This window comes from Ciconia boyciana, chromosome 7 (genome assembly GCF_034638445.1).
Source record: "Ciconia boyciana chromosome 7, ASM3463844v1, whole genome shotgun sequence".
Lineage (NCBI taxonomy): Eukaryota > Metazoa > Chordata > Aves > Ciconiiformes > Ciconiidae > Ciconia > Ciconia boyciana.
In genome coordinates this window covers 38545557-38682520 of record NC_132940.1, presented here as the reverse complement: position 1 = coordinate 38682520, position 136964 = coordinate 38545557, and the positions used below count along the sequence as shown (strand labels likewise).

General features: G+C 48.3%; 8 protein-coding genes and 1 long non-coding RNA gene across 18 annotated transcripts in view; 4 read left to right on the top strand and 5 right to left on the bottom strand.

Annotated features, from left to right (window-relative positions):
• The window catches only part of LOC140654395 (uncharacterized), a 14244-nt gene extending 11259 nt beyond the window's left edge, over positions 1-2985 (bottom strand). The window contains exons 1-2 of the long non-coding RNA XR_012043415.1: positions 2899-2985; positions 382-532 (exon numbers count right to left, since the gene is read on the bottom strand). This is a non-coding gene — a long non-coding RNA (uncharacterized lncRNA). The remainder of the gene's footprint in view (positions 1-381; positions 533-2898) is intronic.
• Positions 2986-24083: 21098 nt separating this feature from the next.
• CRYGS (crystallin gamma S) lies at positions 24084-32270 on the bottom strand. The gene is made up of 3 exons (XM_072867635.1): positions 27667-32270; positions 26768-27010; positions 24084-24743 (listed from the first exon to the last, which is right to left on the bottom strand). The coding sequence occupies exons 2-3, from the start codon at positions 26855-26857 to the stop codon at positions 24471-24473; spliced, it is 363 nt and encodes a 120-aa protein (XP_072723736.1). The 5' UTR covers positions 26858-27010; positions 27667-32270; the 3' UTR covers positions 24084-24470.
• Positions 32271-33641: 1371 nt separating this feature from the next.
• TBCCD1 (TBCC domain containing 1) lies at positions 33642-42882 on the bottom strand. Of its 3 annotated transcripts, none has more exons than XM_072867634.1 (7): positions 42413-42882; positions 42182-42331; positions 40057-40423; positions 38931-39117; positions 38283-38780; positions 35020-35183; positions 34282-34420 (listed from the first exon to the last, which is right to left on the bottom strand). In XM_072867634.1, the coding sequence occupies exons 1-6, from the start codon at positions 42764-42766 to the stop codon at positions 35054-35056; spliced, it is 1686 nt and encodes a 561-aa protein (XP_072723735.1). In that variant the 5' UTR covers positions 42767-42882; the 3' UTR covers positions 34282-34420; positions 35020-35053. The 3 variants fall into 3 exon arrangements, 2 of the variants coding, with proteins under 2 accessions (XP_072723734.1, XP_072723735.1); XR_012043413.1 differs by lacking the exon at positions 34282-34420 and adding an exon at positions 37740-37887 and having other exon boundaries at positions 35065-35183; XM_072867633.1 differs by lacking the exon at positions 35020-35183 and having other exon boundaries at positions 33642-34420.
• Positions 42883-43176: 294 nt separating this feature from the next.
• DNAJB11 (DnaJ heat shock protein family (Hsp40) member B11) lies at positions 43177-57467 on the top strand. 2 transcript variants are annotated; one of them, XM_072869062.1, is made up of 10 exons: positions 43179-43404; positions 43542-43698; positions 47278-47375; positions 49060-49192; positions 50118-50260; positions 50808-50890; positions 51479-51536; positions 52104-52215; positions 52627-52786; positions 57066-57171. In XM_072869062.1, the coding sequence occupies exons 1-10, from the start codon at positions 43337-43339 to the stop codon at positions 57128-57130; spliced, it is 1077 nt and encodes a 358-aa protein (XP_072725163.1). In that variant the 5' UTR covers positions 43179-43336; the 3' UTR covers positions 57131-57171. The 2 variants fall into 2 exon arrangements, with proteins under 2 accessions (XP_072725164.1, XP_072725163.1); XM_072869063.1 differs by lacking the exon at positions 52627-52786 and having other exon boundaries at positions 43177-43404; positions 57066-57467.
• A 7144-nt stretch (positions 57468-64611) lies between these two features.
• Positions 64612-67009, bottom strand: PROCR (protein C receptor). Its single transcript, XM_072869064.1, has 4 exons — positions 66864-67009; positions 66520-66756; positions 65235-65501; positions 64612-65147 (listed from the first exon to the last, which is right to left on the bottom strand). Exons 1-4 carry the CDS (start codon positions 66916-66918, stop codon positions 65035-65037), a joined length of 672 nt encoding a protein of 223 aa, XP_072725165.1. The 5' UTR covers positions 66919-67009; the 3' UTR covers positions 64612-65034.
• Positions 67010-67674: 665 nt separating this feature from the next.
• PFKL (phosphofructokinase, liver type) lies at positions 67675-74854 on the top strand. Of its 3 annotated transcripts, XM_072867882.1 has the most exons (22): positions 67675-67803; positions 68323-68396; positions 68491-68568; positions 68656-68845; positions 69047-69212; positions 69299-69343; positions 69440-69548; positions 69879-69974; positions 70067-70159; positions 70504-70629; positions 70734-70798; positions 70973-71036; positions 71121-71267; positions 71381-71451; positions 71567-71654; positions 71800-71952; positions 72110-72274; positions 72488-72549; positions 72909-73020; positions 73101-73200; positions 73331-73436; positions 73529-74854. In XM_072867882.1, exons 1-22 carry the CDS (start codon positions 67719-67721, stop codon positions 73674-73676), a joined length of 2343 nt encoding a protein of 780 aa, XP_072723983.1. In that variant the 5' UTR covers positions 67675-67718; the 3' UTR covers positions 73677-74854. The 3 variants fall into 3 exon arrangements, with proteins under 3 accessions (XP_072723983.1, XP_072723984.1, XP_072723985.1); XM_072867883.1 differs by lacking the exons at positions 68323-68396; positions 68491-68568; positions 68656-68845 and having other exon boundaries at positions 67691-67803; XM_072867884.1 differs by lacking the exons at positions 67675-67803; positions 68323-68396; positions 68656-68845 and having other exon boundaries at positions 68516-68568; positions 73529-74853.
• Positions 74855-76511: 1657 nt separating this feature from the next.
• On the bottom strand, positions 76512-83871 carry CFAP410 (cilia and flagella associated protein 410). Of its 2 annotated transcripts, none has more exons than XM_072868163.1 (7): positions 83641-83871; positions 83200-83218; positions 82466-82512; positions 81424-81653; positions 80613-80784; positions 79855-79948; positions 76512-78266 (listed from the first exon to the last, which is right to left on the bottom strand). In XM_072868163.1, the coding sequence occupies exons 1-7, from the start codon at positions 83715-83717 to the stop codon at positions 78141-78143; spliced, it is 765 nt and encodes a 254-aa protein (XP_072724264.1). In that variant the 5' UTR covers positions 83718-83871; the 3' UTR covers positions 76512-78140. The 2 variants fall into 2 exon arrangements, with proteins under 2 accessions (XP_072724264.1, XP_072724265.1); XM_072868164.1 differs by having other exon boundaries at positions 76512-78230.
• Positions 83872-92712: 8841 nt separating this feature from the next.
• Positions 92713-114129, top strand: TRA2B (transformer 2 beta homolog). 2 transcript variants are annotated; one of them, XM_072867451.1, is made up of 9 exons: positions 92713-92812; positions 99880-100013; positions 104095-104257; positions 105095-105283; positions 106699-106814; positions 107975-108058; positions 111841-111903; positions 112673-112746; positions 113610-114129. In XM_072867451.1, the coding sequence occupies exons 1-9, from the start codon at positions 92777-92779 to the stop codon at positions 113618-113620; spliced, it is 870 nt and encodes a 289-aa protein (XP_072723552.1). In that variant the 5' UTR covers positions 92713-92776; the 3' UTR covers positions 113621-114129. The 2 variants fall into 2 exon arrangements, with proteins under 2 accessions (XP_072723552.1, XP_072723553.1); XM_072867452.1 differs by lacking the exon at positions 113610-114129 and having other exon boundaries at positions 112673-112754.
• A 7614-nt stretch (positions 114130-121743) lies between these two features.
• Positions 121744-136964, top strand: part of IGF2BP2 (insulin like growth factor 2 mRNA binding protein 2) — a 25392-nt gene continuing 10171 nt past the window's right edge. For 2 of the 3 annotated variants that reach the window (XM_072867010.1, XM_072867009.1), the window contains exons 1-6: positions 121744-122076; positions 122624-122684; positions 132099-132147; positions 132596-132647; positions 133239-133302; positions 136210-136482. In XM_072867010.1, the coding sequence (XP_072723111.1) occupies positions 121887-122076; positions 122624-122684; positions 132099-132147; positions 132596-132647; positions 133239-133302; positions 136210-136482 (689 nt within the window). In that variant the 5' untranslated portion in view covers positions 121744-121886. The remainder of the gene's footprint in view (positions 122077-122623; positions 122685-132098; positions 132148-132595; positions 132648-133238; positions 133303-136209; positions 136483-136964) is intronic. The other variant, XM_072867011.1, reaches the window with a different exon arrangement.

Sequence of the window (136964 nt, the reverse complement as noted above, 5' to 3'; positions counted from 1 at the left end):
AGGGAGATTTCTATGGACTCCATTGAAAAGCCCAAGTTGTGGGCTGAAGGAGCATGGCACCAGCTGGACATAAATCATGGAGCTGCACAATGGTGCGAGCAAACATACTTATTTGAATGTGCCTCAGTGTATGCTCATTGACAGTCTTGAAATAAAACCAGGTGATGAATCATTTAGCTTGTCCAGGCACACACTCTCAGCATGGGATCTCCGAGGAGACACATAGTTTGATTTTGAGTACTACATACTGCAATTTCTAAGAAAAAGTGGCCTGCAAGACTTTCTGCTGACAGCAGCCACCATGCTTCAAATTTGTATGACCCTTTTTCCAAATTCCCTACAAATGAACCTTAAGCCCTTTAAAAATCATAACTAGCTTACCTGTGGGGATACCTCCAGGAAGGTCTCAACCCAGAAGATGCTTTGTCCTTCCACAAACCTCCTGCCTTTATGTTCGAAACATCAAAAATCCTATCAAATCCACGCTCCACTTCTGCCCAAGGGTTGTCAAGATTTGATGGCTCACTTAACTCTGAGAAGAAATGAGAGGTGAAGAAGTGAACTCAATCTGAAGTGCAAACCTCAGTCCTTCAGCTGACGTTCCTTGTTTTCCTCACTTTACAGGTTTGCAAGGTATATGAAAAGTTATTTAAGACTCAGCATTACTCCCAAATTGAGATATTTGTAATAAATACACTTGAAATACATTATCTGGCTTTCTCAAAAATACCTGTGCTCCAATTTCCTTTGACCACCAATGGAAACAGAAATCTAAAGTTTCTAACTTGTCAAAAAGAAAGTTTAGGAACACTTCAAGAAAGGAATTTTTCTCCTGTAATTGTTCAATCAGGACATCACAAACAAGAAAATACAGGTGGATAGAAAAAGGATGTCAAATATTTTTAGGATTAATAAATGGATGTAGAATGAGGATTTGTCTAGCATTTTATACTCTTAAGAATCAATGGAATAACCCACCTGTCAAAGTAGGAGGCATACAGAAGCATATATGGATCAAGGCATTAAAGATAACTAGATATGAACCAAACAGCTATAGTAATTGAGTGAGGAGTCACTCAATTATGCGTAGTCACTCATTGTGTGAAGAGTCACTTGGGGATTACATATTAGGAGCGTGCTGTGCCACCCCTGAACTAAAGCAGAAATGTAACTATTCAAGGAATTTTGAAGAGACTTAACACTCTGGATTATAAAGTACTTCTACTTTTGTCTTCTTTTTTCAAACACATTTTCAAGCATGTTTAATTATATCATGTTTAAAAGTCAGCCAAGTCTTGAAGTTGCATTCTATAACAAAAAAGTAGGAGTTTAGCAAATGAATGTGTGTGCTGTCCTTTGGATCTCACTGCAAAGAATTACTTTGGTTTAAACACTGCTGTTGTCAGCTGAGAATCTGTCATTTGCTAGTGGTGTCCTTTAGCCACCTATAAAACACAATTCATACAATAAACCCAGGTATTGCAGTGGTAATTAAAATCCAAAAGCAATTAGCCTTTTGTTTATTTCACTTGGGAATCTGACTAAAACCTAAATGAGAAAACAAAAAAAAAGAAAAGAAAAATCTCCAGCTTAGGCATAGGCCCAGATGTCTGAATGATGTCGTAATTAAGCTGTACTACAGCATCACAACATAAACTGGCCCACATATATATGTACATATGTATGTGTGTGCACTTTATTATGTGCTGTACAGTCCTGACAGCTTCAACAATTCATTTCCAAGATCTAAGCAGCTGGCGATTAAGGACTGAAGCACTGGGGGGGGGGGAAAGCAACCTGCCTAAAGCTTTCCTGTAAGTGACCTGGGAACAAGTGCCTTCATCTGTGAGGATGCAAAAGGTCTGGAAGCTACCTTAAAGGGAGATCCTTGTAAGATTGCTGCATAGGGGTGTTTAGGCTAGAGGCAGGAAGCCATGTTCAGCAGAATGAGGTGAAGATGTGTCTGAGGTTGAGTGGGGAGTTGCACACAACCTTCACTGCTTGCAGGTCAAACCTGAATCTGCCAAAGAGCTTCTCATTTGCTGAGATTTGTCCCTTCTGACCCACACAGAAAGAGGCTACAAATAATTTCTCCAGACTCTCAGAGGTGACCCATCAATGAAGTTTCCATCTACTCCAAGGTTTTTGAGTCTACTCCCACAGACTGTTGGTTTCACCCTTCTGGAGCCTTTTAAAGGTGGGGCAGACCAGGTTCTTGGCAGGAGTTAGAGACATCCAGGATTAGGTTCTGGGCCTGGGTGCAAAGCCTAAATGGGAGTGAGACAGGAGGAGGGCTGTTTTCCAAGAGCAGAACTGCAGCTGTGGAGAAGTACAGGTCTGGGAGTAGAAAAAAGGGAAACAAATTATTTCTGAAGGACACCAGACCCAGAAAACCCCTCTGGAAATGCTGTACTCAACTGCAGACACCAGCTAAATAATATCTTGATGATATCAGCTGCTTGACTATACTCTAGTATTCAGTAAAATCACATGCAGGAATATTCTTATGCATAAAAATAACAACTGCATGAAGCACCTTCACCCAACCTCTTCCTTGTGCATTATTTATATCAACACCCCAGATTTGCATAACAGCATAGTCTACATGTGTGTATCCACAAATTTACCTGCAAGTGTCTCTAGGAAAATGGAAAGATCACTGTTTGCTGTCAGTTATCATGTTGCAAATCTGAGCTACAAGTGTGGAGCGAGGAGTTGCACCTGATTCTAGCAGTGCAAAAGGGGAATAAAACTGAGGATTCTTAACCCTAATAGAAGTGTTCAGAATTTATTTTTGTTTTTAGGGCACTATTTAAATAGAGTTAAATTGCATTTAATAAATCACATTTCTCAGTAAAGGGAACACATTCAGCTTCACATCAGTATTTCAGGACTTACACAGATGCTGAGCAAGGAAGGCACCAACAATAAACCAGTTCTCCCATGGGAGAGGTGGAAAGCATTCTCTCGTTCCTGTTATAGCTGAAATGCAAAGGGAGAGAGATGAACTGTTAGATGTGGTTAGCTAGAAAGAGTTGAACTTAGCTGGTTAAAACACACCCCTGTCTTAACTGGTCACTAACAGCCCTTTTTAAAGGAGCTGCCTCCCCAGACAGCAGTTTAGTTATGCATTACTTAGATACTGGATCTGCTTGAAAACGTGACAGCCTATACCCAAGCCCAGTGCCACATGTGCCATACTGGTGATACCATCAAATATGTCGCTTGGGTGTTGCTTTGCAGAGCAGACACTGCTGACAAAAACACATTGTGTTACCAGCTCAAAGCCGCTATCAGATCCACCAGCCATGCCTTTGTCCCTCATGCTCCAGTTCTCCTTTATGTGTACCATCTGATATTTTGGACACCTTTCTTATTTCCCTCCTCTTAAAGAAAAGCAGACCCAGACACTCTGTCCAGCCGCATTGTTTTCCCCAAACTCTACAATGGTTTTTATGGGCTGTCTCTGCACTTTTTATTTCCCACCATCTTCTGCTTGTGGCAGGCATCCAAACTGACAACTGCATTTCAGACTGGGAGCATCAGTGCAGCTTTTCTAAGAGTGGTTTAATCTTTTCAGATGCTTTCCAAGAAGTCTTTAGCAGATCAAATAAGCTCATTTTCCTGATCTTTCTAGATGAGCTCCAGCTATATTTCCCACTTCCAGCCATTTTCCCTCTCTGAGGGTATTGAAAGAGCCTTCTAGATTCTCATAACTTGTGTTGAAACCAACCAATTATTTGTCCTATTTGCTATTATCCTTCTTGACATGACTGCTTTCACACCTTTGTTTCACTGTCTTCTTCCAGAGTTGCCCCTCGTGCAGAGAGATTTTGAATGCAAAAGCCTGCCAAGCTCCGAGCAGGACATCCATGTAGAGACCTGCAGAAGTCCCTTCCAACCTGAATTATTTTATGACTGGTATAAAATATGTCTCTCAATCACCATGTTGCATCATCCAATGAGGAAAAAATAAAAGTGCTTTCCCTGCCTCTTCTAGGTGATGATCAATCCCACTTCGCTAATGCTGAGAGTATTTCAAGGCACAGGGGAAGCAACCAGCTATAACAAGAACATGTTTGGTGAAGATTCCCCACTGCCCAGCTAGCTGTGAGCCCATACAGTGGCTAAGCCCTATCCAGAGGTTTATGTGGAGCCTTTGTGCTGCATATAGCTTGTATTGAACCTCCACAAGGACACCTTCAGAGAGTAAATGCACTGCAAGGTTCATGTTTCAAAGTACACACAGCCCAATTTCAGAGATTTCACAGCACTACCTGCAGGCTCTCCATCCAGTGCTTTACTTTCACACCCTGTAATATGTCAACAAATTAGCATTAGCTTTCACTGTCCACTAAAGAGTTAATCAAGATCACCAGAATATATCATGTGAGCAAAGAAAACAGCCAAACTCCAAAAAGATCCCAGACTGTTATTGCAGTGTTTCCCTTTTCTGTGTCCTCCATCTTCCTCCACCTCCAAAACATTCATTTTGCTCTTCTCTTTGATGGAAGAACTAGCTCAAGCAGAGAAAGGGATAAAATAAACCCAAATAAAAAAAAGAAAATAAAAATAAATCCATAACAAACCCCTTTCAAATACTCACCCTTCAAAAGGATAAAATGATTTCAATTTTGGTCTGTCTCATTCACTTCCCTCCCCCCCTCCCTCCCCCTAGGTGTATATACATATCTGTATATTTAGAGAGGGGGTTTTTTTTAGTATTATTATTTAGTTAATATGAATTACAGGCCTCAAGCTGCCTCCCCTCTAAACCCAAAATGAAGAAGCTCTCTTTTTTCTCTTTTTTCCCCCTCTTCTTTCCCCCTCACCAACACGATTTACATTCTCAATGTAATGTATTAAAAAGTTGACAGGGCCGAAAGGATTCACATGATGTCGGCTAAGAAACCCAATTTCCATGATGAATTGCCCGGAGCCCCTGAATCACAAACCATTTTTTCCGCTGCTCAGAAGTTGATTTTTTTTTTTTTAAATCTTCTTAAAGCTTCTCTCCTAATCTTCGGCTAGAAGAGATGGGTGAAAGGATTTTTTTTTCTAAACTAAGGAAAGTATTAGCATCTTGGTTGTTGTGCATCAAATTTGAAAATGCAAGGTTAGTAATATTTCAAATCGGCTACGGTCCAAGCCACTTGATAAGTATGCTTGCTGTCTCTCACTGTCTCTCCCTCCTCTCTAAGTTTATATCAGCAGGAGTACAGTACTGCTGTAGTGATTGTGTGTGCAAGTCGGCGCACATGCACACCATGTGTGCAAGTAGAGTGGTGGGAAGGGAGTTTCAGCCCCCCCACTTTAGCTCTTCCTCCCCTCTTTCTTTCCATAGCTCATGATTTCTAGCAGAGGAGACCCATCCATCCCCATTCAGTGCTTACATGATTTGAGACAAGGCAAATGAAGCAACAGCCAAATCCAAAGCCAAATACCTACTAAGTTTCCCTTTCAGAAACGACCGCTGAGCTCTTCCCTGGGTGCTGGGATAGAAGGCCTGTGCTGAAACAGTGTGCCCTGCAGGCATGCTGGCACGTATATTTGGTTTTAAATGAACTCCTTCCCTCCATGGAGTTCCTGGAAAAAACCTGCAGAGAGGAAACAAGTCATTTTGCCCACTCTAATGAGACATCCAGCCATTCCCAATAGCAAGGTCTTTAATGAGATTTCCCTCCCTGCTCCCCTCCTTCCCCAGCATATAAAAACAGATTGTCATCAGAGAGGCTGCCTCTCTGGATGAAAGGAAGGACAGTTTCTTCCCTCAGTGGTGCTGCTTCCAAACCGTAGCGTTCCTCTCTCCATTTGTGGAGTGCCCCTACTGCTTGCCCATGAAGAAGAAATATGCTGGCAGGCAGTGGCTGCAAAGGTGCTGTAACCAGCTGCCCACATGCTTGAGGCTTTCAGGAAATGGCTCATGCCTTAAGTGCCAGATGCAAAGCCCAGGAAGATGAAGCAGCATAAACATTAAGGACTCCTAGCAGCAAGTTCTGCATACAAAGACTGAGATCAGAGACTAACCCTTAGCACAGCAAGGCATTTCCAGGGAATGCATTGCATTTTCCCCTTTATGTTCCAAGAAAAAAAGGTATTTGCAGCTCTGGGACACTCAAAATACTACTGGGACCAAGTAGGGACCATCCACTCATGCCATGCCTGCTTAGCATTTGGGTCAAACAGGACAGTAGCTTACAAAGGTAGCCCAGGAATTTATCCAGAAGATCCAGCACACCCATTGGATGATCATCCAGCACTAACAAAGCCAGCAGCTTAAATATACACTGTGCAAAGAAACACGTCCTTCTGTCCATTGTGAATCTGTTTCCTTACTAGTCATCTGATGCCCCTCAGAGACCTCAGACTTCTCTACCTCTGGGAATATAAAGTTGTTGTAAATCTGCTTCTGCAGTGATACATCTCACCTTAGCTGACCACAGCTCTCCATGCTTGCTGCTTTCTGTGTTCTCCATCTTTTAGCTGTTACCCTAGATGCCTAAAGGCAGGGATTCAACTGTAGCCATCATTTTGCACATAAATTTGTCCCACTGAGGAAAAAAACCTCTGCTCTGCCAGAAAAGAAGCTGCCTCAAATATCAGTTTTTTCTTACTGGGAGTGGTTTTGTTATGGTGTATTGCCAGAGAGATGCTGGAAGGAGTGAGTCTCTCATGACATTGAGAGAGCTACCACGTGAGCCTCCACTACCTCTCTCTCATTATTAGTCTTTCTCAGCACAGATTCCAGCCTATTTTATTTTTATTCATAAAATCCCTCACTGGTCACCTCCAAGTTAGGATCAGCTCTGGGAGCAAAGCCAGAAGTTCAGTACCATCAGTGCAGAGACCTGAAGACATCATCTATTTGCTACAGGTATTGGAAACAAGTTTGCATCTAGGGAACATAAGAGAGGCCATGGTGGACTAAATACCTCTGGAATCCATCTGCAGTTGAGTGGGAGGGACTGTAACCAATGACCTTGGAGACCTCCATCCATTGAGTGAGACCTACTAGTTGAGTAGCTGAAGAGGAAATATCCAACTATTCCTAGCTGTAACCTGTGCCGAGAGCATGGCCTCAGACCTTCAGGTTTCTTACTAGCTGTTCTCCCACTTGCCCTGTGGATTTACACTCCAAAGCATCCCTCTCTCTTCAAATACTATCCCTCTCAATTAAAAAAAAAAAAATCTCCTTTTCTCCCAAATTCAGCCTCTACATTGCAGCTTCGCAGCACCTATTTCCACCCTTACCTTCAGTACTCAAAAAGCCTGATTTTTTGAGGTTGATTCCTAAAGCATGTTGACAAAAATCTGGACTAAGGCATCCTAGTACCTTAAGCAAAGCCCAGTTTTCTTTGCTAGAGCCATGTTTGTTAGTCACATCTTATGCAGAGCTGTAGGATCTGTGCCCAACGGTTGACTCAACTTCTTTCCCTGGTGCTAACATTACTTTCATTGAGGGAGGTGATCCTGAGGATTAGGACCCAAAGATAAGCCTGATATTAATTTTCTTCCAGGTACAGCAGCTGATTTTAATGCACAGCTGCCCAGGTGTTAGGCAGGTCAAACTCAGGAGTGTCTTGAGCAATTCCAGCCTTTACAGGTTTAGGAAAAACACAGGACTTCAGCAACTGGGCTTAGGAGCTGATCAAGCTGAGCACCATTCCTGCAATCACATCACCAGACTTTGCTTCCCTGGATTTAGCACCAGGAACATGTATGCGAAGCAGCAGCAGGAGCGGGCTGACCCAGTAAGCATTGCTAGGAGCTAATCCAGTCTACTCAGACTGATGAAGGCCCCCTACTGTGCCCTGAGCTCTCAATCCCTCCATGGTTCTGCCCCACAGAGGGGCTGGGAGAGACCCCAAATCCCACTGCCCCCCTCCTGCTCACTGCCACTGAGCATACACCCAGCAACCATATACCCACCACACCAGGTACAGACAAGGTGATGAGGCACACCTGAAGGAGCTGGTTACAAATCAGACCAAGATGGTGCAGAGAGGCTGAGATCAAGAGGACTATCAGGGCACTTAGGAAAAGGCAGGAAACATCACCTGCAATTGCTGAAAGCTTGGCAGCCCCCATACACCGAAGGCATTTTGTTGTGAGACACGAGACCTGTGTAATTTAAGGAGTTTTCCCATGTATTCCAAGGGCTTGATCAAGTTATAACAGGCAAAAAAAGCTCAGAGGACTGATTCAAAGGGAATCACCAAAACCCAGGTTATAGCTGTTGAAGAATTACAGAAATGTTTTCCTTAGACTTAGCCTGCACTGATCTCTTTCAGCGAGATTGTCCCTCCCAGCCCATAGAGAAAAACATTATCCCAACAGTCAAGCAGATAAATGCAAGTTACCAAGTACCCTTACAAGCTATGTAATCTTTTCAGGACTTCATGTACTCTATGTCTGAAACAATTCTTATGTAATTTTTATGATTTGCGTGCTCTGCGTTCACCACATGCATGGAAACTCTTGAAAACCAGTACATCATTCCCTTATTACTTCTCCAGACAACAGCAGGGAACTCAGATGAGCTGTGTTCCTCATGTGCACCACCTTTTTCTTATTACAGTGGAATGACTATTAGCCACAACATTGAACAAGTCTCAGCACACCTTTGGTCACTGTCAAATTTTTAGGAAACCACCTTAGAATGTGCTTTGACCTCTCACAGACAGAGCAGGTTTAAGGCAGGAGGCTAGTGCAATGTCACCAGAAGCATCAGCTTTTGCATGATACATGCATAAAAAGCAGCTGGAACATGGAAGCATGTGTGAAGCCACATCCACAGAAGTCAGGTCTCTCCATGCTGGATGTCCAACTTGGAGTCTGCTTCACACCCAAGCTTTAAATATGGTAGCTTTCAGAGGGTGCCCTATCTAGATTATCTTCTTCACCCATGAGCTTCAAAGTAGTGGGAGCTTCTCAGGTTGAAGGAAAACCAGGTTCCTCAGCAGCAAGCTGTATACAGCAGGGTAGCTGCAATCAGGTTGTATCTAGTACTACGCAGCAGGTAGCAGTACTGCTGTGCAAGGTGGGATGAGCTGGAAGCCAAGGGTGACCCCAGCACAGGCAGTGCCCTCACCCACCAAGGCACAGTCCCTCAGCACCACAGAGCCAAGTGCTGGCAACAGGGTCCATCAACAGCCCTTGACACAATGAGCGGATGGACCAGGTCCAAGGTCCATCTACAGAGTCCCCTCAGAAGATGGGGCAGAAACAAGCTAAATACAACACACATTCAAGACCTACCCAGGAGAGAGGCAAGACTAGAGACAAGAACATCTACAGCATGGCGCAAGCCAGAAGCAAATGCTCAGGTCTGGGCTTAAATGGAGGTCCTGAGCCTATGGGCAGCAGGGTTTGTGGGCCAGCGTCCCAGGTGAGCCTGCTCAGGGCAATTAAGGTATATGAGTACACTCAGGGTCCTGGCATTATATCAGAGATGTCTATAATACTAGGGCTGTGACCCTCTTTAACAGCTTCTAAATCTAAGAAAATATACAGAAAGCATTGAAAAGTCTGTATTTCTTATAAAAACACACCTGGGCGCTGATAAGTTAGAAGACCATCCTGCTTCTTCAAAGCGTGGCACAGAGACCCCTCTCCCATCCTAGGATCCCTTCCCAGCCTGTTGTCTTTCTTCCTATGAAGGACAGAAAGACAAGGGAGGATGCTTCCTGGCCCTGCTCAGCCCTGGGGTGCTGGAGGAGGCCCAGGAGGCCTCCACCGTACCTCGTGTCTATGCTGTGCTTGCTGGGCAGAGCTCCCGGTGGGTGCTCAGGGATTGCAGGCAGCTGCCGGTGACTGCAAAGACAGCAGCAGCCTCCAGCGGCCAGCTGGCAAACAACACCAGCATGGCTGTGCGCCTGGCGTCCCACGGCAAACACCAGTGTGGCCTCATGTCCAATGTCCCACGGCAAACACTAGTGCAGCCTCATGCCGGCAACCCATGGCAAACACCAGTGTGGTTTCATGTTCGATGCCCCATGGTGAACTCCAGTTTGGCCTCACATCCAACATCCCATGGCAAACATCAATGCAGCCTCACATCCAGCATCCCATGGTGGACGCCAGTGTGGCCTCACACCTGACATCCCACAGCAAACACCAACATGGCCTCACACCCAAAGTCCCACAGCAAATACAAGCATGGCTTTGCATCCAGTGTCCTGATGTGGCATGTCACCATCATCCCCTCCATCAGATCTAAGCCCACAGGGATTCACAGTTGGCCCAAAGCGAGAAGGACATAAATGATACCCTTTTTACCAAAAAGGCAGCTTTTCAATAGCACCATCACACTTGCCTTTGCATGGGGAGGAACAAGCCTTTTCCCTTTCTGTCCAGAAACAGTACAGACGCACGGGGCAGGCCCTTGCCCTTGTTGCATGGACATGTGATGTTGTGACAATGTCATCCCAGCGGCAAGGTGGTCTGAAAGGGTACATCTCTTTCACTGCCCTTCACCCTGGTGCAGTTATACAATGGCACCATCCTTGGCCAAGTGTGGCTATACATATGGCTGCAGGATCCTGAGGTCTCCTTGGTGGCTATTCCCTGTTCTCCCCCAGAAGGATGGCCTTCAGTCCTCAGTGTCACCATGCCACTGAGGCCCTAAGTGATCTTCATGACAGAGCTTTGCCTGCTCTGGTTCCCAGATCCTCACCCTTCCCCAGCATCTCACCCCATGCATTGCCTGGTTGTCTTCCCTGAGCTGCTACACAGAGAACATCTTGTGGAGGACAAGCCCACCCAGGTGCCTGGAGAAGCTGCAAAATAGGAGAGGATGAGCTTGTTTTCTTGTTGTCTGCTTTTTCTTAGTCCTTCGAAATAATCACAAACATAGCAATTATTGCAAAGATAAAATAGCAAGGATTATGAAATCCTCACAGGCAAAGCTCTCCATCAATTAACTAAATCAATCCTTGCTTTAAAATATAATCCACAACAAGAAGCCACAGCAAGAGACAATTTTTAAAAAAGCACAACAAATATAACAAAAATATTTATTTTTGCAGAAGAAAAGGGTAGGAAGGAGAGAGGAGAGATTTTTATCAGAGAGCAGAATAATTTCAGGTGGTTGCATGTAACGTACAAGCACCAAAAATATCTCAGCAAGGAGCACACTACGACATACTGCTGAGGTTTAAAAATGTAGCTGAGGGACTTAAGGGGTGTCATGAGTTTGGAGGTACACACAAAAAAAATGCCTGGATCAAGATTTTTTTAAAGTAGTGCATAAAACTGGGTTCCTCAGTCCACATTTAGGGACATATAACTAGAAAAGCTCTCTGGGACCATGAAGTCCATTCCCCCACAGCATGGACAATGCTGGTGTTTAATTCTTTTCATCACTCACGGATCTCAGCATAAAATTAGCTCCTCTCTAGGAAGGGTTCAGTCTAGGGGATGCTGTGCTCAGTGTGCTGGTAGAGGGGCTCCTCTAGCCTCCCCACTGTGCAATCGGAAACTGGTTACTGACAGTCAGCCTAAGTTTCTCCCAATTCAGCCCCATTTCTTCCAGTATCAATATTCCCTTGTAACTGAACTAGCTGCCAACCACTCCAGTGCCCTCTGTTTGGGGAGTAAAGTAAGCAGCCTGCTTCTCAGCAGCCCCGAGTCTCCTGCAGCAACTGCAGATGAGGCTGAGCCCTTGATTGATTGATTAATTACTATTTTAATTAAAGTTTTGCCTAGTGACTCTAGCCAGGTGTCCTGGTTTCGGCTGGGATAGAGTTAATTTTCTTCCTAGTAGCTGGTATAGTGCTGTGCTTTGGATTTTAGTATGAGAATAATATTGATAACACGCTGATGTTTTGGCTGTCGCTAAGCGGTATTTACATTGGTCAAGGACTTTTTTTTTTTTTCCTTCAGCTCCCCATGCTCTGCCAGGTGCCCAAGAAATGGGAGGGGGCACAGCCAGGATAGTTGATCCAAACTGACCAAAGGGCTATTCCATACCATATGATGTCATGCCCAGTATATAAACTGGGGGAGTTGGCCGGGGGGTAGCGATCGCTGCTTGGGGACTGGCTGGGCGTCGGTTGGTGGGTGGTGAGCAGTTGTATAATTTTTTTTTTTTCCTTTCCCTTTTTTCCCTCCCTTGGGTTTTGTTCCTCTCTCTCTTGTTGTTTTCCTTCTCATTATTATTATTATTATTATTATTATTATTATTATTATTATTATTATTTTGTTCCAATTATTAAACTGTTCTTATCTCAACCCACGAGTTTTCTTACTTTTGCTCTTCCGATTCTCTCCCCCATCCCACCAGGGGGGGAAGTGAGCGAGCGGCTGCGTGGTGCTTAGCTGCCGGCTGGGGCTAAACCACGACACCAGGGATCAAACCTCAACATCAGGGGGAGATACCAACGTGAATTCAACGACCGGACATGTGTCCTTCTGGGACACCCTAAAACCAACATACATGTGAAGGACACGGGAGTGATGGCCACTGATGAGCACCATACAAACCCCCAAGGCTTTGGAGAGATGTCCACCAAAAGCCATAGACTCCTGTGACACTTGGGTTTGCCCCTATAAAATGGAAGCAAACTAGTGTAGATGTGCCATACAGGCTTAGCACTGGGCTGGTGCCTCAAATAAGCATAACTAGCCTATGTTTGACCAGGCATATTTGGGTTTATGGCTCAGATGAGCCTCTCATTTCAATTTTTTTACCACTTCGCCGTCTTCTGCCAGGCACTGCACCGCACAAGGCAAGCATGCTTACTCCCTGTGCCCACGTACAGCACCATGCACAAAAACCTGCCATGCTGGAAGAGTCGAGCGGGCCCTAGGCTTGCTAGGCAGATAGAGCTGCATTTCAAACCTCTTTCTCTTGTGTGCTTTGTCTTCCTTTTGAAACTCAGAGCTCTTCTGCTGTGGTGGAGAGAAACCATAAGGGAGAAGCAAAAAGGTTAATAAAAAGTTGAAAACGTTCTTAAATGACAGCTCGGGCTTGAAATGTGAGTCTTCTGTTTGTTTTTCTTTGTAGCTCAACTTGAATATCCCTGCTAATTTTTTGAATATTGCTGTAGTGTACAGAAGAATTGCTGATGACACATTTTTCCTAACACGCGCATTACACAAAAGGAGATTATATTTTAGCCTCTTTTAGAGACTATAAAATCAGATTCATCCTAACGAAACAGCAAATAAAAAGGGGTTTCCCTTTTCTTTCTCAGTCTCTTGGCATTTTTCCTTCTGTGGTTTTATTCTTCTCCTCCCCCCTCCTCTTTCTTACGTTATCTGTGTTTCCTGCTCATTTCAACTTGATGACATGTTGCTGGGACAACTAAGTCTCATAACCTTCTTAACTTTGCCATTGTTACTGCCTGGAGTATATTTAGGGGGAGTGTTTTAATTTCTTTTTGAATGCACGGCGCCTGCCCCATAGAAAGATATTAGAAATGGAAGGGGGGGGGAAGGCTTTTCTTCTATAAATGTATGCTATTCAAATCATCTCTTTTTTTATTTCCTTTAAACCCATCATTTGTATGCTGTAGGTCGCTACTTTAAAACCCAGCTCGCTGTTGCTGAAAGGATCACCCGTATAATGATGTCATCCATATTCAGCTGAAATCTCGGCTCCGCTGGAGCCCAGTGCTTCCCTCCCCTCCCCCTGGAAGCCCAGCCGCAGGCTCCCAACCGGTCCACACTCAGCCAAAATTTCCCCATGGGAATGAGTGGGCTCAGCCACAGATCATGGAGGAAGGGGGTCCTGGCGGGAGGTGCATCAGGCATGTGGAAAGGCACCGTGATGTATAGTTTATATAGGAGCAAGCAGTAAAACCAGCTGTTTTGGAGACACCTCTTTTCCCATTTTGATCCTTCCTTGAGGTCATCCCACAGAGAAGAAACGCTTGCTCTCACTGAGACCAAAGGATTGGGTGTGATCTGGCTGTCCCAGCCCTTACAGCCCAGGGAGAGCCAGGATTCACAGCATGGTGTGATATCCCAAACCCATGGTTGAGTGCCAGCTAGATGCCTCCGTGCCCACTCCAGTTTGACTATATTAAAAACCTAATTGTACATGTGTTGTGCACACAATCTCCCAGTCTCTTCAATGTCAGCTTGATGTCTCCCTGACACACTTATTGTACCTGGATCAATGCTCTTTTTAACAACTAATTGATCTTTTATTAACATATAATAACTTATTAAATCTAAATTAAAGACTTAATTGAGACACTTAATCTAGAGTGGCTCAGTATATCACCCTCATAAGCATAATGTATAATTTAATTAATTGACAGAGCTGATAATAGCATGTCATCTGTCACCATTTCTCCTGACCTGGGAGCTAGTTGCAGCCTGAGGATTTTGCCATGGATGCAAATACAGGGCCCTCCCAGGAGTGGTACTGCGGGACTTGGGTTGCGCTGCTCAATATGCCGGGCATAGACATCTGCAAGCTGATCCCCACCCCTACCAAAATGCATGCAAATAAATTGTCCGCTGCCTAGGACCACAAAACGATATTAAAATTTTGTCTACTTAGAAGGAGAAAGCTGAACCAGGCGCTGATGGTGAAGGACCAGCTCAGCCCAACGCTGCCCCAGGGCTTTTGGAGGAGGACAGCATGGACATCGCTGCACTGCCTCTCCCTCCCTCCAAGCAGAAATTTCGGCACCTCTCCTGCCTGGCAGCTGCCCCAAAAGTGGGGTGCAGGCAGCATCCCCCAAATGGGGAGGTGGCGGGTGGCCCCACGTTCCTGGGGCCAACCAGGCAGGGCTTTATTTCCCTGCTGGTCACTATTCCTTCTGCTCCAGATAAAATTTGGGCCCATGTACCATTTTTAACAGCCAGGCACTTACATTCCCCAGCCCCCCTGCCACTATCTCCCAGCAATAAAGAATTTCATTTTTAAAACTGAAAGATTTAATTTAAAAATACAAAATGGCAAAGGGAGGGTTTTTAAATAAAAAAATAAAGGTAAAGAGATGATGGTTGGAACAAAATGTTCTAGAAGAAAGCTGTTCCCTTGGGGTTTCTTTTCTTTAAGCTTTGCATATTACAATTTGAAATTTTTGTAAAGAGATCCCCATTTTATATTCACACTGGTAGCCTGAATTTAAATATCTCTCTCACCTGAGATTAATACAGGCTTCACCCTGAATTACTTCCCAGCTCTGAAGTACAGCTCTGGAGAGCTCAACTCTCCACAAATTCACTTCTCTTTTAGAGGCATAAAAGCTTATGAAATATATGAAATATTAAAATAGCGTGTGTGCTGGGGCAGAGAGGGGGGAAGGGAGGGCTGGGTCAGTGAGGGGGGGCTCCTTTGATATGAAAACACATTTTTCCTCAAATGAAACCATGGATCTGTTAGCACAGGACAAGAGACCCATTAAACTCTAAAGGTGAAGATTTCAGCCCAAAAGATGATGCTCTTTTTTTTTGTTAAGCCCTGCAAAGGGAGCAGAATGCAATTCTTGTTGTGTGCGACAGAAATCATTATTTCTGTCAGCCATAGAAAATATCAAGTTTCTCCAGAGCAAAACAAAGTATTCCCTGCAAATGAGGTTATAAACAAAAGTTGTAAACACCGACTCCTTATTATGCTAACTCAATATTAACCAAATCCACCTGATGGGGGAAAAGTACTTTGTTTTACATGCTGAGGACCCATTAGCTAATTGCCATAGAAATCCAACAGTTTATATAATTATTTAACCCTTGCAGAGCTGTCAGGCTGGTGGAAGAGGGCAGTGGGTTTTTTGACTGGAGGAGTTCAGTGCTGTGAAAACCAGCCCATGTCACCCTGTGTTTGCTTTCATTCTCTGCGTCTACAAAGAAATCAACTCCATCAAATTTGTTTGATTCAGGAGGTGATGCTTGAAGACCTGCTGGTTCCTGGTAGCCCCTCGCACTGTCCCCTGCTGCTCCCACACCTCCTCCTGCTGTCCCTATCTCTCTTTTCCCCTCTCTGGTGTTCTTCTGCGTCCTTTCCTCCCTGCCTGCCACCACCAGCTTGCACAGGCCAAAGCAGGAGCTCCTGCCCCTGGCTGGTGGGGAGGAGAGGAAGCTCTCAGCCAAGACAGGCAGGGCATTGCAAGGTGGGACCTCCTGGAGACCCAGTGTCACTCAAATAAGTAATCAGGAGCCAGCAGTGCTGCAAAACCCTGTTTGCTTATGAGCAGAAGATGCGGAGATGGAAATTGCTAGAGTCTAGCGGGGATGGCAGAGACAGCCCAGAAGAGGCCAAAGAGCAACTTTATATCATAGCTCTGCTTGCAAGCACTAGCTAGAGTGCTGTGCCTCGGATCGTCAGCAGGAGCAGGCTGAGGTGGCCACTGCCTGCGCGTGTCAAGTGTCACGTGTCACGTGTTTGGGGCTGTGCTTGTGACCACTACAGTGACCTGCCAGACTCATGAACTGCTGGCAGAGAAAACCTTCCTTCCAATGTATGGCTCCATTAGAACCCTTTCTCAAGGGACCATCAGCATTAAAAAAACTACCACTTCCCTCCTTCTTGACCTCTGTAGTCTCCAGGACTTGCAGGACACCCAGCGCCATTGTAGCCCCAAAAGACACCCCAGTTGACAAGCACTTCTGGGCCAAACCCAGAAGGGACACGGTGGTGCACACAGCGAGTAGTGGACAGGCAGCCCAGTGCTGCACATCTGCAATGAGCATCGAGCCCAGGAAATGGGTGGCCCGTCTCCAGTTTGGGACATGCTAGCAGGGTCCTGCTCCTGGATGTCCCCGACGCAAGCATCACAGCTGCTGGAGTCAACCAGAAAGGCATATCTTGGGATATTTTGTGATAACAATGCAAGGCTTGGTCATGGTGCTTTCTCTTTGCAGTAGCGTTTTCCATGCAGACTATGCACGTGTGCATGCGCATGTACACGTGTGTATGCTGTTTTCTTGGAAAGGTACTCACTGCTCCGACAGAGGGACTTTTGTTCAGCTGCTCCATTCTGCCAGCTGCAATAAATTTCTTTGCTAGCACTGCTCATCTGAATCGAATATAGTTTATTTCATTTTAAGAAGTCTTTTTTTTTTTTTTTTTAGGAAAATGAATGTTAGAGCCAGATAAGAAACTATAGTCTGCTTTCAAGAAGGTTACAAGAAAACTGCATCTTGCATTACTAATCCTTTATCTTTCATGTTAACAAAAAGATTACTGACATATTTTTGAATGAAAGAAAATAAAATAGCAAATGCATCTAAAGAACTGTGTAACTTTCATGCAACACACAAATCGGTTGTTAAACGTGGAAAAAAAAAGGAGGGGAATGAAGGGAAAATTCATAATACATTTCCCTTTGTAAAGTGAGCAAACCAACTTTCTATAATAAGAGAAATTAGTGGAGGACTTACTTAGAAAATGCTCCTTTCGTAAATGGAGAGCGATGTAATTTTTACTGGAGGCTGGATTCAGATGGCAGAGGAGGAAATCTCCCTTGCCCAGGTCTTCCAGGGAGGATCAGGAGGTGCCAGCCCCAGGGCAGCTGTCCTGCCCTCCTGGGGGCCGGGGAGCTGCATCCCCCAGCGCCCTCCACCAGCCTTGGCTTCAAAAGAGGTTTTGGTCTGCCAAAAATCAGATACAGGGTGAACATGTCCCACCACCTGGGCCATCTCCAGGACAGACAGTTGTCATGGGGGACCTGGACAGTGCCTCCCTCCACAGTGCATCACTCTGTCCTCCCACGCCAAATCCACCCAGGATGAGTTTTTCTGGTGCTTCTCTCCCCAAACCTCCCTGGAAATCCCAGTCCTGATCTTCAGCCCTGCTTTTCCAGGAGAAAACATCCCCCTGCCTTGGCACACAGTGGTTCATTAGGAAACCCATAATTGAATTCCCTGACCATTCAGTTCTAAAACCCCTTTGATCGAGAATTAGTTAATTACATTGGGCCCAGTATATTCCTTGTTACAAATTTTGCCCATGTCCCCCAGATATGCGATTGCAAGCTCTGCTCACATTGTGTCCTTTGAAATGCATTTATGAGCCTTTGAAGCTCTCCCCCCTTAATGATGCATTGTTCGTTAATAAGTCGCCTGTAACATTTCCCCATTAGGAAATAGCTGTCTGCGACTCGCTTTGGCTTGAATGAGTAATAATAATCCAAATGTAATTGATAATGTTGGAGAATAAATGGGGATAGGCGCTACCTGGAGAATTGGCTCAAGCAGGGCGGAGGGGGAGAGCACGGTCCCTGCCTGCATCCCCGCCACCGACCTTCACTCTGACCGCCATGCTCGCCCTGCCAGAATTCATTTGACTTTGAGACAGGGGCTGAATCAAAACTCCTGGTGGCATATAAGAGCTGGGGAGAACACAGATAGAGAGTCTCGGCGCAGAGAGCCATCTCTGCCTCCAACTGGGGGAGCAGGAGAAGCATGCCAGGTTTCTGGGGAAGGTCAGAGGAGATAAGGAGCATCTGGAAGTGTGGCAGGAGAGGAGGCAGATTGGGAGATAACATCGAGATGAGGAGATTGCGCCTTGCTAATCTCAGCAAGGAGAGGTTTAATGAGGTGGGTCGGGGGGCTCTGCAGAGCAAAGGTGGTGGACCCCCTTCGGTCTTCTCCTTTAGGGCTGGAGTCTGGTTGTGCCCTCTCCAAGCAGCAGCATCTCAACAAAAGGCCTATCGCAGCATCCCCAAAAAATGCCCTTTTCCCCAAGGCTTTGCCCCCCAGCCCCGCACCACAGTGGCTGTACCATGATGTGGGTCTCTGCCCAAATAACCTTCCCAGCTGCTTTATGGGGTGTCCGGCCCTCCTGGGCACCCTGCATCCAGGCAGGGTGCTGCTCCCCAGCACTCACAGCTCCGTGCCCCATGGATTTTTCCTTCCTTTTCAAATAATTGTGTTTTTTCCCCAAAAAGACCAGGTCTCAGCTCTGCACCCTGGTGGGAATACTGCCAGGAAAGACTTCCCTGCAGTGTCTGTGCAGATGTCTTGTCCCGGCTGGGAGGGCACCTGTAGAATCATACTCCTGCCATGGAAACTTTCCGTGCTAAAATATCCCTGTGTAATTCCAAGCAGTTTGGGACAAAAAAAGCTGAAAAACCATATGTAGGAAACCTACAAGCAGGCTGTGAATACCTGCCAAGCCAGGCAGGAGCATGCAGGGAGCAGTAATGCAGCAGGCAGAGGCTCTTGCCTAAGCTGGTCCAGCAGAAGGGAGGTGGAAGGCATCCTCTACCCACCTCTTCCCTGCTTCCCTGCTGCTTTCCCCCGCAGCCCAATGTGGTTTTCCCTTTGCAGGGCAGAAGGGAGCCTGCGGGCAGTGCCAGCCCCAGCCCAGCTCATCCCTCTGGCCAGGGTGGCAGTCAGCACCCAAAGTCTCCAGGCATGTGTGGCTATGGTAGAATTTGCTCTCCAAGAGGCCAAGAGCATCCAGAAAGAGACCCAGAAACTGAGCTCGGCTCAGTCGCACAAATTGACTGGGTGGAATATAATCAGTCTGGGAACTCTCAGTGCCTTTCCTTCAGCACCCTTCACTGGAGGTTTTCAGCCACGACCATCACAGCAGCACTTTTCACTTAAAAACTGACCTAAAATCAAGAAAGTTTAAACAAAAGGGTTAAATACCTCCCCTTCCTTCTCCATCCAAACTCAAAGCAATTAATTTTGGACTTATGAAAGCATTGTTTTGCTTTAACTCCTACCAAAATATCCTTGAATTGCTCTGTTTTGCTTTGACCTCCTTCTCAAGCCCCCCCAAAAACTGCTCATCACTCTGCACATTGTCCCCTCCCACACATCATTCTGCTTGCAGGTCACTCTGGCTTGAAAACTGCTCCTCTTGCACATCACTTGCAAGGTCTTATCTCTTCCATTTGCTTCTATTGCCCTCTGCTGGGAACTGTCAAAGGGAAGGCTGATCCCCTGGGCAGTGCCTTCTCCTCTCCATCTCCCTCTGTAATTTCACAGGAGCCACAGAGCCCCAGGTTGGGGTGTCAGTGCCTCCCCGCAGCAGAGATCCCCCATCACCACTTACATGTCCCAGAGAAGCAGCTCTTGCCCACGGTACTGCACACCTACTCGTGGGCACGGTCAACCTGGCGCATGGCCAGCACATCTGGCCGAGAGGACGTGCATGACAGTGAGCAGACACTGGAGGGGTCTCAATGACATGCGTGTGGGTACACAGACATGTGTGAGATACAAAGCAGCTTGGCTCTGCTATTGCACCTACTTGTGCACAGCTCGAAAGCTCTGTGCACCCAGAGCGGGGCCAGACTTTCCAACAAGCTCAAACCAGGATGGACAGAGCTGGTCTTGACCATCTCCTGCTGAAACACTTTGCTCCATGCAACCTTTGCATTTCAGCCGGTGTCAGCAGGGGATGCACATAAAACAGAGGAAAAGAGGACGTTTAGGAGGGCCGCACTGGCAAAACCAAATCATGTGCCATAATCACCAGTGAGGACCTTCAGAGGCTGCTCAGGTACGGTCTAAGGCAGTGGCTGAACCCACAGGGCCTTTGGTTTCAGCGAGAAGGGCTCCAAGGGAACGAAATGGCAATGAAGTGTTGCACTGAAGTGACATTAATGACCTTTACTGGTGGGGGAAAGGGACTTGCACCACGTTGGCCGATGCCTCAAGACTGAAGAGCATGAGCAATGCCAAAAGAAGACCCACAAAACCCTGAGGACTGCTGTAGGCAGCACCAAAGCTCAGGCCGTGTCAGCAGCAAGGAGGATTTCTGCTGCAACCTGGGAGCATTGCTGGTGGAAAGCCTGGAAGAGGAGGGCAAACACGGAGCATGGGCTCATCTTGTCACACCCGCCATGATGAGAGCTCCAGCCAAGCCCCTGTTGTGGCTGCGGTGCCAGCAAGCTCGCACTATTAGGGCCTAGGAGCAATTGGGGGGGGGCAAAGCTGAACGCAAGTGTCCCACTGGGGCCATGCAGCAATCTCTCGGAGCCCAGGCAGAAACCCAAAGATGCAATGCTCTGTCGCAGAGATAACCATGCCCCAGGCTGGGCTGCCACCAGCCAGATCAGAAAAGGAACAAATTGGCAGCATTCAGAGGAATATTCTTCATTTCCAAGCATATAAATTCCGTCCTCTGGCAAAAAGCCCCCCCGCCCAGCTTTTTAGCAGCTTTTGCATTTCATCGGGTTGAATCCAAGGTGGAAAAGGGGAGGGAAGAAACTGGAGACCAGTTTCCTTTGAGAACTGGGGGGATTTCAGCAGCACAGAGGTGCTGCAGCAGCAGACTGAGGCTCTCCCATACAGCACAGGTCTGCACCCAGAGATAGAGGGAAGGGATGGGCCAGCAAGGATGGGTCAGGGAGCAGGAGAAAGGGAAGCTACCATCCCACCAGCCCTCATAGAGGGTGTCCTGGGGTCCCCTGGGGATGGCCAGCTTCGAGGGGGACAGTCTTTCCTTCTTCAAAACAGTACCACCTCCCACCGTTCCCCAGTCCCACTTGGACCTGCTTCTCCCCAGCAGCTGGAGAAAAAGTTTGGAGAAGAGTGGCACAGGGAGGAAAAGAGGGGAAAAATAGCAGCGGGTCTTTGGGCACCAAGGGGATGGAAATGAATGTGGCTTCAAGATTTCAAAGCCAGCCTGTGCCCCTCGGTCACAGCCAGCGCCAGACAGGCTGAGGAGGGGAGACAGACGCCCGCCCGGCAGTCTCCGCTTCCAGAAGTCTTTGCACATCCGCCGGATTACAGATGATGGAGGAGAGGAATGCCTTATACCAATTAATTCCCAAAGTGTAATTAACATCTGGGCCAGCTCCGTGTGATCCCCAGCTGCTAATGAAGCATGGCACCGCTTTAATTCCTGCTACGCCACACCATCTTCTTATTAAATCCAGGAGTAGGTTCCATCACATTTCCCTTAAAGGGAATAAGGAAAGAGAGAGAAATGGAGCAGGATTTGTCTCAATGAAATATGATAGATCAGAGTTTGCCGGATAAAGAAAGTAGGAGTGGGGGGAGGGCACAAAATGTGAAATTTCCTAGGTGTGTGCATGCGCACGGGCATCTGTATATTCTCTCTCTCGCAATGACCTCCTTACGCCCCATCCATCAGCCTGGGGTTGGCTTATTCTAACTAGCAGAGTCTTTTCTTGTGTCTAACAGGCCCATCAGACACAATCTGCATGCCAATTACTGGAGCAGACCCCCTGATACTGAAAAATGGAAATTAGCTGTCAAGCAAAAAATGGCATCAGCAGGCTGAGTTTGGATTGCCTGAGCTCCCTGCTCACTCTCGCCACCGCTCATATCCATATGCACTCTGCTCGGCGTGCAGCCGTGACAAGGGACCCCCCGATGGAAAAAGTAATCTAGAATAATAATAAAATAAAAAATAATAAAAAAACCGACCCAACTAGCATATTTTATTGTTATTCGTGTTGGTTGCCAGCATTCAGGGCACAATGCAAAATTCACCAGAGGACAAGAGCCAGCCAGAGGAGGAGGGGGGAAAAGAATTGGGATAATTGCATTTTCGTGGTGGGTAGATCAAGCGATGTAAGGGAAGGACATGGGGAGGAAATGTTACTGTAAGGGCAAACCAGAACCTCCATCTAGTTCCTCCGATGCTCTGGGGTGGATGTACGCCAGCAGCCACAGGGCTGTAGCACCCCAAACCTGCCCACTGCAGCTCCAGCACCTGCTGTAGGGTGGGACAGATCCCACTGCAGGGGACATAAGATGGGGAAGCACACTGCCCAGGCAGACACTCCCCAAAATCAAGGTGGGAGATGGTTGGAAATGCACTGGCCAGAGTATGCCTACCTGCAGTTTTTCCTTCCTAAATGGAGACAGCAACAGGCACCCCACAAAAAACAGTGGTCAGGCAATGCTCGAGCTGGTGCCTTGCACAGGCAGGAGCCAGCAGCCCTCAGAGGTGCTTGGAGAGCTTTGCAAGGAGCCAGGGGGAAAAGGGGAGCTGGAGCTGGGTGCTGGTAAGGCTGGTTGGTCCTGGAGAAATTTTGGGGGGAAAAATGCACCGAGACCCCACCATAATGCCAAATCATCTGCATCCTGCATCCTGCTGACCCGTGATGGAGAGGTGAGGGAGGAGAAAGGCAAGGCGGGACACAAGTTAGTCAAGAAGATGCATCACCCTTTGCAGCAAAGGGCTGAAACAGGACAGGGGGCTAAGGTTGCGGGGGGGGGGGTAAACTGCAGGGTCACGGCAGGTAGAGGAGGAAGATGAGGAGGAGGAGGAAGGCGACTCTCTTCAGCCCACCTTTGTGCTGGGAGAAGCCCATGGGGACAGAGCTGCCCCTCTTGGCAGCCCCTTCCCACTCCCAGCCGACGGCTGCGTTCCCGGAGGGTTGCAGCACCGCAGCTTGACGAGCATCACTTAACCTGCTTCCCTGCTCCATAATAACCTCATACATCAACCAGGAAGAGACTGCGGAGCATGGCTAGAAGGGCTCTGCTGCTACATCCAGCGTCATTATTCCAAGGCCCCTTGGCTTGATATGCAAACGGGCTGCAGGTCCCTGGGGTGCCCGGGAGGAGAGTGCCCTGTGCAGCGGACATCAGTTATTCCTGCGGAGCCACGGCATGGGCCCAGCCTGACACCTAGCGGCGCTGGGCAAAATGGGGTGCTCCAGCTGGTGGCAAACTGGTCTGACTGGGAGCCCTGGTGACCCCAACAGCCCTCTCTGTTCCCCACATGTCTCAAGTGCCCAGGGACCTCTTCCTGCCCTTTGAGATCGTTCAGCAGCAACCTCCCATCCCCAGGCAGCTTTCAGAGGCACTCACCATCTCTGTCCACGTCCAGCCTCTTCTCCCCCATCCAGCTGCCCAGCTTGATATGGTACTTAGCCCCATTTTAAGCAGTTGGCCCCCTTGTCTCACACCTACAAGGGGCATCCTGTAGCTGACACACTGGGCTGCCAGGGTCCCCAGCATCCTCCATGGAGACTGTGGCCATCTCCCTCCTGCCCACTCTGGGATCCCTGCCTCTCACCTCCACTTTCCCCCTGGTCCTGTTGTCCCTTGCATCACAAGAGGGACCTGCTCCTCCAGCAACAGGATGTCTGCTGCCTGCTCAGGCTCCCTGGGGGGGATCTTGCTGCACGTGGCATGGAAGCAAACCTCATCCCTTCTCCCGAGCCACCATGGAGCAGCAATACAGCAAGCGGGGACTCCACAGGGTCATAACAGACTGAGCGACCCACAGCCAGCATCAAAAACTGGAGTCCCAGGGACGGGTAGTCCCACTGCTCTACTGGACTGGCTAAATGCTGGAGCACAAGCTCCAGCTTCGGGATGGGTTTTCCCTGGAGAGGAGCAGTGGGATGGAGGGGAGGGGATGGGACCAGCCTGGAGGAAGCAGATGACAGTGGAGATGGAAGCAGTTGGGGCTGGCGGAGGGTGTTTTGCTTAGAGAAGGCTCAGCTCCACACCGGCTCCTCCGGGGCAGGAAAACTCACACGCAGACCCTGGGAATAAGCAGGACAGGCTGAGCTGAGCGACTCAGTTGCTTTATTGATGGCCTCTGGCAGCCCAGTCAATGGGCTGCCTCACTCGGCAATGCTGCGGAAGGACTGGACAGTGGGGCTCGCCGCTCCCCACTCCACGGGTTTGCGGTACTCCCCCTTGGGCAGCAGGTACTGCCTGCCCCGGTAGTTGGGATGCTCGTAGAAAACCCAGACACCCTCCAGCACTCTGCAGGCGTGGACCTCGCGCATGTGCCACTCCTCCATGACAGAAGGGCAGTCTTCGGTGGCTTCGAACATCTGCCCGCCAAAATCTCCCTTCTCAAATACCTGGATGTGGCCCCGGCCTCCACTTGGCTAGGAAAAGGGGAGAGAAAATGGCAGAGCGCTGGAGGGAGGCACCGACATGTCCCCGGCTCTGACGGTCGCCAGCAGATGGGAGCAGAGCTGAGGCACGATCAGACTCAGATCAGGTACAAACCACCCCCCCCAGCACACCAGGACAGGGCTGAACAGCTCACGTCAGCCCCCAAAAGTGCAGCGGGGAGGCAGCTGGGGAAACGCTTGACCAAGCATTACATGCAAAGAGGGCACAAAAGCACCAAGCCGGAGCAGAGTGGTTTCAGCTCAAACCCCCACCGCAGCCCCAGTTTCGCAGGGAGGAAGGGTGCAAGGAGGGATGGAGCCACATCAGCAACTGCTGGGCTGTCCATCCCAGGCAGCCTGCCCGTCCCGCTGCTGGCTTGAACCCTTCAGGCACTCCATGTGATCATCAGAGATGGACCCCCTCCACTCCCCACTCCTCCGGGCAACGAGGAGTTTAATGAGCTGGTGACCCCAGCTGGGTTGTATTACAGGCGAACGCAGCACGGGTATTTTCCACTGTGATTTGAAGCGCTGCATGGCCTGAAGGCACTGCGGCAGTTTTAATCTGCAGCTGCCTGGACACCATCTTCCCCCGCTTTCCCCCGTCCACCCAAGCCCACTCTCATTGCCAGTCCCAGCCGAGCTCTGTGGGGTCTCTTGGATCTGCGCGCTGCCGCTGCAGCTTCTCCAGGACACTCTGACCTAACGCCTGCAAGCGGCGGGTCTCTGTGCAACCTCCCCAAGCGCAGGAGGGGAAGCCAGGCACCAGGTGGACCTGCAGGATAAGGCCTCCACATTTCATCCTGATGGAGGATGCTGCATTGCTGTTACGTCTCCCACGTGTTTTGGCTCCATCCCTTATGCCAGATCAGTGCTCTGAACTGTCTGGAAACTCTCCCTGCCCTATACAAAGGGATTTAGACCTAGCTCAAACCCAGAACAGGTTCAAAGTAGCGTTAGACCTCCAGACATAAAAGCAAAACCCCTTCTCAGCTGTGACACCTGCTCCACACAATGAGAATCCATTGCTGCGATACTCAAGTGAGCAATGCACAGATCACCAATGTCTGCCCCACTGCTGGCAAAAACACAGCAGCAGCAGCACTCAGCATCTCAACCCCAATCCACACTCCATCCATACTCCCATCCCTGCCAGTTTTGAAGGGTGCTTCTCCCCATAGGCTTCCCAAAGGGACTGTTCCCTCTGTTCCTTTGTGTTCCCCAGCACTCCCACAGGGTGTAAATGCTGCTCACTGTCGACCTACATTTATCCTGTCTCCTGCTGGTAGAAGGACAGGTGCTGCTGGAGGCTGCAGAAGCATCTCACCATCATCAGTTAGGAGGGGATGAGCTGCAGCGGGGGAGACACGCATTGCCCTGTGCTCTCCTAATACCAAGAGACACCAGGCTCCTCCAAGCACACCTAAGGAGGGCTTCAGGCATCCCTCCCACTCCTGGTCACTCCAGGTCTGCTCCTGGGGCTGTTCTCCCCATGCCCAGCGGGGCTTGGTGATACTGAGATTCAGTTCCCTGTATCAGAGGGGAGCCCTGGCTTGCTAGAGAGGCAAACAAACGGCCCCTCGTTCTGAGTGCTCCTGCAAAATCTACATCCCACTGTTACAAGCCTTATGCTCACCATCAGATTTGGATCAGTTGGCAGCACACCAGGGGGGAAGGTGAGAGGCAACTCACCTGCCCAGACACTGAAGTCCCTGAGGAACGTGCAGATAGAACTATGCTGCTGTTCCTATGGAAACTCACCTACAAAGCAGTCAAAGGGATCTGCTTTTTCCCATTGCAGTCAAGAGTGGAAGAGATTCCACTGGATCTTCTCCGCTCACCAAACACCTTGCCATTCCCTGAGCAGGACTGCAGGAGCAAACCCCCTATAGCCATCCTCTCCAAGGGAGCTCCCGTGGGTCCCCAGGAAGATGGGGGCCACCCACAAGCATGCTGAAACACTTTAACGATAGGTGTGTAAATTAAAATGTCCCTTGGGAAGAGGTCACACTTACTATCTGGACAGCTTTGCAGGAGCCGAGGCGGTCATTGAGGCCCATCCAGTGGTGGTAGTCAGGATACTCCCCATGCGTCAGAACGTACATGTTCCCAGAAAAGTTTGGCCTCTCATAGGCCACCCAGGTGCCTCCATCCACCCGGATGGAGTTGCAGCGGCTCAGGTAGGTGTGAAAATCAGGGCAGTCGCTGTCACACTCATAGCAACGGCCTAGGAAATTCTTGTCTTCATAGAAGGTGACCTGAAACACAAGCAGAGGAAGGAAAGCAGGGAGGTTCCTCGTCCCCCAGCACATGCCTGCATCCATATTCTAGCCGCATCACAGCGTGAAATATCTGAAAAGAGAGCCCTCAAGATGTCAAAAAGCATCAAGCCCAACTGTTGAACCGTTAGCCCAACTAACCCTGGCAGCCGATTCACCAGTCTGACCCCAACGCCTCCAGCTGCCACCAATGTCTTGCCCTTCCCAGTACCTAGTTTTGTCACAATCCAACCCAAAGCTCCCTTGGTTAAGTCCCTGTCCTCTTTGCAGCAAAACACTATTAATACATTTCCCTCCCACCTTATCTAGATCAGTAGTTACTAAATTATGGCCAAGGGAGCCATAAGTAGTCCATCATAGAATCATAGAATCATTTAGGTTGGAAGAGACCTTTAAGATCATCAACTCCAACCATTAACCTAGCACTGCCAAGTCCGCCACTAAACCATGTCCCTAAGCACCACATCTACACGTCTTTTAAATACCTCCAGGGATGGTGACTACACCACTTCCCTGGGCAGCCTGTTCCAATGCTTGACAACCCTTCCGGTGAACACATTTTTCCTAACATCCAATCTAAACCTCCCCTGGCGCAATGGACTGTACTAAACAGCATCTCTTTTATATTGGCTTACTGAGTGTTTGCAGTTAGACCTTTATTGATAAGGGGGTGGTGAGGTCTCTTTCCTCCTGGGTCACGTCTTCTAGCCCTGCAATCGTTCTCCTTGTTCCCACTCTAATGGTCCACAGTTTTCTTCCTCAAAAGTCAATGTCAAAAGCTGGACATCACGCAAGCTTTACCAGTGCCAAGAAAAACTAAAGGAGTACTCCACGTATGTGGTGGATAGCACAGTTCTTCAGACATCCGAGGACTGCATTTGCAGTTGGCTTCTTCTGCTTTGGTTGTTTCAAGTTTGCGATACAGCTGACAAATTTCTGACCCATCACCACACTTCTTTCCCAAGAGCTGCTCTACAGCCAGGCAGCTGTCTGCAAAGCACTTTGCTTAGGGACACGTTTTCCCTACTTGATCACCTGTTTCAAAATGATCTCAAGAGCTGGTGAGCAAATCCCATTCCTCTTGCCGAGGTATCACCATCCCAGTTAGGCCTGGAAAAGCGACACATGCTTTTTTCAAAAAGCCCTTCATGGAAACACTGCCAAGCCCTAGACCCAGACCAGTCCTTTGTACAGCCCCATTTTTAGATCCTTCCAGATGACAATTATTCACCAAGAGCTGCTCTTTGCAATAAGGGTTCCTGGACCATCATGTCTATTTTGACTATATCCCTTGCTTGCTTATGATACTGTGATGCCAGACCATGTCAAAAATTACATTTGACATGAATCGGTCTCAGCAGATCCCTTTCAGCTGCACCCAATCACCAGCCCATCTTCCACCTTAACAGGAGTTTGATTACTTTACTCCACTATCTTCTAGAGCCTTGCACTGAATCAACTGATATGCAAGTTGATTGATCCAATGCCGTGCATACTCAAGACAACATTTGACCTTTTCCAGCCTTCCAGTATAGCATCAGCCCCATACATGCTGCCAGTTTATTTGGTAACATCTGAGATTACCTCAGCCAATTCCCCCAGATGCTCTGGAAAGAATTTTTCTGGCCACAGTGATTTAAACATCTAACATGCAGTACTCCGTAATCCATTTTTCCCATGGTTTTTCCATAGCTTGAGTATTAAGATACATGATCACCTTTTGCTCCTAGCTAGTTGTACTTCACCTATGGTACTTTGGCTACTGGTATTGATCTAACATCACTGCTGTTAAAAATACTGTTCATTGTCACAGTTTTAACCCAGGAGGTAGACTCAAATCTAGGACAACCCGCTCACTATTTTTTTTTTCATTCATTCACTTTGTGTTAGAAAAATAAATTAGCCACTGTTTTCCTAGTGCTGGTTGGTTATTATGCCCCACCAGCCTGACCACTTATCTGGGGAGTTGGACTAATCATGCCAGAGGATTTACATCCTTGGTCTTGTGGCCTGTTATTAGACCTTTATTAGGATAATGTTATTTCCCTCACATTTTCCTCTTACTTTCAAGAGGCTGATCTCCCATTACGAAGCAGTCAGCACGTACAAAGCAACCTGTCCCCACCTCTCTCCCTCCTGAGCAACCTCTTCCCATCTTCAGTGCAATGGAGAGTTGGGAGATCACTACCATCTTTCCAGCAAGTGAATAAAGGTTGTAAAAGGTGTGCACTAAAATGTCCAATTCCTGTTTTCCCACACTGCTACTACTAGGTAGTTAACCATGCTGGTCAGTCCTTGCCAGCCACAACCCTGCTGTTGTTTTACAGATCCTGCTTCTGGATCTTTGTCCCTAGAGGTATCACCCGAAAAATCTGCCAGCATGAGCCCAGAGGCAACACTGAAAGCTCACTGAGTCTTGGCAGTCACTTACCACCAGTAATCCTCTTCTTGAAGCCAGTGGTCAAGGAAGCCACAGCATGCCTGTAATACCCTCTGCAGGGCAGTATACAGGGATGCATCTCTTTGCAGCTCAGCCATTACCCTCCACTGGGACAGCTGATGAGCTCTCCCCCTCTTCAGCCTCACTCCCCAAGCTCTGCAGCGCCTTCTGATCTGCAGTCCCACTGCTGTCCACACAGTGAGCATCCTGCACAGTCAATGATGAACTCTGCCTAACATCTGTAAGACCACAGGTCTGGTCTCCATGCAGGAAGCACCCCGCCCAGGCAGAGAGATGCCTCCTCCTGCCTCACAGCAGGGCAATTGGCAGTGGGAAAGGAACAGGTCTCCGTCACCTCTGGTCCTGGCTCCACATGAGCTGCCTTGATTTTGTGGCTGGCATCCAGCAGAACCAGCTTCTCTTCCAATACCGTATCACAGCAGCGGTGCGTGAAGTTGGTTAAGTTGGCCTTTAATTTTGTAACAGAAAAGCTCATTTTATGTTCCTTTCCCACCCAGCCTAACACAACCGAACTTCAATTTGGCAAAGCTACCTGGTGTTCCTAGGAGGGTATTTTCCCTGTACTTATAAAGCCACAAAGCCAAAGAAATCTGAGAGCACATTAAGGTTATGGCCATTCCCACAGAACAGCGACCAACCAGAAGTGTTAGACCATTTACAGGAAGACTTAAGGAGAGGGCTCCTGCCCACCCATTCTCCACCACAGCCCTTTGCACACACCTTCAAGTGATTTCAGACCTTCACACTCGGCGCTTCTCAGCTTTCCTCCAATGATTCAGGCACAAACAGAGTAGACTGATGTTTTTCACCCACAGGATAATGACAGGTGAATTACAGATTTCAATTCCAGATTCGTCAGTTCATTTCGGTCACATCTTACTCTGACGCAAATTGCCTTCTTTCAGTAAAGTCATCAAGTTGCTCTGCTTACAGCACTAACCCGCTCACTGCCCAAACTTTGCTTTTTTGGGGCTTACCTGGCAGATAACAGACTTGCCATAGCAGATCTTCCTTACAGGACTGTAAAACTCTTACTCCCTTGGCTACCTCATAGCAGTTATCACATTTCTTCCCAACAGCAGCTCTATTAGAAGGAAACTTGTAAACAAGAACTGTAAGCAATAACCACTAGTGCCCACTGCTTTCTAAGAAAGCAGCATGGGGGCAGTGATTCCTTTCTAGGGCAGACCGCTTGCTTAGGCTGTGGGAAATAGTGTTTAATTCTCTCCTTCGCCCTTTTCTTCTCCCTGGAATGAGCTAGGCAAGAGCATGGCACAGAAAAAAGATGAGATTTACACTCTTTCACTGACTTAACTCCTTTTGGGACATTTTGCTGTACCACAGCAGCACATAATCAACAAATTCCCTGTAGCACGCTCACAGGGGGCATGCCTTTCAGCAGGGATAAATGCAGTATGTGTTTAAGTTTCTTCAAGTGGACAGGAGACTCGAGCATGAATCAGTTACATTTCCCCAGCACCTTCTTTATGCACATAAAGACTGTACTACTGCAATCTAAGAGCCATGAGGATAGAAGGAAGCAGCACACCATGTTCAGTTTCTAAAGACTGCTCAGAAATAGCCAAATCACTTTGAGCCAAGATCACAGATGAAAGGTGCAGAGAAGCAGAGGCTGAATCCAGATCTTCCATAGCATCGGCCAGTGCCTACAAAACCACTCTGTTTCTGAGCCCTCTGCCCCCTTGAGTCTTACAGTCTCCACAGGTTAAAAGGAATGTAACCCAAAAGCAAAACTAGTACAATGGGAAGATGCACATCTGTCCACAGCCTCTTAACAGCTGTTTAACATTTCACAGGAGAAACTGGCCACTAGCCCCAGGTTCTCACCCTCCTTTCCCAGCTGTTTATCCCTGCCCAGTCCCAACCCTGCAACAAGGTCTGCGTTGACCAACCAGCTCAGCTCTGCTAACTTCAAGACTGAAGAACACAGCATTAGAGCTGGATCCCCATCTGATGCACATCACTCTAGCTTTCTGATCTACTTCTTTCTCCAGTTTAAATTCATCTCTGCCAATTCCACCAAATCACAAGGCCAGTTCGCATCTCTCAGGGAATGCTATTGCCTTCGGTGCTATGGTCATCATTCAGGCGTCTTCCTGTTGCAGCACATCCTTTGCTCCACCATGGGACTCAGGTACTCCCCAGGAAGCCTTCGAAGAGACTCTGCTCTGCAAATGCAGCTTGCCATGTTCGCTGCTGGCACAGCAGCTTCCGCCATCAATTTACAAGGCATCAGGTCCTGGTGCATTTTAAAATATCCCCTCACCAGTCACTGTGTTCAACTCCATCCTCTCACAGAGCCACACCTAGAGGAAACAGCCAAGATCTGGGAAAAGACTAGGGAGGGCTCAGCTCCAGCCTCCCTCCACCTGAGGAGGGATTTCTCAAGCACGTCCTCTTGCCGACAGACTGACAGAGGGGGAAGCTGTCAGCAGAACAAAGAAACCAAAGTTTCTCCACAACTTATCCCTGGTAAATTCTGTACTCCTAACCACAATCATGAATAGGCTGCAAATAAACCTACCTTGGTTCCAGCTCTGGACATTTTCCGTTCCAGCCAAGCTCCCCAGTGCTGGAGGAGTGTCAGAAGCTGTTACAAACAGCCAGGATCCGAGGCACCCTTTTTATAATGGGCTTGTTTTAAACCAGACAGCCGCTTTGTCATGAGAATAGGATCCAAAAATTGAGTCAGTGATTCTGAGGCTATAGCTGGTTTCCAGAAAAGCAAACAGGATTACAGAATAAAGGAAGGCTTCACCATCCTTCCTTTGTTACCATTTGCTGAGTCAGAACACCAAAACTCTGCCAAACGCACTCAAAACACGCAGCCCCCTGCCAAGTCCTGGAAGACGGGGGGCAATTTGGCTGCTCTCTCCCTTTCAAGCATGTTAAACAAGAAAGCATCCTCATCAGTTCTCAAATGTCCATGCCCATTTGCAAGGAAGAGACCCAATATTTATCAGAGAACGTTCCCATGCAGCAAAGGATGCAACTAGAAAACAGTGAACACGTGCTCAGAGCAGACACCACAGGCTTGCAAAGAACAGCCTCTGCATAGAGGCTCTGCTTCAAAAGCTCCCAATGGAAACATCTGTGCAGCAAAGAGGCTGCATATTTTTATAGCACACCTTCAGCTTGAGCTATATCGCTCCAAATGGTGCCTGACATAGAGGAAAATAAGTACGTCTGGCCACGCACCCCCAAAGTGAGTGATTTCACACATCAAATAGTAAAGATTGTGCCCAAATTTCTGACAAAATCTGCCAGCGTCACAAATTTAACTCAAAACTCTTACACCACTGTCTGAGGTTTGAGCGAAAGTCTTTCTTTTAGCCACTCTGGCCCACTGAGCAGGGAGGGCAAGGATTGCTGGCTTACGTACACCCACACACCCCGCCAGTACATTATGAAAAAACACCTCTGCAGCTATTCACTGCACCAGCCCAAAGGCTTAGTGAAACAAAGGGAAACGAATTTGGCACAGCGGCGCCTGAAACACACAGACCCTATTTCAAATCTGTCAGGACAAGCAGTCTTGCAACAGCAGCTCTGCGTGCCACCCCACGTACACCGCCGCAGCTCTGCTAAACACAGTCAGATATAACAGTCTGAGACAGGCATGCTCAGCAGCTTCTCGTCCTCTTCCTATTTCGGTGTCTTGAATCGCCTAGTGTTGTTTTTTACAGCTCTGCTAGAAAGCTGTGAGGCCACTTAGACTTTTTTTTTTTTTAATTCAAATGCTGTCTTATGAAGATCAGAGTCCAACCACAATTCAGGCCCTATTGAAAGGCAACTCAGTAGGTTCACTAGGACATCTCAAAGCTCCACTTACGGTCACTTTGTACATACCTCCTTTAAAAGTTGGTTAAATATAATAAACTCATCTTGTACTGCATCACCTGCCTCCCCAGGAGCTAAGAGAGACCTTCAGAAAAATTCTAGCACCACAACAGCTGTGTACACCAGAGCACTAGATGCCCCTGCCTTCCTCTCACTCTCAGGTTGGATAGCTCTTCACAAGTCACATACAGCTGCTGCGTTCAGTCATCCATGCAATGGCTTTGCCTATTTTGCCTAGCTTATTTAGGTGCTCAGCTACAAGCACATCTCCCCAAGACAGGTTCCACTAGCACATGAGAATGGTACTCATTCAAGCTGATACTCTTTACAAGAAATGTTAAAGGTAGGAAACAGTGTTTGTATCAAAATGCTGTGCTAGGGCAGCCTTCCAAACCTTCAACTCCATGGCTGTTAATAAATTTGCACTTTTCTCTCAGCTGACCAGTTCACATTTCATTAAGCAGTAAAGATGATGTGTCCCTCTTAACACCCACTGTACAGGTAAAACCCTTTCCCTAGGGCATGTGCCAGGCTTATCTGAGAACTTTTATTGACATTTGTCAAAACAATGCAAACATATAAGAAAGTTAATTCCATAAAATCACATTGTTTAAGTGCCATCTTCATATAAAAAATCCATTGAATTTCATTCATTAAAAAATCAAACATTTCTTTTTCACATTTATAAAAACAGTGCAGCTCACTCGTACCATAAAGATGCACACGATGGCCAGGGCCCTGTGCCCAGCTCTGCACCAGGAAGGGCTCCTTTGCTGGATACTTGCACACCATGGATGCTAACCATGATGACAGCCTCCCCACTAAAGGATCTGCAACAAGGCATACTTGTTCATCATCCTCTAGCGACATGCACTTTCTCAGTCACCAACCGAATAGTTACAACACATTCCTGGGAAAGTGGCAGTGATTAGAAATCCCAAAGCAGACAGACAGTCCAATCCACACCGAGGCTGGGTGTCAGGTCCACGTAATGTGTGTTCAGGCAGGATGGCTGCAAAGTCTTAATGAGAACTGTTTTCAGTGTATCGCTGCCTGTTCCCAGAACTCTGTAACAAAATAGAGGAGCAAATTTTACTCCCAACACTAGCAAAGAAAAGGCAACTCGAAGACTAAAGAAAAGGAAAAAAACCCAACTTTCTAATGGTTGGAAACATGCAATGGCAGAAAAGCGTGGTAAAGGCTTGTCTCCAGCTCCTAAAGCACTTCTACTTGGGAAGAGAAAGACACTACAAAGCAAAAATTATTTCAAGTCTTACTCGATTCGCTTAAGCAAAAAGTGAGACACTTACACAAAGGTAAGTACACACATTAATACACACAGCCTCTTTGAAAGAGCAGCTGTTCAAATAAGTTTTTACATCAGATTATGTACAGAATGCCCATCTGCCTTTACAGACACAGATGTCCCTGACAAATCAAACAGAACACCTGCAGAGAACAAGGGAGATGCTGAGCACACAGGGAACAGATTCAAATTGAAAAGAGGTTTTGACTGCAAAATAAGAACTAAAACCAAATGCAAGGCTCTTGGGAGAATGTCCACTGAACAGCTTCCCATTTCTTCCACCTCTGCCTAGGCTGTGCATACAAATATGGGACAATTCTTCTAGACAGAAGAATCAAGAGAAACAGGCCTTCTACGCACCCTTCCTTTCCTTCTGCTGTACAGGAACACGATGCTATCCTGCTGCCTGCTTGGAGCCTACTGCAGGAGGGACAAGGCTATCTAGCTGCTGACGGTTCCCTGTCTGAACCAGCCATTCGTAGAATTTGTTTTCTACCAGCATCTGGAACTGTTTCCTCTGATCCCTGAAACCAAAAGAAGATCAACAGGGAAGTGTGTAAAGGTCACATTTATTTACAGTATTATACTTCTAAACCTCACCTTCACTACCAAAACAAGCCTCCATACATATCAGCTAAGAGCTGGGCTTGGTTCATGAACTGCCTGTACCAGGAAGAGGTTTTTACCAAGTGAATATGACTATAATGAACCCCAAAAGCAGAACTCATCATGCAAACTTCGCCATCCCACCAGCACAACAATCCTGCTCCACAGGGCTGCCTCTGCTTTACTCTTAGAGCACAGATTAAAAACTGTCTGAAAAGGGAGAAAAATATTAGTAACCAGCGTTTAAGCACTGAAGACAGGAAATTCTGTTCTGACAGCATCTGAAAGAAACAGGATGGAGATCAGGAAAAAAAGTGCATAAAAACAACACTCCTCAAATAATTCCCATTACTGGTAAATAACTTTTGGGGTGTTTTTCATAAGACCAGCAATAACAGGGTATACCACTTAGCTCAGGCTCTCAGTCTCTGGCACTGGTCAGATGTCCAAGAGCTGTGCAGGCTCACGGCAGTATTTCTTCAGAACAGCATCCCAGCCATCTGGGATCAGCTCACCTCCACAATTTCCTAAGCCAAAGGTGGCATGAGTATTGAGTAACTCCTACTGCACTTTTTTTTTCCTATGAGCTTATGCAATTCCTTTTGGAACCCTGGTAAAACATTAACATTTTCAATATCCTGTGGAGATTTTATGTGGTTTTGCTTTGAACTCATTCCTAATTTGATGTGCTGATCCCATCCTGTACTGGGAAAAGCAGCAAACCAGCCCTATTCATTTTTGTGCCACTCAGTTTCAGAGAGGCTCAGTGTACCTGGACCGTTTTTTCAAGTTAAAGGCTCTTCTTTGTACTATCACTTCCATTTGAGACATTCCACAGAAAGCAAGGTTCTAGGACAGAAACTAACCTAAATTCCTCCCCAGGGAACGTGAACACAAAGGCAGTCACTTCTTTCTTCTCTTAGGGTTTTATCTTCTCCAAGTGCTTTTATATATCTTGATCTGCTACTGACCCTGAAAGACTTTCTGTCTGATATGCTCAGAAAATGAATAAACAGGATTTTATGCTTTTGCAAGTTGTTCTTCAAGCTGTCTTATTGGTCCTGTCTTATGGGGTTTCTACTTTCAGCTGGCAGGATTTACATTCTTTTTTTGCCCCACTTTCCTCATTCAGACAACTTCAACTTCTTGAAAGATGTCTTCTTATTTCTAACATTCTCTTTCACGTTCCCATTCAAGCATGGCAGCTTTTTTCTTTCTACAAGTCTGATACCCTGTTTGCTCTAAGCTTCCTAGTTGTCTCCCTAGTTGTTTCCCTGCCTGCAGGAGACAGAGACGTTTTACACTGTCAGCTGCCCAGTTTCTTTTCAGCAAGCTTCTAAACTTGGCACAGTTTTCCCCCTTTTATGAAATAATCTACTCCAGTACCAAGCTCTTGCCTCCTGTGACTGCTGTACAGGATGTTAAATCTAAGCACATCATCCATATCACCTCACATTTCTTTAACAGTAAGATTTTGACAAGCCAAACACCTTCACAAAACCCTGGGGTGAGAAGCAGCAGCCCTGGGAGGACAATGGCTGGAGGGGGAAGAAGCACCTTAGATGAGATTGATAGACACAACAGGTGACCCTAGCACAAGGGCTGAAGTTGTAACTTTCCTCTCTGCTGCCCTTCAAGACTCAAGGACTGAGAGTTTTGAAGGTTTTTACACCTCTGTCACCACCACTACTGCTCAGGCACCTTCCACCTGTAGCAAAATCCTACCCCAGAATGCTTTCTCCCTCCTAGTCTAGAGCTCTTTCAAACTGCAGGCTCCTCCACACTCGGCACAGAGGCACCTGGATTTCAGAAAGGAACAATGGAAGTGGAGGCAGCTCCTCTAAAACAATGAATGATCAAATGGACTAGAACTCCTCAGCTTGGTATGATGGGAAGTGTGGACAGTTTGACGCAAGACAAGGTTTTCATATTCTGTGTTCCCCACAGGATAAACCCCTCCGAGATCACTGCTTATCAGCACCCAGTTACACGCCTGTTACAAGTCATTGACTGAGCACAGAACAGAAAGAAAATCTATACAGCTCAAGTGCAGCTTAGGGAACAAAAGTTGTTCTCATCTTTTCAAGCCTTTACAATTGAATATCTGGGTTTCTATCCCGATTCCGTATTTGCAAAGGAAGCCAGGTCCTTCAGGCTGCTGCATCAAAATGGTTCACAAAAAGATAAAAGCAGCTAAACTGAAGTCAGCAGAGATTTGTACCCTTGCTGGATCTGGCTGGCTGCAGAAGAAAGCACACTGACAAAGGAAGCAAGGTGAACTTTTTCAGAACTCTGCAACAGGTGCTGAGAAAGCAAACAGACCCGCATCAGTACATGAGATGGGCTAGGACAGGCCTAGCTAGCACAGTAAAAGCTGGGCAGAGGATTCGATGTAATCTGATAGAGAGGACTTTAAAAGCTACTGTCCACAAGGTGATGTACTGTAATGATCCACATGCACATTCTTAGCTCACCTCAACAACAGATGGGACAGTATTTTAAAGCTTCAATCTCAATGTAAAGGTTGGGCTAAGAGTGACCACCAATCAGCTGCAGGCCAATAATTAGTTGAGCTGTTGTTCAGAGTACGTGCCCAGATCTCACCCACGGCAGCACACGACACTGGAAGCAGAACAGGGACAGCAGAGAGACAGTACCCAGTGTGAGAGAAGTTGTAAACTCTTACTGCCAGGGTGGATCCCTCACCTCAGCCCTCAACGGTATCTAGGCATGCTTTTCCTTCAGTCTCATAAACTAGGAAAATGCAATAATGACAAAGCACTTCCTTCAGAATTACGATTGTGAGCATTATTCTTCTCGCTATATTAATAGCGAAGACCAGGATTCCAAGATTGCTAATTACTAATGCTCTAGAAATGGCACGCAAGACATGGCTCATGCAAATCAACCCATTATTAAAGCATTTTTGTTGAACCACATCAAATGAATCTTCTGTTTGTATGTCTGAGCTGAGCTTCAACGCAGCTCACACGTTCCCGTTCGGATGCAGCACTCACTTGGTCAGGCCTGCCTCCTTCACAGTTTTCTGCCAGATCTGTACCTTCTGCTCTCGCTGACTCAGCGCCTTCTGATACGCATGGGGAAGCCCACCTGGCGTCTCTGTGGTGTCTCCTTCCATCTCAAAAGGAATCACAAAGGTGTAGAAGTCCGAGGGTGGTAGGAGGCAGAAGACACTCGTGTCGCCGCTCTCCTTGCACACCAGCATGGGGCTGTCCCAGTAGTTTGGCAGAGTGGCCAAGCCCACCTGAGCCATGTGGTCTTCAAGCATCGGATAATGGGTGTGGAAAGGGGCAAAGCTGACTGCTTGGTTCCCCGAGAGGATGAGAGGCTGAGTAGGCGTGAGAATGTAAAAAGTACAGCCAGCAGTGGAAGATAAGCACAAACGATGGCAAACCACAATGACCTTGATGTTATCACAGCTGTGGACATGAACAGACGCCTGCACAGGGCCAAGGACAAAAGTGCTATTCCGGCACTTCTCAATGGTCACAGATCTGCAAAAGAACAAGAGAGCGAGGACACAGTGAGCAGGAAAGAGCAAAACCAGGACTTTTTCACTGCTTAGTCCATCTAACAAGAACTTAGCATTTGAACAAACTTGCTGAGAAGATATCTATCTGTGTCCCAGGAGAACAAAAACACACCGGAGAGGAGAGAGGAGATAAATGAAGGACTCGTTGCAGCGATGAATTCTTACGTGAGCCCCCACCAGGGTGTCCGAGCTCTTAGCCAGCGTCTGCTTGTACACCTGACTCATTATCACCATGGGGAACACCTCAGGCACCATACAAGTATTGCAGGCAATCTTTGCTCTCCTGGTTGTTCCTTCAACTGCAAAATAAAGTTCATCAAGGCATTTAAAATTTTAAAAAGCACAAAAAGGCTATACATTATTCCTACAGAGACACAGACATGATGGTTCACTGTCCACATCACTCAGCAATCCCTGAAGAAAATAATCAGCCCAAAACTTCAAGCGTGGTACCATCAAACTGCATCACTTCATGCACCAGTCATACTATCCACCGATGCCTACTGGGCAGGTCAGCAGTATGTAGCAGTCAGAAGCTCCAGAAGTCAGGGCACATTGAAAGATCAAAAACACTTCAAAGTTACTCAGGGGCAGCCAAACCCTCCCACAAGCTACAGACAGCCCTGACCTAGGTGTCTCCATTTCCAGAAGTTTGTTCCTGAACACAAAACATAGCTTGGCAGGAAGATCCTTAGGGCAAGTTTTATGTTGAAAGCAGGAACTGTACGTTTTAAGACAGTGAAATGCTCCCTCTACAGTACAATCCTTGAGCAACCTCACTGTCCTACCTAACACACTGCCACTCTTACAATTGTGCAGTCACAGGAAACAAAACATTCATCTGAATTTTTTTCTCCTAAGGTGAAAGGTGCCTTGGCTCCACTGTCATGTCCCTGCAGGCAAGGGGCTGCAATTCAAGGCAAGGAAACCTAGATCAGTAATCTGCTTTGCCACAAACACACCACATTATCTATTCTCTGTGTCTAGCTGTACTTGAATAATGAGGATAGTGATACTGACATCACTCAGAGGGGCCTTTGAAAATAAAGTCATTAGTGATCACTCACAAAAGTGATCCAAGGACTGGAAAAATACACACAGATGTCATTCCCCATCTCCACTGACAGTAGGAGGAATAGGAGGCAAGCCCCCCACACCACTGCCAGATCCCTGGTCAGCAAGAGAAGCTGAGACTGGAAAGTTATTTCTAAAAATAAAGGCAAGGCCTGTATAGCTACCTTGCTGAGCCCATGCGAGTTTCTTCCCAGACTTGAGGCAGGCAGTCATTCCAAAAGGGTTTGTCGTCAGGCAAGACCGCAGCCAGCTCTCTAGCTTGGGGAAAGAGAAGGCTTTGGGGACCTTTGAGTAGCCGTTCTGCCCATGACAGGGCTGCCAGAGAGCAAGCTCGTGCAGAGGATGGACTGTCCTGGATTTGTTCACAGTCCCTTCAATAAGAAAGCTGAGGGCACAGACGGCTTCGTAGGACACCAAGCTACTGCGGGTGGAATGGGAGGAGGCAGCGAGCTGCTCCGGCTCCAGCAGCAGTTCCAGCATATCCGAGAGGTGGCTCTGCACGAAGGTGTGGTGGTCTTGATCGTTCCAGTTCTTAGTGGGCAGAAAAAAACAGAAGAACAAGGTGAGTTCTCACAGAGCTGACAAGCTCCACCGACAGTATACAACGCATCCTTGCTTACACTTGTTCTAAAAGAGGGAAAGCAAGTCAAACAGTGCTCTCTCCTGCTCACTGCCTCTGCTGCTCTGCTCCTCCAAAACACAGAAAGGGAACTGGACTCATCAGCAACTTCACCCCAAAAAGAAAAAAACATTTTATTCTAACTCCAAGTACCAAATATTTAATTCTAGAAAGCAGAAACAGACTCTCCTACAATCCTTCCCACATAAATTCAGCCAGCTGCTGCTGGCAGTTGCAGGTAGGAAACAAATCAATAACTGACAGTCAAGGTCTTGCAACTGCTCTATTGAAAATAGCTGCATCTGTTCCAGACCTTCAGATATGATTAAGTGCCGCCTTCCAAGGCGCTGCGGGGAAGAAGCAGAGGGTCATTCCTTCATAGCGAGAGGACCAATAAACCAAACAACCAAAGAATCATTAGTTCAAATTCTAAAGGGCTGCATACCAAAAAAAAGCAGAAGACCACAATTATGGCAGACATTAATAAAGACATTTGCTGGCCTGCACACTGCAGAACAAGCAACACACGGCTGTGATTACACATTGGCCTCACCACCCACGAGGGCTGTAGCCAAAAGGGCGTAACAAGCAGCTGAGAGCGTCTTGTCTAGCGGCTGGAGATCCCTACCCTGCGACAGAGACCCTCTCACACCAGACAAGCCTCGCTACACCATTTCAAAAGGGGGCACGATTCACATCAGGCATCGCTGAAGCTGGGGGAATCTCTCCCGCCCGCACAGGGAAAAGTAACACCAGTGGAGACAGCCCCAGTCCCATTGGGACCAAAAGCTCTGGGAGGGGTACAATGGTAGCCAAGATGCATCTCCTTCCCATCCAGAGTTTTATGTAATGGCTACAGTTAAAAGAAAACATCAGCTTTTAAGTAACGCTGGATGCTCCACGGCCACCCAACTCACAGCCCTGTACCAGTTCCTCTCATTTCTTTTTTCATTTGTTCAATCTTTCAGTATAAAGTTACCCAGTCCCTATTTTTAATTATTTCGGCTTGTCCCAAGCTACATTTCACTAGCTCATACAGCTCACAACATCATAGTCATGACAGAAATCCACTGAGGTTTGCAGCTGGTCTTTATAATGTTGCCAACCTGTAATTCACTCTCATATACAGAGCTGCCCACAAGCTGCACCTGATACATCCAACTCGCTTGTCTTCTTTCAAAATACTTGATAGTATTTTAAAAGGAAACCTTAGCATTTCCACATGGTTGATCTACAGCTGACCAACCAACTCCCCTCTCTGAAATATAACTTAATGCTAGGGACCATCCTGGGATCCTAATATTCTACAGTGGATCATGGGAAAGCAGCTTCCAATGTAAGAAAAGCTTCCCATTTGACTAATAGAAAAAGCAAAGAGGCAGTTGCTTCTTAAAAGGAGAATTACCAAGACTGAGAGAACTTTCACAGTTGGTCTCAGACTCTAGGAAATTCCCGTGGACAGCTTTTGCTGGTAAAGCTGCAGAGAACACACCAACTTCATTTCATTTACTGTTGAGCAAAGTATCTCCAATTTGACTCTAGCTTAGACTTTACTGCAGGCAGAGTTACACCCTCACACGAACAAACCAGCCACTTTTCAACCCACCTCAAGGCAGGACTTTGCGGTTTCCCACACAGCCACGCAAGGAAAATCCTACAACCACAAATACCTTATTCTTGCTGGTGGATTTTCCAGTCAGCCTGGGAGACCTGGTCCTGGGGCTAGGCCATTCCTCCCCGATCAGAGACGTTCGCAGAGAGACCTTGTTCACCTGCTGCACGTACAAGAACAGCAGGAACTGCAGAGTGTCTACCGACAGCTAGCCAAGAGGGGAGAAAAATAGGCGTTAGGATGTGCTGGGCTCTCCCTGCGCCCGCCCAGCCCGGGATGGGGCTCCTGCCTTGCTCCGCTCCCGCTCCAGCTCGTCGGCGCTGGCGCAGGCCGCCTCGGCCTCGGCCCACTGGAGGCGGCGCGACGGGTCCCGCCGGAGGAGGCTGTGGAAGAGCTCGAAGTAGAGCCAAGCCAGGTCGCGGCCCAGCTGCAGCTTCCCGCAGGCGATGTGCCGCCAGCGGGACCACGACAGCCGCGGGAAGCAGCCCTCGGCCGCCCGCGCCCGGGTGTAAGCTGCCATCTTCCGCAGGTAGTGGGGACCGAGGCGGGCGGGCGGCGGGACGGGCAGAGTCCCCACCAGGAACGGCTCCGTCTTCACCCACAGCCGCACCGGGACCGGGGCCGGGGCCGCCGCCGCCTCCATGGCGACCGCCACCGCCGCCCGCTTCCGGTGCCTGCCGAGGCGCCGTGCAGAGCGGCGGCCGCGCGGACCAACGAGTCGGCCCTTCCCTCACACCGTAGAGGACTCCACTTGGGCAGGGCAGGGCAGGGCAGGGCAAGTCCGCACCCTCCCGAGGAGCCGGTTTCGATTGGCTGCTTGAGCCAGCGCGGAGGCGGGAATAAACGACGCGCCCTCTGACTGGCTGCCGCCGGGGGAGCTCATACTTCCATGCGGTCTGGAGTGGCGATAGGGCAGGGCGCGGCGTGACGTACTGAGCCGTGATTGGATCGACGAGCTCAGAGCCGACGTCATGGCAGGCGATTGGCCGGCGGCCTTGAGCCGGTGGTGAAGTGTGCGCAGCCGATAGGCTGGCGGCACGCAGCGCGCGGCGCTGCGCCACGCTCTCATTGGCCGGCCGCCGTCGCCGGGCTGCGCTTCACGTTTAATGGTGGCCGGGCCGGGCCGGGGCGGGCGGCTGCGGCGCTGCGGACCTGTCCGGAGAGCGCCGCTCCCTCTCTCCGCCGTCCCCCGGGCAGGCCTGGCCGCTGCGCCATGGCCCCCGGCTGGCTCGGCCGCCTCTGCTTGCTGCTGCTCTGCCTCTGCGAGGAGGCCGCCGCCGGGTGAGTGCTCCTGGCCGCGCCGCCGGGCCTTTGTCCCCCCGCCTCAGCGCCAGGCCTGTCCCCCCCCTCCCCGGCTCGGCGGCCGCGGCGCTGACGGGGCCTCCCTCCCTTCCCCGCTCTCTCTTCCCCCCCGTCAGGAGAGACTTCTACAAGATCCTGGGGGTGTCCCGCGGCGCTTCCATCAAGGACATCAAGAAGGCCTACCGGAAACTGGCGCTGCAGCTCCATCCCGACAGGAACCCTGACGACCCCCGGGCGCAGGAGAAGTTCCAGGATCTGGGGGCTGCCTACGAGGTGAGGCCGGGGGCTGTGGGCTCCCCCTACCCTGCACCCGTCTGTGGGTGCCGCTGAGCAGCACTACTGCCTGTGGTGTAGGGCAGGGTGTAGCAAGGCCTGGTGTGGCTGCTGGGAAAGGAGAGGGGTGAAGTCGTGCAACTTGTTGAAAGGAACTCTAAGAACTTTAAGTCCTCCCGGCCCTTCTCAGACTGTGTAGGGTAGATGGGGTTCATAGTAAAACATGCTGACAGTGTGAAGCTGAGCTTGGCCAACAAGTTGTTTCATGAGGCTTCATCCTGTAACACTTGAGGGAATGAGAAAGGAGGGCTTCTAGGCCATTCTATAAGATGCAGGTGCAGTCCCTCCTCCCCCATTACTATCTTGAATTTCAGACATTCTACCAAATAAAAAGCAAGGGTAGAGAGCCTGTCAAGCTGATTAGAGAGCTCCTTTTGTCAGAGGATAATAAAAGACCCTAGTCTACTTAGCCAGGAGAAAGTGAAGGCAGCAAGTTAAAGTTATTTGGTATTTATTAATAATTCTCTGAGGAAGAAATAGAGTTGCATCAGCTGTAAGTACTGGCATAGGAGCAAGTGTGTGTATGTATAGGGCCTGGCTGTGAGTAAGTCTGAGCTGATAGGAGATGAAAGGTGGTTGGCTTGCCTTTTAGAAGGCATTAAGGTGGGAAAAATAAGTGTTAAGTCTCACATGTGTGAGAATTCCTGTTTCCATGATAACACAGTAGCATACAAATGATACCTGACGCTAATAGCACAGTGCATTATATAAATCGCGTATAGATTATTTTATTAGCCAAATGTTTTAAGTCAAACCTCCTTTCTCTGCTGCGTACATGTTAACGCAATTTAGGCAGGGTGATGGGATCTGTTTGTTCCACGTTCTCTGTCCTTTTTGTCTCCCTTCTGTCACTTTTGTTTTCCATCTGCTCCTGCCATCCCCCCTGGAGCAGGGGGTCCCTGAGGAAGATGGTGTTGACCAGCAAGAATTCATCACAGCAGTTCCACCAGGAGCTTGCCTGCACTGGTGGGCTGTTTGGGTGGGAGACTTGTGTCCTCTTTGAGGAGCTGAGCTTCAGAAGGAAAGGGTTTGCGTTCCTGCTGCAGTCCAGTGGTGCTGCTCAGCCTGCAGCTGTAGCGTGGCTCCTACTTCCATTCCTGATGCTCCTCTGCTCTTCAGATATGCAAATACAAAATGAATGAGGAAGTGAGAGAAACAGCTTGAATGCGTTCCTTTTTGGTCAGAAACAAAACCAAAGTTAATGGGGTTTTTTTTATCAGAGCTGGGACCTCTTTTTAGTTCAGACTTATCTATTCTTAAAGAAATTGGCTGAACTCTCACAGGGAAACCAGTGAATGTAAAGAATTCTTTTGTGAAAAAAAGTATTTGTTACCTGTCATTTGCAGCATCTGAAGATTGATGTATGCGGTTTACTTCAAAGCTGTGAGTTTGTTTATGCAAGTTGGGATCTTGTCACATTTGACAGTACTTTATGCACAGGAAGCATTTCTCTACCTCTTCCCCAAGTCCCAGTTTATTTAAGTCTTTACTATAGTAACAGTTGAGTACTTTTTCTGTTAAAAACATTGGGGAGAAAATGGTAGTAAAATCAAATCAGCAGGGGATGTGGTGGCAGGAGTAGCTGAATAATAACTTTTATGAGCAGTGACTGAGTCTGCCTCCCCCTAACCAGGGTATTATTGAAGCACAACAGTGTCCTTGTTCAACATAGCATGGAGTTCTAGTGGTAACGCAGGCAATATGAACGCAATGTGCTCTCGCTGGGTGCTGGTGAAAATTAAACTAGGAAACCTCCCTTCAAAGTCTTAATTCGTTTGCTTCTTGCTGAAGAGATGCATCAGAATATTGAAATCCAGTATTGGATTTCACTGGTTCCATGGTTTTTAAAATAGGTTTGGAAGAAGTAACATTTTTATGTCCTGCAAGGTCTTTGTCTCTTTGTTTAGTCAGTACAGCTTGCAAATTCTTCTGCTAACCTAGCTATGAAATGCAGTGTGTTGATTTGATTGTTTTGGGTAAAAAGGAGCTAGAATTATGTTTCCCTTATAACCTAAACCAGGATGCTTTTTGCCATAAAGCAACAGCCTCTGTTAGTAGTACCGCTGCTCAGGGTTTGGCTAGCTGACTGACTATACCAAAGTCTTCATAAAAATTGTTGGGAAAGTAGGTTAATTAAACTACTTGGTCTCCTTCATTTTAACAGCCTAAGTGATTTCCACCCTGCAGCTGTGTGGTCTGAACACAGTTGTTTCAATTAGAAAGGAGACTGATCCCATGTGAGGGAACTGAGACTCCTCTATAGTCACTAATCTCAGGATAGTTTGGGGGTGGATTTTCCATGGGGTTTTTTTCTAAGCTTGTCCACTGTAGTTGCTTTGCTTTCAAGGCAACCTAACGTAACAAACAAGAACTCTCTTCACAGTACTTGAAATTGTGGTCTTGGAGTTGTGTTCTCCAACAGCCTGCAGAAAAAAGGAAAATGAATGGAAAGGCAAATATTTTGTGTTCTTAATTTGTTTCTTATTGTTTGTGGTATCATCAGTGCTGTGCAGTACTCTGCTGGAAGAATTTTGCTCTGACACCAACAGATCACAACATGGAAACCTTATCCCAGTTTTAGGAAATGTGTGTTTTAATGCAAAATCTGAAGTGACAAAGGGAAAATTGAACTCTTACCTACTAGATGAAGGTAGTAAAGTTGCTGTTGGTTTTTTTTTCCCTGTTGCTAGCATTTATCATTGGTTACTGTTTCAGGCTGGTTTTCATTGTTTAGCCAGCTTCTCCACCTGTTTAGCTGCTTCTCCATCTGTTTCCACTCCTCTCTAGGCTGGCAAAGCTAACCTGGCAATTTTAACCTTCCCAAATATGATCAACAGGGGAAGAACAGGAAGAAAGACTAAATGTGACCGGAAACTTCTGGATCTCTGTGGGAGGAAAGAGCAAAGATCAATACTTAGGAATTAAAATTGAAGCTTTACAGTCTTGAAAGTCATGTGTGTTGGGATGTTATTCTGCCTCAGTACTGACATTAATTCTAAATTTTGCTGCCCTTAGGAATGAGGGCCAGCATTCAAACTGGTGCAGTTACCATATTTGGCAGGTTCAGCTTGGTAGGCAAACTTGCCATCATTGCTAGTTGTTACAAAATAGTAGCTGGAGAAATACACATTCTGCATGCTTGAAGAACAAACTGAGAAACAGGAGTGCTATTATGTGATTATTTCTTTGTGTGTGTGTGTGTCCTGCTTTGTAGGGACTGATGTGAATTATTCCTTCTGATTCTTTTTTAATCCTTAAGATAAACTCTGTATTATTTATATTTCCTGTCTTGCTTCTGCTGTTTTAATAAACTGGCTGTACTTTTTATGGGTTTACCTGATAAATGTTTTAACTTTTCTAGTCCAGCACAGCAAGCAAGTTCTAGCCAGTGCTTCTGTAATGTAAAGCATGGCTGCTTGTCTGCCAGTGAAGAGTACTGGTGAGATTCCTCTCAGCTGTGTTTAAATAACACAGTTCAGCTGTGGGTGAATGTCTTGTTGGCTTGCATCCCTTTGCCAGGTGCTGTCAGATGAGGAGAAGAGGAAGCAGTATGATGTGTATGGTGAAGAGGGATTGAAGGATGGGCACCAGAGCTCCCATGGAGACATCTTCTCACAGTAAGGAGATTTTGCCACTTTAGACTATTCTATAGTTGGTGCTCTAATTTTCTGATGCTCATGCACGTGTTTTGATGAGGGCATAATCTATGTTAAGGTCTTTTACCCCATTAGGAGGCACTGATCTGAAATGACAGTTGAGAATTTGAAGAAATACATTTACAGTGGATATTCCATGTGCAGTTTTCAGTTGTCTGTCTTGCATCGGTCCTTGCTTCAAGAGCAATGAGTAGGAACCAGTTGTGTCTTCCCACATGGGTAGCTCTTGCTCACTTGGCAAGCTGCATTGCCAATGTGGGTGACTTGTAAGGTGCTGCAGCTGCATTAAACATGTAGGAACTTTCTTGTGTTCTCTGGTATGTGATTGATATTTAACCTGTTGTCTCAGATCACGTGTGTGCGTTGGGGGTTCACTTTCTTTTGCAAAGTAATGCTGTAGTGACTTACACTATATTTCAGACCAGCTGTAGAATTTGGATCCTTAAAATCCGAAGGCACTTGCATGTTGCTTACGCACAACCTGATTTTCTGTTTAAGACCCCTTTGGTTCTGCTAGGCACAAATTTACTAAAACAATTCCTGAAGTTGCTCATCTCGTGTAATCCTTCTGGGTGAGAATTCACACTGTCTGTTTTAAGGAAAAATATGCAGACTTGTGTTGTGGTTTAGCCCCAGCTGGCAACTAAGCACCACGCAGCTGCTCGCTCACCCCCCCCCCCCCCCGGTGGGATGGGGGAGAGAATCGGAAGAGCAAAAGTAAGAAAACTCGAGGGTTGAGGTAAAGACAGATTAATAGGGAAAGCAAAAGCCGCGCACGCAAGCAAAGCAGAGCAAGGAATTCATTCACTACTTCCCATGGGCAGGCAGGTGTTTGGCCATCACCAGGAAAGCAGGGCTCCATCATGTGTAATGGTTACTTGGGAAGACAAACGCCATCACTCCTAATGTCCCCCCTTCCTTCTTCTTCCCCAGCTTTATATACTGAGCATGATGTCATGTAGTATGGAATAGCCCTTTGGTCAGTTTGGATCAACTATCCTGGCTGTGTCCCTTCCCAGCTTCTTCTGCACCTGGCAGAGCATGGGAAGCTGAGAAGTCCTTGACTAGTGCAGCAACAACTAAAACATCTCTGTATTATCAACACTGTTTTCAGCACAAATCCAAAACATAGCCCCACACCAGCCACTATAAAGAAAATTAACTCTATCTCAGCTGAAACCAGGACAACTTGCTAGGAAGTTTTTTCTCATTCCCCTTGTCCTCAAACTACTGAAAACCAACCTGCTAGCATTGACTAGCAGTGCCAGAGATGGAGTGCTACTCAGAGTTTGCACCTTGTGGTAATGGTAGCTGAGCAGCAGTGCAGTACAGAGAGGACTTCCATTAGGCAGTGGTCAGATTTTGAGGTGTTAGAATTCAAGTCCTGCTTCAAAACTTGTTTTCTTTAGTACAGAAAACTCTTCAGAAGTGACAGCTTTGTTTGAAGGCATTAGCTTATGTCCTGGAGGAGCAAAAAGAGGTATCTGGATTTACTATGGTGCTTTTGTACTGTGAGGAGGCTGTTCTCTAGGGGGCTAGAAGCATTTGCCAAGCAGTACGTTGCTGCTGCCTTGGGTGGCTCTCTTCATCAAAGCTTCGTTTGATCAGAATTCCTTCCTGAACTAATTGATGTACTTTACTCCAGCTTCTTTGGGGACTTTGGATTCATGTTTGGAGGTAACCCTCGCCAACAAGACAGGAACATTCCCCGAGGAACTGACATCATTGTGGACCTGGAGGTTACACTGGAGGAGGTGTATTCAGGAAACTTTGTAGAAGTAAGCTTGGCTGCTTGTCAGTCTCTCCAATGTGTTCTCAGGTTTGAGATGTCTGGCCTGGCCACTGCTCAGAATGTTATCTTCTCCTAAAGAATGGAACTAAAATAGATGCTCACTTTCTCAGTATCTGGCAGTGACAGTGGAAGACTGATGCTATTTGCTAGTAGTTAACTGAAGAAACAATACATTTATTTATCTTTGCCATCTGGCAATTTCTCTATAAAGGGATGCTTCCTGTGATAATATCTTACTTATTGGCTGTCAGTGACTAGCTGTAGCTTTTTTAATTGCAGTAGCCCAGTTGGAAAAGGTGTAACTGGTCTCTAGAATTTAGTGATATTTGAGGGCCCGTTCATAAGCCTCATTCATTTTGTAATTCTTGCAAACCATGTTGAGGATTTTTCATAGCCTCTTTATATGGCCAAACATATATCACTGCAAATTTCTGGATTACATACCTGGCAAATGTATGGTGGCCTTTTAAATTTTTTTTTAAGCAAGCTACACTTCTGGTGCTGACAATCTCTGCTATTCTGCATGTTAGAATTTGCATTGATTGAGTTTGTGTTGTGAGTGTCTGAGTAAATGGGGAACTCCAAATAATTTTGCCCATTGTGTGGGACAAGGAAACTATCATAACCAAAGTGTGAGGTGTTTCATCCTAGTGTAGAAAGGTGTGCAGGAAAAAAAAGGAAATGGTAATAGTGGTATCAGAGAAAGTTTTTCTGGTATTTAATGTGTGATCAGCAAGAAATGCAAAGTGAAAACTGTTAATGGCTCCATATGGCTGAGGCCATTTGGAGCTACTATGCAGGCAGCACACAAAATCAAATTATGTTCAGGCTGTTTGAGAAATCCAGACCCTTGTGGAGACCCAGGAGTGCTGGCCTGTGTGCTGGTATCAGCCTCTTCCTTTTCCATGCAGGTTGTCAGGAACAAGCCAGTGGCAAGACAGGCCCCTGGCAAACGGAAATGCAATTGCCGGCAGGAGATGAGGACCACCCAGTTGGGTCCTGGACGTTTCCAGATGACTCAAGAAGTTGTTTGTGATGAATGTCCAAATGTCAAGTGAGTTTTATGCTCTTTACTGCTATATGGATGTTTATTCAAAACCTGCCACTAGAGGGAGGAAAGTGCCTGTACTACCAGTAAGACCTGGGGAATTGGGAAAAACTTAATACAGGTTTCTCATTTCCAAGGAGCCAGTCTTTATTCTTACAGTAGAGATAGCCAGCTCTATTAGATGTGGAGCTCCCTAATTTGCTCTTTCAGCCTCTTATTCCTTGAACAATCAGTCATACTACAGTGAAAGTTCCACAACTAAATCTGAATAATCAAAGTCAGGGAAGCCCATGGTTTCCAGCTGTGAACAGTTGGATGTGGAATACTGTGGTGTAGTCATCCAGATGCTGACTATGCATTTAGGAGCTTAACTTTGCCTTCTCTACTAGATGAGTATCAGCATACAAGAAAGGCAGCACTTGCCCTCCAGTTTTAGATGCAAGCAAGGAGAGAGTATGTGTTAACTTGTGGGGGTGTTCTCGTTACCCCAGTAATGTAAGTAGGTGCTACCACCGACTGTTGAAAACCTCTTGCTTGCTCTTCCCCTTTGCAGGCTTGTGAATGAGGAGCGAACGCTAGAAGTGGAGATAGAGCCAGGTGTGAGGGATGGTATGGAGTATCCCTTCATTGGTGAAGGTATGTATATGGGCACTGCCCTGCTGCTCAGCTTTGACTTGCTCTTTTTCTGTGATGCAAGGCTGGTCTTCATGGCAGTGAAAGTGTCCAAGCCCTGCTTTGGATAACTGATCAGCACATTATTTTAAGTGCTGTGTCCTCTGCATGCTGCTGAAATCCAGGAGCATACTCTTTGCTAAGTCTGGATAACGCTCTGAGTTCCACTCCCTTTGCTGGTACTGGGGGTGCACACAAAAAGTTCTAAATCTGATGTTTCAGATAGCTTTTGAGTAGGAGCATCTGTTCCAGGCTTGAGTATGTGAGGGAATCCCCTCTGCCCAAGGAGATGAAGACCTTCAAGTAAAGGACATTGTTAACATGCAGGCAAGTCTTTCAGAACAGCAGAGAGGTATGAGCTCCTTGAGGCAATACTCAAAAGTCCTAGGCTCTTTAACAAATGTGTAAGCAGGGTTTTAGTCATGTAAAGACCGACTAGTTGGTTTTTTCCTTTAACATGTGAGCTGCACATCTCTGCTATATTTAATATGCTGCTTGTTTCTTCAGTTATTACTAACTAATTCCTTTAAACAGAGCTTTTCTTTTTCACAGGTGAACCCCATGTGGATGGGGAGCCAGGTGATTTGCGCTTCCGAATAAAAGTTCTTAAGTAAGTTACTGGCCTAGTTAGACCACTCATTATGGTTCCTCTAAAGGAAGCTTGCAATCAATTTTCTGGCCAGTGTTGCCTGCTTGGCTAGCATGTAGCTTGCCCTTCAGCAGAGTTGGTGCAGCCAGGGGTCTGGTACTCAGGGCTGTGTGGGATGTTCAACCCTGAAGATGCTAGAGTAGCTGGATTCACCACTGTTAAGATGCTGTAATAATTCCACTTTTACTTCATTTGGCTTGAATTCTGGCATGCATTAGTAGCTCCTGTGTGAATCATATGAAATCTCCCTTTTCCATAAACATATGATGTCTTTATTGTAAGGAAATGCACTACTAAGAAAATTGTGTGAATCACAACTTGACACGCCTCACCACTCATTGCCCTAGAAATAGAAAGGTTATTTAGTAGTACATACCTTGCACAGGAAAACAAAGCTAAATTTCATTCATTCTTCACTTCCTCTCTGATTTGTGAATTCTCCAAACCCACAAATAGAGGGGAGGAAGCTAGAGGACCTAATTTCCTTATGGAGAAGGAGAAAAGTTCCAATGCCTTTTATTTCCACAGGCACCCAGTCTTTGAAAGAAGAGGAGATGACTTGTATACAAACGTGACAATCTCGCTGGTCGAGGCACTTACAGGCTTTGAAATGGATATCGCTCACTTGGATGGGCACAAGGTGAGGCAACGGTTTGCTTTCTTGCTGTGTGTAAACAAAATTTAACTGCGGGTCTCCTGTGCTGAGGGTTAGCTTGCTTGGGGTCTGTGCAGCTGCTGGTTGTATATAGTATCCCCTCTGCTAGAGCCTTCCAGACCAATTCCCATGGAGCCAAAACAGGCTCTGTACAAGGGGCGCACAGTGTGCGTCTTGGTTCCAGGCTGTCACAGCAGTTACCGCATGTGCTGTCTTGGGTGGTGTTAGTCCTGGCATGTGTCCTGGCAGTAATACTGCCTGGACCCCTTGAATATCAGTGTCTTTGGCATGGAATCAATATCAGTTGAAGCTTTCCAGTGGGTTGGAAAGGTCATTGGAGTATTGGGGTACACACACAGAACACTAATAATGTTCTGAAACTTTTTTTGTCTCTAGGTTCATATTGCTCGGGATAAAATTACGAAACCTGGGGCCAAACTGTGGAAGAAAGGAGAAGGTCTTCCAAATTTTGATAACAATAATATCAAAGGCTCACTAATAATAACATTTGATGTGGAGTTCCCCAAAGAGCAACTGACAAACGAACAGCGGGAAGGTGTGTGTTTTAAAGCTCTGTCATGGCAGTGGGCTGCACAGACCTCTCACCAAAGCTGATAAGTTGTCACAACTGAACCAGTGGCCTGTAGCAGTCAGGAGGGGCTCTCCTTTCCCTGTGCCCCTTGTACAACATAACATAGTTGACCAATGCCCTGTGATTAACTTCCATTTCCCTTTGAAGCAAGTGAGCTTGGCTGCTGCAGTTGTAGGGAACCAGATTAGGCTGGGATGTGCCCCTGCTGGGATGTAGCACTCTGCAAGTTTGCAGGTGCTTTGTTTTGTAGCTGGCCATCTGTCTGAACTGAAAGACTTACTGGGCTTAGCCTCTGTCTGCTTTGCCTCTGCTGGAATGGGATCACAAGCAATTTTTACAGCCTCTGCTTCTACTTTCTTGGAGGCAAGACTTGTGAAAATTCCCTCTACTGTCAAGGGTAAAGAGTGTCATGCAGCCAGGATTGTTCCTCTCTACATCTCCTTCTACCTTAAGTGCTTTGTGGCCATATAGGGAAGAAGGGTGCAATGCAGATATTTTGTAGAAGAGACCTGCTTCTCAGCTTCAGTGCTCAAATGGAAACTTGAAGAACCATGTAGAAATCCTAAAATTGACAGGCGGGTAGATAGGTGGAAATTCCTCTTTGCTTCAGCAGCCTCTGCAGTAGGTTCTGCTGCTCTGCGCAAGGCATCAGAGTAGGTATCAAGGGCCTCATCCTCTGCTACAGGGCAAAGAAGATCCCAGCATGTGCCAGTGCGGCTCTTCAGAAAATTCCAATCCCCAGAACTTCTTCCTGCTGGTCAGGGCCATCGTACTTTCTTCTTCTGAAGGTGCCCTTTTAATGGATTCTGGCAGCTGTCCTGGTAGAATTGAGGCAAATGTGCAGCTTTCCTGGACTCTTCAAGCTTGTAGAGGGAAGCCAAGCCCTGGGTGGGCTTTTCTCAGCCCTATGGCACTTACTGCTGTATTGACGACACTGTGCTAGCTACCACTTGGAGCTCAGTTGGTAGCTGCAGTTCCAGGGTTGACTGATCTGTGACTTTCTGCAGCTGTCTGGGCTCTGAGGTCTGTGCTTTGAGTGAACCTGTTCTGTGTTTTGACCCCTGTGCTTTCCTGCTTGTTGCAAGTGTGTTGTGTCCAGTGAGGGCTGCAGAGCACAGTGATGACATAAGTGTGAAGTATCATTCCAGGCTCTGCTACCCTTCTTGAAGCTTTGTAAGGCAACAGCACCTCTTGAACAGGCATGATGTTTTTCTAGCTGTTGCTCTTGGCAGTTTGTGAAGAGACTGGGCAAAGAGCAGTGACAGAAGCCTCCATGTTTGTCAAAATTGCTTGTACGCCTTTACAGATATCCCGGGAACAGAGAGGTGATGGTACTGGCATGAGTGTGTTCAGGCATGGGGCCTTTGAATGTTTCACTCCCTCCTAAAGCAATTCCATGCTTCCCAGGGGAAGGTGATTGGGTAGGCAGTCAGATGCATTTCTGTGTCCTAGAGTATCTCCAAACATCCAGTGATTTAAGGAGTTTTATGAGGGAATAGGTCTGTTCACGTTGTGTGGCAGCAGTTCAGTGTACATGTTCAAAGGAAGACTGTAGGCTTCAGAATTCAAAACATCCCTTTTCTTATTGTTGGCGGTGGTCCTAATTTCTTATCTCATAACCATATGTACAGCTCCTGCGGCAGTCAGAAGATACTCTGACTCCAAGAGCACTGCTCTGGTCAGTCTAAGCTTTAGAGTCAGAAGTAATATGCTTTCTTTCCTGCCAGTGTGACATCAGGGAACTTATTTCCTGTTGATCAGAGGTGACTTTATCTTTGACATATCTGTCAGGTCATCTCTACTGACACTTGTTTTGGAGCTTTGGATCCCATGCTTTAACTCAAGTGCTCAGAGAGCAACAACAGGCAGCAGAGTGCCCAGGTTGTGTTGTAACCTGTCACCTGTTGATGGTGGCAGAAAAATCTCAAAGTTGGCTCTAGTAAAAAATGCCTGCGGTGAAGTTGCACCAAATGTCAGGATTCCTGGCTGGAATTCCTGATTGAACATCAGATATGTGTTGAAATATCCTGTGCACTAAGGAGGGTATCCTTCAGGCCAGCGGGCAGCTGCCTAGAGCTAGCTAGCAGGAAACAAGGTATGGGAATTGTGCTAATCCCACCTCTTTTCAGGGTTACCGGGAGCACACCTTTCTCCAGCTATGTCCTTCCTTTCAAAGAATTACACATCCAGGAGGCACATCCTCTTACCCATCAGCCAGGAAGTGGCTTTGAGCCTCCTTTGGCTGGGGAGGGGAAGTGAACTTGCCTGCACTTTCCTGGAGAATTACCTGCCCTTAATGATTAGCAGACCTTGTATTAGGGGCTCACTTTGCCCTGCTGCTAAGGATGTTTTTGAATGTAGAAAAGAGTTCAGAATTCTCTGGCCAGCAAGCAAGAAGCCTGAATAGTTCTTGCCTGGCAGAGACATGTCTTAGTTCCAGTTACTACTTCCACCAGGACAGTTTTCCAGTATTTTAACAGAGCTACTGTGACCCTTATGCATCAAATTGCTGGTCTTAAAGGACAGTAGTATTTGTGGCCAGAATGATTTAAGGGTAGATAAGCAGGACAAGGTTTGCAGGGAGGCATACTCTTTTAGCTAATTTTCTGAAGAAGGACTTGCATGCCTGAAAGGTTGGGGTTTTCTTCTGTAAATTGGTTGATCTAATTACTGATCCTCCCTCTCCATGCCTGTGTACCTCACTTAAAGTCAACAACTACAACACTATTTTCTAGGCAGCCTAGTCTGACCTGTTGTACAAACATGTATGGTATGACACCATGACTCTGGCTTCAGTGGAGCAGCAGAGCAAGCTGATCTGAGGGAGGACTGTGATCCTGTATTCTGTCATGTTGAGGTGCAAGCCAGCTGCTTGTGTGCTTTGTTGCAAGGCTGCTGTTTTGGGGACATCCAACAGCAGAATTATAGCAGTTTAGCTTAATTTTTCTTATTATTTGAAAGTCACCCATGGTGTGGGGAGTTTTCCTCTCTGTTTTGGGTCCTGACGGCCCTCCCTCAGGCTCTATGGTTTCTGGTGCTGGTCAGAGCAGAGATGCTGCTGTTCCCCGAGGGGCCCCATGGCCAGGGCAGGGAGAGTCTTGGCAATGTGTGACCAGATTGGCTTTAAAGAGGGAGTCCCCTCTGATTATCTCTGGAAAAGCAGTGTGACACATGCATTCTTGCCAGTCCGCTTCCTCTGTTTTGTGCGGACTTGCCCTTTAAGTAGCAGTGAAGACCTGCCTGTCTTCCCCTGAATGTGCTGACCCCAGTGGATGAGCTATTATGGTTTTAAGGGCTGACTCACTCTTCTGTTATCCTGCTCTGGTAAGAATTTGATCTGACAGGACCTCAGAGCAGTCAGTTCTTTGAAATGTTTTATGAATGGGCTTTCAGGGGTGGGGAAGATGGTATTCGAAAAGTCATCTAGACTTCTTTGTGAAACAGTGGGTTTCAAAAAAGTTAAGATTTTCAGGCCTTCAGTAGGATACTTAAGCCCACAGATAACAAGTTTGCTTCTGTTACTTGCCTTCAGGGACTACTTCTAGTGGACAGTAGCGTCCCCAGGTACCACATATCAGTGTGAAAACCTCTACTTTCTAATTACTCATGTGGGTTTCTGTAGCTGGCAAATCCAGAAAGATTCAAATGTAGCCCTCCCAAGCTTGCTGCTAGCAGATTTCTCTTGGGCTGTAGAGCCTGGGGAGATGAGGTAGATGAATTAGACTCTGGAAATACTCAACAAGTTGGTGGTTGTTGCATTTGTACTTAAGATTACAAAACTGTTGTCAACTTCAACAGCAAAGCAGCTCTGGGGGTCAGCTTTATCCCTTACAGAGCTGTGAGGATCTTGAGGTGGTGTGCTGGGCTTTGAGTTTGTAGCAGAGGAGGCTTTCTCCCTGGAACCACTGGCCTTGTGTGGTCCTGAGAATGCATGAAAGCTCTGTTACGGCATCACTAACCTCAGTCCAGTTTCTCCTGTAGGAATGCTGAAGGAGTAGGAGTAAAGCTGCTGCACCACTGGGTTTGGGGGATTTTTCCTTTATTTTAATGATGCTCAGTGTTTGCATTATTAGTGTTTGCAGTTTTAATGATGTATGGTGTTTGCATTATTCAGGTATGTGGGCTCAGCCTTGAAAGGCTGGTGCCACGGGGCCTATGAGCCAGATGTGTAAATGCAGCAGGAACAGCAAATGCAGAGTCCTCCTGTTTGTGTTGTGGAATAATGCTTTCCTTTCTCTTGCAGGTCTCAAACAGTTGTTGAAACAAGGATCGGTGCAGAAGGTGTACAATGGATTGCAGGGATATTGATGTGTGGAAAAATTGGACATAACTTAAAATGAAAAGTCAGATTTGTTTGCGGTCTTTTCTCCTGCCCACTGTAGAATGGAGAAGAGGGAGGGTGGGGCAATTGTTGAGGTATATATAATTTTTTCTTTGTAAATGGTGGAAATGCTCAGACAAGTTGGGGGAAATACTACCCTTTTCAGGACATAACTGGTGCTGCCTATCATGTTCCATGTCCTGGAACAACAAAGACTCCTTGAGCAGGAAAAAAAGGTGGGGAAAGGAGTTTTAAATTCCACACAGATTGGAATTTCTGGTTTTTAAATATATTTTGATGTGACTTTTCTTGACCATCTCAACATATTTTCATAGCTTCTCCTGCTTTTTATGTCCTTTGTGTCAGTCTCTTCCAAGTTTCTGTTGTTTCTTAATCCCAGCCTTTCCTCCTCTTCCCCTCTGAGTCCAAAGTGTGGTATTGCTTCAGAGTCTGTGTTTCTGGGGCAGGAGTACAGGTGCTGTTGGGAGTGGACTGGCAGGAGAGCCTTTATGGGCTATGTTAGGCCCCACATGGTTGGGAAAGCAGGGGAAAAGAGTCTCTTAAGGCTCCTGTGGACTCTCTTAACTACCAAGTAGTCTTCTTGTCCCAAAAGTTAATGCTTGGTTTTAAATTTGAAGTTGCAACAGCTTAGCTCCTCAGACTTTCACAGTGGGATTTTGGAAAATAATGGGAATGGCTCCTCATGGTCTTGGTTCTTCCTCATTGCCCCCAGATGTAACCAACAGCTTGTCTGGAAAAGTTCACTTGCCTCCTGCACTCTGTCCTCTGTGATGATGGGTGAAGCTAACAGCACAGACATAAAGATGTTTGAGCTGGAATGGCAAAAACTATCTGGTTATGTATTTCAGCAGCCCTTACCCTGGGACAGCAGCAAGTCGTTGGACTAAAAGGAATATGATCTAAGCTGTGAGCTGCTGTAAAGGGTAAAACTACAGCTGCTAATACCAGCAAAAGCTCTGTAGCTCCTTTATTTGAACTAAGGGCCTGGGAACCTGGCAGGGGAGGTACCTGTGCTGCTCTAGTTTGTCGTGAAGACCCTGCTGCTTTAAGCATCCCCATCAGACTCGTCTCCCTGTGTTCTTCAGGAGTGGTAGCTAAACAATTTCTCAGAGGTGCCTGTGTCACTCAGACTTGTGCTTCACTGTGACAGGGATGTAGGCAGCAAGTGAAATTAGTCAGTTGTTCGTGTAGGACAGTGTTCTGCTCCTTCCCTCTGGGCTCTTAAGGGCTATAAAATGGGATCCTTACAGTTGCTGCCTTATACCTCATCCCCTGCCTGGGAAGTGGATGGGATCTGCTTTTTCTACATGGAAATGTCTGCTGGGGAGTAGCAGCAGGAGACTAAAGGTAGGTTTTTTTGGTTTTTGTTTTTCTGCATTGTGAACTTTAAGTAGCTCAGATCTGAGCTTGGAGAGGTGGAGAGCAGCTCTGGCCCAGCCCTTGTGTGCTGTGCTTGATCTAGCAATGTCCCACCCAACCCTTAAACTCCAGTGGGGGCTGACGCAGCGGAAGCAGCAGCACCAGGAAGGTTTCCTGTTGGATCCTTTGTATGTTTGCCTTGGCAGAGCAAAGCAGGGGCTTCAGGAACAGCTGAGAGAGTGGGGCGAGACAAACCTGGGATGCCAAACCCTTAGTCTCAATGTTTGTCTTCCTCAAAATCCGTAAGTGTAAGCTGTTAATCCCAGCTGAGGCTGCTACCTTGAGTGTCTGCCTGTTTGACCAGCTCTTTCCAGGTGTCTGTAGGCAGCTCTGCCCCTGCTTCCCTCCTTAGCTTAGAAAGAAACCTCAGATTTCAAAGAAACTCTCCTGATATCCCTGTGCATGGGGCTGGTTCCTGTTATCTCAGCCCCTCAAGGGTCTGTTTGATTGCCTTTCTGCTTTACTCGTTCACTGGTGCATGACTATGCTGCCAGTGCTCACCTGTAGCAATAAAGCCAAAAAGCTGGGACTTTGCACCAAAGTCTCAATTTTTCCACAGGAGAAGGTGGTGTAACCTTTCCTACCTGCACCCCTAGCAGCAGGCGGTGCATTTATTTCAGGCATGAGTACTTGTTTCTGCTGCTGCTTTTCCTTTCCCTGCTAATTCTCTTCCTTCCTGTGTTTTTTTGGGTTTTTTCATTGTGGGTCTGTACTCCTCTGAGAGGCCGGTGCTATGTAGAACAGCAACAATAGCTGCAAAGCCCCAGCTTTTACAAAGGTGAAGAAAAACAGAAAAGAAAGCCCCAAATCATACCAAGTAACCCTGCTTCCTTCCATCTTCCTTTTTCCCCCTGCTGTGTGGTGTATGCAGAGTTGAGGTCTTCTGCCTTTCCCACCTTCAGACAAAGCTTCCAGGGTTCCTGTTTTCTCCACAGGCAGCAGTGAACACTAGTGCTTGCCAGGCTCTGGTTCAAACACTTCCACTTGTTTTGGTTTTGGTCCGCTTGCCTGAGGAAAGTTGTGCTCCTTCTAGGATCGTGGGGAGGTATCTGTCCTCCAAGGGCCTCAGGGTGTCTGGCCAGGGGGATGTGGAAGCTATTCAGTGTCTGTGACATCCTGTGCCCCCTATTTCAGTAACATTTAGCTGGTGTGAGTGAGTCATAGCGTGCATGGACTCCTTTATCTCGTATAAATGCTTCTTAGGAGGCTTAGATGTTCACATTGCCTCTTCTTGGTTTGGGACCAAGCAAGTATCTTGAAGGTGCAAACCTCTGAGCTGGGAATCCAGTAATGCACAGTTGTAATTTCCAGTCCCTTCTAAGCAATACTGTTGTTCCCAAATTGGATCACATAAAAAAAATTTGGATCAAAATAAAAAACTTCCTGGTCCCCTTTTACCCTAAATCCTTGCAGAAGTCAAGGGTTGTTGAGGGTTTAGATACAGGCATGTTGTTCAATTCTTCTAGCAAAACACTTGTCCTTGAAACACATTTCCATAAGTCCTTGCTATTTTGAGAAGTGAGTGTTTAAACAAGCACATGGTCCTTGCCTGGCTAAAATGGGATCCTGATTTATTTCTGAAGTGAATGGTTTTGATCATCACCCCCAGAGGCTGTGTGTGTTTCTCCAGGATCCTCACCACAGGCTCACTTTTAAGATATCATCGCCTCTGTCAGCACTATGTTACCACTCTTTGGTGGGATCCATCCCAGGAGGGGTGAAGGAGGAGATGGAGTGCGGATTCCATAGCAGGTAGATGGTGGGGGTGAAAACAGGGTTCAGATCTGCTTTTCCAGAAAGCATTGTGCCCTAGCAGCCTTGTCTACTTCTCCTGTTCCTCCACTGTCTGGGCTTGCTGCATCTAAAGCAGTGTTGCCCATCCCAGACCAGATGTTGAAGTTTTGGGGCTGTGCACAGGAGCTTCAGCATTAGGTACCTGGGTCCCAGGGATTAGTCTGGCCTAAGGGCGTTGGTTTGTTCCTGATGGCTTCAGCCATGCAGAGGGCCACTACTGTCTTATTTCTTGCCACAGCAAGTGGCACTGCTTGCATAGAGCATCCCCTCCTCCCTGAGTCTGGGTAAGGGGTGAAAGTGTTCCTAAACAGACGTTTCTTCTCCATGGAAACTTCTCTGCAAGTACAGTGCAGGCAGGCTTGTTTTTTTTTCTGAAGAGCTTGTTATTTTATAGTACTTATCTGTATCTAAACTTTTCTGCTTCTGAGAGACAGGTAGTGGAGATAGGAGGGGAGACGTGACTGGTGCCAGGGGAAGATTGCTCTGAAGACACATAGATTTGCAATGTTCCTGAATACATCTGCTCAGGTATCTGAAGACTATAGGAGCCTCTGGCTAGGAAGGGAAGGTGAAGTGATGATTCCTTGCTGGAGTCTTTAATGTGATTTCTAGATAGCAGCCCCCATCTCTGCTCCTGTGCCATTGGGCTGATGAGCAGCATTGCAGGAGCAGTGGTGGAGCATCTTGCAAGGCATGGCTTGCTCAGACCAAAGCAGTCCCCAGGGAGGTGACAGCCCAGTTGGGACAGGGTGGGAGGTGTGGTGGGACTGTTGGTATCCTGCTACTCAGAAGCCTCCCTTCATCCTCACTGCCATGTAGCCCTGCAAAGTGTTGACTGTGGCCAGCAGCCAGCTTTCTCCTCCTGTTTCCTCTGGCTCAGTCAGGCACACTGACCTGGGAGGTGAGAGGAAAGGGAAGAGCGCAGTGATGGATCCTGGGCACCCATATACCCTATGAGGAGGGACTCACCAGCACAGCCCTTTCCTCTGCTGTTAAGTATTTCCAGAGATCTGCCCATTCTTGTGCAGCAGCAGGAGGCTACTAGAAAGCAGACACCGAACTGGCTTCTACTCCCAAAATTATGTTGCCCAAAAAGCATCCCTTGGTCAGGGAGGGCTGGCTGGAGGCTGCATGTCTTGCAAATCCCCTTGCCCCAGTGCAGCCCCTGGGTTAAAGAGGATGTTTGAAAACTGGCAGTGCTGGAAATGAAAACATCTGGGGCTGTGACAATGTGACCTGCAGGGGAATTCAGAAGAACAGAGCTTGTTTAGTCCAGAAAAGCAATGACAGCACCACAGGCAGTGAGTGTGTAAGGGGTGTTTATAAGGATAATCCCTTCTTCCTGTCCCCGGAGACTTAAATCTGGTACTACCCATTTTCATGATAAGCACTGATACTATCAGCCCAACTTTTTTTCCCAGCTGCTGCCTTCCCCACCCTACCCAAGCAGGCATTGGAGCCTATCACTGTGTTTTCAAGGCCCTTTGCCCCTGGAGATAGGCAGGGCACTGCAGCTGCCAGGTGTGGCATGGAGCCAAGGGTGCTGTGTGAGTGGCTGGAGGCTCCTAAAGGACACAGCTAGGGATGCTGACCTTGCAGCAGGAGCTGATGCCCAAAAGGCAGTGGGGAACTGCGTTCCCCTGTTAGGCAGGAGGGGAACCTGCCCACCCCATCTTGAAGCACCCATGGGACATGGGTGCAGGGGCAGGCTGGTTCCTAGCACATTGTCGTCATCTTACTCACTGGAACAACAAGGGCGTCTTATCTCAACTGTTATCCAAACCAGCGCTAGCAGAGCTGAGTGATGGAAACCAGGAAGCACGTGGAAAGTAAAGCCTCACGTGGCAATTGGTGCAGATGACCAGGATGGTTTGCTCTGGGGGAGAAGCTGCATAGGGGGGTTGGTTAAAGCCTCTTAGGTCTGCGGGTGGCTTGGTTCACCCTCTTGCAGAAAGTGAAACAAACTGAGGAGCAAATTACAAACAACCCTCAGTTGACAGGATATGTGGTTAAGTGTTGGCACCTGTCCAAAGCTGTAATCAAGGGCAGAAGAATGGCCAAATTGTGGAGAGAATCAGCCATGGATGTGGCTACTAGCTGCTGGAGAAATGGTACATGTTGGAGCAGTGGTTGGGAGGTGCCATGTGTCCCCAGTGTGCTACACTTAGGCAGGTGTTGGTGGCCCCATGATGAGGCAGTTTGGGGGTTTTGGAATGAGGAAGAGAAATTTTGGGGCTGCAGTGTGCTGGGGCGGGGGGTGGATGCTATTGCCATAACCCCTTGGCTACCATTGCCATGTCAGGTACAGGTGCTGGTCACCACCAGGGAGGTGGCAGCTTTGGCTTAATTGCCTGCAGGCATGGTTTGGGATGAGGCTATTTTTTGGGATCCTGCAGTTTTAGGGGGATCTCTGCTGCTGGGTACTGCCCCATCCCCTTGTGATCACTGGTGGAGACTCAAGAGACCAGCAGCAAAGTTGGCTCTTTTTCAGAGCACTCTCCTGCTGTGACCAACACGCACGGGGGGCCCAGGGTCAGGAAAAAGGCTTTTCCAGAGTTGTTTGAAGCAGAGACTTCCTCCTCTGTCCAACAGATGATGCGTTTCAGAAGGAAAAAGCAAAATAAGCCCTGTTGTTCCAGACCTCCCCACTTTCTCCAGCCTGGATCTCTCCTGGGTGCCCTCCCTGCTGCCAGCCCATGTCCAAGTGCACCATCGCAGCCTTGGGGCACTGCTCTCCTTGTGGGATCCACACTCTGCCCTCCCAGTCACAGGCAGTGCAGCCCAGGGCGGGACTTGGCATGAGAATCACTCTGGATCTTGGGACCACAGTGCAACATCTGCCTTCATGTGTAGGCAGCAGAGATGCCCCAAGTCTGAACACCAAAGCAAAGCTGTGAATGCAGCTGTTTCTCCCCCCTGGAAGCTGGCTACAAGTGGGTTTTATCTCTTCGTGGGGAGCAAACCTACTGTGTTTGACCTTCAGTATCAGCCTTATGTCCCCTTGGTGCCTGCAGTGGGGACATGCAGTGCTCAGCCTGCAGCAGAGCTCCTGCCAAGGGTGCTTCTTTAGAGGCTGAGCAATGATGTTCATGTGCCTCGTTGTTTTGGATCATCCGGCCTCTTGGCTGCCCTTTCCCTTTTGCAAAGGAGCCTGCTGAAGGGTGGGGAGCACCCTGGCCTCTGCCCCAGGAGCCTGGTGGAGGCGGGGGCTGCTCAGGGGGTGGCCAGTGGCCAGGGTGATGAGATGTGGTCTTTGGAGACCTCCTCCTCCATGCCTCCTTAAGGATAACCACTATGGCATCTTCCTCTCCCCTTTCTGTCCTGCATCTCTTTTCCTTTCTTCCCCCCTGCCCACCCTTTCTTTCTTGCTTGGAGCTGCAGGAAAGGGTATTTAGAAAGGAATGAGCTGGAAGTTAATCCAGGAAAGCTCCTTCCTCCTGTGCTGTCCCCTCTTTCGGCAGCCCCAGCTAGCTCCTGGCTCATCCCCAGCCCTTCCTGCCCCTGGGCCAGCGGAGACAAGCAGGAGAGGGGTGTCATGCTCGAAATCTTGCTATGCGTGAAAGGGAAACGCAGAGAAGAATTTATTATTAATATAATAAAAGTCTAAACAGTCAAAAGAGCAGGTTTTAGCTCAGATCTAGATTGCAGAAAAGAAAAATAAAGCAATGAATGCTGTTGTACAGTACTAGTAATACAGCTCTGCATTTCTTTAGCTGGTTCCTGGGGAGCAGTTTCTCTCCTTGGGGTCCCCAGTGCATTGCCCCATGCCTGCCCTGCCCCTTACCCAGTGTCCCTATGCTCCCGTATCCCTCTGGGCAGCATCCTTATGGCAGAGTGGTGAACACATTAATCTCCTCAGAAAAACTATCCTATATACAGCTGTCTGTACTCAACTTCAGTGTCTCATACAAAGATGAGGAAATTAAAAATAAATGAAGCATTGTTACTTGGCTGTTGGAAAAATCACTTAATTCAGTCAAACCAAAGCTGCAGGCAGATAGAAGTAAACTCAGGAAGCACAAACCCCACCAGCCTCTCTCCAGAGAGAGGCTCTCTCCTTGCAAACTTGGTGCACAGCCTGGGGTCTGACACAAAGGCTGGCAACACCAACAAGCCCACCCAGCACTGGCAACCATGGCCCCCTCCCCCTGCCTGCCCCCCATGATGGGTCTGCAGCCCCATGTCAGAGCTTCTGGGGGAAAATGAGAGCAACCAAATGTGCTGTGAGAGCTGATGGGCGGTTTTATTACACAACATCTTGACATCTCGAAGCAGTGCTACAAAGGTCCCTCCTGGGCATTTATCCCCACTGGAACAGGGATACATGAGGTTTCAATGCTAGCCTTTTAACCCTTTCTTGGCTGTTTCTCCTGCCACTTCCCCCTTCCCCAATTTTTCCATCTGTGCCAAGTGTGTTTCTGCATTAAGTCTCAATGCACCATGGCAGCCCGGCGTGGGGACTGTTCCTGGGGCATCGTGCTGCTTCTGGGAGGGTCCACCCAGCTGGGACCAGGCAGGGAAGCCACCAGTGTCCTTTGGGAGCAAAGCCTGTGGCGCTGGCGAGATACATCCCGTGCAGGACACAGGCTCAGTCCCTGCCTCTGCCTGGTGATGATGGGTCCATCCCCTGCCTCCTGTGGGATGGCTGCCAGCTCCACTAGCAGCTCCCTCCTGTGCACCAGAAGATCCCCACGGCCACGCCCAGCAAGGCGAAGGTCCCCAGGATCGAGCCTAGCACCAGCGGGGCATGCGATCGGCTGCTCTGTTTTTCTGCAAGAGGCGAGAAGGACAGAAGTGATGACTGGGGTCACCCCCACCACGCCACTGTGTAACTCCCCCCCAGGCCCTGGCACAGACCCATCCAGTTGCTCTGAGCCCGCAGGATGTCAACACAAGTGGTGTTGAGGAAATGCTGGAGGTCCTGGGTGGTCTTGGGGTACTTCATCAGCTCCCTCTCAGCAAAGGTGGCCACCGCATCCCTGCCAGGCCAGCGCTGCTCCCAGGTGGCGTTGGGGACATGGAAGCTAAGGAAAGCTGTCCCGTTAAGGGTCACCTCATAGAAGCTGTCGGCCATGCCATTGGGGAAGAGGCGGCAGCCCAGGTGGCAGCACAGGCTCTGGGTGTCTGCAGGGACAGAGGGATGGGGTCAGGGTCAACACATTCCCACCCTTGGCAGCCCATTGGCATCACCAGCATCAAGCTGTGCATTGAGTTTACAAGGCTTCACCCTTGCGCTGCCTGATGCACCCACAGCTTTGTTTTTGCTCCGTTTAGCTGCAGCGGCAACTTTTCCAATGGCCGGGCAGCCGTGTTTATTTTTCCCTTCCTTATCTGCATACAGCACAGCTTCAGTTTTATAGAGATGGGAGGTTTTTTGGCGCAGAGTGGGCTATTCATCGCTCTCGCAGAAGGATGCGGCACAGGGAGTGTGGGGCGAGGGGAGGTGTGGGGCTTACACCGGAGATCCCGAGATGAGAAAGGGCTCCCCAAGGGCCAGGTAAAGAAATGCAGAGCTGGGGCAAAACTGGTTTGGGGGTAACAAAGAAAACAAAGGTAAAACACACCCTGCGCAGGAACATTGGAGGTAACGTGGGCTTGTGGAACAATGCAGGCAGGAACACAAAACCGGCACCATCATTGTCCCACGCCTCTCACGAAGGCTACGGGGTACAGGCGGGGTGCAAGAGCCTATCTGGGAGCAGATTGGTTCCAGCTTCGTACAACATTACTACCAGCTTTTTGATGCAGACAGGACTCAGTTAGGAGCAATATATATTGATGCAGGCAGGGTGCAAGCAGGGTGAAGGCAGGATGCAGGTGGGGTGCAGGAAGGGTGCCTACACCTCACCGTCCCCCTAGGCTGCAGCTCTCAGCCCTGCTCCCTGAGGGGCAGCAGGAGGTTGAGCATCACCCTGTTCCTGGGGTGGGCTCCGAGTAAGAAATTCCCAGCTCCACAGAAGGGCTCCTTTTGCCCAGAGCGAGGTTTTGCACATGACCATGTCCCCATCCCTTTGCCCAGCTGTCCCTGGAGAGCCGTCCCCATGCCCAGGTGGTGCAGGGGGGGCTCCCCTTCCCCAGTGGGACCTGTCCCTCACCGGGCCATGTGTCCCCGTCCCCGTGCCCCCCCCAGGGTACCACTCACAGTTGATGGGCCTCTCCTTGCTGAAGAGCTTTACCAGCTGGCTGAAGTAGAGCAGGTAGGTGGTCACGTCCTGCTGCCGCCTGGCCCAGGTGTCCGGAGGCTCCAGTGGCAGCACCTGGGTGACATTAAGCCCCTCCAGGAGATGGCTGAGCTGCCCATCCAGGCTGGCATTCCCCCAGAAGACGGAGCTGCCCTTGGAGACGCGGGTCCATTGCAGCATGGTGAAGGTGAGTGGGGCTGCGAGAGATGCTGGACATCACCCACCACCCCATCCCCTCCCCGTAAGCCGTGTCCCCCCATGCCAAGTTTTGCCTGCCCCACTGCCACCGTGTCCTTTGCCTTACCCGCCCGGTCTGCCCCGCAGCCCAGGGCCCCGCAGAGCAGCAGCAACCGGAGCATCGTGGGGACAGGGATGGGGACGGGAATGGTGGCCCCACGGCTGGCCTGGCGGGAAGTTAAGCGGGACCGGGGAGGTGGGGCTGCGGGAGGAGGAGATCGGGAGTCCGGCCAGGTCTCTCCCATTTCCTTAGCCCAAGCCACCCGCACCCCTTCCCTGCCGGACGTGCCGGGGGTGCCCGGCCCTGCAGCGCCCGAGGATGGTGATGTGGGATGAGGCACCGCTCCAGCCGACGGGGGAGAGAGTAGCCAGCGCCAGCCTCAGTTTCCCCATCCCTTGGCTGGGCAGGGACCCCGTCCCTGCTCCCCCCGGGTGATGCGGGAGGCCAGAGGGGACACAGTGGTGGGGGACCGCTCCAGGAGGAGAAGGGAGGGAGGGATGGAGGGGAGCAGACTTGCAGCACCACGCTGCACCCGTCGGGGCCCGGGGAGGCCGTCCAGTGCCGGTGGTCCCTGCAAGCACTGGTGCGACAGGACCCCCATCCTCGGAGGGATGCGACCCTCGGGATGCGGCATCGCCGTAGCCCCCATAATGGACTGGGCAGGGGAGTGGGGACTGAGAAAACCCTGCCTGGCCTCACTCCGTATGTTTGCTTTTTAATGATACGTAAAATAATTATAGATTAAAATTTAAAAAATATAAAATTGATATGAAAACATCCCTCTCGTCCCGCTGGCACAGCGTGGGCCAAGGGCGTGGCCAAGGGGCGATGGGCGTGGCCTCACCGGGAGGGGGCGTGCCCACAGGAGGGGCGTGTCTCCGAGGGGGCGTGGCCAGAGGCGCCGGTGCCGGGAGCGCAGCGATGGCGGCGGCGGAGCTGGAACGGCTGCGGATGGCGGGGGCCGGCATGGCCATCGCCGTCCTCACCAGCGGCGGCGACGCGCAAGGTGGGGCCCGGCGGGTGGAGGAGGAGGAGGAGGGGGGGAGCTCGGCCCCGGTCCCGCCCCGTGGGGGCTGCGTGTCCGTGTCCGCCCGGCCCCGCGGGGACGCGGCCCACGCTCCTCCCCGGGCTCCCGGGGCGGGGGAGCGGGGAGGGGGAACACTCCCCTCCCGTGTTCCCCCCGTGGGGGAAGGGTCGATGCGTCCCACCCGCGGCGCTTCCCTGTCCCCATCACCCCCGGAGCACCCTCCGAGGGAGGTCACGGGCCCCACGGGGGAACCCCCGTGGTGGGCTCCCCCCACCCAGGGATAAGCAGCTATTTCTAATAGGTCTTGCTCTCGGGCAGTTGCTCATCTGCAGCTCCCACCCGTGCACTGAGTTCCCCCAGTCTCTGCCTGCGTGGCTCCCCCTCCCCCCCCACTCGAGAGGACGCTTCAGGGTCACCTATAGGATCCAGTCCCCTATGGGGCACCCACCCTGTGCAGGGTCCCTTGGGGCCGCCCCAGCTCACGTCTTGCCTTTCCAGGGATGAATGCTGCCGTCCGTGCCGTCACCCGCATGGGGATATATGTGGGAGCCAAGGTCTTCCTTATCTATGAGGTTGGGGTACCCTCCCGCTCCCTGCCATGGGTGGGGGGGAACCGCCCCCCCTGTGCCGGGATACCCCTCACCTCCGCCCCCCGCCTCTCCGCAGGGCTACGAGGGGCTGGTGGAGGGGGGAGACAACATCAAGCAAGCCAACTGGCTCAGCGTCTCCAACATCATCCAGCTGGTGAGGCTCACCGGTGGGGCTGTGGGACCCTCAAATCCCACCCCCCAAATCTGCATGATGATCAATGTCCCCCCCTTATCTGTCCAGGGTGGGACGGTGATCGGCAGTGCCCGCTGCAAAGCCTTCACCACCCGTGCGGGCCGGCTGCGGGCCGCCCATAACCTGGTGGAGCATGGCATCACCAACCTCTGCGTCATCGGTGGGGACGGCAGCCTGACGGGTGCCGACATCTTCCGCTCCGAGTGGGGTGGGCTGCTGGAGGAGCTGGTCCGGGATGGTGTGTGAACCCCCCCTCCCCAAAACCTCTGCGTGGGTAGAGTGGAAGCATTCAAGGGGTGTTGAGGTCCAGAGGTCCACCCCATCACTATGACCCCCAGGGAGGGTTGGGCTCCTCTGCTGCACTGCAGGATCCAGCCCGATGCTGGGGGGGGCTGGGAGCACCCTAAAATAACCAGTGGCATGGCTGTCCCCCCCGCAGGGCAGATCAGCGAGGAGGTGGCGCGGGAGAACTGCCACCTGAACATCGTAGGGCTGGTGGGCTCCATCGACAATGACTTCTGCGGCACTGACATGACCATCGGCACCGACTCAGCACTGCACCGCATCATGGAGGTGATTGACGCCATCACCACCACGGCACAGAGGTGAGCAGGCTGGGTGCTGGGTGCTGGGTGCTGGCCCACCCCGGGGCATTGCACCCACCCTCCTTCTCCCACCCATGTCCTTGCAGCCACCAGCGGACGTTTGTGCTGGAGGTGATGGGCCGCCACTGCGGGTAAGCCCCCATGGGTGGGGAATCCCATTGGCAGGATGAGATGCTGCGTTTCAGGGCCGGGCCGGTGCCGGTGCTGCCACCGCTCTGTCCCCCCAGGTACCTGGCACTGGTATCCGGCTTGGCCTCAGGTGCCGACTGGCTCTTCATCCCCGAATCCCCTCCAGAGGACGGCTGGGAGGACCTCATGTGTGAGAGGCTTGGGGAGGTGAGCAGGGGGGTTCCTACGGTCTCATCCCTCTTTTTCTCCAGAGAGTCCCCACAGGGATCCAGGCTGAGCCCTGCAGCCGGTGCCCGGCCCCTGCGAAGCTTCGGGAGCTCCCACCATTGTCCCTGTGAAACGGGGCACTCAGCCGAGCGCAAATTCAGCCCTCGCATGCCAGGGCCAGTGCTGGCTCGGGGGCTCGGCCACCCAGAACCTGAGCCACCCCCCAGGCAGTAACTGATGGTGGGGGCGTGGGGGAGGAAGGATGCTCGGGCTTGGCTGCCGGTGAGTTTTGGCTAAGCTGTGGCAGCTGTTTTCCTCCCCTCGTGCCAGACGCGCAGTAGAGGGTCACGGCTCAACATCATTATCATCGCTGAGGGTGCCATCGACCGCAGTGGCAAACCCATCTCCTCCAACTACGTGAAGGACGTAAGTGCCTGCTCCGGCACCCGCTCCAGCACCTGCTCTGGCATGCGCAGTGACCAGCGGGTCCCCGGCGTGACGTCCTCTTTGCTCCGCAGCTGGTGGTGCAACGCTTGGGCTTCGACACACGGGTCACCGTCCTCGGCCACGTGCAGCGTGGAGGGACCCCGTCAGCCTTTGACCGCGTGCTGGTAGGTCTTGAGGGGGACACGGGGGGGACACTCTACAGAAAGGAGCAGGCAGCTAGGGAACCTCACTCCTGCCTTCCCTCTGCCTGTTGCAAAGGACTTGCCAGCTGGGATGAGGCTCAGACAGTCTCTGCAGGCTCAGCCCCACTGTGCCGGGCAGAGCGATGTGCCCGTTTCCCCTCATTTGCTGCAAATTTCATGGGTTTTTAAATAAAACTAGCAGCTCTCTGGCCATAAATCAGGCGTGCAAGCAGGCAAACGGTTTCCAAGCCTGTGGGAGCATCCCACCTGGCTGGCACGGGTGGCCCTGGTGTCAGGGGGTGGCGGGTGCCCCTTTCCCTTTGCAGAGCAGCAAGATGGGGATGGAGGCAGTGATGGCGCTGCTGGAGGCCACGCCGGACACCCCCGCCTGCGTGGTGAGCCTCTCGGGGAACCAGTCAGTGCGGCTGCCGCTCATGGAATGCGTCCAGGTGGTGAGTACCGGGAGGGATCAGACACGCCAGCCTGCTGGGTGGGGGTCCTGCTCTCCTCCCTGCAAGCGCAGGCATCACGGTGCTGCATCTTTTCCCCCCACAAGACAAAGGATGTGCAGAAGGCCATGGATGAGAAGAGGTTTGAGGAGGCCATCCAGCTCCGTGGAAGGTGAGGACAGGGGACCGGGATGGGGGAGACATCCCTATGGGGTGGCCAAAAGGACATGCTGGGATGGGGGCTTCTCCCTGGGGGGAAACGAGTGGCTTCTGCAGCCGGGGAGGGTGCCTCCCCATGCCCCAGAGTCTAGGTGTGCCTCAGGGCCACGCTGCCTTGTCCTTGCAGGAGCTTTGAGAACAACTGGAACATCTACAAGCTGCTGGCACACCAGAAGCCAGCGCAGGAGAAGGTGAGGAGGGATGGGGCCTGGCAGGGGTATGTCCCCACCTTGGGGACACACATCGACATGCCACCCCTGTCCCTGTCCCCACAGAGCCCCTTCAGCCTGGCCATCCTGAATGTGGGTGCCCCTGCCGCTGGCATGAATGCCGCCATCAGGTCAGCCGTGCGGATCGGTATCTGCCAGGGACACACCATCTACGTGGTGAGCGACGGCTTCGAGGGCTTGTCCAAGGGGCAGGTAAGGGGAATGGCGAGCCTGGGTGCCATGGGTTTCCCAGGGGGACAGGTTTGGGCTTGGAGGGGGATGGTAGGGTGCTCCCCCACCCCAAAACTGAGCACCGCTGCTTGCAGATCCGTGAAGTGGGCTGGCACGACGTGGCAGGTTGGCTGGGACGTGGTGGGTCCATGCTGGGCACCAAGCGGTAAGCACAGAGCTGGGGGGACCGGGGGATATAGCAGAGGGGACACCGCTGTCCCTGGGGATTATGGGGACCCCCTATCCTCACCCTATGGTCTCCCCTCTCCTCCCCGCCACAGGACACTGCCCAAGACTTGCATGGAAAAGATTGTGGAGAACGTGCGGAAATTCAACATCCAAGGGCTGCTGGTCATCGGGGGGTTTGAGGTGCGGGGGAATCCTCAGCCCTGTTTCAGTGGGGGCGGGGGTGGGCTGTCAGCATCCCAGGCGGTGCAGGCACCCTGGACCATCCCTTTTGGGATGCGGATCCGGCCCCAGGGCCAGCACCTCCCCAGCTCTCGGCTGCTTGCAGGCGTACGAGGGGGTGCTGCAGCTGGTGGAGGCCCGCGGGCAGTACGAGGAGCTCTGCATCATCATGTGTGTCATCCCTGCCACCATCAGCAACAACGTGCCCGGGACCGACTTCAGCCTGGGCTCGGACACAGCCGTTAATGCGGCCATGGAGGTGAGGGACAGGGCAGGGGGCAGCTTATGGGGCCGTCCTGCTCCACCAGGTCCCATCATGTGTTGTGATGACATGCGGGAATGAACCAGCATCCTGTCCCAGGCAGCAAAGATGGGTTTTCCTGATGTGACACCCCCACACACTTCTCCCGGCACAGAGTTGTGACCGCATCAAGCAGTCGGCCTCAGGCACCAAGCGCCGTGTCTTCATTGTGGAGACAATGGGGGGCTACTGCGGGTACCTGTCAACCGTCACCGGCATCGCGGTGGGCGCCGATGCTGCCTACGTCTACGAAGATCCCTTCACCATCCACGACCTGAAGGTGAGGAGGTCAGGGGGCCGCTTTCTGGCAGCATCGTTTGGGTAAAATAAGAAGGAAAACCAGGAAAGAGAGGGCTCTGGGGCAGGGCAGGATTTGGAGGAGCATGGCCAAGCCCCATGAAGCCGCTGGGTTGACATTAGTGGCACTTGGGTCCGAATGAGAAGACCAGAGTGACCCAGGATGGCTGACACCATCCTGGCATTCATCTTGCAGGCCAACGTGGAGCACTTGACTGACAAAATGAAGACAGATATCCAGAGAGGGCTGGTGCTGCGGTGAGTTGGGGACCCTTGGGGACATTTGCCGAAAAACCCAGCCCCACGGTGGAGACCAACGCCGGAGCTGAGCCCTTCCTGTAGCTGGAGAGGGTCCCTGGGCGTAGTGAGGTTCAGCGCGGTGGGCGCACAGCATCCTGCCCGAGGATGCCACACGGCCAGGGGGACAATCCTGTACTGGATGCCTCCACTGCCATCCCCACCCCAGCCCCAGGGTCCTGCTGGGGAGATGGGCTGGGGCTCTGGGCCTCAGGGAGAACAAAACAGCAAAAAAAAGGTGTTTAGGGGAGCTTGGAGGGACCCCCTGGGGCTGCCAGATTAAGGAGCAGCCCCCCAATCCCTTCCCTCTGTTCCCCCAGCAATGAGAAGTGCCACGAGCACTACACCACCGAGTTCCTCTACAACCTCTACTCCTCTGAGGGCAAAGGCATCTTTGACTGCAGGATTAATGTCCTGGGCCACCTCCAGCAGGTACAGGGGACAGGGCCACATGGGCCACCGCTGTCCTCAGGAGCTGGGTGGGCTTGACATTGCCATTTCTTTGTCCCCAGGGGGGAGCCCCAACCCCCTTTGACCGCAACTATGGGACCAAGCTGGGAGTGAAGGCAGTGCTGTGGATGTCGGAGAAGCTGCAGGAGGTCTACCGCAAGGGTGAGCCGAAGGCTGTGGGTCCCATGGTGGGGTAGGGGGAGGCTGGTGGCACTGGGCAGCCCCTGCTGCTCCAGGCTCAGCCACTCAGCCCCCGCTGAGGTGGTCATGGTTGGCTGTGTCTCCCTCCCAGGGCGTGTGTTTGCCAACTCGGGTGACTCTGCCTGCGTGATTGGGCTCAGGAAGAAGGTGGTGGCCTTCAGCCCTGTGACAGAGCTCAAGAAAGTCACTGATTTTGAGTAAGTCTCTGTCCCCATGCCCTGCCAGGTCCTGGGGGACCTTCCTGGGTTGTCCTCAGGGCCACTCGAGAGCCGTGTCCCCTCCTGTGCAGGCACAGGTTGCCCCAGGAGCAGTGGTGGCTGAACCTGCGGCTGATGCTGAAGATGCTCGCCAACTACCAGATCAGCCTGACAGAGTACATCTCGGGGAAGATGGAGCACGTCACCCGCCGCACGCTCAGCATTGAGAAGGGTTTCTAGTCCCACCAGCCTGAGCTGTAGCCCCCCATCCGCGTCCTCTCCCTCCCCACATGCTGCTCGGGGAGCACCGGGTCCCCCCTGTTCTCAGTAACCCTGTAGCTTTGCCACCAACCCCTTAAAGCAGGCAGAGCCTGGTCCTGCCTCCCAAAACAGCACAATCCTGCCCCAAATTGCTGGTCCAGGGTCTGGCCCCTGTGCAGGTGCAGAAAAGAGGTGTTGCTAGAGCCCAGCTGCACAGCCCAGACCCTTAATCATCCCTTAATAGTTTATTCCTCTTATTTAATGATGGCATATCTTGATTCCTTATTTAGCGACTTGACTGCCTGAGCCAACTGCTGCTTTTAGTCACCTGCCCTACATGCGGGAGGGGAGCTGAGGACGATGCGGTGCTGTCCCGGAGCGGGTAGGGGCTGGTCCCGGGGGCTTTCGGCTGCCCCACGAGCCCTAGTAAAGCTCCATCCTCCCATGGTGTTTGCCTGGTGGGGTGTCTCGAGGGCTCAGTGCAGAGCACTGGTGCCAGCAAGCCCCTCTTCCCCTGCCACCTTGCATGATGCTTGGCTGCAACTGTCACTGTGCGGCCCTGGGTGCTGTGCCCATCATCTCACTGCTGCTCTGTGACCCCCCAAATCTTGTACCATTCGCGGCGCTGCTCTCGTCCTCTAGAGATAAAACCTGCTGGAGCCAAACCTGCCTTGCTGGAGAATCATCATTGCATGCCGAGTCCCTGCAGAGAGAGCAGCAGGGGCAGACCTGGGCTGAGGACGGGGGACAGTCTCTGCAAACAAAGCCAGATAGTTTGCCAGAGCCATATTAATGCTGGGCCAGGAGGTTTCCCTGCTTTGTGTGTCCTCAAAGCCTAGGAGAGTGGGACCGTGGGTAGCCTCTCCCTGGCCAGGCTGCGGTGAGTGCAAGGTCAGCATCCCTCTGCGGGCAGGCTTCGCAATCCCAGAGAAAAATTGTTTCTCCCTTGTTTTGGTTCCCACCTTCAAAGAAAGCACAGAAGTGATTTATCAAGGCGATGTGTGTGTTTGTTAACGCAGTTTCTCAGGGTGGCTGCCAGCACGCCAGCTCCCGCGTGCAGTGCTTCGGCTTGGCTGAGCTCCACCGCGTTCAGCCGGTGCCAGACGGCTGCACGTAGCCCCTTTCCCAGGCCGCTTTCCTCTTGGGGCTTTCTGCTGATGGCTCCAGCCTCTGGGACATCACCAGCACCAGGATGCATCACGGTCTTTTGGGTCGAACATAAAGTTATTTTTTCCTCCATACAGAGTTGTCCTCAAGTGACAAGTCCCCCCTGATTTCAGTACTTTTCCCCTAGCTGGCCACGTTACTTGTTTTAGGCTCTGGATGAAGATGATAATTATTGTATCTTCCCTGCCAGAGCTGGACGCATGGAGAAATAGTTTTCCTTGCTGATGGAGGCAGCATTGCTGCTCTTCCTGGGTGAGTATCTGCTCTGGGGACTCCAGGCAGAGAACTGGCTCCTCCTCCCAGAGCCGGTGGGCTCTTCCACCATCTCATGTGCTACTTTTGAGGAGCCCCATCCAGCTCCCAAGCGAGACCCACCCCCACCCCCGTCAGCCACAGACCCCTGCACCACAGTTGTCCCACACACCTGACTCACCATCAGCCTCCAAGAGTCCCCAAGCATTCTTTGAAAGCAAGTCATGCTGAATCCATGCCCACGGGCAGACAGCCGCTGGCATTTTCCACAACTGGGAAACGTCTGCTCTTGCCACTCGATAGCCCCCACTGAGGCAGGTCAGGGCGAAAAGCAGGTCAGGCTGAAAAGCCCCACGGTTGTACCATACCGCAGGTGGAGCCTCATGCCTCAGCACAGCTGGCAGGCCCTGGGCATTCGGCTCCTCTCCAGCATGCATTTTCTCCAGCCTGGTGCTCTCAGCAGCAGGCAGGGCACTGGAGGGGCTGGCACAGCACCGCAGCCCTCCAGCAGCCAGGTTTAGGGTGTGAAGGCGGGGGGTGGTGTCCCCACACTCAGACCAGCTGCACATTTGGATGCACATGGGGACAGGGGTCACTGCAGCCCTAACACCTCATTTCCACCCAAAAAAAAGCCTGGAGTGCCAAATTCCTGGGGGGAGACCGACAGGCACAGCCCCACATCTCATGAGGGGCAACCACCCCATGCTCTGCCAGGATGAGCAGGAGGGCATGTGGTGACTGTGCACTCAGGCTCCCCAGCACATCCAGCCCAGCCCCAGCTTCCCCCTATCCCTGAAGACGAGGCAGAGCACAAAGCCATGAGCATCTTGCAGCGAAAGGCAGGCTGCCGGGTCCCCGGAGTGAAGAGGCATGAGCTGAAGGGGCCAACCTCCCCCGGCGCTGTGCCAAGAACAAGCAGGGTCACCCTGCAAGGAGTGGTCGGGAGCATCAAGGGCAGCTTGCCTGGCAGTGGGAGCACCCACACCAGCCAAGTATGACGAGCACGGCACGTAGGCGGCAAGCTCTGCTCAGGGACAGTAGTGCTGTTGGGGATTAACAGCCCAACTTCTCCAGCAGAGAGAGGAGGAACTGTGCCAGAGCAGCCTCAGGCCGTGGTGATTGCTCCATTAACCACCAGGCCCTGATGACAAATGATGACGCTTGCTTTGATCACTCTCCTCCAGCAAAGCTGAGGGGTCCAGCACGCCCAAACAGCAGCTCCCCTGTTCCCCGACACAGATAGGCACGACTTCTGCCACTGAGCAGGCTGTCGAGACAGCCTGGGAGAGGACCTGCCCTCAGCACAAGGGCAAGATGCAAACAAGATGACGGGTAAGTCTCTCGGGCCCTGGCTGGGAAGTCTGGTATATTATAAATCACACTCGCCATTTAAATGCAGCAGGGTTTAATGCAGAAGGCAAGAATCAGGTCATTTGAGGAATTAAAGGCATCAGCGATCTTCACCCAAGTGACAAGGGTCAAACCATGCCCCCTCCCACCAAGGTCAAGTAAACAGGCTTGTAGACACAGGGCTGTCACCATCCCCAAGGAGCGTTTCTTCCCGGCAGCACAACCCGGCACACAGAGGCTCAGATACCCGTACAAGCAGGGACAGTGGGGCCAGAGAAAGGCCACACTGCCCTGTGCAGCACTGGGGTCTACAGCTGAGTGGCACCGAGGGCTTGTGTCCTATCTCTTGGCAGCCATCCTGCCCAGGCAGGCTTTGCACCTCTGCATGAACAAGTGAGCTTTGCTCACCATCTCTTTTGCTTCCTGCACTCGGTGTGGACTGTTGGCAGCAAGAAGAATCCCAAATAGCACAGTGCTTTTGAAAAGCAGCCTTGCAGCTGCTCAGTGCAGTATCAACCAGCAGCAGAGGCGGGCGAGCCATTTCATGGGTCCAGCGAAGTGGGAGGGCACGGGGGCCCACAGCCCTCCTCCTGCTCCGCAGGGCTGACAATGCAAGCTGTGAACCAGACATAATGGAGCAATGCCCAGAGTCAGTTGTTCTCACTATGTTTGCTGAACCCCAGCCACAACTTACACGTCCTAGAGGGATAACTGGTTTTATTTGGTATGTCACAATGTTTTAGTTTGTATTTAACGGCTCTATAAAATCTTAGTAAATGCAGCTTTTTCAGTTGAAGAGAAACACCACCCCTGATGCCTGTGCAAACGGGACAGTAACACTTGGCTTTTTTTCCTCCTAACTGCAAAACGCACAGGAGCTTTTCACTCTGACGTTAAGTTTCCTTAAGCTGCTCTAATGCCTGCAGAGGCATGTGGGGGTGAGAGTAGAGCTGAGCATTCAGGATCTGGGAGACAGTAATTTCTGTTTCACCTAGGCTGCACCAAGCTTTTCTTTGGGCTGCCTGACAGCCAAGTCAGATGCTGCATGCACTAACAAGGACCAGAAGAAGTCGGGAGTTTAAGATAAATTAAGAATTTGACATTGACCTTCACAATCTGCACCAGACAGTTCTTGGTGATCATTTCAGGCAGTGTCTCCCCAACAGACTTCACAAAAACAAATCTTTGTGGTAGAATCTTTGCCTTCAGAGTCGGCTACACACAAACAGAGGCTGGCTGAGGGTTAGTCTGACAGGGAGCCACCGACAAGCAGCAACCTTTCTAGCTGTCAGCAGGCTTTGCCATCCCCCTTGGATCACACAGCACAGTAGCAGCCCTCACTGCAGCCCTGCTCACTTTTGCTTTGCTGATTCCCTTGCAGCTCCCATCAAACAGACCCAGCGACACGAAATACAAATGTTAGTGGAGCCTGCTACGCAAGCAGAAAAGCTCCTGAGAGCTAGATTGGGTGCTGCCAGCCCCAGCGTGATGTGCACAGCCAGGGGCAATGTCAGGAGCTATAGAGGCAGCCAGCAGCACCCTGTCCCAGCCCCTCCGCAGGGGAAGCGCAGTGGGAAACACCGAGGCTTTGTCTGTAGCCAGGTATGTGTGGAAAGAACAGCGCTGCGGGTCTAGGGCTGGCTGGTGCTCCAGGGAGGTTTGTAATGGGCACCGTCACTCCTCCTGCAGGTCCTTCTTTCGAAAGGCCTGGAGTCTCCTCCCCACCGTCTGCTGGACGATCTCCAGACCCTCCATGTCCAGTTCCTTCATGAGAAGCAGGATAGCATTCAGGACGTTGTTCTGTCGGAACACCACAGACACTGCTTTATACAAGCATGTTAATGCCAGGCTGGAAAAGGACACTTGATTTTCGAAGAGCTGCTCTTTCTAGGAACTCCACCACCACCACTGGCAATGGTTTGCAACAGCCACCTGCAGCTACAGGGACAGATCAACGAAGCCCTCGGGACAAACATGGGCAGAAACTGCATGTGACATGAGGCTAACTGGAATGCAGGACAAACCCGTCCACCCAGTCCCGCACAGAATGCCCACATGCCTCTGGCTCCTGGCCACCCTCCTAACTGGCTTCTTTAAGGAAAAGTGCATGCAAGAGCAGCTGCCCACTCTCTCCAGCATGACCACATGTGATGGGAAAGGACAGGAACCCTCTGACCTGAGGAATAAGAAGAGCTGGTAGAATCACGAAAGCATGAGCTGGAAGGAACACTTGAAGGTCCCCAGCCCAACCTCCCACTGACGCAGGACTACTGCCAACACCAGACCATGGCTCTGTCAAACCACATCTTGAAAAACTCTAGGGAGAGGTTCCACTGCCTCTCTAAATAACTGTCCTTCTAGGGAAAATCTTTTTCCTAATGTCCAACCTGAACCTCCTCTTGATTAATATTTTATTTTCCCAAAGGCCAGAGCCTGCAGTACTACTCATGGTGCTGCAAAGCAATACACTCAAGTACATTTAAAACATGAACAAAAGAGAGATCGCAGGCAACTAATATTAGAATGAGGCAGAATGTGCTCTAGATATCACCCTGCTGATTGAAGTGATGGCACTCAGCCCGGCAGACAGCAATTCCCAGCTGAACAGCCAAGATCCATGAGGTTCTTCTGAGGCTACACCATGGAGAGGTCTGAGGAACCACCCAAGCTTTCAGTTCAGCAGTCCTGTCTGTCAGGCCAACAGCCTGCCAGCTGCATTTCAGCTGCTGCCCAACTACCACATGTTCTTAGCACAACCCCAGTGAAGGGACACACATGAGCTTATGTGCAGACAGATCAAGAGGACAAACGTCATCAGGCTTTCTTTCCATTACATAATGTCTTAGATAGAATAGACTATTTCACTTGGAAGGGACCTACAATGATCATCTAGTCCAACTGCCTGACCAGTTCAGGGCTAATCAAGCTAAAGCATGTTGTTAAGGGCATTGTCCAAATGCCTCTTGAACACTGACAGGCTTGGGGCATTGACCACCTCTCTAAGAAGCCTGTTCCAGTGTTTGACCACCCTCTCAGTAAAGAAACACTTCCTCATATCCAGTCTCAACCTCCCCTGGCACAGCTTTGAGCCATTCCCATGCATCCTATCACTGGATACCAGGGAGAAGAGATCAGCACCTCCCTCTCCAAGTCCCCTCCTCAGGAAGCTGTAGAGAACAGAACAATGAGGTTGACCCTCAGCCTCCTTTTCTCCAAACTAGATAAACCCAAAGTCCTCAGCCGCTCCTTACAGGACATTCCTTCCAGCCCTACCACCAGCTTGGTTGCCTTCCTCTGGATGCATTCGAGTGCCTTAACATCATTCTTAAATGGTGAGGCCCAGAACTACATACAATTAAAAGCAATTTGGTCTTTAAAAGATACTCACTCTCTTCTTTCGGTTGCAGTCTGTCTCTCGAGGTGAAAAGGAGGAAAATTTATCCCTGGGAACAGGCTTCATACCAAGCTCCTCTCGAATTTTGCTAAAGAAGGGGAGGAAGAGCGAATGTTATTATGACCAGCTGGCAGAACCTTCCTCTGCCAGGCCAATCCTTTCTAATCATGGGCAACCATGCAAGAAGTATCTAACTGAAGGAATCAAGGCACATCTATTCACACACCACCTCTACAGACCACAACACCCCAAGCAAACCTCCTACATGTAGCAAGAGCCTCACAGCTGTAAAATGTAAACAAGCATGCTGCTACAAGGTGTCTGCTCACAGCCCCACCTGGGACAACAGATTCCCATGCCCCGATGCTAACTGGGACTGCAGACCGTGTAGCACTGCACTTGAACAACACACAGTGCCACAGCACTGACATGGCCAAAGCATGTCACAGAAGCAGAGCTAAGCAGGAATGGACTGGAGCTCACACTTCAGAGAGGATCCATCTCTGTCTGCACATGCAGCTGACACACTTGAGAGCAAGTACCCACCTACAGATGAGCCTGTTTTGCAGATAGAGAACCAGACCCACAAGTGCTATTAAACCAGCACAGCTCCACCACAGTAACTGGAACAACAGGAATTTGCACCAGCTGCAGGCCTGGCCCATGGAATATCAGGGTTGGCTGGCAGGGTCCTTTCATGCTACACAGGAGTTCAGCCCAGAAATCCTAACAGCTCACAAGCAAGCCCTCACTTTGTCTCCTCCAGACTGAAGTTCAGCAGTTCACTCTCAGTCTCCGTTGTGGATTCAGCAGCACTGGATTCAGCAGACTCAGGGCAGCCGTTTTCCATGCTCCTCCTGGCTGGTGGGGCCATGATCTCCTCACCATCAACCAGGGCCTGGGACAGTTCTTCCTCTGTCACAGCTGCAAAAGCCAAAACAAAACCCTGCTGCAATAAACTGCAGCAGTCCAGGAAGACAGCATCTGTCATGAGGAATGTACTGCTGCTGCAGAGCTATACCGCAGGGGTTTGGGTTCAAAAATTGTCCTTTGTACTGGCCTTTTGCTTTCATCCTCCTCCTGCAGTAAAAGCCGTGCAGGAAAATGCCAGCAGCCATCACCAGTCAGTCTCTCAAAGTGGGAAAGATATCAAGGAGGGATGCAAACATGCTTTGCCATTTCTTGTCTCTGGAGAAGGCTCCAAAAGCCACCAAATTACTGCTACGAGATGGAAAAGCTTCTCATTTTTTTATGACAGCAGATCCAATTACAGAATCTGTTTTGCCACAGCAAAGGAGAGCTCTCTAAAAAACCACTAATTAGTGGTACTGTCTCAGCTATAATGAGGCTCTCTCAGCTAGTGTTAACTCTGGCACTGCAGGGAAGGGAAGGGAGAAAACAGCTTAGAAGGGGTGGATCTTGCAGAGGGGACGCTGAACGTCTAACAAATCCTGACTCAAGGAATAGTCAAAGGACACCTTAACAAGAGGAACCAACACGTCACTGGTTTCCAGTTCACCCTGCCCATGGCCTGGGGCTGTTCGTTTACCTGCAAACACCCACCTTGGTTATCAAGCTTCTGCAGGCTTGGTAGGTTACGCAGCACCGTCATTCGGTAGCGGTGGGGGTCCGACCCACAACAGGGATTTTCAGACAGCCACAGGACCCTCAGGCGGGGTAGGTTTTTGAGGTAGAAGAGCTCATTTAGGCTTGCAATGTTGTTCTTCCTCAGATACAGTTCACTCAGATTCTGGCACTGATTCAGTGGCTCAAGGTCCGAGATGCCATTCACACTGAAGAGAGATTGTGGGATCAGAGACCAGTGAGCACATCCCTCCCTCGCTGTACTGTTCAGGTGGGAGCACAGCAGCCCCTGTAGCACAGTGGCTTTCCAGCCCCCTTTCCTGCAACAGCTTCACTCAGGAGCCTCACCCCAGCACAGCACAGCAAGGGGCATTCAGGGGCCTATGGCTTTGCACGGAACAAAAATACAGCATTTCACCTTTTTAAACAGAGGAAAGAATTAAAAAAAGCAGGCTCTCCTCTCTGAAGATGACAAACAGCTTTTGCTTACCCCAGACACCCACCACACTTGCACCCTCTTCTGTAGCAGTTTCTCAGACTCACTGAAGGAGAACCCATATAAGATTCCCAAGCTAAAAAGCTCAAATTCGCAGACAGCATTGGCTCCATGGGATCCCCAGGACAGGTGAAGGATGGGTGTGTTGGTGGGGAGGCTTACAGAAACAAAAAGCTTTGCGAGATCCAAGAAGCATTTCAACAAGCATTCTGCAAACTGGCCCTATATGGAGGCCCAGAAAATCCCATCCAAACTATGGAACAGGACTTAGGGAACAACAATCCTAAAAGGTTTTAATACTTCTCGAAACAGGGATTGTTTTCTCGAGTGGGAAAGGTGCAGAGGAGCTAGCAGAAGAATAATCATTTCTGCATCTCTGCCACTTGAGAAATCAGGCATGAAGAGCCAGGCAGCTGGCTCAGACACACAACCACAGAAAGCTGGTAAGAAACCCAAGGCAAGCCACAGCCCTATGAGAAAGGCAATTTCCCTTGCCCTCTCCAAGGCGAGCAGCCTGACATTCACCTGAACGTGATCACCTCGATGTTGGGCAAATCCCGGCATATCGATATCTGGGCAGGAAGAGACAGAAACAGCAAGTTGGCACTCCCCCCCCCAAAAAAAAATAAAAGCCATTTAAAACAAACAATCAAGATAAAAGCAAGAACAGGAATTTAGGTTTGCTTCGGTCTAACCCAGGTTTAACACCACGAGAGAGATTTGCTGCCACAGTCAGTGCAGAGTCAGCAGCTCCTCCGCTCTCTCCGCCCAGGAGTGAAAGCACAGACACCAGCCAGCACCACGTTGCTCTTCAGCTCCAGCAACTCTGCAGTCTCCGAGATGGTTTTCCAGCCACCGCACACAAGAAGGGATCCCTCTTACCCCAGACAACCCTTTCCTAACGAGAGTATGTCATCCAAAGTCCCAAACAGATGCGGTAGGACTCAGGGTCCTGCCCTCCGGGGGTCCGTGCAGGCTGTCGGAGAGGAATTTTCCAAGAACTCTCTGGAAACAACATCAACCCCTATTTTTTTTTTTCTATGAGATGCTAATCAATCCTGAAAAGCACTGCAGCTCACTGGTACCAGGCCAGCCCAAACCCAGGCCCGCACCTTCCTCAGTGCCCCATCAACCCCATTCCCTCCCTGCTCTGCCTGCCAGCCTTCACGCGGACCGCAGGCTGGGGCTCCACAATGGCAGCTGGGAGCCATGGGGCCCCTCCTCACTGGCAGGATGGGAGCAGGCTGTGCAGTACTTACATCCGTCAGGTGGCTGCCCCTGCAGGAGGAAAGCAGGGGGTCACTGGGAGCACGGCATGGCCCAGCCACCCACCCACTGCCCCCACACCCGGGCTGCACAGCCCTAGGCCCTGTGCCCCCACTGCCTCCATCCACCAAAGCTGTTCTGACACGTCCCACCATGGGCCTCGCTGTTCCCCCCCACCAGGCCACCTGCCCCCCCAACCCTGTCCTTTGCCTGTCCCCCTCCCCAGGCCTGCCTCCTCCCCTCAGCCCCAGGCCTGCCCGTCCCCTCACCCAGGCCTGCCTGCTCCCCTCACCCAGGCCTGCCTGCTCCCCTCAGCCCCAGCCCTGCCTGTCCCCTCACCCAGGCCTGCCCGTCCCCCCAGGCCCAGCACCCTCTCAGGCCCAGCACCCTCTCCGGCCCAGCTGCTCTCCGGGCCGTCCCCCGCTGGCGCCCACCAGCAGTTGAGGCGGCGGACACCGTCGAGCGCAGCGGCCTTAGCCCGCGCCAGCACGGCCGCCCGCGTCAGCCTCATGGCCGGGCAGCGGCGCCGCCGCCGTCGCCGCCGCCGCCGTCGCTAGGGGCGGGACCCGCCGCCCGCGCAGGCTCCTCCCGGCCGGGCCGAGCCGGGGCGGGCTGTGGCACCGGAGCTAGCTGGGCATTGCCCAGCCTTCCCTTCCCCAGCCTACTTCCGGGGGCCAGCGGGCGGGAGAGAGGCCGCCCACGCAGGGCAGGCCGTGAGCTGGGGACCGGCGGCAGCCATCCGGACCCCCTGGGTCTCCTGCTCGGGCTCTGCCTACTCTGAATTTAGCTGTCTCGCCTGCACAGGGCTAGGTGCCCTGAAGCTCCCTGAGGTGCAGTTTTATGTAATTACTTCATATTCACTTGTAAATTTTATTCTTCATTTCATTACATCTTATTAGAGACTGTTTCGTACATACGGATATATATTTTACGGATATATATTTATATCTAACTTTACGCGTGAGTATATATACCCTTATATCAACATATATATATATGAAGTGTGCATAAATAAAGTATATATTTATACCTAATTCTACACTGCCTTATATATTAACATGTAGAAAGAGGTAGCACTGCTGATTGCACTGGTCCCAGGAGCCCCGAGGCCAGTCCTCCTCCACCGTGTTTTGGGGTAAAATTGCTGTGATGTACCTCCATTTTGTAGCTTCAGGGGCTTAACACGCAGCTTTGCTGGTTGAACTGGGATAACTGCAGGGCTGCAGAAGCGGCGCAGTTAGCAAAGGCAGTCCAAAATAAGGGATTAGTGGGGAGTTTCCTCATGTTTTTCTGCATGTTTCTGCCTTATTCAGCAACAGAAACAACTGCAGGATGGAGGCTGGTGGTTAGTTGTTTATCCTGGTGGTTTTTGGGTAAGCAAAGGGCCGAGAGATGCATTTATTGGGATTATTGGGCATGCGCTTTTCAGGAAAAATGTGGGATAAGCGGGTTAGGTACATCATCCCTCTGCATTTTCTTCTTTCTGTCTCTCAGCACTGGGCTGCCGTCACACCCGTGGACAGCTAGCCGGGAGCTTGGGCTGGGAGGTCAGAGCGCAGGTGTTGCACTGAGGTTTTTAGAGTTGGATATACAAACACATGGAGGCAGTTGAAGCAATTTTTTGAGTTCTTGACTTTTCTGTGTGCAGCTGTTCACAGGCCAGCTGGCGAGGTGGCTGCTGAGACACAGGATTTGGCCGCTTGGGCCACGTGTCAGTGAAGGCAGCTGCAGGATGCGAATCCTTGGCATCGCAGGAGGAACAGCAATGTACATGGCTTTACTGTACTTTCGTTCTCCAAATCCTGGGCTGTTTTCACTTCCAGTGGAATATGGAAACACCCAAGCACGCTTTCAGCTGCCTGGCTGCACAATCCCAGCCCCAGCCGTGCTTTGCGGCACTGTTGGAAGCGAAGCCTGTCCCTGAAACAGGCTAAGTAGATTCTAAGGAATCTTCTCTAGATGCCACAGAGAGATTTTCATACTCATCTCACTGACAAAAGTACAGTTCAGTCAGTTTAAACATACACATCCTCCTCTCTCTGCTCTGACACCTCTCCTGTGACTGAAACATGCACAAAAGATCGTTTCGTTCAGGTTAATTAAATAAAATCTATTTTAATCCCCAGTATAATATTGCAGGTAGTATCAATAATAATCCTAGGCAAACCTCCTCCCCGGTCTTCTAAAAAGCTTAAATAATGCATATAGACTTGTAAAGTGCATTAAAGTAGCAGCCTGGAGAGAAGAACAAAAGAACCACTGAGGTCTGAGACCACATGGCCTCATAAGGCTGCGTATGATCATCTACAGTCCCTGGCATGTCCACCTCCCGCTCGCAGCCCTGCAGTGTCACCTAACAGATCTTTCAAGGCTCCAGTGCAGAGATTGAATCTCCCTGCCGCAAGCTCCCCAGGCTCTCAGCTTGTCTCATACTCAGCTGTGATGAGGTCTGACTTCCCCATTAATTCCTGGTGGTGGGTTCTGCTCGCTTCTTGGCTCCATGTGAGCAAGAGAGCTAAAAGCTCTTTGTACACTTGGGCTAATATCTAGAGTATCTTCAGTTTGGTCTGCACTATGTGGTAGCCACATGTTTTCTTCCCAGCTCTATATCAGTGTTTTATATAATGAACCTATTATCGCTTGTTTAATTGCTTTGTGGAGGGTCCAGGAAAGCCACTTCTTTCACATAATCCTTATGTGTATTTTCTCATTTCAGAAAAGCTCTTTTTTCTGATCAGTAGCTTTGGCTGTGACCCGTGATTCCTCCATGCAGTGTCTCCTGGCTTACTTGTAATGCCCACAGCAGCTTCAGAAAGAGTTGTTTTGAACCCCTGAGCATCCTGGCTACTAAACCAAACCTTCCCTGGACATGCTATGGGATTGCTGTTGGTGTATGAGTCACGGCAAAGGGAATTTGAAGGAGCTGGGAGCTGCCACTGATGATGATGACAAGAAGTGCTTGCTGGTAGTAATCCTGAGCGTCATCGTTGCTGCCAGCATCAGCACCTGCCCCTGCTGCCAGTAGCAGTCTCACCTCCACACTGCTCTTCATGCTTGTCACCACCATCACCTATGGGGTATCTGCCATCACAGTTATCAGTGGTTACTTCCTCTGTTGACCACGGCGGTACTCACTAACATCCCCATGCAGGTGGCAGTGCCCGTATGGACACCTTCCTCTTTCGTGCTGGCAGTAGGCAGCCTCACTGCTGCAGCTGGGAGGGCAACCAGAGCCACCTCTCTTGGTGCTACCCCACTTGCAACAGTGATATCTGATGACAGCAGTTTTATGTAGAAGCTGATCCATACCAAGCACCATCCTGGTTAGGAAGAGCTGTTAAATGGGGTAGAAGGAGCAGGATGGATTTGGGGGAAGCATTCAGAGAACCTGTTTTATCCTCCTGGTATCACCAGAGAGGTGGTCAGCACTCCTGGAGATGGGCTCTGCTCCCTCCCCTCCTGCGTGGTGTGTGGCAGGGAAGGGCCAGCATGCCTTCAGGGCAGCCACTGGGGTGTTCTTGGGAAAGCCCCACTTGTTTGAAAACTTCTCAGCAGTTGTCTCTGGGTGGCAAGTTGTTCCTGTAACTGCTCCAACGTAACTTAGCATCATGGCAAGCTTGACCATGTTGTGGTTCAGAGGATGCTCTGCTCATGGCAGCCCTCCAGCAGCTATTCCACCCACAGGACATTCCCTCTGTGCAACTGTCACTGCTCTGGGTTCAGCAACACCAGATGGGATCACTGTTTAGATGTTGGCAGGAAATGCTGTGGTTTGGTAAGAGCTAATAAAAAAATCCTGTCATCATGGAGACAGACATGTCACCATAGACCTACACAGACTCCATCAGAGGCTCAGTTTTCTCTTTGGGAAGCGTCCTTTTCAGCCCCTCTGAAGAGCCAGCCAAGAGGAACACCAGTGTCTACAAGACACTGCCAGACCCAGTGAAGGAGATGAGCACTCCTGGGTCTCTGTTTGTGCCAAGTTGGCAGAGGAGCTTCTGCAGAAATTCTGGAAAAGAGCTTTGGAGAGGAATTCCAGGAAAGCTCCTGCTACCTACAAAAGGGAGGAGCAGCAGAGATTTTCCCATATGATCACACCAGCATTAGCACGGTTTCAGTGGAGAGCTGTATGGACACCATGACAAGTGCTCGTGAAGCCACCTTGGGACATCACATAGCTCCAGTGATATGACCAGGATGAGGGATTTCACGACAGCCAAGACCCATCTAACCCAAGAAATACGAATTCTCAAGACAGCCATCCACAGTAAAAGGAAATCAAACCAGGCCACTTCAATTAGCAATAGCTTAAAATTACATCTCTGTCATGTCAAGCTAAAACAGAAAGCATTAAATCGAGAACCTGCAAGCTATTTCTGTAGGAAATTGCTATATTATTAAAAGCCAGTCTCATCAGAGCAGCTTGCTGTCCTCATAACCAACTGCATAGAACAAGTATTCAATTTACTGTGCAGACTACAAAATTAAGAGTGAGGAGGCAAAGGCCACCAGATACATGGAAGACTTCTTTCTTCAGACTCTTCTTCACTCCTGTGCAGGAGTTCTGTCAGTATTTCTTTCCTTTGTTTTATACACTGTCATTATACCAAGATAGAAATGGCACAGCAGCATCGCTGTGCTGTTGCAGTCTGGATTTTAGTGCTTTGCTGTTTTGACAGAGCTAGTCCCTGTTTACAGCTGAAATGCCAAAATAAGGAGCATCTGCAATTTCTACTGCTCACAGCGCTCTGCAGAGATGGTTATTATCAGTTCCTTTTGTCAATAATACACATCATATGAATACATTTACATGGGAATTGGGATCCTCTTGATTTGTGTATAATCAAAGTAAAATATTACGCTTCTTTCTGCAGAGCGTACGATGCTGTGAGATTCACAGGAAGGAGCCTGAAGGGAACAGGGTGATATGTCCCTTCCTTATAAAGAGACCAAAAAACATGCAAAAAGGGCAGAACATTAGACTCAAGGTGGGTCAGAAAGCTCCCTCTTGCTTTCCTCCTTTCTGAAGGGAAAAACCCACAGAATTAGCAAAGCAGAGCAAAGGGAACCAAAACACAGCAGGAGCTGTAGTGCACCGACTGCAGTCAACTTACTGCAAGGGGGGGTGGATAAAATAGCAGGTATTGGGGAAGACAGAAAAGGGAAAAAAGCAGAGAAATCCTTCAAAAGGGTTTATTGATCATTGCAGACATGGGTGGATTACAGCACCAGCACTACAGCCACACATAATGCTCTAGATTGTGAAGTCACAACCAAGGGGAAAACCTGTTAGTTTTTAAAATTACATTTTAAAAAGGACCTGGAGAAGAGCACAAGGAGGTAAAGGGAGTTTAACCAGCACTGTCTTCTCCACCCGGATCTGCCAAGGACAACGTCGCTTTGCAGGGGAAATGTCCCTTGCAGCCTGCTTGTTTTACCTCTCAATCCCGCTCCTTCCTCACATCCCCCATTAGGAGGTCAGTGTCATGCAAGAACAAAGATTAAGTGAAGATTAAGAATATTTAAGTGAAGATTAAAGATGAAGAACAAAGAGTAAGTGAAAAGTCCTAAGTAGAAAACACCTGTTTGTGGCAAGGAGCTGCTGTAATAGCTCCCAGAACAGCACTTTCACTCTGTCCAGCAGCCGGAATTACGTATCATCCCCAAAATTGATCCTGAGTGGAGCAGAGTGGCTCATGTCTACGCTGCTCAGATCTCTGGAGCAGACTGGGCTGCCCTTGCTGCTTCAAAATCATCTCTTGGTGGTAACCTTTTGGCTGTTCCCCAGCTGGGCAAAGTACTAAAGTCCATCCATAGGTCTCAATGCTGCTGCAGTAAGGTGGGCTTGGCGTTGTTTGGACTGCCGCTGTTTGCGTTAGCCATATCTGTGCTGATCGAGTTTGACTTTTTGGTGTTAGTATTTTCAGGGTTTTTTTTCAACAGATAATAAACAAAGGAAAAAACGAAAAAAACAAAGGTGGAAGTTCCTTAAATTCCTGATTTCAAGTACATTTGAATATTTTTTTATAATTCTACCAACACAGTTTCTTTTCAGGATTGATGGAATGAAAGTCACCTGATACATTTGATATGTTTTTATCAGTATTTTTCTGTTCCTGATCAGCTGTCGTACCAAATTAGCAAATTACATGCTAATGGAATTTGTACACGCTGGGCACAGTACAAATGCAATAGCTCTTGTAAAACATGTCGAAAATGAAAGGTTTTTATCCTGTGCTGTTTAAAGCTGCTGAGCAAGAACGATGAACCGCCTATGATCAGCTTCGAATGACTAACAGATATCATATGTAATTCCAGTAAAGGAAAAATCCACTCCCATGAGTAATGCAAGATGAAGAAAAATTTTTATTTTGACAAATGGATCTTTATGATGTAAAAGGCAAATAGCAATGCTCACTCAGGGGCTGCTAATTCTTTGGCATTTGCTTACTGAATTACAGCCTATGAAAAAATCTGCACTTCTGAAAGTTTTGAAAATATATTTTTTTTCCCAGCGGCGCACTCTGATTCAAGATGTCTGCAGCTGCAGAGCCAACCTGACAGCTCCCTGCTCCCCCTCTGCCTCTTTTTGCCCCTGCACTGCCCTGCACAGCACGCCAGCACACTTAGTAGAGCACACAGAAACCACATTAAGGGGTGAGCCAGCTCAAAAATTATTAGTGAACTGGCATTAGACAGCTCTGCTGCCAAGGGTGATGGTCCAGTTTCTCAAACAGCTTTTCAGTGGCAGTGCGGGTGTGAGCTCCCACCACCATCTCACTGTACCCCTTCTTCCTGGCTGTGTGCTACCCAGAACTGTGCCAGACCAAGCACTTGTGGAGCTCTTCGCTGGCAGGGGATCGGAGAACCGATCCTAAGAATAACCTTTTTCCCTGAGCACCGGCTCACCTTGCCGCTGAAAGAGCAGATGGAAACGAGCACAGAGAAGACAGTCACTGCTTGAACCTGAGTCATGTCTAAGCATGCTCTGAAACCAGAGTGCACAATCTCAGCTGTTTGTAGATTTTGGTGGGTCTCTTCTGAGGAATGAGTTGCACCTGAAGATGATATAGCATGTGTGAGACAGACTGCTACTTTAGCTGCACAAGTGGCTTTTATAAAATCGGACTGGAATATGGCCATGGAGAACATGGTCAGGAGTCCCACGAATGCATATTCACGTCATAGAAATGCAAGCTGGAAATGGCCCAAGCAAACCAGAAGACATCTCTTAAATCCAGTTGCGCTCCCCGCACAAAGGGAAAGGAAGGGCTGCATCTCTGGGTGCCTCTAGTAGCAGGGAGATAATCTCCTTGGGATCATCTCACACATCTGCGTCACTGTTGCAGAGGCCGATAACAGTGGGCTCAGATATTTGCCGAAAGGTAGGTTTGCTTAGGTAGCTCTTGGTTGACCAAGTTTAAATGTGAATAGAAAGGATCAGAGTGCTCTCTGATCGGCTGTCCCTTTTCCTTTGTGCCCTGTTCTCCTGCTCAGAGCATTTTCAGGAGCGTTGGGGTGCCTGCCGCCACTGGGACAGGGGAGCTGCAAGAGGCCCTCACCCTTGGCAAACTCCAGCCGATTTATCCCCAGTGGTGTCTCCTCAGTCCCACTGGTGAAGAGCTCAAGGAGGGCTGGCCAGACCCTGCGGGTCAATGCCTGGTTCTGCAGCAGGTGTTGAGGGGAGAGATTTGGCTTTTACAATCACAGGACCCTCTCTGAGGGTTGAGGACTGCCTAACTTTATAAATATAGACCAAGGGCTGGAAAACAAATGGCCGGTAGACTTTCTGCAACAAAAGCAAACCAAAGGAGATTCCCTGTAGAGTTCAGGTGCTTTCAGTCAAAACTCTCTGCCACGCATTTTGGGTGAGTGTTACGGTTTCTAAAGACAACCCAGAACTTCGATGTCATGCTTCTGAATATTAGCCAGCTTTGACAGCTCATGTCAAATTTCTCTCCCTGCCCCGTCAGTACAAGATGCTCCTTCTCCCTCTTCTGTTACAAGCAGCATACAGGGAAAACTGATTTTCCTGAGCTTGAGTTCTCAGTGATTCAATAAACACAGTGGTGCTTTCTGTGACTATATCCTTCCACCCTTGCTTAGGACTTTATACAGCACAGTGTATCACTAACTGTGCTATAATGCCAGCAAAGCATTGAGATGAAACCATCGAAAAGTGGCATTAAAAAAAGCTGTGGTATCTTTAAATCAGCAAAAGCTCCAAAAATACTCTTTGCCTTCCTCTTTGGTTAATAAATTCATGTTTGTGTTCTGGGGCTGGGAGGGAGAGGGAAGGCAGCCAAGCAGCCTCCAGCTTGTCTCTTCTCATGAGTGTCAAAGCTAATAGAAACGGAGCTGGAGTGCCCCCGGGCGTTTCAGGAGTCATCACCTGGAAATCTGCAGTGCTGGAGCTGCTCTCCACACATCAGAGCTCACCGACGTTTAAAGCTGTCAGTCAAATTGCTGCCTTCACTTTGCAGTTTGCCATCAGCCTGTTGTCTGGCGTTTTCAGTTTTACTGCTTGAGCATGTTGCTGCCACCTTTTAAATCTGTGTGGCAAATGGCGCTGGGAATAACCTCAGCAGCAAAAAATCCACAGTTAAAAGAAGTACTGAGCTGTTCAGCTCTCTGCCTCACTGCTCGTTTAACAGCACAATTTGCAGGGGTGTGTAGAGCTTTATCCCAACTCTCACTATACAGAAAATGTATTTAAGTGAAGAAAAATAATTGCTGCTGCATGTCAGATGGTTACGGGAGCAGTTGTGGAGTGGGATCGCATCCTTCAGCGGCAGCATGCAGGGTAACTGGGATGTGCCAACCGGGTGTGATGACTCCTTCTGTCCCTGGACTTCAACCCTTGTGCAGTGCCGTGGTTTCAAGAGCGTTGAATAAGTCAGTATTTTGCTTAAACTGAATGGGTGTATTTCAAGTCATGGCAGTCCACTCCATTTGGGTGTCCTTGTTTAATATCTGCACAGCCGGAGCTGCATTGACCCTTTGGGGATGATGGTGCTTTACTCGTGCCGCTTGTCCTGCCAGGGTGAAATAAAACAAATACGTGTGACAACAGTCGGTCACAACCGGAGTGCCTGTGATGGAGAAAAAGGTGTTTGTGTCGCTCCTCGTAGACGCAGTGCTACGTGTCTTACGAACAAACAATTCAAGGACTGAGCAAAAATGACTGTTCAGTGATACTATGCTGCCCTCACGTGGGTATTTTAGAAATATCCGTCTTCAATCCCGACCGGCACTAAACTAATGCTTTCAAACTCTTGGGCATTTCCTCCAGAAAAGACCCTTGCAATCACAGTAACTTTTTTTAACCGTTTCCATGGCCCTGGCGGCCTGTGGAAGGTGAGGCCCGGCGGGAAAGAAATCCTGGCCTCGGCCGCAGCCTCCCGCGGGGGGCCTCACCTCAGGGCCAGCCGGGGGGGGCGGGGCCTGGCGCCTCACGGCCGGCAGCGCGGGGGCGGGGCCTGGCGCGCGTGCGCGGGGCGCGTCACTTCCTCTGCGGAGAGCGCTGGCGCCGGGGACGGACGGGTTGGCGGTGAGCGGTGCGGCGGGACGATGAGCGACAGCGGGGAGCAGAACTACGGCGAGCGGGTAATACACGGAGCTTGAGTGCGCTGCCCGCTCATCCCCCGCCCCTCTCCGGGCGGCGCGCCCGCCCCCGTGTCCCCGTCGCGCGGCCTGGGCGGAGCGGGTGGTGGAGCCGCCGCGGGAGGGGCCGCCGTGGCGCGGCGGGTGAGGAGGCCCCGGCGGACGCGCGGGAGGCCCAGCGGGTCCGCGGCTTGGCGGGAGGGAAGATGGCGGCTGGCCCGGCCGGGAAGGCGGTGGGGGTGCGCGGCAGGGACGCTCTAGCTGCCCACCTGCCGGCGCGCTCCATGGTGAGTCTGCCCGGCGCCATCTTGGGCTGGTGACCGGGCGCGCCGGAGAGGGACAAAATGGCCGAGGGCGGCGGGGCTGTGTGTCTCGGGCCCTGCAACTGCGCCCCCGCCGGCGCGTCTGTCCCAGTGAGGCTGCCTTGTCTCCCACCCGAGCGTGGTGGGGCTGCCCGGGAGGGTGCGTGGCACGGACTGTGGCGGGGCCGGGCGGCCGCTGCCGGCTCCCACTGCGGCGCCGGCGGGCGGGCAGGGGGCGGCCGGCTCCGGTCCCCCGTGCCTCTTGCAGCAGCGCTGGGGACGCACGGCCCTTCAGTCCCCTCCGAGCTCGCAGCCGGGCTGCGACAGTCTCGGCTGGTGCCGTGGTGCCTCGTCTTCCGTTCCCCGGCCCTGTTAGGTAACGTCTGGGTAAGGAAGTAAAATCCTGAGCCGGTAGTAGTCTGAGCCTTTGTTATACTTTCTGCAAAACTGCATTGCAGTTCACTTCTGGTGAATTGCTTTTTAAATTGAGCTCCGAGTTGCTGCTCCTCTCGCTTGCTTGTAAAATATTAACTCTGCTTCTTGATGTAGTTGCAGCCTTGCATTCAGGTGGCTTGGTCTCTAGTTTAATTTAAATGTGATAGCAGTAGTCGAAGGGTTAAATGTCAAACTGAACGCACTCAGTGCTAGGGCAATAAATATCCTTGCTTTGTGAAACCTGCAGAAGATGTTCTCTTAAACTACATAGTTACTGCAAGATTTTACTGTCTGGATGGAATTTTACTAATATTGCAGTAGATGACTTGCTAAGCTTCACATTTGTGATGTACATCTGCAATACAGGTTACCTATAGTTGATTTTTCTTTGGTGAATCTGTCTTGTTTTCCTTTGAGGTCTTTAATTTTTACTGCAACAGACAAGTGCAGCGCAGGGGTCAATACTGTGTTTTGGGGTTTTTTCAGCATCAGTCTAACTTTTTAACTTACAGCATCAGAGGGAGTTGTGGGAGGTGATAAGTAGTTTAAATTTTAAACCTTTGCTGGAAGTGGCAAAAAAAATTTAAAGAGAATGTCATAATTCTGAGCATAAAATTGCAATGTCTTGCAGTGTGTGTCTTTGAATATGGCCTTTTCTTATTCAGGTTCACTATAATAAGCTTTAATAGTATGAGTGTTTCTACTTCAGGGTAGGTTAGGTTAGAAAAATTTGTTCTCCAGGAAGCTAAAAGTGCTAGATGGAAATGAATGCTGAAAGATAGGGATTAAAGAATAGACTCCTACCACCCCCAGTATTATCTTTTCATTGGTGCCTTCATGTCACTGTTGCAACTGGTATAATTTTAGTGAGGGAGTATTACTTCTGCCTTGCTCAAGGTGGATTTCTGTGTGTTAGTTTTTTTAAAAGTTGCTTTAGTAGCTGTTGTGCAAGTCAGAATGAAAACGAGTTTAAGATGGTAGCCTAACTTTAGTAAAGTTTGCCAGGGTAACCTGCATTGTATTTTCAATCAGAATGAGTGGAAATGTTAAAACCTTTATAGCAAAGTCTTTTTGAAACATAATTGTGCAGGGTATGATAGGACAGCAATTGCTGGTCCACCTGCTTTTCTATTTTATGTTTTCTGTACTTCTATTTAAAAAAAAAAATCATGTGCAGGCAGTCTTCACCAAGGCTTAAAATGAGTTATGTCTGAACTTTTGTGAATTGTAAATAGTTAAGTTGTAGGCAATGTATGTGTCTGTAAAACTAAAAGATAAAACCATAGAGCTACAAGCCTGCTATTTCAGACTAGGTCAGGGAGTAGCTTTTCTAAATGCTATTGCCAGTGTTATTTATTGTATTTTTTGCTTAGTTAGGGCTTTTCTTTTACCAAGTCAATGGCTTTCTACTTTTTCAAGCTGGAAGCATCAAAGTCTCTGCAGAGTAGAAACAGTGTTTGGATAAATAATCTAGGATATGAATCTACAAGTGTCTGTTAAGCTGTTCCAAGTCCATGCTGCCAACAAGAATTGTGCTCCTGAAAATGTGTTCCTGTGTTCTCCCTTGTACTAGTGTTTGTATAGTCAGTCAGATCTGGGAATTAAATCAGCTGAAATTTTTTTTCTGGTTCTGTTTCCAGCTGCATTGGTTTGCAGGCTTGACTTGATTGTGTAGTCATGAGTCCTAATGTCAGCATTGGGGATGAAGAAGAAATACCAGGTGCTTTTGCAAGTAATGGGACTTGCTATTTCAGCAGCAACACAAACTTAAACTGGCTTATGTCACAGTTTAAAAAGAAAAGAAGAAAAAAAATCCCCAGTCAAATTCTGTTGTACAGCTTATACTGCATAGTGGGATTAAACTCTGGAAGCTTTTTTTAACTGAAGAGACTATAAATTATCAAATGCTACCAATACTTCAAATACTGGAATATATTTCAAATACTGTCAGTGTGGTGTAATAATTGCCATGTTTTTCCAAGTTGCTTTTATTTTGTTTTCATTCATTGAAATTGTGCTCACTGAAGTGCATGTAGTTCAGGCATGGAAGGGTTGGAAAGAAGACTAGTTAAAGGAAAAAAATAGTGAGTCTCATCCTGTGAATTAGTTAATACTGATAGTGATTACTTGGTATGTGTCTGATCAGAAACTGTTTAATATGGTAGTCAGGTTTTTTGTTAGTTTTTTTATCAGAGTAACTTGAATGGTGTAACTGCTCAATTTATAGGTCTACTTAACAAGGTACTTAACATGTATTTTCAAGAATGCTGATTTTAACTGCTAAATTGTGGAAGAAGGTCTAAGGAAGCAGTTTGAGAAGTTTAGAAACAATCTGATAGCTTGATGCCACCAAAAGGATAAGTCTTTGTATTCCTCCGTCATCAGCTGGCACTTGATCTGACTTCTTGGTGGGCTCATTTAGTACCCTAAGCTGTCAGAAAATAATTTGCTTTTTGCTGATGGATTAGTTTCCTGCCACCTTAGTGTGCTGAATGAGCCCACAGGGTCAGCACGAGGGGCAGAGGTGGTGGGAGGAAGCTGGGCTTCTGTGGTCTGTTATCTTGATTTTTCAAAACACATTCTTGTCCTTTTTTTTTGGTGGAGTTTGGAAACTGTTGTGGAAAGAGGTTGTTCTGCTTTCCCTTTGAGTGGATTCCCAGCCCCCCAGCAGTGATCTGATCTGGTGATCATGTGCTTCAGGGGGAAAAGAGGCAAAAGCTGTTATTTTTCTGTTGGATCAATTGCTAAATTCAGTAGTAGAGAGGCTGAAGGAATGTGAAGTTAGCACAGTTACACCTTGACTAAATCTGACTGCAGATTTGATAGTGTGTAAAGTGAGGCTGCCCCTTTCCTTAGGAAAATAAGTGGAAATATGTAAGTTTATAGGGATTTAGGATTTTAAAAATACTGATAGTTTTATTTGACTGTATCTTACATTATTAAGTAACTGAAATCTGTAAATTATATTCCCGTGAGGAAAAAATCTGGATCTCAGAAGAGCAAAGAACACATGGTCCTCACTTAGGTACCTTACAGCTGCTTCTGTCCATGGAAAGCTTTTCTATCTACTGCCCCCAAAATAATCCTCCTGTTGTGACATTCCCTGGTTATGGAGTAGATGGCTGTAACGCATCTTTATGAATGTGCTTAGAGGTGTTAAAAATATCATCCCTACAGTATTACACATTGGTTTTAATATGCTTAAAAGTACGGAAGGAATAATTTAGAAACCACAAGCCTGGACTCCAGGGCTTCCATTTGAATTCCAGTAATGCCTGATGAAGGGGAAGACCTGTTGGTAAAGATCAAGGGATCTGGTGGTTTTTAAAATCTACACTTCACAAATTCAAGGTTAGAGAAAAACAGTTATTTAATAGTGAACACCAGTCTTGATCTGCTTATCAACAGTGTTGGAATATGAGTCGGATAAAGAAGGTCGTTTCTTCTCTCTTCTTCCACGTCATGACAGGAGCCTACTTTGGCATTTTTAAAAAACTTCACAAAGTGAAGGAGCAAAAAGCAGAAAAAGAAAATTTATTAAGAACAACAAAACCAGATAGTAGAAACTCTCCAATTTATGTGAGCTGTGGGAGTGACTTGTGTGAACCCTCAATGGGTGTCAGTATAATGGGGTGTAAACTGAGTTTGGAGTGCTGCAGGCTCCTGGTGTTTGAAACTTTGGGTGTGGAGGATTTCCTGGGGGTTGGGGTGCGGAGGGTAACCGCTTTGAAATTTTAGGGGTTATTACCAGTCTTAGTAATATCTGGAGCAGGCGAGGTGCAATGAATTCCTTTGAAGCTGGAAGTAATAAAGAAGTGGCATAATCCTGTAAAATGTGGTAGATTGAAGATAAAGGTTTTGAAGAACAATGATCTGGAAACAAAATGTGGATGTTTAAAAACTGGGAAGTGTTGTAAAGTCCAAAGGAGCTGGATGAAAATAAGCTAGCTGTTTAATTTTCTGATTTAGAGTTGTCTTAAGGTTTTTTCTTCCTAAGTTTCTTCTCAGATCCTAGGTTTCCAGTTTCCACGTCAATCTTAACATAATATAGCAAAGATTGTTCTAAGAAATGTATTAAATAGGTGAAGACTTCCATTATTTACTTATGCTAATACCATTTCTCTGCTGATTTCTTCAAAGCTTATTGACTTCTAAAAACTCTAAAAAGGTTATGGGGTATGTTTATGGTCAAGATCCTCCCTGCTGCTTCCCTCCCATTGTGTATTTCTTGTGTCCTTTTCCATATTAGACTACCTGTATTTGGACATGGCTCCTGTCTAGCCTGAATCTGTTGAGAGGATTATGTTTTGTAAACAGAAGTATTTTTCCTCAAATGAAAAACAGCCTTAGTTTTGGTTTTTATCCCTTCTTCAATCTTGCTTTGTCTAACTCTTTTTAAAAGAGTTGAAGACTTCTTATGGTGAAATTAATACGCTAACTCAGAACTCATCTCCATGGATTGTTTTCTTTTGAAGGTAGTAATGGGTTTAGGTTATATTTGGGTTTTTTTAACTTAAATTAGTTCTCAATATTTGCACTGTCCTTTGCAGGGTTAGTATACGGGGTGGCTGTAGTTTAGAACACCTCCTTAACCACTTTGACAGAGAAGAATATGGCCTTGATCAACTTTGCTTTATTTCTGTTGCTCTTGGTATTAATTGAAAATCTGCTTTATCCTGCAAGTTGTGTCCCACCCTGTCCCCCCAGTATTGTATGGTAGGCAAGTGTAAATAGCTAAACTTTGTTTTAAGTTGCATGGAAGTGGTTTAAGCACAACTGAATTTTGGTTTAGCAAATGAATTTCTGAATGCTTAGTGTAGAATGCCCATTGAGTGTCTGTGTTTGAGATGTTACAAAGAGAAAACAAGTTATTTTTGAGAAAAATCTGGTACTCTGGTGTCATTAGTGAGCATTCTTTATCAGAATTGACACAAAACTTCAAATTGTTTGGTTTTAGGAAAAAATAGAATTCTGCTGCTGAATTTAAATTTTTTTCTAACATCTTGAAACAAATAATACCTTCTAGTGTGTTCAAACAAGGTGTTTAAGCCATGTGACTGAAGTTAAGCATTATACTGATTTAAAAATATATGAAGTTGAAAATGCTAATTAGGTTATGTAATTACCAAAAAAGATTACAAGTAAATAATAGAGTAGGTGGGGTATTATTCCAGAACAGTGTTTGAGTGTTTTGCACAGAATTGCATTTTTGGTTGGTGGAAAATTATTATTTACTTGGAAGCCTGAAGCCTGCATATGTAATCCCACTTGCGCAGGTAGAGTAGGTGTGAGTGTGCTCATAAACCTTCAGACTAGGCCTTCTAAACTGCAAGAATGTCCCAAAAAGTAACATGATTGTAACTTATTGAAGGACCACCTGTGGTGTGCTGTCTGCATTCAAAAAGCACATCAGTTAGTTGTCTCTGGCTGCAGCAGGGACCTTATTTAAGTCACTTGTTGATTTTGTCTAAGTATGTGGCTGACAGTGCAAAGTATTTTGAGTTTCCTAACGCTAGAATTCATTAGTAGATATTCAGTTGATTCACTGTGCATTTGCTATTAAATATAGGCATAAATAGCGAATTCAGTTGCTTAGTATTAAGTTAAACTGAATTGACTGAATCTGTTTATAAAATAGTAGGGCATTTGGTAGATTCAATTCTTGAACTGCATATATATTAAAAGTCCACAAAACATTTTTTTTTCTAGTTTCAGTTTTGGCACTAGATTTTATCCTGGAGTTTTAAAATATTCTTCATCCTGTTCTTTTTCTATTAAGGTTAATGTTGAAGAAGGAAAATGCGGAAGTCGCCATTTGACAAGTTTTATAAATGAGAATTATTTGAAGCTCAGGAATAAGTGAAGCTGAAATTTGAAAAAAAAGAAAGTGAATGCATGCTAATTATCAGACCAGAAGTCCCACTTGTAGAATATTGAGCAATTTGTGTGAAGTGGGGAAGATGAAAGAAGTCAGAATTTGAAACGGAAGAATGAAGAAAAGGAATAAAAATGAAGTTAAGATAAGAAGTAATCTGGAATCTGAAAGCACTACGCTAAGTAATTACTAGTCTGTTTATGTGTCCCTGTATATTTTGCTAAACATGCATGCATTATCTGTTTAATAGCAAAAGTATATGCAGGGTAAAGAAGTGTCTACCAGGGAAAAAAAAAAAAAAAAACACAACAACCTTCTTAAAAATCTAGGCAGTTCTAATGCCAACTGCCTGGACACGTAGATATGAATTTTTACCATTTATTTCACTGGAGCTTGTTTACAGACCTTAGGTAAACGAGAAATTGTGTACAAATTAGGCTTTCAATATCTGCGTGCAGGAATCCCGTTCTGCTTCCAGAAGCGGAAGTGCTCATGGGTCTGGCAAGTCGGGGAGACACACCCCTGCAAGATCTCGATCTAAGGAGGATTCCAGGCGTTCCAGGTCAAAATCTAGATCCAGGTCTGAATCCAGGTGAGTTTATTTCTTTTACCTCTTCCTCCTCTTCACAAGTCAGATGATTATGTCAGAGGTGAACTGAAGTCCAATGTAGCCCCATTCTGTTTCCAGAGATAACTGGTGATCTATGGACATTCAATACAAAGGGGCATGTCTGGTTTCAGGATTTGAAAAGATAAACTATCAAGTTGGAGCTTTTTGCAGCTTTTTCTAAGTGGTGGTTGGCTACGTAGACTTGTATCTCTGCTGATACAGTTTGGAGGTGGCCTGCCTTTTAAGTCTTAGAATAACGGCTAGTTTCTGAGCATGAAGCATTAGGAACTCTAGATGTTACTTTTTCTGTGCATTAAAATAAATACATGCATCAGCAGATTTTCCATTTTAGGTCGCATTAACGTATTACGTTTTCTCACTGGAAGCAGTGATGTTTCTGGAGTAGTTAATGGTATATTCCATGAAAAAGAAGCAGTACAGATAAATGTGAATTTCAACAGACATCTGTCTGACCTTTTAAGTATATATTAATGTAACTTGAAAATTAACAGCCTGGAAAGCTTTAAAGATTAGACAGCTTTCCAAGCTCTCAAAAGTTGTGGAGGAAGTAGCTTGCTTATTGTATTTGTACATGGCAACGCAAATGTACGCTGTGAAAAGGCCTTTTGCACTGCATTACCTATCCTTATATTCATCTGCTAAACAGGCTGTGCACGGTGACAGAATTCCTCTTGAGACTGTTAACAGATGTAACTGAGACAAAATATGCTGATAGTCTAAAAATAAGACTATAAAAGTCCAGTGTTAGCCACTTTACATTGGCTTTACCAGGTGTGTCATGTAAGAGGTACATATTTAATAAGGAATGAATAGAGGCAAAAAACCCTGTAAATGGTTGAATGATGTTATTGTCTTAAGAGTCTAGATAATTGAGTGCTGACTACAGAAATGGATGTGTTAAGTTCCTTTACTCATTCGTAAGCATTCAGGTTAAAAAATGTGGGTTTCAGCAGGGGGGTTTCCAGTTGAGCTGTCTGCAATATACTTTTTATGTGTATAAGCAATGAATTAGGCTTGCTAAAGCCTGGGTGTCAGGCTGGCAGAAGGATGACAACTTTGGAAGACATTGTACTATTAGCAATCACACATGATGGAAAACTATCAAATACTGTGTTTAGGTCTCCTTGCAAGATCAAAGTGATCAGTTTGAAAGGCTTTTGTGAGAAGGGGAATACTTGGGAAATTTTGACAGCAGAGGAATGGGCTTGGTTTTTTTTCTGTGTACTTCAGGCACAGTCACAATCATGCACTTGGCAATCCCTATAGTGCAAGAACAAATACGTCTAATTAATTGAATAAATACTTGGTAAAGTAATACCGCTTTATAGAGTATGAAATTGGAGTGACCTCTGGAATTGCTAGTAGTGAGAGATTCGTAGGACAACTCAGGAAAGGTCCAGTCCAAAATCCTGCTCAAGGCAGAATCAGCTCTGGGCTCAGACCATGTTCTCAGGGCTTTATCCATTTGGGTTTTGAAAACCTCAGAGGATGGAGACTGCACACCACCTTTGGGGAACCTTTTAATTTTAAAATGACAAGCAAGTCAGGACCCAGCCCAGCATGTCCTTCTGCACCTTAATCCATAACCCCTAGGGATTCCATACCCTTTAAAGCACCGTGTTTCTCACTTGCAGAATAACCATAATACTGTGTAAGAATGCAATCACAAATTGTATAAAGTGCTGGAAGAAGCAGATACAAGCTCTAGAATTTACGAGAGACCTGGCAAATCATTTACTTTAACAAGAAGTCACCCTTTAAATAATACCCTGGCAACTGACTTTACTTTTTGATGAACAAAAATAGAAGCTTATGACTACCACGGCTTCCTGAGCATTTAACAGCTGTCTTGAAAATGCCTATGGCTGGAAATACTGGAATTATATTGCAGAGTTTGAGTGTGTTCATTAGCAGATTTGGGCAGAACTGTGTCAAGGCACATATTTAGAACCAACATACTTATATTTCTTTTCAGTGCCGTCACATGTTTGGATGTGATCATGAGCAGGTCATCTAACTCTGGCTCTCACCAGAGAAATAACCTTCTGAGAACTTTCATATATTTGGTAGTTTCTGTTGCAAATGTATTTTTGAGTTACCAGCTTTAAAAATTAAACTTTGATTTGGGAACAGATCTGTATCCTGGTGTATTTATCAGTTGGGGTGTGGATATACTTGATTTAAAAATCTGCTTTTATTGAAGTTTTCATCAGCAGCTTAGCAAGCTTGTTATCTTTGGCTGACTCTGTGAAGTCTAAACAACTCTTAATGAAGGAATAGGATTTTCAGCTGCGGTGGCTTTGCAGCAAAGGAGAATGATGGCAGTATGACATTTAAGGCAGCAATATAAGCAGTGCCTATTTAAAATAAGCCTTGTTCTCTTGCATAATGGATTGCCTGGTTTAGAAGTGTCCAGCTCTTGTTCAGTGTGATGAGTGTATTCTGTTACCTGGAACATGAGTTCTGTGTTTGCCTTCATTTTTTTTTCTATGTCAGCAGTTGAAATGTGGCTGTATACATGTGTTGATCAACTTCTTTTTATTATTCCTGTCTTTCTTTACTGTCTTCCCCACCTCAGGGAAGTTCTCTCTTTTTACTTTCTGTTGCCAAAAATAATTTATCCTTTCTAAATACGTAGTTAGAAGTGTTGTAATGGGACACGCTGAAGTCATTTCTCCTGGACATGTACACATGCTTCAGGTTGAGAAAGACAGAACTTAGCTGGCTCACTTCTGATGAGGTTGAAGGCATTTTTTTAAGGAGGCCCGTAATGTACAGAGTGTATATCGTGCAGTTTGGTTGTCTGGTGACACTTACCTGGTGAGAAATCCCAACTGTGGAAGAAGCTGTTAAATGCTCAGGATTAAAAATGGGTTCAGGTTAAGAGCTTCATTCATGCTAGCATAGTGGTGGTGTTAATGTGAAACACAGTTGTGCAATGAATGGTAGCTTATGGTCTTGGTCAGTACTCAACTACCTTGGCTCCCACAAAATAGAGGAAGGACATTTAAGACACAAACAAGAGTCTGAAGATTAACTATTTATGACTAAGAACCTTTGAATATTAAGCTGTTTATTGCACTTCTTAGCCTTACAGCAGTTTTCTTTGTAGTTGTGTGGAATGCGGATTATTCAGTGACTGCCATCAGCAGGCCAAGCTCGGGCGTAATATTCCAGTTTAAGTGCCTGCCCAGCTTTTCAACTAAGATAGTCTGTGTTGTGAGGGCTGAGTGTTTAGTAGAAGGAATTGAAGTGTTTCAGAACCTCATCTTCACAGACTTAGTGCTGTCATAATACATTTCTGGAACTGTTCTGAGGAGACCTGGGCTGAAATTAGTGAGCAGTTGCACCTTTGCCTAAATACACTTGAAGTGTGACTATTCATGAGCAGCTAATGTTAAGTAACTGTTGAAATACCAGAAGGTACATAAGCCTACTACAGCTTAATTTCTTCAGTTGTGCTAAGCTCTGTTTCAGGGGCATTTGCCAGACTTCTGTGCTTGTAATTATGCACTGTGTAAAAAGTGTATTTGCTTTTCAGTGTCACTGAAAGCAGTGCTATTCTGAGTGCTAGAATAAGCAGAAGTGTGCACCTCTGCAATCGTGCATGCTTTATGTTGTCATATTTACTCCTGTTCCTTTTTTCTGTTAAGTCTTTAAAAGAAAGCCACCCCAGCTATTTTTACTTAAATGCTACTGTAAATGCTGTGAGTATTCTAAGCCTATACTGTGTCAAACCAAGATAGCCTTGTTAAAGAAAGTTAAAAGCTATTGGGGAATTAAAAGCTAACTAAAATGAAAGTTGAGGTTCCTGTTCTGCAGTAGAAATGCTCTGAGAGCATCTACAATAATGTAATTGTAAAGATTTAGCACATGGTCCTTGAGAGTAGTGACTAAATTGATTAGAGCTGAATCATGTGGTACTGCAGGTTTTTAGAAAATGGTTATTTGGGCTTTTTGTTTGTGAATATCTGACATAGTTTTGAAGGGTTAAAAAAACCAAACAAACCCAACACTGTACCTTTTTCTTTTTTTTCCTCAGATCTAGATCAAGGAGGAGTTCCCGTAGACACTACACAAGATCACGCTCTCGTTCCCGCTCTCATAGGAGATCCAGAAGTAGGTCTTACAGTCGGGATTATCGGCGACGACACAGTCACAGCCATTCACCCATGTCTACTCGCAGGCGTCATATTGGAAACAGGGTATGTCTGTTATAGAAGTAGATGACTCATACATAGTCCTGAATGCATCCTTAATTGGGGTTTTCCAGAAGAACATTCTGCTTCCCACTCAGGTTTGTTTAAAATATATTGTTGTTAATTGTCATTTGGCTTTTGATAAGCCATGAATCTTGTAAGTTTGCTTAGGATTGTGCAGTGGGGGTGTCTTGTTTGGTTGGTTTTTAACAGATGCCTTTAGAAGTGCTACCAGTGCATGCTGTTGTCACTATACCTGCTGTAATAAATGAGCGAATGTATGCAGTGAAGGATGGGGGTAGAAGTAGGAGGGAGAAACATTTGTGCTTTTCTTGATTAGAAAGCCTGGAAAACAAAAACATTTCATTAAAAGCTGTTTTGATGGTGTCTTTATTAAATGAGCATGCAAACCACTTTGCTTTTAGCTGCTTTACACGCTCAGGTGGCTGGGCGTGGTGTGGTTCGTGCTAAAGTAGGGGGGGAAAAGTAATAACTAACACAAATGAAGATGTGATCCACGCCTCTGTATATAGCTCTCCACATCCAACAGTCATCAGCTAGCCTTTGGAGGGAAATCTTTTTAAATACAGTACCTATTATGTACTGTAACTGTAGTTTGTACAATACCGTAAGAAATGCAAAGTGTTTTTGTGAAAGGAGCCTTGTGTATCTGTAGGTTTGATTGTAATAGTGTCTATTAGCAAGTTAATCCAATCTGAATCTCAGCAGTATCTTTTTTGCTGTTTTGGCTTGAAACTCTGACACTCACAACTTGTGAAATACCTTGTACTGCAAATACAAGCAATTTTATTCTAACGCCTATCTGTCTGTCCCTTCCTTTAGGCAAATCCTGACCCAAATTGTTGTCTTGGCGTGTTTGGATTGAGTCTGTACACCACAGAAAGAGATCTGAGAGAAGTTTTCTCCAAGTATGGTCCAATTGCTGATGTTTCCATTGTGTATGATCAGCAGTCTCGGCGTTCAAGAGGATTTGCATTTGTGTACTTTGAAAATGTTGAGGATGCTAAAGAAGTAGGTTGGGGTACAGAATGTATGGCATGTTTGTGGTGTTCTCAGTTGCTGGGATGTATACTCTGTAACAGGATATAACCTGGGGAAGCTCACTGTTTGACCTTTAAAATGGTATAGGAACCTTTGACATTAATTCCTTTTGACTATATGAAATAATCATAATGCAAGCTAGTCCACAGTATCTTCTCTTCCCTGCCTTCTCAGGGCCTAAAAAATACTTGGCACCTCATAATAAATGTCAGTCTTAGTTCAAAAGATACCTACTGTGTACCAGAGGAGAGAGTGGAGAGGCATGAATACTGGTCCCTGTGCAGGCTGAGCTGTTGTGTAATTCACAAAAGCAAACTTTGGGCTAGCCATAGTGCAAACTATGCCAACAAGAGAATAAAATAGAAACACAGGCTTTTTGTTTTAAATATGAGATGCGAGTTCCTTCCTGACTCCACATGTGATCTTACAGTCAATAACAGGCATGTTCAGAGTGGACCAGACGGCCATTTTGGGAGCGCTCACATGCATTCTGCTGACTTCTAGTGCTTCAGTCTGAAGGGGGTTGGAGAATCTTTTCTGAAAATAAAAGGCCAGGCAAATGTACAGTGGCTTCTTGGTCCCTGCAGAAGTCCACAGGAAACCCTAAGGGATTCAGTAAATTGAAGCAGTGTCAATACCATATAACAAATTACAGGATTTGTGCTTACAAGTGCAACAGAATGAGCAGGGAATTCTATACTCACCAGGTATAGAATTCTACACTCAGGCCAGCCCTTGGAGAGCAGTGTGCTTATGGGCTGTAACTAGGCTTGCATTCTGCATACATTCCACTACTTAAAGTCTCTAGTGTCTTCTTTTCCAAATTTGGCACGAAGACTTCCATGTTAGGTTGGAGCTTTGGATGTGGGTCCTGCTACTTGGCAGAAAAAAACAATTGTTTTGCTTCTTTTTACTTCAGATTTACTTATGACTCAGATATTACTATATTCAAGGTTGTGATAGGTTTTGAGGATGTATTGGAGGAAAAAAACTTAACAGTGCTCTTCTGTTAACTTATAAATGCTTTGCTTTATGTTGCGTGTTGGAGTCATTACATCTCCCTACATAAGCATGTTCAAAGGTTTATCTTAATAGTGTTAGAAATAGAAGTACTGAAACAATTGTTAAATTATGTTCCTTTTAGGCTTTTTATGCAATATAAGTCACATTTTAAGTGGTTACTGAAGCTTATATCCAGCTGGCCTAGAATGTCTAGGTTCTAGAGTTTAGGTTCAGTGTTATGTATAAGGCATAAGTGAAACTTGGACGTGCATCCTAACTGAGCCATTTTAGGACTTCTCTTAATACTTGAATTGGTGGTTAGAAACTTATGTTGGTAATAAAGTTCATACTTACAGCTAATTGTATTTTATCACCCTGCTCAGGCAAAGGAACGTGCCAATGGAATGGAGCTGGATGGAAGAAGGATCCGAGTAGACTTCTCCATAACAAAAAGACCTCACACACCTACCCCTGGAATCTATATGGGAAGACCCACTTAGTAAGTTACCTGTGTGGGGTTTTTTCCAAATCAGTATGGGATAGGATTAATTGTCTTGTGTTTTGTTAAAAACTGTTCTGTATCCCCTCTAAGAGACCTGATTCTGTGTGGTTTTCCTAGTTTATCAGGCTTTTGCATTAATGCACAGTTCTGAAAGCTGTTTCCTTGCTTTTGACTTGTGTGCTGTACAGTATGTGGATGTTTCAGTAGTAGAAACTAAAATACAGATATCACTGTTGATGCCTAATTACATTTTTTTTACAAAAAAGTCTCCTTAACAAGAGCTGTACTAACACTGATGTGGTTATTTAAAAAAAAAAAAGAGTACCTGTGGACAGCCATCAGTACTAATGCGTATCTTTCCAGCTCTTTAGAGAGGAAGGGTTAATTTATATAGCACTTGTCAGGGACTGATTTAGGGTCAGCCTGGATTACAGTGATCAGAAACATGTGTTCCTTAGTTATGCAGCCCAGACATGAGCTATCTAAACATTTAAATAAGTCTACGGTAAGATTTTTTGACAATTTCTAAATTATTTTAAGTTGTCCTATGTACCTTCAAATATTAATGTCTTTTGCAAGCTCAAGTGTTTTCAAGAGTGAATTAAAAAATACTAGTTGAGCAGCTGTGTGGTACAGTTTGCCCTATCCACAGAGTACACTTAACTTAAATTTGCCAAGAATTTGCCAAGAATGTAAACTGTTTTCCCAAGTCATTTCCCAGTTGTTTCCCAAGACTTTCAGCTTATGGTACTGGTGGTTATGTAGTTGATGTTGTGTTGAGACTACAGCTTATTTTTTTTGATGGGAAAGTTCTTCCAAAAGGAGTTTTCTGAGAGTTAAAAGTGAATGAAGAGTTGTCACAGAATTTCTCATGTGCCTGTGATATCAAAAGGTTAAGAGTTTTCAGACCAAGGAGGAAAGTAGCTGTCTTAAAATTCAAGCATTTTAAAAAGCAATTATTTAAGTAGTTCTGTTCCCATCTGCACTGATGGCAAAGTAGGAGTCCTCACAATCATTTCACCTGTGAGGACACAATGTAATAATACAACTCAGTTAAAATGGTGTATACTTGACTGACTGTGCACCTACTGAAAAGCACTACAAACAATATTAATTTTTATATTTTATTAAATGTAATTCTCTTTCACTACTTGTAGTGGCAGCTCACGACGACGAGATTACTATGACAGAGGGTATGATAGAGGGTATGATGATCGTGACTATTACAGCAGATCATACAGGTGAGGCATTGTTTGTAATACTTGACTGCTTTTTAATCTGGGCTTTCTTATTTACTTTTCTACCTATATAAGTTAAGCAGTTCATCCTATGTATGTATACCAAAATATTTTTTGCACTCGCTGTCATTCTGGAATCTTACTATGAAGTCTTTACCAAAATGACTGCTCAGTACAAATCAGATTGGTCAGATTGAGAAATACTTTTGATGTTTAACCTGTGGCATGAGTTAGTCCATAATGGTGTTTTTTAATCTGCATTAAGTTTTGAAAAACAAAGTATATATGTTCTCTATAGTCTCATTTTAAAAGAATCTTTTGTTGGTTCATCTGTTAGCATTGAGATGGTGGGAATACAGGTGCAGATCTAATATTTGAGTTGGTATTATAGTGCCAACTTACATCTTGAGCATAATGTAGTAACAAAGTAGGAAGTTTCAGTGGTCACCAGTATCCCCTACTAATAATTATGGCACCTCAAATGTTGCCAAAAATAAGGAATCAGGGATTGGAACATTACCTGTTCTGTATTGGACATTTGCATAAAAAAGCTGATTTAACATACTCTGGGTTGGATATGTGTGTTTTACTTGGACTCACACCTCCTATTTCTGTCTGTCTTCAGTCTAAACTTCTGTGTTCGACGGCACAGTAGTTAGCTGAAAGAGGTGAATATTCAGGTGGCAGTATACCTTGTCAGAGGGCTAGTAAAGCTGTTACAAAATCTGTTGAAAACGTGGTTGGTATGTAATTGGTTTTGGTGATAGAGCAAGTTTGTCTTCTGCATTTTCCATTAAGACTGCCAACAAGACTTGTGCCCTGTGAAATCCTCACGATTTCTGGGACACTTAAGTTGGACACAAAGATAAAAGTTCGTTTTTTCTGTCTGCAATTACCAAGTGTTCCTGCGGTTGCAGAATTCTATAGTAGTACTTTCGAAGTGGTTTGCAAAGCTTAAATGCATCAGCAGTGGGTGGGTTTATGGTTGCTCCCTGATGGCAACCATGTATTCATGGAAATACATGAATTCAAATTGCATTATCACACTATAGCTCAAAGACAAAGGAAATAATAAATTCTCTGATCTTAGTTCTCAGTGTGGTCTTCTGTTGCTTTCTAGGTGTAGAAGAAAACACCGTCTTTATACTTATATTGATAGCTGTATGGTCATTGTCAGTGACTGAGGGCAGCTATCTCCTCCTTTCCCTCCTACTATTTTCAGCCACTTTTTCCTCCTTCCTGGGCTGTTGGTGTTGCTTCCAATCTGTTTCTCCACTCCATGCCTTGCTGTTGTCACTTAAATGGGGTGCCTTGCTTCTGCAGTGCTTCAGCGCTGCTGGGGACAGAGAGGGGATCCAGGTGCTCTACATCATAACAGTGAACACAGGAGACAAGTGTTCTGCTCATATTTCTGGGAAGCAGTCATTAGAGTACTTCTCTGCCTCTAACAATCCATTTTCTTGAAACACCAGTGGCTTGAACATTTTTGAGAAATGTAGCAGCTAAAATCTGAAGTTGATACTGGGCATACAAGAAACAAGACGTGTTGGTTTTCATCTTGCCAGCACTTCTGTATAGGCTTTCACAGGAGGTAGATATGACCCAAAAGCAGCTCTTTGACCAAACTTCCGGTTTGTTTCAGAGCACAAGGTACAAAAACTTGCTTGGGATAATTAACCTAGTCTTGTCTCATTTAATGAACTAAAAATAATGAATTGAAATCTAGTGGGTAGATTAACTGAATCAGCTTGCCAAAGCGTTGGGGAACAGAAAAGACTTGCAACATAACCTGCTAAGCAGTCCGTTAAGTGGTGCTTCTAGCTTGCTTCTCCCACGTTCCATTTTTTTGTATGGGGTTCTGATGTAAACCTATCAAAATGGCAAAAGCACATAAGGACCGGCAAAAGATGTGGGGCTATGCAGTGTTTAAGAGTTTTACGCTATCGGTCTTTCTACACTATTTGCACTTCTTCATAGTACAAATTTCCTTTTCGTTCGTAAGGGGTCAGTCAGGGTTTACTGGTTGTCCTTGAAATGTGGTGTTTATTCCTTGTGTAGATTATGGCATGACCCTGTCTTTAGTGCTGGAAGTGTTACCTTTTTCATTCCTGATAGTGAACGGGGTGTCAGATGTTTGTAAAACGTTACCAGAAGTTGTAATTACGTCAGTTCTGGGTGCATGCTAGTGAGAATAGTTGCAAACTGTGATAGTGACTGAACATAAAGAAGAGCACATGCATTAGATGAGCAAGAGCAGACTAGTGAGAAGATGGACTACATACTGTACTAGTCTGAGTGTGGTATATCAGAATTCATGGCTGTGCTTCAGTCCAGCTCTTTGAGGCAGTCATGTGCTGGGCTATGTTCTGACCTTCCTATGTGCTCTCCCATCCTGTGTCTTGTTGTGAACTAGGGCTTTGGGGTGGAAATACTCAGAATATTGACAATTCCAGCAAGGGTGATTTCCATTTCCTATCTTAAAAAAAAAAAGCCAACCAAAGAAACCACACCCCAATGTTTTAAAGCTCACTGCAGAACCTTTATAATGTCTTTTCATAGCAGATATTGAAAGGGTGAAAGTAAGCCACAAATGGTTTGTGTGTGGCTACTTTAAAAATATCATGGTCTGCCCAGGTTAGATATCTGCAGGATGAGAAAGTAGGTATTGGTCATTTGAGGGAGAGAGAAGAATAGTGTTGTGTATGTCATGAGTGCTTCCTTGAGGAAGGGAAAGTTAAAATTGTTGAAGATGCAGTAGAGCATTGCATACTAGTACTCCACCCTAGAAAATCAATTGGTAACAATTACTTTGCATTTTTCCCTTCCTTGCCCTGTGTGCAGTGAAGCCTTAAGGGAAATAAAATTTCAGATGGGAATTGTCATGTTAAAACCTTAATTTCTCCTTATTGCCGTGGGATGCTTAATCTTGTCTGGAAAAGTATCTGTAAACTGAAGAATAACCTAAAAAAAAAAAAAGCCGATTTGTACACTGGCTAGCTCCCAAATGGAGAAGACTTAAAAAAAAAAAAAAGAGACCTGCTGATTGAAAGTGTGGTGTCATGTTTGGGGGGTTCTTGGTCCTTCATATGATTTATGGCCTTTTTGAGCTGCCGTGAGACATCTGTGACAGTGACTGTTCCATAATCCAAACTTGATTTAGTCATCTCCTGGTAATGCTTTGCTGTATCTAAATCTGTGGAGGTACCAGCCCCAACATTTAATATTGTTAAATACTATAATGTATTGTTTCAGTTCTAGGCAGCTTCTATATAAGGAGAAGTTGTACCACAGTTCTTAAATGCCCTTGTTTAAACGTGATTGTGAAGTGTTAAAATGTAAGGGTGTGGGGGTTTTTTCCCCCTTCCTTGACCTTGGAATCAACTTTTTTTTTCCTCAGGACAGTGAATTGATCTTGCTACTTCAAAAAAATAAAATTGCTTGCCTCGAGTGGATAAGCATATGAGAATACAAATGGTCTTAAAAGCAAGGGCTATGTACTGATCTTAAATTGTTGGTTGTTGGAGAGTATGAAATCATAAAATACAGTATTGGTCAGCTGGAACATGAGTCCTCTTTAACTGTTCCTTGACACAGAGTTTAGCCAACTTATTCCAGGAATACATAAAAAGAATGTAGTGAAGTAATTTAGCATTATCCAGTGTAGGAATCAATGTTTTCTTGTCTTAACATCATTTTTTTATGCTTGATGATGCCTTTTGGTTGTACAATGAACTCTTTGTTTATTTTTAAAATTTTCAAAAGTCGTTCTGCTTTTGTATTCACAGAGGTGGTGGTGGCGGAGGAGGAGGAGGATGGAGAGCTGTTCAAGACAGGGATCAGTTTTACAGGTATGATAGGAAAGCTTTCAGTGTCTGATCAACAGTGGAAATACATGGTATTTTTTTAGTATTCTATGAATCAAGTCTAGGATATCTTTAAACACATTAACAGAAACTGGGTGGATGCTGAGTACTTGCAGCTCTTCAGTGAGCAGTGCAATTCATTTCAAAGGTTCCCTCATCGCTATGTAAAGGGGTGAAGGTTAGTATAGGGACAGGCTAGTGCAGCTTTGCACAGGAAAAACTTGTGATTTTTGCCAAGAAGTTAATGTCCTGAATGTTTGGGGATTTATTTTTTTTATTAGTAGATTAGTGGAACTAGGCAAGGAAATGCAAAACTTGGGAGTGCCTGGATTGGAGGGGTTTGGGGGTGGGGTTGATTGTAGCAGTGACTGCTACTCAAATCAACTCTTCATCTCAAAACAAATAATTTGAATTAAAAGTTAAGATGTGATTTGGCTTACACTGCTTGTTTGGGATGCTCTTGCCTTGAAACACTAAAATCGCTTGTAGTCAAATTGTGAATGCAAGAGAGCTTATATTTTTCTTATTAGTCCAAGGTAGTATTACTCTGACCTGGTAATAAAAAGTAGTAAGAAAACTCACATCTTTGCTTTGTTATCCAGTAGAAACGTTGATCAGCTCTCTATGCGCTTGTTAGCTTTCCCAACTACACTCTTGATACCAGGATTGGGTTAGAGGTATCCACATAAAGCTGCTGCCACTCAACTGCCACAGGCTCTAACAAAGGGATTGTTTCTGTTGCCCTCTTTCACAGGAGGAGATCACCATCCCCATATTACAGCCGAGGGGGCTACAGATCTCGATCCAGATCTCGATCCTATTCACCTCGTAAGTAGTCTTGGAGCTTGCGTATCAAAAGCAAATTTCCACTTTGCCTGAACTTCTTTTGAGGTTTTGTGTCCATAAAGACTATTGGACTTCAGTGTGGTTATTTCTTTTGAACCACAGTTCCCTTCAGTGTTTCATTGAGCAACTGGTAACCTTGAGGACAGAGCAAATATTTAGTTTGCACAAAAATAAACTAGGTAATACCACTTGTTTAAAAAGTCTGAGGTACCATTTCTTTCTCTGAAACTCTGTAAAAAAACAGGAGTTTGTAGTATACTGACTGTTTGGTTACCTCTATGACAGCAAGGCCGAATTCCCAAGCCTTGCATGTTCTAACACTGAAACTAAATTTCCCAACATAACTTGTTAAAGAGGAGGTTAACTTCATCTGAGGTCCAAATAGTGCTTTTTTTTTTCCCTGAATTGCTTATTTGCATGGAAGATAAAGCTGCATTTTGATGGCAGAAATTTAATAAAACACAATAGCATTCCTAGCATGCTCCCTTTGTAACGGATACAGAGTGAATGAATAGGTTGTGTTCTCATGTTTACCCGTTGTGTCCAAATGAAAACAAGTGTAACTGCTTTTACTGATACGTTGGGAAACTGGCCACCACAGAACAGTTACAATGTAAATTCTCATTGTGTGCTGAAACATCAGCCCTGGGCATATGACGGGAATTGGGGGTTTTCTACCCAAAGGAACTTACTGGCAGAACTGTACTGTACTGACTTTGTCACAGACAAATCACAAGGCACTCAGATTTGATGCAGATTTGAGGGATGGCAGTAAACTTAGGAATCTTAAAAGTCTGTCAATCCTTGGAAGTCTAATAGTGTATATATTTTGTTTTTTCTTTCAGGTCGCTATTAAAGCATGACATGTAGAGGAATTTCTAGCTACAGCCTAGTTGAAATTGCAAGTTTGTGGACAATATTTTTATTGTCTCTTCTGTTTAAACAAGTGAACAGTGCCTAGTGAATAGGTGACTTTTACACCTTTTACGAAGACTACTTCTGTGATGTTAAATGCTGTTTCATTCTGCATATTTGTGTAGTTTGGTGCTTTGTTTCAAGTTGTGTTTTGAAAGGAGTATGTTTTGCATGTATTTTTTTAGTCTCAATTTTGACTCCTGAAAGGTTTCTATTGTAAAGACAAACAGTTCAGTTAGTTTTTTCTACTGATTCCAAGGTATTCTGAAGATCAAAACCTGTGTAAAATGCTTTCAAAAAGTGAAAAATAAAATAAAAAGAAGTTTGTTTTTTCTTTTCCTACTTACTTTTGACAAGTATAAGTTACAGGTTGAAAAGAGACTATAACACTTATGCTGTTACTCTGGAATAATGTTTAAAGCCCAGAAGTAAAATTCACCCTAACTTTGTGTTGTTGGGTAGTTGTTCTGTAAATGTAATACCTTCAGGTATGTAAAACCAGCGCGTAGAGAAGTCTGTGTGCAAATTGTTCAGTAGCAGGAGCAAGAAATGTCATTCATCAGCACTTGTTTTAAACTCTTGGTAATGCTGTTGAGCTTTGAGGTGGGTGAGCTGTTAGCAGATTGTCACCTGTAACATGTATACCTTTAAGGAGAGGGCTTCAGTGGAAGTAGGTAACCATATACTTAGAGAAGGCAATGAAATAACATTTAGACTAATTGGATGTTTTTATTTTCTTCACTGACCATTGTCCTTTTTAAAGACACATATGTGGCTAAAATGCAGTATAAGTATCAAATGATGCTTTCATACCAGTATAGTACCATTTTTGCCTACTCGGATTCATGAACTTCATACACTTACAGGAAAATTCTGTGCAAGATTTGAAAGTACTTTTGTCAGCCTAGAACTTCCCTCAGCCTTGTCTCATAGCTCCAGTGGTGACCAGGCATGGAGGACTAGAAAACGCAAGAGCAGTGAGATGCTAGGCTACATCTGCCACTGTTCTCTCAGCTTTTGAACACAAGTTCCTCTACTTTTTTTCCTGCATAGCAATTTCCATGCTTTTTTTTCATGGACTAAGAGCAGTTACAGGACCTTGTGGACCTGCAGCCTCTGGACTTTACTTGATGATTTTCCCCTGTTCCTATATGGGAATGGAACAGACAGCTGCTCTCCATGCATTTCTGTGCCATTTCTAATGGGTGGTGTCCATCATCTCTTGCCTTACTCTAGTTAGATCTTTTTATGGAAGGTTTCAGTAGCTTGGTCTGTTCTTTTGGAGGGGGGTGAAAGGAAGGACCAGGATGGCACACAGTGTTCCACAGGTTGAGGAAACTGTGGGTTTAGATAGTAACATAATGTTGATTTCTTTCTGAGCACCACCTCACACTTGCCCTCGTTTGGTTCTGTGAAGTGTACTACTGAGCTGAAGGTTTTCATACAGTGACTTCCAAGGGCTTGCACTGGATGATGAATGATCAGGAGCCTGCCTCTGCAGTCTTCCTTTTGTTGGAGCATTTAACAAATGGCTGTATGAGCTGTTGTGATGGCACTCAGCTATAGAGAGAAGTGCCACCAAAGCCATCACAGGTTGGTATTTTAGTGGTAAGCCTGTTTTACCCCAAAACTGTTATTCAGTGGGAACTATTGTTAATAGTCCTGTCAGCCTAGCAAAAAAACAGGGAATCCCAGGGCAAGTGCTTGCATACTCTGAGCTACATCCCGTTTCTTTTAGGAACAGCCGGTCATTTGCTCTCCCATGAAGGATAAATGCACTTAAGGTTCTTAAGTGCTTCTAAAGTCCATTTCTCATTTTTAAAACCGGCAGTGAATCATTCAACTTCGTAGCTGAAAACCAAAATATCTATTGGATTTAAAAGATCTTGGGCAAACGCTACATAGTGTATCTGTCATCCTGCATAGTAGAATCTATGATCTAATTATTTTTAAATCTTATGTTGGAGGAGATGCATTGAGCCTTCCACATTGGTTTATGGTGAGAATATTTTTTGTGTAGAAATAGTGGTATACTCATTTTTGGACTAAAAAAAATTACATTCTCTACTGATGTAGGGAATAGAATGCTTTCCCCTTTTGCTCTCGGAAGCAGTTTGGCAAATCATGTGCAATTGCACAAAGCAAGATACTGAAGATAAAAATTCTACCTGCTGCAGCTGCCTGGAGAGGAAGAAGGCGAACAGCAGTACGCCAGGCATCTTATGAAGGTTTTTGCGAATACCTGGATATTTTTTTTATAAATCCATATCAGTTTTTACTGTCTGGATGCAAGACTGGACAACAACATTTCAGCAGTAATGATTTTTTAACAGCAGTAACATCCCATCCCTTTTGGGAGGGTACCTGCTTTTAAACACCCCATGGGGTGTGTAGCACTGCCTCTGTGCTGAGAGCATCCCAAATCCCTGTGCCAGGTCCCAGCTTGGTGTGAGCGTTCTGGGGCTGTGGTGCCGTGGTTCATGTTACAGACGTATGCTGGAGGGTTCCCTGGGAAGGTGGAGTCCCACCCGCTGGAGCTGACCTTTCTCCTTTGCAGAGCAGGCACTCTCTTCATTCTTTTGACCGTGTTTTCTTAGTCATGGTCTTGCGCTTCCTTTGAATCGCTCAGCAGGGGTTGACAACTGTGGAGTTGAGAACATGTGTCCTTTGGTAAGTGTCTTTATGTTTTAGTAAAATGAGGATTTTGCAACTTGTGGTGCAGTTCCTGGCAGCTGAGTTCATCTGATGGCTTGTAGCTGCTAGAAGAGCATCCTCCCACCCCTTCCTCACATGGTGATACCTGGTGCCTTCTGGTAAGGCTCGGATCCACTGCAGAGCCATGCTCTGGTCTGGATGAAAGCAAGCTTTTCCCCCTGCAGAGGTTACAAAAGGAAATGTGGATGTTGTGTCAGTGAGAGGTGGTGTGCCAAGGTGCACCCTAAAATCCATTTTAAAGCTGTATCTAGTTTGGGACAAGCATCAGCTCCCATAGCCTTGCACTGGGGAGAGCCTTTTGTCTGGGTGTTTCCTGCTGCTGAATCATTCCAACTGCTTGTCAGTCCAGAAAGAGCCCCTGGTCAGGTGCTCCCTGGCTGTGTCATGTTGCCCTGTTATGCAGGAATGACAGATTGCTGTGGTATGTGATGCGCTTCTAAACCATGTCTGAATCACTGCTGGATGTCCTGATGCTCTGCCAGTGTGTAATGCAGAAATTCATTGCAGGGGAGGGGGAAAAGTGTACCCTGAACTTCAGCAGAAATCTCACCAGCGGTAGGGAAGCATCCTCTGTTATGGTGGCTGCGAAAGCAACATCTGTTGGGGTGGATGTGAAATGCTGTGCCCTTTGCTGACCTGCTTTCCTGTCAAGAGTAGGACAAATAAAAAACTTGAAAGGCACGTGGGGAAAAAGGAAACTGGGTGATGTTTGTGCCGTTGCACCACTGGTCTCTCCTCACCCTGTGCAGGTGGAGTTTCCTCTGGGTCAGTTTGTGCCTCTCCTGGCATGAGAGATGCTCCAGTCCCTGCACAACCCTGCAGCATCTCCCCAGTCTCTTGGGCATGAGGAGCGTCCCCGGGGCGGGGAGGGGTGGCATAGCTCGAGAGAGCTGTGGAGCATTGGCGTGCAAGAGTTGATGTTGTCAGGGGTAGTCATGGTTTTAGTATATTCAGAAAAACATTAAAATCACCTCGCAAGGTGGCTTACAAGCACAAATTAACTTTAAACTGGGTCTTAAGAGCATCTGGGTCCAGTGCAGTGCTGAGCATAGGGAATGGAGACCAAAGGGAGAGCACGAGGCTGTGACTCTCCAGGCATGCCTTGCACAAGCAGTGCAGCAGCTTTCAGCTCTTGGCTGAACCTCATGAGTTCCTAAAAATTGTATTTGCTGTAGTAACTCCTTAATCTGAGTTTAGGTAATTTATTTTGTTGTTCACAAATCAATCGCACGAAAGGCAGGTACTCCCACCCCAACAGAGCTGCTTTCAGAGCCAAGAGGAGCTGACCCTTTCGTTTTCCTGCTTCAATATGATGGGTAGGGCTCTCTTGGGTGTCCATCTCTGGCACCTGGCCTTTGCTCCATCACCTTGGTCCTAGACATCCATACCTTCAAGATCACCTTAGAAGTCAGCAAAACTTCTGGCCTGTTGGGAGGGAGCTATTTGTACATCACTAACTGACAGTCTCTGTCCACCATTTCCCATCGTTAAAAATTTAAGAGTTATGTCTTAGTCATGCTCAGCCCCTGTACAGCTGTAATTAACAGAGACCCGGTTATTAATTCAATTACCTAGCCATTATAGCTGCCTTCAGCCTTGGCATCCCCGAGTGTTAAGGGCTGATGACCTGAAAGCTTCTGAAATTCTGTTAGTAGATTTTCACTCATGTCCTAGCAAATGGTAAGCAAAACTATTCCCCCATGGCTTGAAAAGTACAGAAGCGTTTTTCAACCAAGTTCTGAATTACTTTCTCGACTATGCTGTTCATGATGGATAATCTCACCCTGCCGAGGTGGACTGTCTTAATGCTCGGTACTGCTGACTGCAGTCAATTCTGTGATGCTCTTCCCTCATCTCTGCAACAGCTGCTCTGTTTTCTTGCTAGGAGGTTTCTAAAAGCCAAACAGTACTTCTAGAAAGTTTGTCAGCGCTACATTAGAGTTAAATTTGGGGTTTACTCCAGTCTCACGGTGCCTCATCCCTGGCATGTGGTGATGGAGGGCACGTGGGAGCCGCTCCACCAGTGCACACTGATCCCTCTTGCAGCATGTTGTGGCACACGAGTTCACCTCTGTGACTTGGTCTAAAGGAAAAAATAAGTCCTTTTGTAAAGGAAACAAATGTAATTTGTAGTTAATTTGCAGGGGAGGATTTATGTGGGGCTTTTTGTTTTGGTACTGCCCCTCCGGCAGTCTCGTCCGCAGCCAGAGGTGTATCCCTGCACAGTGACGAGCGGCTGCATCCCATCTTGCTGCCAAAACCAAGCTGGGACTGGCAGGGATGGGGCAAAGTTCTGGTGAGATTTCTTTTGTGTGATAAAAAATATCCTTAAGGATTCAGGGAAAATGGGCAGGTCAGAGAGACGAGGCTGGTTCCTCCTGAGCTGGGTAGCTGGTCATTATCTGCTGGATTAATGCAGCCCCTGGGGAGTGTGGCGAGGGGGTGGCCCAGCCAATTTTCCTCCCATGCACAGCCCATTTATCCACCCCTGGGGCGCACACCCACAGTTATGACCCTGCTGTATTCGGCTGCAAAGAGCAGGCATGTGATTTTCTTGTCTGCTGGCAGAAAAGCCATGCTCTTCACCTGCCTGAGTTTGACCAAGAGATCTGGCCAGACCACAGACAGATGTTACATTTTTCCACCAATGCTTTCGTGTCCCCTCCAGCTGTGGGGGATGCCTGCGCTTCTCTGATCCCTGGTGACAATGAGGGATGGAGGATGTCCCCCATGGGATTGTCCCCAAGCTCAGCTTGGCAGGGCTGCCAAGCACACCACAACTTCTAGAGCACCTCTACTGGTGGAAATGTGATGGCTTCACCATATCCTTCCTGCTGGCTTGAGGCAGGACCCACCAACTCCATGCTGTCCCTTTCTTCGTCCCATTCCCAACACCCTCTGGGGATGGATGCTCCAGCTGCAGGATCCAAGGAGGGACAGTCCCAGCCAGCCTATTAACAGGAACCCAACCACGGCCCTGACTGTAGGTCCCAGTAAGACCAGTCCACCAGAAAAGGGTGATGAAACCTGATTGATCTCAACCTGCCTGCTGCGAGACAGGCTTACCAAAGGCTTGGGATAAAACAGAGTTATGGGTCAACCCATTTATCCCGAGCTTGGAGGGGACATGGGAATCCCTCGGGCCAGCCCCCAGCACCAGGGTGGATGTGGTGGTCCCAGATGTTTGTCCTACCTCCTCCCAAAGCCTCCAGCCAAGGAATGGCACCACCTCCTTCTCTTCCCATGTCTGATCCACCAAACACTCAGTTTTTTTCCTAATTTCTCCTGTCTTTTCAAAGCAGTCCTTCACACACACAAGCCTGTTATCTTGTCCTTGTCCAGACTAAACAAACCCTCCTTCAACCTTCCCTCACTCTCATGTTTTTTCACTCTTTTTATCAATCTCCCTCCCGGACTTGTTCCATGTCAGCATCTCTTTTCAGAGAAGAACAATCTCACTACACATCCCATGTGCAGGGCTGCCCTTAGAAGAAGATCTGCTGTGTCCTGTACCACCTTTGGGACCATTTATCCTGAGCTTTGCCTGTGTGGTTGCCACCTTGACAGCTATTTTATATCGGTGCTCTGAAATCTTCCTCCCCAAAGCACATACTTCCCTTGATCCTCTCATCCGGACCAAGACCGGTCCACCAAAAGTCTGGGAAAGAGAGTACCAGCTCCATAGGGTTGGGAAAACATCTGAAGAAGGTTGTTGAGTTCCTTCTGCAAAGCAAAAAATTAAGGGCAGGAGGGATGAGATCATGCAGGTAACTGCAGGAGACTTCCTACATTACATCCAGCTCCTGCAGAAGACCAAGTGACAAATCGTAAATGAGTATTGCAACCTGTGGGCACTAATTACTCCAGAAACCTCAGGTTTCTCCTGCTGCTTCCCAGTGGCAATGACCTCACATGATGAAATGGCAGCTCCCTGTCCTGTTACTGTTGATAGCTTGTCACTGAGGATGAATTAATGACCTGAATGAGGGTAAGCCTTTTTTAAAAGGACATTATCAACACATTTCAGCCTAAAAGCACCCCAAAAAGGTGCTGAGGATGGAAGAGCCCCCAGCCCTGCTGCTAAACAGCAGCGTGGCAGGGGCTGCACTGAAAGCAAAGACGAAGAAATTGGAGGAGAAAGGATTCTTCTCGCTTTGCATCATTGCAGTCCAACCACATCTATTTTTGCTACACGTGTGGCATCAAGCACCCGTCACTGCTATTCCTACTCCATCCAGCACCTCCGCATGACAGAGGAAGAGTGGCAGCGGGACAGTGTGGCAGAAGGGAGTGTCGCTTTTAATTGTCCCGCCATGCAGCTTAAAATCTGGGGAATTCGATTACTGCCCTTCATCCCCCCCAGTAAAAGACGACTGGCCCTAGGGCACAATGCTCCACTCCAAGGACACTTGTCCCCTCCTGCCAGCCAGTATTACTTCTGCATCTTATTTTAGTCTCTGGTCACGGCCCAGACGCACGTCCATAAAGATTTGGGTTTGTATTCTCAAGAAGAGAGAGAAAAAAGTCATTTAACCTGCAGCGTCCAGCCCTCACCGGCCAAGGCAGGTCACAACGCTAACTCTTGGTCACTTGAGGACATCCTTCAGCAGAGCCCACAAGAGCTATGTGCCCCAAAAACTACAGCAGCTGTCTACCACCGGGCTGAGAACATGCAAAACTCAGTGCCTGGATGTCAGAGCACTGGCTAGCCATTTCTTGAAGCCTTTTGGATGATGGGCTCACACGTAGTGATGGCTGGTTGGACCTCAGTTGGGGTGGGTTTGCGCACTCTGCTTTCCAAAAAATTGCATTTAATACAGGATTTTATTTATTTACTGATTTTTTACCTTGTTTCCCAAGCGAGACTGTTTCCCTCTCCCCAAAGGAACTTCTCAAGTGGTTTTGAGCAAGGACAGAGTGGGATCTGCCAGCGGGACACTGGAGCCGGGCAAACTGTTGGAAATGGGGTGTGATGGGTTTAAGGGCAAAGGTGTTGGGGTGCACAGGCAGGGAGTGCGCTGCAGGCAGAGCGGCCACGGGCAGGGCCGATCCTCCTGACCCACCACGAATAAATCACCTGAAATGGCTGGGACCCCGCTCCGGGGGTCTGCGGGCCCCCGCTGGAAGCCGCTTCTACCCGGGCTAGGCAAACCCCCGCGGGGAGGGGAGCTGGCTCCGGCCGCCGGTTCCCCCCCGCCGAGGCGGGGACATCCCGGCCCGGCCCGGCCCCACGGCAGGGGTCTTGCGGCTCCACCTGCTCCCGAGCCCCGCGACCCGACGAGGCGGCCCTGGAGCCGGGCGCCCCGTCCCGGCGGCGGGCGGGGGCGGCGGCGGGCTGGGCTCGGCTCGGCGCGGCTCCGCCCGCTGCCCGCCGCTGTTGCAGGCTCCTGCGGGGCTGGGGTTGGGGCAGGGCGGGTGGCGCAGAGCCGTACCCTCCCGTCCCCGCGTCTCTACCGGCCGCCGAAGGCGGGGAGGAGCCGGGGGGGCTCCCCATGAAGCGACGGAGGATGAACAAGCTGTACATCGGGAACCTCAGCCCCGCCGCCACCGTCGACGACCTCAAGCAGCTTTTCGGGGAGAGGAGGCTGCCCCTGGCCGGCCAGGTCCTGCTCAAGTCGGGCTACGCCTTCGTGGATTACCCGGACCAAAATTGGGCCATCCGGGCTATCGAGACCCTCTCGGGTAAGCCAGGCGCCGCAGCCCGCCCCCCGCCTCTCCCCCCCCCCCCCGCCGGCATCCCTCCGGCTGCCCGCCCGCCGGCCCCCCGGCTCCCCCTCCCCCCACGCCGCCGGCGCTCCCCCATCCCTCTGACCCCCCTCCCTGCGCATCCCCGCCGGCCCCCGCCCCCAACCCGCTCCTTCCCGCGGCCACCCCGGCTCTTTCCAACCTCGGGTATTTTTCGCTGATTTTTTTATTCGATTTTATTAAGAGGCGACCGGGCGCGGAGCCCCCTGGCCCGCCACCCCCCCGGCACCCGCTCCCCCTCGGGGACCATTTTACGAGGTGCCCTGCCCCAACTCACCGGGGGCGCGGAGCAAAGGGCGGCCGAAGGGGCGGCTGGGGGCCGGCGGTGGCGGCGGCCGGGGAGGCGCAGGCAGAGCACCGGCAGGGCGGGTACAGGCAGGCCGGGGCGGCGGCGGGGGCAGGCGGGCCGGGGGGCAGTGGGATGAAGGGGAGGTAGGGGGTGGGCTGCCCCGGGGTGATGCTGAGCGTCCCGCTGTCTCCGCAGGGAAAGTGGAGCTGCACGGCAAAGTGATGGAAGTGGATTATTCCGTGCCAAAAAAGCTCAGGTAACCCCTTGCCATCACCCCCCCTCCCTCTCATCCCACCGTGGAGGGGGGGAAGCTCCGGTAGCGGAGGGGGGGGCGGGAAGGCGGGAGCCCCGCCGGGTTTTACTTTCGCTCCGGAAAGCGGAGGCGGGGGAAGGGAGCTCCCGGCCCACGGCAGCGCTCCCACGGGCCGGCATCGACTCCCGCGGGGGTCCCCGCCGCGGGGCCGGGGTTGGCAGCGGGTTCCCCCCCGCTCCGGTGCGGGGCAGCCGGGGGCCGCGGCGGGCGGCGCTGGGCGGGCGGGCGCTCCCCGCCGGTACGAGTGGAAAACAGCTGCTTTTTTTGGGGGGAAAAAGAAATAAAAAGCCCTTTTTCCCCCACTTTCTCCTCGGGGGCCGGCGGGGTGGGCTGGGATTTACACCGAGGGAGGTCGCCCACAGCAGTGGGGCTGCCTGCACTGTTGGAGGATATTGTTTTTAATAAGTAATTCCGCAATTTGCTCTTTCCAAATGCCTCTTTCCCCCTTCATACTGCCAGAGGATCCAAAAACTCAATGCATTTATATATTGCATCGAAGCGCGCCCTCTTATTTTAATCAGGTGTAGGGGAGCGCCAAGGCCAGACGGATGGGGACGTGCTTGTTTAATAGAGAAAATAAAACCCGGGACTGCGTTGCGTAGCTGCCTCATCGCAAGATTTTTTTCCTCCCAACATGTGTTGGGATAAAAGGTCCGTGTGCCAGAAAAAACCCACCGGATGGTCCTGCTGGATAATTTGCTGCTGCTTGGCGTGGAGTTTTGGCCTGTGATTGACGCTCGTGTATTAATTTTGAAATTACGGGGGGGGAGGCGGGAAATGCTGTTGTGTAATTGAGGCTCGGTGGGGGAACGGCTCGTGCCCTGCATCACGTGTGCTGGAGTGGGATTTCTTCTTCGGCAGGGATCACACGCTCTCTTACCTTTAAAAAATCTTCAAAAACAAGCAAAAAAAAAAATTCCCAGCTGTAATATTTCTAAGCTAAATCTCTACAGCAGCCTTAGGCTGGTCCGCTGATGACTTTTTAAGAGTGATGGAGCCAGAAATTGGGAGTTTGGGAAGACAGTATGGACCCAGGACTCGACCTTTATCATGTACGAAGGGGATGTAAACAAGGAATTCATTTTTACCTAAATTCTCCATCAGTCTGGGGCGCTGCTACTTTTCCTTCCAAGTTTTAAAAGAAAAAAGACATTTAAACAGCCCAGAAATAAATGCTGATTTATTTTGCATCAGTCTGTTTTCAGCTGGCCCCACATTTTCTATTCCAGCTCGGCTTCCCAGCTTCCTCAGGTTATTGAGATTTAATTAAGCTGATATCTTTCTTCACAGCTAAAAAAATATATATTGTTTTTTATTAATATGTCCAGTTAGGGGGGCCGTGCCTTTCTCTCGGTAGATTATAGATTTTATTTTTATAATGTGATTTTTGGCAGGGAACAGAGCCTCATGTGGTCATGTTTTAGTTCTCCCCCTTTAAATTTGTAGAAAATCTAATTTTTGTAGTTGCAGTCAAGTCCCAGAGAGACGCTGGGATTTCAGGGGGGCTCAATCAGGTAAAATCCCTGTTATTTAAATGGGGAGCTTGAATTGGGTTTTGAGGAACCTGAGCCCCTCTTGGCTCTTGTCCCCCGGCGTTTCTGCGTCACGGGGATGGGAACCAGGAGGTGCCGATGCCCAGCACTTCCCCTCTGCACCCGCATTCACCTGGAGTGCTATATTTTATAACCAAATCTAATATAGATCTATTTTACCGATTTATTTATATGCAGATAAATATTTGATAAGAAATGGGCTGGAAAATACCTCCAACATCGGTATGTAGGGAAGGGATTTCCTCGAGGTGCCGCTGGGAGTTGCTGGCAGGGGGTTGTTTCTGTTTCTGTGAAGGCACGAATTAAACTTGACGGCGCTGGGAAGGAGCATGAATCCTGCCCGTTCTGCTGATCTGCCTCTCACGAGTTAAAAATCAGCCATTCTGCTGCCATGCAAATGGTTTGGGATCCTATAGGAAGGATCCAACAGTGTCTCGATTGTTTTTTTTCCCTTGTATATGCTGTATTGTGCCTTGGAAAATGAAAGAAAAAAAAATCACCCTATTTTTTTATCAACATTTGGAAATTTTAAATTAATTTTTAAATTTATTTTTAAATTCAGCAGGAGCAGAGAAAATACTTTTATTTGCTTAAAGCAAAGTGATGCAATCCCGCTTCAACAGTATTTTGTATCCGGAGTGTGGCAGTGAGGGAAGCATCAGCATCTTGCCCCTTAAAGATAGGTTGTATATCTCTGAAATAATTGAAAATCCTGTTAATGGGAAAGAAAGATGTGAAAAAAAATTAGGGTTGGTGGTGAAATATGGAAAGTAAAACCCAACCACCCAATGCTGACTTTTATACAAGGATTGGATAAAAATGATGAGTTTAATAGGTAGCGGGGATGTAGTAAAGCCCCATTTCATGTCTCCAAACCAGTTAAATTTTTGGGTTTTTGATTGTGAAGGTGCCTTTTAATTTCTGTTTCTGGTGTAATTTTCAGCTATGAGAAATAAAAGCATAAGGGACATCTGAACAGCGTGGAGGGGGAGGCTGTTGGAGAGAGCTTGGGCTGGAAATGTCTATAACATTAAAAATAATAATTTTTGCTATTTATTAAATGGCAAAACTTGGGTGGTTTTGCCCCAGACAGTGGTTGCTGGAGGGGTAGCGATGAAAATGCCTGCCCGAGCAGATTTGTTGGGGGTGCTTTTATGGGATCTGCAGGGTTTTCTCCTATTTCAAAAGGAATTATCCTTAAATAAGTTTCCTCTCTTGAGCATCAGTTCAATTCTGGTTTCTGCGTATTTTGGCTGTCTTGCTTTATTTATTTATTTATTTATTTTTCCCCACCCCCTTGTTTTTAAACCCAAAATGCTGGTGACATTAAGGCTCGGAATAAATGTACAAGCCCTTTTGTCTTCCCATTGGCAGCCCATCTTTTCTTTCCTTATTCTTAATTGCTTGTCATTGATGGGATGCTTAATTACGGGAGAGGAAGTCCTCGTGCAAACCAGTTGCTTTGCCAGGAAAAGCCACCAGCATCTATTTGCACGCGTGTCTATAAATACACACAAGGAGGAGAAAAAATGCTCCCATGGATCTCCAGTCTTATTATCTCTTAATTTAAAAAAAAAATCTCTAATTTTAAAAAAATTTGAGAAACCTAAAGAGCAAGAAAAGATTTTCACCGGCCGCAGTGTGGGGAGTGTTTGCTTTGCTTCGCTAAGAGAATTAAACTTGCTGGAGATTTTCTTGTATGTGGTATGTTGGGTTACACTGCATTTAAAATGGAATTCAGAGTGCTAGAAGTGGGGCTGCTGTCAGTCCTGGTCCAAGTTTTAAATATATATGTTTAATATATTTTAGTATCTTTTATATTTATATAAATTAGTAACATATATTTTAGTATTTAAAGTATTTAGTATCTTTATATATATAAATGAAAGATACTATATATATAAAGATACTACATATATAAGATACTTTATATATACTTTTACTATATATTTTTAAAAAGTACTTTAAAATATATATATTTATATATTAAAGATACTTTTAATATATACATATTTTTATATATACATATATATATGACATTGCCAGGGCAATGCTGGTGGCATCAGGCATGGGGAACACCCCTCCTGCCACCTGCTGGGTGCGTGGCAGGTTTCCCATAGGTCTCAGATGCTGTTCCCTATGGAGCTGGCCAGGAGAAACCCTGTGGAGGTGCTCCTTTCCTAGACGGACTCCGGCGCTTGTTCTAGCTAGGTGTGATGCCGTTGCTCGCTTTATTTTATCTGTTTTCAGGTGTGGGTGAACTGGGAGCTGGTGGTATTTGAGTTGTTTTATTTTTCTTTAGCTGCCTTTTTGTTTGGCTCTTTGCCACCTGCCAGGATACAGGGATGGGAGCGGGGTGGCATCGGGGATGCAGCACAGGCATGGAGGATGCAAGGGGGTGACCAAGGCCATGCCACCCGTGCCATAGCGCACCAGGATGCTTTTTGGTACTACCATGAAGCCTGACAGGGTTTGAAGGCGTTGGGGAGAGACCAAAGCCAAAAGCAAAATAATACATTAATATTTATTATTAATTACCTATTATTTTTGTTGGTTTATAGTTCCTCCAGTGGTTTGAACCTGCCCTTCTGCCCTGTTGGGCATTGCATTGATGCCCTGCCTACCCCCGCTCGCCATCTGTCAGCCCTCCCAGGGGAGAGGCGGGTGCTGGGGCTGGGGGGGGACACTTGGGTGGCTTTGGGTGGCAGAGGATGGGAGCGCGGCGTGGGACGCAGCAGCTCTGTGTGTCCCCCTGCCCGCCCAGCACACCAGGGCTTGCAGCGTGCCAGGCTGGCAGCCCTGCTCTCGCACTGGGCTTGGTTTTCCCCTTCATCCTGATGCTGAATGAGGATGCAGGGGGTGGTTTCCCCCTGCTTGTCCCCCCCACTTCCCCCCCGTCCCCCCCTTGCCTCTCCTTCTTCCCCCCCTCTTAATCTTGAAAAGCTGTGACAGATGGGACGTTATTTCCCATTCATCCCTATTGTTAATACATCCCCAGCTCACAGGGATGTATCAATCATGTGCTGTCCTCGCTGTCCCCCCCCTGCTGCATTCCTCGGCAGGTTGTTCGTCCTGCAGAAGAGGACAGGGTTTTAACATGAACGGGTTTTAATTCCTTAAGAGCGTCAAGGCAAAGCCCCTGGGCTGGGAGGGGAACTGGAGCAGACACATCCGTGATGCTCTTGGCAACTGGTTGAAACTGGGGCAGCTCTTTAATGCTTATCCAGCCCGGCACTGACAGAGCCATTGCTTGTTAAGATCTGCTGCTGGATTGTTTTGGGCGAGTGCAAAACTTGTTGAGGATGACCCTGATAGACTGAAAAAATATATATAATAATCAAGAGACCCAAAACCAACAGGTGCTTTCTTCCCTGCCTGATTAGGGGAGTGTGCCCATCTCAGGCTCCAAGTTGCTGGGTCTGAAAAATTCAGATGGGACTGAGTTTGGACCTCAACTGATGATGAGCATAATTTTTTGTAGATGTTTTCTTGCCTGGGACAAATATTTCATAAAGCAGGCAGGGCTGCTGGGGAGACAGTTGGTTTCCAGCATGTTTCCCCTCTGTTTTTTTTTCCCCAGTTCTCTTGAAAATTGATTTTTATTGAAAGCAGGAGCTGCCAGACAGTGTTTTCTCTGCCCTCAGTACTGTTCCGAGGTGGAAGGTGATAAAATCTCTTTATAGCTTTATTACAGTAAGATAATACAAAGCTTGGATAGAAAATAATCTTCATTTTTTAGGGTAAAGAGCAGTGAAGCCACCCCTTACATCCCGTTGTAAGGCAACATCTAAGCCAGCTGAGTGAAATCGAGTTTCTGGTTCCCAAATGCTTGTGGGAGGGGAGATGGAGGTGAAGCCCCTCTGGAGGAGGAGAACAGGAGTGGTCCATGGAGCTGCAGCCTGATGGGCAGGGGAAGGATGGGCAGACACAGGGAGGGCTCATGGAGGTTGGACAGGGGGGTCTGGTGGCTTGTTTTCATTTCACAGCTTCGTCTCATCTTTATTCTTCTTCCTCCGTGTCCCTGGATTTTGAGGGTGGCTGTTATCTGTTATTTCCCCGGGAGCTCTGGGAGGGGTAGCCACAAAGCCGTGGGAGTGTTGCTGCTTACCTGGGCTACTGGAAAGGAAAAAGATGTACCAAAAAAACCCCCCAGTCCACCTGATTCTGGGGAATAAACCACAACTTTCAAGGCATCTTCTGTTTTATTGCTTGTTTTCAGCAAGTACAGATATCTGGCACACCGCACATGAAGCCCTTGTTTGTGGACATCAGCTGGTGATGCTGGCGGGGGGTGTGGGTGGCTGTGGGTCTTCGATCCCCTTTCCCTGTGACGTCGATCTCGCGATTTCAGTCTAACCAATGTGTGAAATATAGCAGAGCTCCATCGTGGATTATTGCATTAATGCAGCTGACAGCCTCGCTTGATTGGCGAGCCGGCTCCTTTGTCCTGCATGTGATACCGGCTGGCACGTGGTACCCAAAACCCAGCTCTGGGGTGGAGGAGATGTTTCCTCCTCAAGCTGGAAAAGCTGCTAGCGAGCAAGACCATTTTTGGTTGAATTTAGAAGGGAAAAAAAGCAGGTGACCCTATATAAATCTGGTTTCTTTAGAACTTGAGGCTGATGCGCGGTTGCCACTGGGCGTTTCATCCTGGGCTGGGCACCAGGATGGCTGGTGGGAGTGTGCAGGTAGGGAAGAGCAGGAGAGTGATGTAGAAAGATACAGCTCTCATGGTTATCTGAGGGCAGCAGCTTGCTATGGCAGGGCTAGTGGCACCACATAATTAAGTATTTTTCCACAAACTCCGTGCCCGTAGTTTCTGGTTATTATGATTTTTTTTTTTTTTTAATTCCTACCAGCCTGCTGCAAAACAGGTTGGATGAAACACGGCCACTGCCTTTGTCACGAGGTCCTGCGCTGGGGGTTGTGTGCGTGTGCTCAAATCAATCCCCTGTCTCCCAGGTTTTGGGAGGAGCAAGGAAAATGAAAATAAAGGGGTTTTCTGCCCCAAAGTCCTCCCAGGAGTGGTGTTGGAGGAGGGAGTCCTTGAGCTCTGCTGCCCTGTCCCACAAGGACCATGTGTGGTTCATTCCCCAGCCTTGGGCATAACACATCCATCCATCATGGTCCTGGATATACATCCATCACTCTGTCAGTGATGACTGCATGTGGTCCAGCACCACTTCAACCAGGTGGGGAATTACAAGAGCTATAAAAAATACACCCAGTAGGAATAATACCCTAATTTTAAATGCTGAGTGGTGATAATGAGCTGCTGGGAGACCTGCCAGGGGGTGGGGGTGAAGCCTTGAGCACCATTTGGGTATCTTTAGATGCTCTGCATCAGCTCAGACGGATGTTGGAAGTGGGAATATGCTGCAGTGTCCCGTTGAGAAGTCGGATTACGTGGCACCTTGCTGTGGTTCTTTGGGTGTTTTGGGAGGTGGGTGAATGGCACAGAGGGGTGAGGCAGCACCTCGTGGGACTGGGACTGCCCTGGCATCTCCCTTGGCAGAGGTGTAGGGATACGATGGCCCTGGTGCAATTCATTTCAAGGCAGAAGCTCTTCTAGAGTTGCTCCCAACACTGTAGCGAGGGGACCACATCCAGTGTGCTGATTTCGCTTGGATGAGCTGCTTCAAAATACCCCATGTCCCCCAGGCTGCTGGGCTTCGGTGACGCGGTGAGCCAAGCCAAATGAACCCCAAAAGGAGAGTGGCTTCTCCATGGTCCAGCCTGTGGCATCCTGTGGGCACAGATGGTTCCCAGGCTGGGGGAGGATGGTTGTAGCAATGCTTTGGCTTGCAGCTGAGTGGTGGCATCTTGGGATAAGGCAGGTGAAGGTGCCACCCATTCTGTTTTGGGGCTGGAAGGTGGTAGAGGTAACTGGGCAGCATGTCTGGCTCACTCTGCCAGTGGGGAGAGGCCAGTCCTGGGCTTCAGTTGGGCTTTCGGAGCTGAGAAGGGCTTTTCCCTGGAAAGCCTTCAGGTGCTGATGGTTTGACACTCGCTGGCACTTGGGCTGGGGTTTGCTCAGGCAAACTGGCGTCACTGTGTGCCACCACTCACTGTGTGCCACCTCACTGTGTGCCATGCCTTAAAATAGCTTCCCTGGATGTTCATGGGTTTTAAAAATGAAACACGTCCTGTTTTCTGGAGGGGGCCCTGCAGAGTGTTTGTACTGGGAGTGGAGGTGTGGGGTCAGCCACAGGCGGGTGACAAGGACAGGCAGGAGAAGGGTTTAGGCTGTCGGCGAGTAGCGCAGGATTGTCATTGCTGTGGTCCTCCTTGGGGCCATGTCCTCCTCGCTGCCTTCTTCCTGGCGTGGAGTGGGGTGGGAATGGCTTGAGGATGGGATGGGTTGGGGTAGCATAGGGTTGGCTGGAGTGGGGTGGAATGGGGTAGGTTGGGGTTGGCTGGGATAGGTGGGATTGGATGGGATGGGGTTGGATGGGATGGGATAGGATGAAGTGAGATGGGATAGGATGGGATGGGGTTGGATGAGATGGGATAGGATACAATGGGATGAATCTTTTTCCTTGCCTTGCAAGGATCTTAGAGCTGCATGTCCAACCCTGAAATCCCTGGTGGCAGCTGGGGACAGAAGGAGTCCATCGCTGCTGGAGGAGAGGGGTTTGGTAAGGCTGCAGGAGAGCACCATTTTCTCTGGCTCTGGCTTCCCCACTTTTTTGCAGCGACTGATTTCTTTTGACGGGCAGACCCATCCCTGCAGAGACACACGTGGCAAGGGGGGCAGGTTGCAAACTGGGCAGAGTTCTTGGCCATGGTGCAGATGTGACTGTTCAGCAAGGATGACCATATGCAGGATCCTTGGAGGAGGATCCGACAGGGACTGGCCTGGGGAAGCCGGCTGTCAAACCCATGCAGGGTTTTATTGAGCACATCTCCTCGGTCGGAGGTGAGCCTGGGGTTTGTTGTCCATTACTGATTGCACCGCTGACCATGCCTTTTGAGCAGTACCATGGGATGTGAGGCTCTGTGGTGGTTTCAGCTGCTTTGCTTGACTGTGGCCCTTCTCATGGGATGAGCTGTGGGTTTTCTCTTGCCCTCTCAGCCCTCATCTCAAGAAACATCCTTTCCCTGCCATCCCTTTCTCGCTTGGAGCCTGCGTTCTATCTGCGGTGTGTGGGACGAACACCCCAGATCGCTGCAGGTATTCTCCAGCATCCTTATAGTAACGCTGCTCGTGCTGTGAGCACAGCCAGGTTGGGAGTACGATCATGTGAGGTTGGGAGTGCAGCCAGGCAAGGTTGGGTGTGTTGGCCATCTCCAAGTGCAGGCCTCTGAGGATATGTATTTAGGTTTCCCCATGGAAAGCCAGCCCCACGTTGCTGGGAAGTGGTGGACATCAGTAGGACGCACCTTTGGAGAGCCCCCCTCAAGGGATAGCAGGGCTGGCCAGGGTGGGTCTCGGGGTCCTGTCCTCCTGTCCCCCACAGTCAGCCAGCCCGGGGCAGTGCAGTCAGGGGTGTGCATGCATGCATCCTGGCTGTGCCTGTGTGGCCGTGACTCTGCAGAGGCTCATTTCAGGAGGTTTCCTTGGAAACCCATCAGCCAGCACGAGGAGGAGGGAGCGTTCCCAAGACAGCTTCGGCCCCAGCAGGAGGTGACTGGGGCAAGGCCGGGAGGGATGTCTTTCCCTGGGGCTGAGCTGCTCCAGCTCAGCATGGGGAAGCAGGATGCTTCAGCAAGCTCTCACCAGCTGCCATCCGATTTCTGTAAAGCCTTTTCCCTCCTTCTGTGGCGTGCCTGCAGACCCTAACCCGAGGCTTTGTCTTTGCAGGAGCAGGAAGATCCAGATCCGAAACATCCCCCCCCACCTCCAGTGGGAGGTAAGAAATGGACAATCCTAAAAGCATCCTAAAATTCATCTCCTCCTCCATCAGTTGTGCTGAGCAGCATGAGCTGTGCTGCTGGAGCATGTGGTCTGCACATGGGCTACCCTTTACCTTCCCAGTAACCCCAGGAGAGAGGTGGAGTGTGAACTGGGCTCCATCTCCTGTCTGCTTGGGGGTTCTGGAGCCATGGGGCAGCTTTGAGCAGTGGGGCATCATTGGGATAATGGGATGCAGGTGGGTGAAGGTGTTTAAGCAGTTGGGTGATGCTGGCACTTTGGAGAGTGGTTCTGGGTGAAGCAGGCTCTTCCCCTCCCTCCCTCCCTCCCTCCCTCCCTCCCTCCCTCCCTCCCTCCCTCCCTGCCCGCCCGCCCGCCCCCTCCCTGCCTGCTCGGCAGCCTCTCCTGCCTGCCTCACCTGCCCCTTTTTCTGCTCTCTCCCCTAGGTGCTGGATGGCCTGTTAGCTCAGTATGGAACAGTGGAGAATGTAGAACAAGGTAAGATGGTCCAGCATGGTCCTCATCTGTGTGAAAGTCCCAGCGCTGCTCCCTAGCTCTGCTCATACCAGGGAAAATCCAGTGGGGTGAAACCTAGTTTTCCCAGTCATTGGTACTGGGCTAAAATGGTTTTCCCTGTGGACACAAGCTCTCCTGGCAGAAGTGGGGCCACCTGTGTGGTGGTTGGATGGTGGTGGGCATCAGTCCTCCATCCCCAGGGCTTCTCCTGGTTGTGGGCAAATGAAAACCCAATTGTCCTGGCAAGTAAAAATGAGCTGAGTGTTGTTTGGGGTCTGCTGGTGGATCAGTGATGTCCAGCTGTGCATCCTTGTTGGCCAGGGTGCCAGGATCCAGCCTTGGCACCTTTTGGTCCTTTGCCAGCCCAGCCCCATCCTTGTGCTGGGGGAAAATCCAGCAGTACACAAGCGTGCACCCTGCATGGTGGCCGGGGCCGTCCCCCACGGGACAGGCATTACCCTCCCACCATCCTCACCTGCATCCCCCCTTCGGGGCGTACTGGGGGGGCCAGGAGCAGCAGCAACGTCTCTTTCCTCCCCTGCTCTAATGCTCCTTCTCCTGCTTTTCTGCCAGTCAACACAGACACAGAAACAGCCGTTGTCAACGTAACGTATGCAACTAAAGAAGAAGCAAAAGTGTAAGTGGGTTTTATTTCATTTTGTCCATATTTTCACACCACCCGAACTTTTTCTGAGGAATCCCAGGTATTTTCCCCCAGCCGTTTTTCCAGGCTGCTCCTCGTCTTCTTCCTAAGCTTCCTTGGGTTGTTTCTAAGCTCTTACAGTGTAAGCTTCAAGTGCCTTAAGGGCTGTCTGTGTATCTTCTTGAGATACAGCAGGCAGATGTTGGTTTTATCTTGAGCTGTGTCACTTCCCCTGTCTTCTGCCAGCAGTCAGCTCCACCTTCTCCTCTTTGCCCCACTGCTGGGTGGTCTCTTGCCTTCTCCCCTTGCATGGGAGATGGGGTTTCTCATGGTGCCCCATCATACATGCACAGGCACCACTGGACCAGCTTGGGACCATCAGCCCTGTGGTTCTCCCCTCTTCCTCTGTGCCTTCTCCTCTTGTCTCTGAGGGACTCCCAGATGTGCCATCTTGCAATTCTCTTTGGATGCTGTCCTTCCTACAAGGTCCTCTGCAGGGTCACAGTGGCCTTGTCTTCAGGGAGCAAAGCGCTCTAGAAAGCTGAGGGTCAGGTCAGATAAGCAGTTTGTCAAGGAGTCGTCTTCCCAGGCTGGAAGTCCAGACCTAAACTGGGAATGCGCTGGATTAATCACCAGTCCAACCACCCAGCCTAAGCTGCTGAAGAGGTGGAATATGGTGAAGGAGATGGGAGAGATGGTGAAGAAACGCTGCGATGATGGGAGCTGTAAGTACCCCCCGCCATTTGGGGAAAATTCAAGTTGGAGTCCAAAATATTCAGAGGCTGTCACCTCCTGCTTCCTGGAGCCCAGAGAGACCAGGTGATCAACTTCTAAAAGGCTTTTGGAAAGTTCTTTTGCCGTGGACAAGAGAGAGGGCCTTTGGGTGGATGAATAGCTGGTTAGAGGAGGTGAGAGGGAGCCAAGGGGTCCATGGCCAGCTTCTGCAGGGGAGGGAGAGCAGCAGAGGGTAAATCACCTGCATGTTGTGCAGAGGAGTCGTAAAGAAATGCTACCCATCAAGAAAAACTTCAGAAGGACAGAAGAACCCATTGAGGCTATACATCAGTGCAGTAGGGCTGTGTGAAGACACGCTTAAAAATTTATCATAGTCGGCAGAGGAAAAAAATACAAATTAGGGGTTATCTCAGAAATGCAAGGACTATTTCAAGCAAAATGCTTTGTTACAGGCCTGTAGAGACTTAAGCCCTCTGCTAGAGACCAGCACTGTTAGCTATGAGTAAGCAGTGAGCGCATCTCAGCAGCCAGGGTAGTTTTGATATGACCAAGAGCCCTGTCCATGCATCCCCCATGCAGGAAAGAGCCATGGATAGTCAGGCTGGTTCCCAAGTGCAAATGTTGGGAGCAGCTCTGTGTCCCGTTGCTTAACATCCAGCTGCAGGGCACTGCAGTGCAGGAATGTGATTGTGATGGAAAAACTCTTGTAGCGGAGGTTTTTGTTGATTCTGAGTTGATGTGCATCGAAAGCAGGATTTTCCAGTGCAACGTGGAATATGAGCCTTGTTCTGTTTTTGGAGGATGCTGCATGGTGGGAACAGCATGGGACAGAAAGCTATAGCTGTACAGGATGGTGGCAGAGATAGATGTCCCAAGGCCGTGGGCCATGTCCTGCTTTGAGTCCCTTTGCTGATGGACATTCCAGAAGCTTCCCATCTGTGTTGATGCATCACAAGGTTGGACTTGTGAGGACAGAGGTGAGGAGAATGATCTGCTGGTCCAGGAGGCCAGAGGAGAGTCCTCCTTGTGCCTGTTGGGGTGGCCATGCTGGGTGCGCTCCAGCCTTGACTGGCTGGAGGAAGGTGCCGTAGACCACAGATAAACATAGCATGAGCTGCTGTGTCTTGGGATGTGTGGCAAGAAAGGAAGATGAAGAGTCTCACCAACACAGCAGAGCTTGATGCCTTGGGGTAAGAGGCTTCAGGGTTAGAGAAGATGCTGTGATCAGTTGCATCCAGCCAGACTCATGCCTGTCTTGGGTGGTGCTCAGCAGCTTGACGCAGAAGCAAGTGATGAAAGGAGAGGCCAGGGCAGTTCGTGGGTATGTGTGTTTGATTTAGAGCACCAGGAACAGGTGAAAGGAAGACCTTGGCAGAGAAATCACACTGTGGGGAACTGCACTGATTTCAGAAAGGGACAGTGAAGCTGCAGAAGTCCTCACTGGATGTGAATTTCAGGCCTGGCAAGGAGCTGCTTGCAGTGGTGCGTTCATACAGCTGCCTATAAATAGCCAAAGTGAAATGCAGTAGGAAGAGGGAAGTACGGCTGAAGCCATCGCTGCTTGCAGAAGGCATCACAGACTCCAGCATGGCTGAGCATTGCACTGCTGAGGAGGGGCCTCGGGGGACAAAGAGCCCAGGTGCTGCACCCCCAGCCTCACCAGAGCTGGAAAGGGAATTGGGGTTCCCAATAGAGGGGCACCATATGCCACATCCTTCTCCTTGGAGCAGCAACTCTTGCTCAGAGCCCCTCTGTCACCTTTTCCATGTCCAAAAAGCCTGCAACAGCGTTTCCACACTGTGTGATAGGTTTTGGCCAGTACTTTCCCTGGGTGAAGTGGCAGATCCCCAGGCTGGCATCCCACCTCTGCTGGGGGGGACAAGCTGTGTGCCAGCCCTGGCATCACCCACATGGGAAGGGACATCATCCCACCATGCTATGGGGTTTGCTCTGTGCGGGGAAAGTGGGGGGCTCTGGCTTCCTGTGGCCACCTTCTCCAGACTGGGGAGGCAGGAAGATGCAGGGTTGAGGAGGGACCACGGTCTCCAAGGGCAAGTGCTGGGGGTGCTGGAGGGGTACCCATCAACCATGGTCTACAAGGGCAACTGGTGGGGTTGCTGTCCCAGGAGAGCCCCTCACCGCCCCCCACCTCTCCCTACCTTGCAGAGCAATTGAGAAGCTGAGTGGCCACCAGTTTGAGAACTATTCCTTCAAGATTTCCTACATCCCGGATGAAGAGGTGAGCTCCCCTCCGCCCCCCCAGCGATCCCGCCGCGGGGGCCACTCTTCCAGGGAGCGGGGCTCCTCCCCGGGGGGCTCCTCGCAGCCCAAACAGCTCGATTTCCCACTGCGGATGCTGGTGCCCACGCAGTTTGTTGGTGCGATCATAGGAAAGGAGGGCTTGACCATAAAGAACCTTACTAAGCAAACCCAGTCCAAGTAAGTATCTCGAATGGTTTTGTTTCCTTCTGTAGGGCGCTGTAGGTCCCCAGCATGGGTCCTCCATGCACTCGGGGCTTTTGAGTGCTGGCCAGCGCTGTTTTCTTGGGGTGCAGCCTTCAGGGGATGGTGGCGGACCCCATGTCCTAAATGGTTCCTGCTGACCAGGGGTGTCTTGGTGCAGCAAGAAGGGGATGCACACCAAAACCAGCCAGGAATGGGTTTCTAAAGTCTAATCACAAGAACGGCTGGGGATTAAGTGTTAGGGAGAGATGGCAAGTTTGGGGATAAAATGCTGAAGGGGGATCCTAGGTACAGTAACTGGTGCCTGCACGGTCTTTGCCCTCGGGATTTGCTCATCCCACAGTGCCCTGTATGGGCTAGAGCTGTTGTAGGGGGAAAGGGGGCACCGTGGGAGTGCTACCTTGAGAAGGATGTGCTTTTTGTAACTGTTTTGAAGCCTTTTTTTGCATTCTAACATT

What these genes read in the sequence shown, in the direction of transcription:
- CRYGS (XM_072867635.1), bottom strand. Translation starts at nt 26,857, where the DNA reads ATGTACGTTCTGACGCATGGGGAGTATCCTGACTACCACCACTGGATG. An exon ending in CCTGCAAAGCTGTCCAGATA is followed by an intron (nt 24,744 to 26,767) that starts GTAAGTGTGACC and finishes CCCTTTTCCTAG; the next exon opens with CCAAGTGGAGGCCGGGGCCA.
- TBCCD1 (XM_072867633.1), bottom strand. Translation starts at nt 42,766, where the DNA reads ATGGAGGCGGCGGCGGCCCCGGCCCCGGTCCCGGTGCGGCTGTGGGTG. An exon ending in AATCCACCAGCAAGAATAAG is followed by an intron (nt 40,424 to 42,181) that starts GTATTTGTGGTT and finishes CTGCCCACTAAG; the next exon opens with AACTGGAACGATCAAGACCA. An exon ending in TATCTCCTCTCTCCTCTCCG is followed by an intron (nt 38,781 to 38,930) that starts GTGTGTTTTTGT and finishes GTTCTTTTGCAG; the next exon opens with ATCTGTGACCATTGAGAAGT.
- DNAJB11 (XM_072869062.1), top strand. Translation starts at nt 43,337, where the DNA reads ATGGCCCCCGGCTGGCTCGGCCGCCTCTGCTTGCTGCTGCTCTGCCTC. An exon ending in TGCGAGGAGGCCGCCGCCGG is followed by an intron (nt 43,405 to 43,541) that starts GTGAGTGCTCCT and finishes CCCCCCCGTCAG; the next exon opens with GAGAGACTTCTACAAGATCC. An exon ending in GTATCCCTTCATTGGTGAAG is followed by an intron (nt 50,891 to 51,478) that starts GTATGTATATGG and finishes TCTTTTTCACAG; the next exon opens with GTGAACCCCATGTGGATGGG.
- PROCR (XM_072869064.1), bottom strand. Translation starts at nt 66,918, where the DNA reads ATGCTCCGGTTGCTGCTGCTCTGCGGGGCCCTGGGCTGCGGGGCAGAC. An exon ending in CAAGGAGAGGCCCATCAACT is followed by an intron (nt 65,502 to 66,519) that starts GTGAGTGGTACC and finishes CTGTCCCTGCAG; the next exon opens with ACACCCAGAGCCTGTGCTGC. An exon ending in GGCTCAGAGCAACTGGATGG is followed by an intron (nt 65,148 to 65,234) that starts GTCTGTGCCAGG and finishes CGCCTCTTGCAG; the next exon opens with AAAAACAGAGCAGCCGATCG.
- PFKL (XM_072867882.1), top strand. Translation starts at nt 67,719, where the DNA reads ATGGCGGCGGCGGAGCTGGAACGGCTGCGGATGGCGGGGGCCGGCATG. An exon ending in TCATGGAATGCGTCCAGGTG is followed by an intron (nt 70,630 to 70,733) that starts GTGAGTACCGGG and finishes TCCCCCCACAAG; the next exon opens with ACAAAGGATGTGCAGAAGGC. An exon ending in GCAGGAGGTCTACCGCAAGG is followed by an intron (nt 73,201 to 73,330) that starts GTGAGCCGAAGG and finishes TCTCCCTCCCAG; the next exon opens with GGCGTGTGTTTGCCAACTCG.
- CFAP410 (XM_072868163.1), bottom strand. Translation starts at nt 83,717, where the DNA reads ATGAGGCTGACGCGGGCGGCCGTGCTGGCGCGGGCTAAGGCCGCTGCG. An exon ending in ATCGAGGTGATCACGTTCAG is followed by an intron (nt 81,654 to 82,465) that starts GTGAATGTCAGG and finishes ATCTCTCTTCAG; the next exon opens with TGTGAATGGCATCTCGGACC. An exon ending in TTCAGTCTGGAGGAGACAAA is followed by an intron (nt 79,949 to 80,612) that starts GTGAGGGCTTGC and finishes CCCCTTCTTTAG; the next exon opens with CAAAATTCGAGAGGAGCTTG.
- TRA2B (XM_072867451.1), top strand. Translation starts at nt 92,777, where the DNA reads ATGAGCGACAGCGGGGAGCAGAACTACGGCGAGCGG. An exon ending in AGCAGAACTACGGCGAGCGG is followed by an intron (nt 92,813 to 99,879) that starts GTAATACACGGA and finishes ATCTGCGTGCAG; the next exon opens with GAATCCCGTTCTGCTTCCAG. An exon ending in TATTACAGCAGATCATACAG is followed by an intron (nt 108,059 to 111,840) that starts GTGAGGCATTGT and finishes TTGTATTCACAG; the next exon opens with AGGTGGTGGTGGCGGAGGAG.